Below are 121,896 nucleotides of genomic sequence, written 5' to 3' on the forward strand. Positions count from 1 at the left end.
AATTAGCATACCTATCTTAAGCTGGTCCTTCCAGTAATGTATTTTCCTATAAATAAAGCAATAAACAGAGTAGGCTATTTACAGGATAAATAGGAAAAAAAAAAAGAAAAAAAAAAAAAGAGGGAAGACATTGAAATTAAAATGGTTTGGAGAAGTTCCAAAGACATCTTTGTAGGAAGTAGAATTTTATTTGGAATTTTAAAGAAGCCAGAAGGCGGAGTTGAGGAGGCAGAGCATTCCAGGCAAGGGGATAAAAGAAGGAAAATGCCTAGATCTGAGAGATAATGTCTAGTTTGTGGATGTGTAAGGAAGATGCTGGCATTGGATCAAAGAATATGTATCGAATAGGAAGATATAAGAAGACTGGACAGGTAGGAGAGGAGTGGGGGGGGGGGTAGGTTATGAATTGAATTCCAGAAAGAGCATCTAGTATTTGTTCCTTGAGGCAATAGACAGCCACTGGGAATTTGCTGAGTTAAGAATGGGAGGTAGTGGGGATGGTTACAAGACCGGACCTCATTTTAGAAAAATCACTTTGACAGTTGAATGGAAGATGGATTGGAGTGGGGAGAGATTTGAGGCAGGCTGATCCATAGATTATTGCAATAATGAAGACAGAAAGAGATGAGGGTCTGCACCAGAGTAATGTGTCAAAGGAGAGAGGACATATATATGTAGTATGTATGTATGTATGTATGTATATCTTAGACATTGCAAAGGTGAAATCATCCAGCCTTAGCAAGAGTTTAGACATGAAGATGTGAAAGATAGTGAGGAATCCAGAATACTCCTAGATTATGACTCTTGAGGGCTTGGAAAGATGGTATTGCCATGTATAGTAAAAGCAAAGTAGGAACTGGGGAGGTTTAAGGGGAAAATTCCTGAGTTCAATTTTGGACGTATTAGGTTGAAGATGTCTACTGGCTATCCAGTTTGAGATGTCTAAAAGACAATTGAAGATGGGAGGTTGGAGGTCTACATAGAGTATGGGGCAGGGATAGATAGGTTAGTGTATCATTAGGCCAGGAATGGATCCTTGGGATCAGAGAAATCAGCAAGAAAAGTGATTTGGAGAGAAGAAAAGGAGCTGGTCCTCTGAGAGATACTTATGATTAGAGGGTGTGATCTGCAAGAGAATTCCACAAAGAAAGAAGATAAAAAAGAAGTAATTAAGTCCGAGGAAAACTTGGAGAGACTAGTGTCCTGAAAATCTAGAGAGAAGAGAATATCAAAGAGAAAAGAATAATCAACAATGTCGAAAACTGCAGAGTTCAAGGACAATGAGGATGAGAAAATTGGACAACTAAGAGATCACTGGTAACTTTAGAGAGAGCAGTTTAGATGGAATGATAAACCAGAAAGCAGATTGTAAGGGATTCTGACAAAAGGGAGAAGAGAGAAAGTGGAAGCACCTATATTGTAGATGGCCTTTTCAAGGAGTTTAGCTACAAAGGATAGAATAGAGGACAATAATTAGTGGAGATGCAAGAATTAAGTGAAGGTTTTTATGTTTTATGGTTGGGAGGAACATGGACATGTTTGTAGGCAGGAGGAAATGAGCCAGTAGAGAAACATTAAAATAAGTGAAAGAGTAGGAATGACAGAGAGGAGAGTCTGCTGGAGGAGGTGGGATGGGATAGAATTGCTTGAACAAGTAAAAGGGTTAGCTTTATTAAGGAGTAAGGCCATTTCATCATGTGAGACAGAGGTGAAGAAGGAGATAGAAGGCATCTGAGTGATAGGTGATAAGGAAAAGGGGAGAAGAGGGATCTCACAACATAATAGCTTCAATTTTTCTGTAACATATGAGGCAAGGTTCTCAAATGAGCAAGGAAGGGGAGGGGGAACTCTGAAACATTTGAAGAGGAGTAAAAAGTTGGGAAGAGCTACTGGGGAGAATGAGACAGTGTTGCAATAAAGGAGGTATAGTAGGATAATGTAGCAATAGTAAGGGCTCATTTGAGGTTCTGTAATAAAGTTACAGTGGACCAGGTCAGAATGGTTTAACATTTTTGCCTGAGGACTGTTTTAATTTTTTTTGGTCATTACTATTTAAAAAAATTTTTTAAAGATATTTATTTTCAAAACATGCAAAGTTTTCAGCATTCACCCTTGCAAAGCTTTTTGTTCCAATTTTTTTTCCTTCCTTTCCTTCCCACCCCCTCCCCCAATGGCAAGTAATACAATGTCATTATTGTTTAAAAACAATTTTCAAATAGTTACTGATAATTTATATTTATACTTTTGAAAATGTTCTTTCCCATGTAAATTCTGGCTATCAGCATTTTATCAGATGTATTTATGCAGACATTTTATACCAAGCTATAGCTTTCATCTGATTCTAGTGTCAATGATTTTATTTGTGTTAAGTCCTTTAAAAAAAGTAGAGTAAATTAAATGATAAAATTAATCACTTTGTCTTTTATTATATTTTAAATTTCATAATGTGTGGTACGGAAATGGTGAAGGGTCACCATTTAATAAAAAAGCTGGAGAGAGCTCTAGAGAAAAGCAAAGTTTATTGTACTTCTCGCGAGAAGGGCGTCCCACTCTTCGAGTAGACTATCGAAGAGAGGAAGCACCTCCTGTGGGCAGGACAGCACCTTTAATCCCTAACGCAAAACGCCCCCTCCCACCACTGACCCTCATCCTCATTGGCTGAGAGTCTTACATTCTAAACGCGAGATCTACCCATGAAATTGAACTTGACCAATAAGTACATAGTTGCCCATATTTGGATGAAATAGGGAGATATCATAGGAGGGGAAGGCAATGTCCTTTACTTGAACTTCAAAGTCCTTCAGGCCTACTAGAATTCTGAAGTAGATGAAGCCTTACTCGATTTTCGCAACTGTCTTGAGAGATCTCACCTTATCTCATTCAGTCCCTCCTCTTATTTGTACATTGAGATCTCTTCAAATTTTTGTAACATAACCTCACATTCCCTATCAAATTCCTCGTTTCCTTCTGGTTCTTGTTGCCACTGTTTTACTGGCTCCCATCCTTGTCCTTTTAATACCCTCAATCTAACAGACCCCTCAGCTTTTTTCCTCTAGCCTAACCATTCCAGATAATGAATTTCGGACAATTCTGGTTATTAATCTGATCAAACAGGGGATACAGATAGGGAGTAATATAACACCACTAAGAGCTATAAGGCCCAACCAAAGGAGCTGCTTCCACCAGCTTCCCAAACCAGGACCATCAAGAAGTATTGAACAGTGAGGTCCAAGTCTGTACAGGAACAGGAGCAAGTTTCCTAATGTTCTTAGTGATTTCCTTCACTAGATTACCATTGTTACCAATCTTTATACAACATGTGGATAAATTTAGTTTAGCACAAACTCTCCCTTCCTCAGCCAACAAATAATCCAGCACAAGTCTATGTTGTAAAACAGCCTCTCTGGTTTGAGTAGCTTCATCAGCCAAAAGATGTAGTGCCTCAGCTGTCTGATTGGTGATAATCTCTACAACTGCCTGAAGCCTAATTCTCCTGTTCAACATGTATATTGGAGTTCTATATCCCCAACTTCCATCTTGAGCCCAGGTCGCTGGCCCATACTCTTTGACTATTCTTTCTGGAGGCCAGGCCTCACCCCAACCATTTGCATCTCCAGTCCAAGTGATGGAGGTATCTAAACTCCGTTTCTCCCTTCCCAAATTATCATACAACTGAATCCCTAAATATTGGTTTGCCTGTTCGGGATGAAAGAAAACTTTTGGCCTTATTAGTCCAATATAACAATTCCCTGTTCAATTAAGAGGCAGATGAGTATAGGCAGTTAAACCACAGATCCAATAATGACCCTTTAGAGCAGGTTGTTCCCTTGGAAATATGTCTGAGCTATTCCTTGTAAAAGGGTAATATTGTTGGTCTCTCGTCCCTAGGGGGCTTCCCCCACAAAGGGGTCATACTGGCATTTTCATAAACCTTGCTCTTTTCTCCAACTACAATTGGCAACTGGCCACTGGCCTGTTAGATTAGAGGTACTCCAAAATGTGGAAAACAGAGTCCCATGTTGCCCGGGTGTCCCTGGGGTGACATTATACCAACCCCATTGGTAACTGTACCCAATGTATATGTTCCCTTTCCTCTTATTCTCTTTTATACATCTCAATACATCCCATTCTACTTCACTACACTCAGCAGTAGTGACTTGTTGATAGCAATATCCCTGCTCTCCTATTTCTGGGAGAACATCCAAGGTACAGTCTTTCTAGTCCTTCCCACACTTCAATTGAGGATTCCTCCCCGTATCCCGCCAATATTTAGACATTTTTGTACAGTCAATTGTCTTTGGCCTCAGGTCTGTTCTCGAATAGGTCCACTCACAAACACTATTTCCCAGCTTCAAACCTCGTCCTGTCTGATTTAAGCAGTATTTCCCTTTCCTATCTTTGGTCAATGACCACTGATGTTTCTCTTCTAAATTCCAGAAACCGGTCCCATTATGAATTTGGGATCTGTTGCTAAGGATCCAGGCTGGGCTTAGGGGGACAGGTACCCATGGCCATTGGTTCAATTGTTGGGATCCACCACAGATCCAACAATTTGATAAGTTAAATGTCCTCCCTATATTCTGCATGAGCAGGAGAAATTGGTTCTCATCTCTAGAAGGTCATAAGGAAATAGATAAACCCAAAGCTTAGGGAGAGCCTCATAATGTTCAACTATTATAACACCGTGAAGTTAAGGTGAACTTCCCAAAGGAAAATATATCAAATCACAAACAGGCAAAGAGACCCAAAGTAAGAAAAGTCATACAGTTACAATTCCCATTCAGTGGAGGTCCCCTCCTCTTATGTAATTGGAGGTCTCCCCTGTCTTCAACTGTCCACTCTGATAAAGGTGGCGCCACAGGTCCTTTTGTCCTGGTGTGGTGTGTCCAGCCTCGTTCCTGAGTGCGAATCGCAGTATCTGAGGTCAGTATCACTTGGTAGGGTCCGTCCCAGCTCGGAGTCAGCTTCTCGTCCTTCCAGGAAGGGATCAGCACCCAATCACCAACCTGAATTCTATGAACAGGGAAACCTAGAGGAGGAGTCTGAGCTATTAGCCCTTTTTGTTGAAGTCCTTGCAAATGTTCCAGCAATGATTTAACATATCTCTTAACAAACAAATCCTTAGTTTCTAAAATAGGGTCCCAGTCTCCCTTAGGATAAGCCTGGAAAGGATGACCATACAATAATTCATAAGGTGAAAGCCCAATATCTCTACGTGGCTTGGTCCTGATTCTAACCAGAGCGAGAGGAAGGCATTTCGTCCAAGGTAGTTGGGTCTCTAAAGATAACTTAGTCAGCTGCCGTTTTATTTCTTGGTTCATCCTTTCTACGTTCCCAGAAGAGGGAGGATGCCAAGGGGTATGGAGATCCCAAGTGATTTCTAAGGCCCTAATCAGATTCTGCAATACCTGGGCAGAAAAATGTGTTCCCTGACCCGAGTCTATCCTCTCCACCATGATCATGCAAGACATGAAAAACGCATCTGAATATAGATCTATAGTCAGGAACTTGGGATTGGGGTTCCAGAGATTGCCAGCTTCGTCTCAAAAAGAAAGGCAAAGTGGGAGCGGTCCTAGCACTGTTTAATTCACTGACCACTTGGCTCTGATTACAAACATAAGAGGAAGAACCAGGGGCATGATTTAAGGCAGTTTTACTTCAGGTAGCTGTTCTAATTTTAACCATCCCACCTCCAGATGGTGGAGTTTAACGACCTATGCAAACAGTTATACCTGAATTCAAAACTCCATAAATATTAGATTCAGTCCCAAAAGATTTTATCTAAATGTAGGCTGTTCCTTTAAACAGTAGAAATAATTAATATCTAAATCAGCAAGGAGGTGCAGTTATTAAAAACAAACTAACAAACAAAAAAAAAACCCACTATACTTAATGGGAGGAGGGACCTCTCCACGTGGTCACCCTTCCCCCACACCACCATAGCTCCATTTAAACTATTAATTACTTTTACAAATCAATCTTTCCTGTCCCGTCTTTAAGTAAATATATGTATATATATTTTTAAACTTTACACTTCAATGTTTGCACGTAACTGACCCAAATTTCATAAAACTTAATACATGCCCAACAGAGCTGACAAACACTTAAGGCATAGCTCAGTTACAAATTACCCAATATCTCTAGCTAACATACCATCTAAGTAGGGAGATACAACCACAATCTCCCCTAAGTAAGTTACCAGCATTTTGTTTTAAAAACCTATGTTTTAACTTAAAATCCCAATCACAGCTTTAAATTCCCAATAATATAAAACTACTTTGCTATCAGATTTAAAACAATGAACTTCACCAAATAGCGGTTTCTTTCCCCTGGCCCACGTGGCCCTGCTGCAGTCAGGACACGTGGGAGGAAGAGGAAGGAAGCCACCATCTTCACTGGCTCAATCCCACATACTTCCCCATGTACAGGGTTTCTGATCCCAAATGGGATTTACTAACAGCTATTTCTGGTCAGCTGAAACAACCCCTGCTTCAAAAGACCTAGTTCTCCTCCCCGCCCGAAGGCCCCTGGAAGGGCTAATGGAATTAAATCCTCTCAGGTCCTTCCTTTCAGGTACCATTTAATCCTTTTGGTACCACCAGTCTGCAACAAAACAACAATACCTTATCATCTTTTTCTTGCTTTTTATTTTTCCTCATATTTTGGCAGTTTGTTCCAATTACTTAATTTATCTCCCAAGGGAATATCTACCGGTATTTTCTGATATTTTTCTCATTTCTCTCCGCGAGGGCTGGCTGGGACTAGGCCACACCCATTGAATTTGGAAGGAGTTTAACAGACTCCTAAACGCCCAAACACGCTAACAGTCGCCTGTTAGCTCAGTCACCCAGGAAGGCCTAGCTCTCTTCCTGTCTACCGTCTACAGCCCCCTCCAGAACCTATAACTAGACTCAAGGGGCTTCACAGGACGCTTACCTCCACTGGGTTGCTGCGCAGCAAATTTCTTGACTGATCTGTCCTCCACCAACCGGTTGGGATTTTCACCGCGGAGTTTCCGTTGCTTTTCTCTGAGTTTCTCCACTTCGGGTCCACTCTACGTCAGGGAGCAAGGAGAAGCCCCTGGAAGCTGGCGGGCTGCCTAAATCAAGGCAGGGCGCCATCCCACTAGCACCCAGGAGTTCACTTACTCACCGAGTAAAGGATCCCGGACGAGCCCCCAAACTGTGTGGTACGGAAATGGTGAAGGGTCACCATTTAATAAAAAAGCTGGAGAGAGCTCTAGAGAAAAGCAAAGTTTATTGTACTTCTCGCGAGAAGGGCGTCCCACTCTTCGAGTAGACTATCGAAGAGAGGAAGCACCTCCTGTGGGCAGGACAGCACCTTTAATCCCTAACGCAAAACGCCCCCTCCCACCACTGACCCTCATCCTCATTGGCTGAGAGTCTTACATTCTAAACGCGAGATCTACCCATGAAATTGAACTTGACCAATAAGTACATAGTTGCCCATATTTGGATGAAATAGGGAGATATCATAGGAGGGGAAGGCAATGTCCTTTACTTGAACTTCAAAGTCCTTCAGGCCTACTAGAATTCTGAAGTAGATGAAGCCTTACTCGATTTTCGCAACTGTCTTGAGAGATCTCACCTTATCTCATTCAATAACAATTGGTAACACTGTACCCTTTCACGCAATATGGTGAAAGATTAGATTTTTTTATTCTCTACTCATATTTTTATGATTTTTAAATATTAAATATCTTTTGTTTTTATATTACTTCCATTTATGATTTCTATATTTTCTCCTGTCTTGCTCAGAGAGACATTCTTTGCTATGAATAAAAGGGAAAAAATTAAAAATTTGGCAAAATTAACTAATAGATCAACTGAGTTTGACAAAATATATAATGTTTCATATTAATAGTTTTCTTTTTTATTTATTTATTTTTAAATTTTTTTTCCTTTTTTTTCTGAGGCTGGGGTTAAGTGACTTGGCCAGGGTCACACAGCTAGGAAGTGTTAAGTGTCTGAGATCAGATTTGAACTCGGGTCCTCCTGAATTCAGGGCTGGTGCTCTATCCACTGTGCCACCTAGCTGCCCCTCTTTTTTTATTTTCAATAGTATTTTATTTTCCAAATACATGTAAAGATAGTTTTCAACATTCATCTTTCTAAGACTTTGTCTTCTAGATTTTTCTCCCTTCCTTCCTTATCTCTCAAGTAATCCAATATAGGTTAATCATATTCCCTTCTTTTTACATATTTTCATATTTGTCATGTTATGCAAGAAAAATCCAACCAAAAGAGAAAAAAAAAGTCACAAGAAAAAAAAATAAACAAATATACAAAAAGGTTAAAATTCTATGTTTCAAACCATTTTGATCCACTCTCCACAATTCTCTCTGGATGCATATAGCATTTTCTATCTGGAATCTATTGGAATTGCCTTGCATCACCTCCTTGCAGAGAAGAGTCAAGTTGATCATCACATAATCTTCTTGTTACTGTTTACTTGATTCTGCTCACTTTACTCCATCTCAGGTCATGTAAATATTTCCACCCTTTCCTAAAATCATCCTAATCATCATCTCTTAGAAAACAATTAATATTCCATTATATTCATATTCCATAACTTATTCAGCCATTCCCCAATTGATGGGAATTTGTTCAATTTCTAGTTCCTTGCCACTACAAAGAGGGCTGCTACTAATATTTTTTGCACATGTGGGTCCTTTTCCTTCTCTTATGATCTCCCTGGGATTTATACCCAGTAATGAGACTGCTAGATTAGAGTTTGACAGCTCTTTGAGCATGGCTCCAAATTGCTCTCCAGAATAGCTGGATCATTTCATAATTCCATCAACAATGCTTTCATATCTTAGTGTCCCCATATCCCTTCTAGCCACTTATCTTTTCCATATCAGTAGTTTTCTATCTCTGCAAAGGTAGATTAGTCAGTTAATAACAATAACAGCAATGATAATAACATTCATATAGTGCTTCAGTGTTTGCAAAGCACTTAATAAATATTTTCATATATTACCCTTGCTATAGGGAGAATACTATTTTTTCTGAGATTTATGAGTGATTTTAAATATTTAAATAAACACATGTCCCAGTGATTCCTATCTGAGAATTCTTTTTTTTTCCCCTACTTAATAGTACTTTTTTCCCAATTACATGTAAAGATAGTTTTCAACATGCATTTTTCTAAGATTTTTGAATTCTAAACTTTTCTTCTCCCCTTCCTAAGACGGCAAACAATGGAATGGGTCATATGCATGTGTAATCATGTTAAACATATTTTCATATTAGTCATGTTGTGAAACAAACATCAAAACAGAGAAAAATCATGAAAAAGGAAAACAAAAAGTGAAAATAGTATGCTTCAATCTGCATTCATTCAGTCTCTATAGTTCTTTGTCTAGAAGTGCATGGCATTTTTCATTTCAGGTCTACTGGAATTGTGTTAAAACAATGCATTGCTGAGGAAAACTAAATCTATCATAGTTGATCATCACCCAAAGTTGCTGTTACTGTATATAATTTTCTCCGGGTTTTGCTTACTTCACTGAGCATCATTTCATATAACTCTTTATGATTTTTCTGAAATCTGTCTATTCATCATTTCTTAGAAAACAATAGTATTCCAGTAGTGTGGTATTGCTGCATCAAAGAGTATGCTCAGTTTTATAATCCTTTGTGCAGAGTTCTAAATTGCTCTCCAAAATGGTTGGATCAGTTCACAATTTCATCAGCAATGAATTAATGTCTCAGTTTTCCCACACCCCCTCCAACATTTGTCATTATCTTTTCTTGTTATCTTAGTCAATTTGATAGGTGCGAGATCATAACTCAAAGCTGTTTTAATTTGTGCTTCTCTAATCCATAGTGATTTATTAATATGACTATAAGTACCTTTAACTTCTATATCTGAAAACTGTCTGTTCTTTTGCCCATTTATCAATTGGGGAGTGATTTATATTCTTATAAATTTGCCTCAATTCTCTGTATATTTGAGAAACAAGGCCTTTCTTAGAGATACTGGCTATAAAAAAACAGTTTTCCAAGCTTCCTTTCTAATTGTGGCTACATTGCTTTTGTTTGTGCAAAAAGTTTTAAATTTAGTGCAATCAAAACCATTTTGCCCTTCATAATATTCTCTATTTCTTATTGACCATAAAGGTAAATAAATCCCTTTTATGACCTATATGTGCATTATTGTATACATTTTTTGTTTGTGGCAACCCTTTTTGTAGTGGCTAGAAACTGGAAATTGAATGGCTGCCCATCAACTGGAGAATGGCTAAGTAAATTGTGGTATATGAATATTATGGAATATTATTGTTCTGTAAGAAATGACCAGCAGGATGAATACAGAGAGGCTTGGAGAGACTTACATGAACTGATGCTGAGTGAAATGAGCAGAATCAGGAGATCATTATAACTTCAACAACAATACTATATGAGGATTAATTCTGATGGACATGGCCCTTTTCAACAATGAGAGGATCCAAATCAGTTCCAATGATCAGTAATGAACAGAACCAGCTACACCCAGTGAAAGAACATGGGAAAATTAGTGTGGACCACAACATAGCATTTACACTCTTTCTGTTCTTGTTTGCTTACATTTTTGTTTTTCTTCCCTATATGTTAATATATTTAATATATATGGGACTACCTGCCATCTAGGGGAGGGGGTGGGGGAAGGAAAGGAAAAGTTGGAACAGAAGTTTTTGCAAGGGTCATGTTGAAAAATTACCCAGGCATATGTTTTGTCAATAAAAGCTATAATTAAAAAAAAGAAGATCGTGGGCAAGTCACTTAAACCTGTTTGCCTTAATTTCCTCATCTGCACTGAAGAAGGAAATGACAAAACACTGAAATATCTTTGCCAAGACAACCCCCAAACCACAAAGAGTTGGACACATATGAACAACAATAGGCAGCCATCCTCTAAATAGGGTCTGCCAAACTTGTGATTAAAAATGTCACTCTTTTGAGTGTCTGGTGAAACATGCCTATGGATCTTTTTTTTTTTTTTTTTTTTCAGAATCATGTTTTTAAATATATAAAATAAAAGAAATACAATTTCAAAGAAAAATAAATAAATCCCTTTTCCAAAGATCTGACTGGTAAACTATTTCTTGCTCTCCTAATCTGTTTATGGTATCACCCTCTATCTCTCCATCATGGACCCTTTGACCTTAACTTGGTATTGGAGTAAAATGTTGAATTATATCTAATTTCCACCATACTATTTTTTAGTTTTCCCAGTAGTTTTTGCCAAATAGTGAGTTCTTATCCCAGAAAATAGAGTCTTTGAGTTTATCAAATACTAAATTACTATCATTGACTACTATGTCTTGTGTGCCTAACTTTTTCCACTGATATACTACTCTTCTTAGCTAGTACCAAATTGTTTTGATGACTGCTGTTTTATGATATAGTTTTAGATCTAATATATTTGGGCTGTATTCTTTTGCTGCATGTTTTTTTCTTTAATTCCCTTTATATCCTTGACCTTTTTTGTTTTTCTAAATGAATTTTATTATTATTTTTTCTAGCTCTATAAAATAATTTGGTTTGGTATGGCCCTGAATAAGTAGATTAATTTAGGTACAATTGCCATTTTTATTTTATTAGTTCAGCCTACCCAACAAGTAATTAATATTTTCCCAAATATTTAAATTTATTTGTGTGAAAATTATTTTATAATTGTGTTCATACAGTTCCTGGGTTTTCTTGGCAGGTAGGCTTCTAAATATTTTATATTATCTACAGTTGTTTTAAATGGAATTTCTGGTTCTATCTCTTGCTGCTAGGTTTTGTTGATGACAAAGATAGATAAATAGATAGATAGATAGATAGATAGATGGATAGATATAGGTATATAGATATATTGATGATTTATATGGTTTTATTTTCTGTCCTGTAACTTTGTTAACCCTTTCAGGTAGTTTTTTGTTGTTGTTGATTCTCTAGAATTCTCTAAATATACCATCATATCTGCAAAGAGTGATAATTTTGTTCCCTCATCACCTATTCTAATTCCTTCAATTTTTTTTTTTCTTCTCTAATTGCTAACGCTAACATTTCTTGTACACTATTAAATAATATATTAGTGATAACGGGCATCCTTGCTTCACTCTTGATTTTATTGGGCATGCTTCCCAATTAGAATTGCATATAATTATGTATTATGCTTGCTGATGGTTTTAGATAGATGCTATTCCTCATTTTAAGGAAAATTCCACTTATTCCTATGCTCTCTAGTGTTTTGAATAGGAATGGTGCTGTGTTTTGTCAAAAGCTTTTTCTGCATCTGTAACAGAATCACAGGGTTTCTGTTAGTTTAATTATTGATATGGTCAGTTATTGCTGATTTTCCTATATTGAACCAGTTGTGTTCCTGGTATAAATCCCACTTGGTCCTAGTGTATTATCCTGGTGATAAATTATTCTAATCTCTTTAATGTATGCTATTATTCTCATCCTTATTGACAAATGAGGAAACTGAGACACTGAGTTGCCCAGGACTACAGAGTTTATTAAGCCCTTAAGAGCTTTCTTTGTGAAAAGCATAGGATTAAGCCCCGAGAACACACAAAAAAAGCAGAGTCCCTTCCCTAGCATTTGAGTATTTTTGTTCTAGGATTTATCAAATCCTATTGCACAGTTTGGATTTTGGCATTGGTTGTTTAAACTATTTGACTGATATAATTTCTATTTATTAAATCTTACTAGATGGAATGTGGATCTTTTTGTTTTTTAAAAAACAATTATTACTATTTATTATAGTTTAGACCTGGTAATGCACTATTCTACATTTTTTGTTATATTTCTTGATATTCTTTACCTTTTCTTCCTACAAATTAATTTTATTATTTTGCCCAATTCTATAAAATATTCATTTGGTGATATAGTCTGTAGAGTAATTTAAGTAGTAATGTAAATTTTTGTTATATTGGTATAACCCATTTATAAATATTGAATGTCTCCCTAAATATTTAGATATCCTTTTCATTATACAAAATTTTCTATAGTTATATTTAAGTCCCAGGTGTGTAATGTATTTTATTATCATCTAAATAGAATTCAATTGAAATTAGCAAGTTTTTGTGAAAAACATTATATACATCATGTTTCTACCTTCTGATTGAGTTTAGGTCTTCCTGATTACAAGTAGTAAATTCTATTTGTTATACTATTTCTCTGCCTCTAGTAATAATAACAATGATGATGATAATGGTATTGATAATGGACATTTTAAACTTACACCTTATCTTTCTGGGAATGCTTCCAGTATTTTTCCATTCTCAACCCCGCCAAACAAACAAACAAACAAAAAAACCCTATTTGTTTTTGGATAGATACTTTTGTAGAGGTCCCAGAGTTCTTGTAGTAACTTGTCTCTACTATATGTTATTGCTCTCAGGTCTATGGTTTCTTCAGGGCTGTCTACTGGCTCTGAATATATTAGCTCCTGTGTGTTGAGGGATAATGGTTAGAACTTCCATAATAAGGGCAGACCGAAAGCTCTTTAAGAATTACATTGGCTTGGCTCACTCTAAGAATAAATGTCCCCTATCTCTGGACTGAGATTGATAATCCCTCAGATAAGATTTTGGTTTAGAGTTAGATATTTTCTTCTGTTACTAAGTAAATGAATTTGATTTGAAACAAAAGATAAACTGGGGAAGCAAACTCCACCCAACCTGCATTCCTGGCTTTAGTACTCTCATATTTGTTATTTACAAAATCACTTTGGTTGTGGCCCCTATATTTTGGTCAATGAAAAACTTCAAGACTCCTTATAGAAAGTATTTGTCAAGTCCTTTTTATATTTTATTAAACAGTTTGTGTAGGGCAGGAATAATTTGTTCTTAAAAGGTTTTGTGGAATTCATTTCTAAAGCTTTTGTTTTAGAGTACAGAATAGGTTTGTCTGTCATTTGTCTGTCATTTGTCTGTATTTCTTTATTTTAATTTTAGGGTCTCTAAAAATGAATTATATATTATTGCTTTCTGGGTTTCATTTATGAGTTTAAAAAAATTTTTTTAGCTATTTTATTTGATTGTTCTTTATACCTTAGCATGTGATAATTTTTGGAGATTCTGTAGGATGCTGAAAAAATAAATAACTTTTATGATTTTAATTATAATTGTTCCAGATTCTATTATAAATAGATTTTAAAAATTGAATACTCTTGAGAAAATTCTTGTATATCTATCAGATTTATTGAACTCTGAAAGTGGCACACTGAAGTCACCACTTATATTATCTAAATTTTTTTTGGAATTCAGTTAATTTTTCCTTTAAGTACTTGATACTTTGTAAATTAATGCTTTTAGATTGATTATATAATGCTATTATATTGTTATTATATTGATCATATTTATAATGATTTTATATTATTTATTTATGGTATCTTCAAGCATAGGAAAATTTAATTCATTGTCTCTTTTGCCTATATTTTGATTGCATATCTTTTTCTTCAAAACCTTCCCTTTTCCCTAACTTCTACAATAATATTTCAGGTACCATCCTCCCAGTCATTCAATCTAGCTATATAATAAGAACTCTTATTCAGTCTGCTGACAAATCCTATCACAATATGTCTCTGATATTCCTCCTTCTTTCCATATCCACAGCCACAACCTTGGCATAGTTCCAATCATCTCATTCCTGAAGTACTCCTTTCTACTTGGAATTCCGAACTTAAGTTTCCTTACATTCTCTACTCAGCTGTCAAAGTGATCTCTTAAAACACAGTTCTGCCTCTTTCAGTAAACTCCAGTGGTTTTCTATTGCATCAGTGATCAAGTATAAAATGTTATGTTTGATTTTTAAAGCCCTTCATAACCTAGCCACCTTCTATTTTTCCAGTATTCTTGCATCTACATACTCTGATTCAGGGAAGGAGAAACTTTATCCCCTCTACTCCATGCATTTTCATTGGCTGTCCCCATGTCACTTTCTCATCCCTATTTCTTGCCTTCTGTGGCAAATAAAACTGGGATTCCTTCATTACTCTGAAATAGGGTTATTCAGTCATTTCAGACATCTTGTGACAATGGGGTTTTCTTGGCAAAGATACTGGAGTTGTTTACCATTTCCTTCTCCAGCTCATTTTACAGATGGGGAAACTGAGGCAAACAGGGTGAAATGCCTTGTCCAGGGTCGCGCTGCCAGTAGCTATTTGGAACCAAATTTGAAGTCTAGGAGATCCATCTTTCTAAATGCCAGCCTTGTGCTCTATCCTTTGCACTACCTACCTGCCAAAGGGATTTAATTTTCCCTACGAGACAATTAAACTGCCTCTGAGCTCTGATTGGCTTTTGTCTCATTTAATACAGATACTTGATCATTTAAGGGCATAACAAATTCCACCCAAATGGAACTGAGTTCTTTTGACATGATGGATGTCAGAAAACCAACTGAATCATTGATTCTGCCCTTATATGCCTTTCCACAAAAGAGCTGAGGAATCATATCTATAGGACTTAAGTAGCTTATTCTTGAATAACCTTGGCTACATCTGTAAGATCTGGTTCACAACGTGTGGAGTGAAGGGAGTGAGCAGAAGAGTAGTCAGGAGCAGCTAAAGAGCATGGGTAGGGTTGGTTACCCAGACATCTTCAGCTCCAATAAAGTCCAGGGCTCAGGATGTTTGGATGCTGATGAGCTTTTGTTGGTGGGTCTGTCAGACTTCCAGCTTGTGGCAGCAGGGTCCTCATCCCAGGGAGGATTGTCACTGGCCCCCATGATCTAGTTGCCTTCATATCCTAGAACTTCTCCACATTGTGATAACCACCTTCTCATACAGGTGAGTTCCATCCAGCTATGCTTGATTGTTCCTTTCTTTGCTCACACTGTTTTCCAAACTTTGCACCACAATCCCCTTGCCTTCTCAACCTAAGACTTCTCTCAGGGCTTTGAAGACTTTCTCACCTTAGAATATTCCTCTGTCGTGCTGTCCCTTTTTCCCCATCATTGAAGTCCTTCTGGGAACTACATTTGGGGAATTAGCCCAGGCTAGCCATACTTCATGCTAGCCTAGGACTTTACTACCAGGCCTCTTTATCTGTATCTTTTCTGATCCCCTTCCATTTTATGCATTTTTTTCACCATTAGAATATAAAGTCTCTAAGGGTAGAATCTCTCTTTTTATTTATATTAGTATCCCAAGCTCTTAGCAAATACCTGATCCAAGATAATCAATAGATGCTTTTTGCCTGCTGAATTAGAATAAATGAACTTCCTTTTATTAATTGTTTATTGACCCCTAAAGACCTCATTTTTTCCCCAACATCAAAAGTGAACCAACAGTTAAGCTTGCCCCCAATATCTGCTGGATTCCTTCAAATTTTCCTCCACTTTTTGAATGAAGCTTTTTCTTGGATCCTTGATATCAGTGCCTTCCCTCTGTGGTACTTCTAATTTATCCAATAAATATCTTATTTGTTTTTTTTTGTTTTTTTGTTGTTTTTGTAAATATCTTATTTGTACATAGCTCTTTGTATCTTGTAAGTCCCTTGAGGGCTAGAACTGATTTTACCTTTTTTTGTATCCCTAACACAATGCTTATTGACTCAAATTTCAAATTTGTCCTCAGGTTTCTTTAATTTCAGGCATTTTTCTTATATGATTCCTTGAAATGAGGAATTTAGACTTTTGATTTATCTTCCCCCTGCCCCACAGTGGCCCAAATTCTTAGATTCTATCTCTAAATTCTATCTTCTGATTTTTTTTTAAATTGTAGATATCTCATAGTCTTTTAATTTTGCTAGCATTTGACTTTGTTTTCCCTAATGTTTCTTGTTACATAACTAACTTTTTGAATTCCATCTTATATTCTTTTTCAGGGAATCTACTCATTGTTTTAGTTCTAAGCAGTAGATGCTCCTTAAAGTTTTTCATTGAGATCAGTATGTACATAGGTTTTACAATCACTTTTGGAATTCTTGGGGCTGTTCCATTTCATTTTTAGAGGTGGTTCTTGTTCTGTTATTACAGAATTATTGTTTTTATCTTTAGTTTGTGCCTGACATTACCTCATCCTACAGTGTTTTTTCATTGTTTTTGCAGCCTTTGACCTTTGTTTATCTTTCATTATCTGTACCATTTTCTTCTTTGATGACTTTTTTTACTTTTTATACTTCCTTCTTTATTTGATGCATTACTACATTTTTGGAGGGGATGAGAGGGGAATATCCACAACATTTTTCATTAGCCATTTTTCTAGAATCTGCTATGAACTGACTTGGAAAATCAAGGTTTATGTCAGGTTTTTTTGTGTTTCCCATTTATCCAAATTCTTCTATGACTAAAAATGAGGCTGATATTATTACATGATTATCACATAATGTTAATCTTATCTTAATTTCTCCTTGAAGTTTGCAAAGAGTTTTTCCTACAAAAATCTATTAAACAAGATAGTATAATGACTATAATCACCATTGTACAGATGAAGAAATCACTGTTTCATAGAGATTAAATGTTGCCTGTTATAATAAAGTTAATATATGATGAAGCTGTCCTTTTTCCAAATACATATCTTATCTCTCCCTATCAGATTTCAAAAGAATAGCTAGCATATAGCATTTTTGTAGGCTGTAAAATACTATCTCATTTGATCTTTAGAATGATTCTGTGTGTATTATCTCCATTTTACAGATAAGATATTGAAAAATCTTGAAAAATTAAGCAACTTACACAAATTCACAGTCAGAACATGTTAGAGGCAGGATTTGAATCTAGGACTTTGACTGCTAAAGTCAATCCTCTTCCCACTATATTTGCCCTTATTCAATGGTAAAAATTATGGTTTCTTTATCATCCTTGAGCCTAACACAGTCCTTATATGTAAATTTTTGTCCATCATTATTGTTACTAATCTAAAAGAAACATAGAAGTGTTGATGTTCTTTTGTTTTTGTCCAAAAGAACAATGTGTTGGCTGCTGTCAGCCTTACATGCATAAATATACTACAATGAGCATTTAACTGCTACTCTATTTGTATATAATATGTCTCCCTTTAAGAGCTTTCAATTGGGAATGAGAAAAATGCAGATAACTGTAATAAAAATATTTCAAAATCAATGATTTAGAGAAAAGCATCTCTGAGTGACCACTATTGTCCTCATAGTGAGAGAGAAATGAAAATCTTCCATTTGGATATTATGGAAGACTGTAGCCTTGGCAAAAAAGAAGGATATTAAAGGTAGCACACAATATTTCTTAGGAGAAAAATCAGAAGATAATCATAACTCTAGAGCTGAAATGGATTTTGAGTTAACTTCAAAGAATATTTTACAGATGAAGAAACTGAGATTTCTCTAGATGAGAAATTAAGTGAATTGTTTACAATCACTTAACTAGTAAATGTATGAGACAAAACTCATTCAGGCCTCCCTGATTGCATATTATATTATCTCCTGATTTCTCATAAAGTCATTCATTAGCTTCCATTTGCTCAACACTCAATTTAAAGGAATTATTTTCTTCAGTAGGTTTTTGTACCTCCTTTTCCATTTGGCCAATTTGACTTTAACGGAGTTGTTTTCTTCAGTGGATTTTTCCATTTGGCCCATTCTGCCTATCAAGGCGTTCTCATTCTCATTGGCTTTACCTTTTGACCTAATCAGTTTTTTAAAGTGTTATTTTCTTCAGTTATTTTTTTGTCTCCTTTTTATGAAGTTGTTGATTTGTTTTTCATGATTTTCTTGCCTCACTCTCATTCCTTTTCCTAATTTTTCTTCTACCTCTCTTACTTGATTTTCAAAATCCTTTTTGAATTCTTCTATGGCCAAAAGACTAATTCTTCTTCTTGAAGGCTTTGTATGGGGGAATTTTGACTTTGTCAGTTTCTTCTGCATTTGTGCTTTGGTCTTCCTTATCATCTCAGTAACTTTAAGGGTCAGAATTTTTTTCTATCATTTACTCATTTTTCTAGTTTATTACTTGGCTTTTTACTCTTTGTTAAAGTAGGGCTCTGCTTCCAGGTTGGAGGGATCACTTTCCTAAGCTTTGAGGGTATCAGAGATACATCTAGGGACCTCTAAGTTTTTAGTTCTTGCAAGGTATGATCTAAGGAGAGGTGTACTTAACTCTCCTGCCTGTGCTGTGGTCTGTGAGCAACCACAAGCACTCCTTTCTGCCCTGGAACTCTGATGAGGGTTCCCACTCCACTGTGGCCACAAGTTCTGGTGTACCAGTGTTCCTCTTTACCCTGGTTCTGTGCAACCTGGATTTGAGTATGAGTAAAGCAACAGAACCCTGCTTCAGTATTAGCAAAGAGACCCCTGTAATCTCTTTCTGATTGACTGCTTCAGTGGCTCTCAAGGTCTGCTCTTGGTTTGCTGGGGCTGGGGCTGTGCTGGTTTTTTTTTTTTTTTTTTTTTTTTTTTTTTTTTTTTTTTTTTTAGATACAGGCACATGGAAGAAAATTTGACATTAAAAACATCAACAAATTTTGGTAGGATTGAACTCACATATAGTGAGTTTTCCATAGTGGAAAGCTTTATTTTTTTCCCAAAGAAATATCTTTCAAGGTTCTATCTGGTTTTAAATCCTACAATGTTATCATCTAATAGAAAAATTAAAAGAGTAGTATTCTATGTCAGAGAGGCACATAAGTCTATATAAATCTATAATCCTGAAGGTGAGGGCAATTTTGGAGAGCACTAAAAGACATATATGATATGGTTATGAATGTAAGAGAAAACTAGAGCTATCTAACCTGATGGAGAATTTGTTATTAAACACCTATATGCATGGAATTAAGGCACTTGTACAGTACAGGAGAAACAATGTTTTTGTTTTATCAATTATTTCCCCCTTTCCCTGAAGTGACATGTTATTTTTTATCTGGAATTTAATTTTTGCAGTCTTGTAAGCTAAGTTTTAGGTTGTCTTAGTCATTCTCTTATTTATATTTGATTTTTAAATAAGTTTTACCTTATACTTTTTATCCTATCCCCATTATCCTTATTAGTTGCCTCACATTTCCATTATATACCTAATATTTTCCTTTGCCTTATTACTTCAAACTTTCAAAACAAATGGGAATGTGATTACATGGAAGATGTAATGCACAAAAAAGAGCCATACTTCACCAATAGTTAACTCATCTGGAAAAGCTTAAACACAGAGTAAAATAATAGCTAGACATGATTAGTTATTTACATTTAGAGACATATTTCCATTAACAAATTTAAGGAATCCTTTTCATTTAAGTGTCAGGCCAGAAAAGTGATAAAATCGATGCGTGAACTAAATAGCTAGAGAAGCCAAGTTTTAGTATTCCCTCGAGTGAAAAAGCAACCTGAAATAATAAGGACAGTTTTACACTTTTAATTTCCTAATATATGGCATTTTATATACTTTCTTCTATCTTTTGAACCCTTTTAAAAAAGAAAAGTTTCTGAAACCAATTCTTTATTCTAAATCAAAATACTTCCAAGTACTGAAGTTAAGTCTTCAATCAACCCAAGACTAGCTTAGCCCAGATTCTGATTGTTCGCTTGGGGTCTTGTGAAGAGAGGGGAAGGTGGAGTAAAGTATAGAAATTCCTTTCTGATCCTTGTGGGTCATAATTTTGATAACACTACATAGCGCCTGCTTTCTGGAAGTGTTTGTTGCTGTCACTCCAAGAAAGGTGGTCTATGTAGATGGAGCAACCACAGGTTAAATGGTTTAACAAGAGATACTTGCATGTATGCTTCAATTCCTGTTGTATGTTTTTCACTTCATTTTTATATTTGCTAGAGATATAGGCAAAGCACCAATTGGGTGCTGACTGTATCAAGTTCCTTGCTAAGACCTGAGGATATAGTATAAGCAAGATAGTCATGAGTAAGTCTGTATTTGAATGGAAGAAGACCAGCACCTAACTGGAAGGAAGATAGAGGGAAGGGGATGGGAAGAGAACCACTGTATAAAGAGGAGCCTGGTTTGATGCTGGAGCTGAAGAAGTCAGGTGGGAGCTTTAAGCAAGATAAAGCAACAAGAACCTATCCAAGTTCATGGTAGTTCCAGAGAGAGAGTGCAAGGTGCACAGGAGATGGGGGAACGTTGGAGGTACCAATCACCTCTAGATGTGATTTCATTAGCACAGGGAACTTCTCCTGTGGGATTTCTTTCACAAAAGCAGATCATTGGTTTGCCAATAAGATTAAATAACTTGCCCATAGTCACACAACTCTATGTCAGGCAGGCAAATCTAACCTCCTAACCCCAAGGCCAGATCTCTAGCAATTTTGCCAGATTGCCTTGAACTTGAAGTTAAACCATAAAGTCCTATTTCCTTTGCATATTGCCAAAATCTAGAGAACTGGCAATAATAATGACAATAAGTGGCATTTATCATGTCACTTTTAGGTTTGCAAAGCATTTTACAAATAGCTCATTTTATTCACACATCCAGCAAGGAGGTAAGTACTTTTTTTTTTTTTTTTTTTTTTTTACAAATAAGAAACTGGAGGCAGAGAGAAATTATATGATTTGCCCAGAATCACATAGGTAGTATCTGAAGCAGAATATTTGAACTTGGGTCTTCCTGATACCAAGTCCAGTGCTCCATCTACTATTCCATCTAAATGTTCCGTGAAGTAAGAGCTATTTGCCCATAGGCACTTGGGAATTGTCAGTAGTTTACATCAGAAATGGTATTCTCTCCTGGAGGAACTCCTGGGGGAAAGAAAGGAATGGAAAACAAAGGGTTTATCTTGAAAATTCAGAAAAGAAAAAAAAAAAAAATTAGGGTCAAACTCCTAAATCCTTCTGCTTTCTGTTTCACTTGTGCTTATTAAACTCTCAAAAAAGAAAGATCTCAGGGACTATTTTGAGTCATTCATTCTGGCTTCAAGGCTCCAGAAACAAAAGGGCATTGGATTCTGAGGTTAAAAAAAAATTCCTAAAATAGAATGAAAAATACCATTCCCACCCCTACTTACAGTTTCACTTAAAATCAAAATGAAAGAAAATACTGTGTTTCTCTTTACTTCCCTTTCTTCCAAGAAGTGATTCCTTTCTGTCATTTAAATCTGCTTCTGTTTCTGGCTTGCTTTATTTCAGAAATTCTGGCTTCTCAATTAGAGTTCTGAACAAAAATCTACTCTTTCTTTATCATATTTCCATGTGATCAAAGAATTATAGAACCATAGAATTTCAGAACTAGAGTGATACTATGCGTCTTTTAGTCTAAAAAACTTACAATGGACTGTTTATTACCCCAGTAACTTTGGGGAAATCACTTAGTCTCAGTTTCCTCATCTGTTAAATGAAATAGCTGAACCAGATGGTCTGTGAGGTCCATTTCTGCTCCAAATGGAAGACCCAATAAACACTTCATTTTGTAGATCAGATCATTTAGGCACAGAGTTTGATTTGCTTAAGATCAACCTGAAAAATTATAACAGAGCTGTGTTCCACAAAGCTTTGATTACCAGTCTGGTACTTTTTCCACTCCAGAAAGCAGCCTACCATGACTAAAACTCATTTTGGAGATCCCTGCCATTCTTCTTTCTCAACATATATAGTTAACAAGAAATGTCCTTTTCCTTGCTTTTCTTGCTCATCCTTCTTGTCCAGTTCAACTTGTGAACTGAATTAACTGTGTTTAGGAATGTCTGCAAGGATTCGTTTTCCTGTCTTGTTGGAAGGGTGATTTATTTCACTTTTTCCACTATTTCCACTACTCAAAATTCATTTAAATTAAAACAAAGCTTTTTTTTTTTTTTTTTTTTTTTAAATGGAAGGCGACTTTATATATAAGATGTCCCTAGCTTTGTATTACTCTCTCACAGGGAAATAAGAAAACAAGTTGTATATAGGATACATTAAGAAAACAAAAAAGGAAACCACACTTCTCCCTGTCTCTTCCTCTAACTCTCGAGTCTTACTGGTACTTCCCTTTCAAAACTTCCCCCTTCTCCCAATAGTCTGGCCTCCAACAGATGCTCCTCATAGGTACCAATCACTTCAAGCAAGTGCTGTTCTCCTTGGTGTCCAGTTTGTAAAACGTGCTCTTTGTCTCTCTCACACAAACACAGGATTGTGGATTCCAATCTGCTTCTTGCTTCTTTGCTGCCTTTTTGTAGTTTTTGCTGAAGAGGTCAGAAATTAGCTAGCTGGGGGAAGGTAAAGGAGAAAACTGATTGATGTTTACTTGAAGACTGAGCTCACTGTTAATCTAGTTAAATCTAGATAAAACGTTAATCTAGATGCTTTATTTTGTGGAGCCATTTTTTTTCTTTAAAGAGCAGAGAGGGAAATTTTCACTTGGGAGTTTATAAAACAGAAATCACTGTCTGATACATGATAATTTATGATTATAAGTTTGCAGAGTAAGGAGAGCATGTGACTTGCTGGGAAATTGCCATTGACCACCCCACCCACCTAAACCTCCCTAAAGGCACTTACTTAAATCTGCTTCTTTCTTTTAATGTAAGGATCCTGCCCTAGTTGAAATGCAAATGCCCCAAAGGAAGTGAAGCAGTAACAGATATTTGTGGATTTTGAAATGGATTTCTTGTTTTAAGAGTAGATTTTGGGACCAAAAAAGTAGATTTATTAGAGAATTGGGATGAGGTAGATACTGTGAGGGGAGGGCACAGCACTAGAGGCAAGAAAGGGTGTGGAGGATTATGTTCAAGGAAGATCTCTCCTGAGAGGTGTGCTGAGCCCTTTCCAAGGCTGCTTTCCAAGTTTGGTGTCCATCTGATCCCACTTTTCTCCTGTGGCTCCAAGAACCTATAGCATGCACAGTGACTATGCTCCGGGTAAGTGAGGGCTCTCAAATGTCTACCCCAAGTAGTGAATAAATACAGAAAAGAGCAATCAAAGGAGTTAAGAAAGTTAAATACAACTCTATTGATCCTTTTTTTGTTTGGTTTTGTTGCTGTTTTAGTAGGGCTGTTAAAATACCTTGCATAGGGAAGTATTAAGTAGAAGATAAAGTATAAACTCTGAATGTAAGTTCTGCAGAAACCTTATATATTTTGTTAATTCTTTTCAAGTCTCAGGAGATCTTTTCCTTGTTCTGTCAAAAAAAAAAAAGTGAATAAGGAAGCTTGGAAAATTCACCTCATCTGTAGGTGTCTCAGTTTGCCCATGTGTCATGGCAGCAATGATAATTCTCTGTAGCTTTGATAGGACTTGTGAAGATTAATGAGTTGATGTTTCTAAAGCACACTGAAGTAGATGAAAAAAACTTCTTGAGGTAAAAAAGAAATTATTATTGGAATGATATAATGATATGCACATCTTAAATTTGTTCTCCATCCTTTGTGTCATGCTTCCTTCCTAATTACTGAAGTCTCAGAATACCATTGAGGGCATTGTTATGGACATTATAACTCCAGTTTAATAAAAGTTAAACAGAATTTTAATATGCTAGCTGCTGAAATGGTGTTTTCTGAAGATAGATCTGGCTAAATTTCAAGATTGGTGATGTCCAGCTTATTGATCTCTAAGGTTAGATAGGGACTATAGTGTAGTTGATTAAGTACTGACCTTAGTTCAAGTCCCAACTCAGATGATTCAGGCTTTTTAGTAAGAAGTAAGGAACATTTCAGCGTCCCCAAGCAATCTTCTCAGACTGATATAGAACTGTTGTCTATCAGAGTCATAGAGGGAGTTTCATCAGGAATTTCCTATACCAATTAAATCTAATTTCTGGTTCAAAACTAAAAGTTTTGGGGATTTTCTTGGCCATTTCCTTTTCCAGCTCATTTTACAGATAAAGAAACCGAGGCAAACAAGGCTAAGTGATTTGTCGAAGGTTACCCAGCTACTATGTGTCTGAGGCTGGAGTTGAACTGAGCAAGATGACTCCAGGCCTGGCATTCTGTCCACTGCACCATCTAGCTGCCTCAGTCTGTTTATATCTGGTATTATATTTATTATATTATAGTATGTTATATTATGTTACATTATTTTATATTATATTTAGCATTATATTATAATATCTGCTTTTTCGCCATCTCCATGCCATTCCTCTGACCTCAGTTATTCATTCTGAGGTCGAGCTCACTAGATGGCAAAAGTTACTTATAACTAACCTCAAGATGTACAAGATGTACAAGATCTACAGATCTGCATGCCATGTGGGCATGCACCTTTCTTCAGCACCCTCCCCATCCCTCTGTGTTCCATATCTAGTTTTGTGAATAGTTATCAAACCAATACTGGCATTTTTGAAAAGGTCATGTCCATTAATTACTCTGTGGTTTAGCTCACCATCCCTTGGCTTCTCAGTCAAAAATATCCCTTCCTAGTCACTACTCCTTTATATATGTTGTCTTCCTTTATTTGAATGTAAGTTTCTTGAGGGCAAGGACTTTTTCGATTCATTTTGTATTTGGATCAAGGCCTAGAGTATAGCCATTTCATCCAGGCCATCTTCAGTCCAGTCCTCTTGATCTATATCTGAATACTGGACCCAGATGGTTCTGGAGTGGAAAGTAGGACAGCAGCCCTTGCACAGCCTTCCCTCACTTAAATCCAATTCACTTGCATGTCATGGTATCAGCTCTCTGATGTCATGGTCCTTTTCCAGAACAAAGTTTAACATCTTCTGTGAGAACATAGAAAGCTCTTACATATTTTTTTATTTAGCTTTATAACTTTTATCTGTACTCTACTAAACTACTTATTGCTTTAATATAGTTTTTTAGTAAAATATCTATTTATCTGATTAGTGATTAATAATAATACTATTTATTCTTATAGGATAACATAATTCTAATAGTCCAATTTTATTATGGTCATGTATACATCAAAGATGCCTAGAGTAGATAGTCTTCTTTTTTTTATTTTTTGTGGTAACATTGTCTTTTCTAATCCTACTGTGAATTTCTTAGAAAATAAAAGATTTGTAATTATGCTTTTCCCCCTTACATTTAACTTCAAGATGATAGATTGTCTGATTAGCTGCATTTTAGTACATTAGAAATGATAAATAATATATATATATATTATATGTATAATTGTGAATGTACATATATTAATTAACAATGACAAGAGAATGCAATTGACACACATTCATTAAGTACCCTGTATTATCCTAAGTGATGGAGATATAAAAACTGAAAGATGCCTACTCTCAAGGTGCTTACCTTCTGAAAGATGACCCAATATGTATTTGTATAAGCTTGACCAGATTACATACAAAATGAAAAGATGGTGATTTGAGGAAAGGGTTCACCAGCAGCTTGAGGATAAAGAAAGACTTTCATATGCGATTCATGAGCTGTATTTCTTTTTCTTTTTATTTCTTTCTTTTTAAAATTTTTTTCAACATTAACCCTTGCAAAACCTTGTGTTTCAATTTTCCCTCCTTTCCTCCATCCCCTCCCCTTGATGACATATCCAATATATGTTAAACATGGTAGAAATATGTGTTAAATCCAATGTATGCATACATACATTCCTCTGACCTCAGTTTCTCATTCTGAGGCCCGGATCATTAGATGGTAAAAGTTGCCTATAACTAATTTCAAGAAGTACAAGATATACAGATCTCATGCCATGTGGTCATGTATCCTTTCTTCAACATTGTCTCCATCTCTCTGTACAAGAAATTATCTTTCTGCACAAGAAAAATCAAATCAAACCAGGAAAAAAAAATGAGAAAGAAAATAAAATCCAAGCAAACAACAACAAAAAGAATGAAAATGTTATGTTGTGGTCTACTCTCGGTTCCCACAGTCCTCTCTCTGTGTGTAGATGGCTCTTTTCATCACAAGACCATTAGTACCAGCCTGAATCATCTCATTGTTGGAGAGAGCCATGTCCATAAGAACTGACCATCATATATCTTTTTTGCCATGTATAATGATCTCCTGGTTCTGCTCATTTCATTTAGCATCAGTTCCTGCAAGTCTCTCCAGGGTTCTCTGAAATCATCTTGTTCATCATTTCTTATAGAACAATAATATTCCATAGAATTCATATACCATAACTTATTTAGCCATTCTCCAATTAAAAGGCATCCACTCAGTTTCCATTTTCTTATGAGCTGTGTTTCTGAAGATTAGCAATTTGAAAAGACAGAAGTTATGAAGAAAAACATTCTGATTCTAGGGTAGTTAATTCAAAGACCAAAAATAGGGAAAGGCAGGTAATGCATGAGAACAGTGAGTGAGCCAGTATAGCTAAAATACAGCATGAGAGGAGTGAAGTATTAGGAAAAAAGATTGGAAAGAGAAAAAGAAGCCAGGTGGTGAGGAGCTTTACCTGCCCAGCAAAAGAGTTTAGATCCTAGATAGAATAAGGAAATACTGAGGCCAGGAAAAGGCAACGATGACCTGAACTAGACTGGTGGCTGGATGAGTTGAGAAAAGGAGATGTTATAAAGATGGAAACAAAAGGTTTGACAACTGGAAGGAGTCAAATGATGATGCTGAAGTAGCAAAATTAAGTGACTGGAAGGATATTGGTGACCTTGATAGTATTAAAGGTCAGAAAGGAAAAGGTTGAGGGGGAATAAAATGATGTGGTTTGAAATATTGCATTTTACATGCATAGGGAACATCCATTTCAAAATATCTAATAGGAATTTGATATAGAACTAGAACTCAGAAGAGATACTAGGGCTGTATTTATAGTTCTCAAACACATCTGAATAAAAATGATAATTGAGCTTATAGGGTTTAATTGCTTCTCCAATTAAGATAGTGTAAAGAGAGGAGGGGAACTCAGGACACAGCCTGGAAAATGACAAAGGGTTATGAGATGAAGAGGAAGGAAATACAGGGAGCCCACCAACATAATCTCTATTTTCTTGGCCAAACAGGAATATCTTAGCAAAGATAAGAGAGGGAAAGGGATGCAATGGGTCCTTTTTAAGGAGAGAAGAGATGATTTAAATAACAATTGTGAATAGAATAGAAAATCAGTTAGGAATGAGTAAAAATATTGGTTTGCTCTATTTACTGCACAATTGAAATTAGAAAAATTTATAGTGGACATAGCAATCACTTTCTAGTTATCACTCAGGAATGTGTGAGTAAGTACAAAGGAAGCAATGGTGGAAGTAAAGGGCTGTAATTTCCACTTTGTTGGTTTCATATCCCCTTCCCCATAGCTAATGTAAGGGAAAATATGAACAAGAGATAGTCAGGATAGGGAATTATGTGGATGTCTACATGGTGATAGCAATGGATATAATAATGAATTGTCTTTGACCAATATATTTCTATTTATGATTTTCTTATGTGGAAAAGAAAAAATTCTAAACATTTTAGATATCCATTCACATAAGAAAAAAAACATGAGATTTTACTAATAGCCTTGCATCTTCAAAACCAAGGACATTTTGTCACTGTTTCACATTTAAAATCTTTTCTCTAATCTCTGCCTTTTCTCTTTATCTGTTTTTCTCTTTTTTCCCCCTCTTTCCCTTTTTCTCTTCCCTCTTTCTTTCTCTCGTTCGTGCATCACTTATAGCATCATTTCTCTTCTTGTTTTTTTTTTTCTTTCTCTAAGAACTGCTTTCTGATTCTATTTCTAAAGGTACATTAACTTGCATTTGGCAAGCATAATTCACCCCCCCTCCCAACTCATCAATAGTTCTAACTTCAACATTATCTATTATTGATCATTGATCCTAATGCACAAAAATGAGTCTGGAATTTGGCAACCACACAATGTTCATCATTGTAATACTTCTCTCTTACTGGGCAAAACTTTTTCAGAAAGAAAAAAAATAAATGTTTATATGTTTGATTTTCATGCTTCCCATGAAATATAGTTAAAAAGAAAAAGATGGGTTTATAAACCACAGATCCTTTTCCTAAGAAGACACTTATTATCCCTCATTGAGCCAAAGGTGTAGATAACAAACAATAGCCAATGTTTATATAGTACCTATTTTGTGTCAGGCATTGTGCCAACATGCAATTATTATCTCATTTGGTTTTCACAAAAGCCCTGTGAGGTAGGTACTGTTATTACCCCATTTTACATTTGAGGAAACTGAGGTAAACAGAGGTTAAGTCACGTGTCCAGGATCATAACCTAGTTAAATATCTGAAGCTATATTTGAACTCAATTCCTCCTGACTCTGGCCCAATGCTCTATCCATTGCCCTCTCTATTTGTATTCCAGAATTTTGGAAAGTACTAAGTACGACATCTGTACAGAATGAGAAAGGAAACAAGTATTTATGAGGTGCCTACAATGGAGCAGGAATTTTGCTAAATGCTTTACATTTATCATCTCATTTGCTCCTCAAAACGCTGCTTGGTTGCAAATATTGTTATCCCCATTTTATAAATGGGAGAACTGAAGAAGACAGAGGCTAACTTTTGCCCAGACATTTAGTAGATGTCTAATCTGGATTTCTTGAACTCAGTTCTTTCTGATTCCAGATACAGTGCTCTATCCACTGAGCCACCTAGCAGACAATTAAATCTCATAAAGGGATTGATGAGTGAAGTAGAAAAATGGTTAATTCCATGACTTGCCAAGACCAAAGTTAGAAAATTTAAAAAGAGTTCCGAAAAATAACCAATACTGAGTTAAAACTAAGAGTTGTGAAATAAGCTGGATTCAACAGGAAAACATCTAAAAATAGCTAGCATTTACTTAACACTTTAAAGTTTTCAAAGGGCTCTATAAGTTATCTCATTTGATCTTCCTATCCCAATGAGGGAGACACTATCATCACCCTCATTTAACTGAGGCAGGCAGGTCACACAGCTAATAAGTGACAGATGCAGGATTTGAAGTCAGATTTACCTTATCCAAGGCCCCATGCTATATCGATTCCATCTGTATTGTGCTTTTTCTACTAGCAGCTACCTATTTTACTTTGTCAAAATCTTTACCAAAGGCAACATCTTTTTATGATAGTAGCTTGATAGCCACACCCTTTAAATATATTATTTAATATAAAATGTAAGCTATATATTAATATAACATGCAGCACTTTACTGTTCTAAAGTACTTTACAAATATCTCATTTTATCCTTATGCCAACTCTGGGATGTCGAAAATGCTATTACCTTTCCCATTTTACAGATGGGAGAACTGAGGCAGACAACAGCTAAGTGACTTGCCCAGCCATGTAAGCCAGTACATGGCCAGTAAGCGTCTGAGGCAAGATTTCAACTCAGGTCTTCCTGACTCCAGGTCCAGTGCTCCATCTACTACAGCACCTAGAAATCTCCTATGTCCATTACTCTTGATCCCATGTTTTTACCTATCTTAAGGCCACAGGTTAATGGGATATTATTACTGGAAGGTCTTCCTTGATTCTGTGGCATATATTTTACATGACAGTTTCCATGATCTTTCCTTAGGCTGATAATCATTCTAAGCTCCCAGCTAATGGAGGTGTTTGATAGGGATTAGTAGGGATTTAGTAGCTATAGTTCAAGATTCAAGTAGGTCCTTTACTGCAAGACTCATAAAATTTGGTGTGAATATCTAGTAAGGAGAATAACATTAGCTAATAGAAAACAAATCTCAACAGCTGTGCCATTGGGAAGGAGCCTATCAACTAATCTCCCATATCTATCAATTAGTATAAATATTTTGAATAGACCAACAGACTTGAATCCCTTATACTTAATGGCTTTTTAGGGATGCAGTGTGATAGTAAACTTCCTATTGCAATGCCATTTCTGCTATTCATAGCAAGATTTGAAAGTTGAGCCTGGATAAATGCTTCAGGTAGCCAGTGCTACACCAAGAAACCAAAATCTGACTAGAAACAAAAAAGTTATGTAATGTGGAATGTTTTTGGATGGATGTGCGAATTGAATTATTTTAACAATTTCGTGCAAGGTGATAGTGACCAAGTCATCTTGGTTGCAAGAGGTCTGATAGTTATGTTCAAGGACATTTTTTTATTCTCTTGTTGAGAATACTGTGTCTTAGAAAGAGAACTCTGTACTTAGAATATTATGATTAGTGCAATATAGAAATAAGAGAGAATCCAGGAATCTTATGGGTGTTATAAGAATGGAGACTGGGGAGTCAGAGTATATATTGTAGAGATAGATCAGTTGCTTTGGATAATCCAGCAGAGGGAAAGAAATGCACTAAACTTGGAAAGGTTGTGCTCAGTCTACCCATAATATTGGGGCAATTCTGCTGTTACCAATGTCCAAAGGTAAGAATCAACAGCCGGATGCAGCAGGAGCTTATTTCACAGGGGGCTTTGCAAATACACAGGACTGGATAAGCTTTCATGGATTAGAAGCATAGTATGAAGTAAAAGTATGAAATGGTGATTAAAAAAAGCTGTGACATTAGAATATATTAAAAGCCATAGCTTCTGAGAATAGGGAGGTGCTATCTACATAGTGTCCCGATCAAATCCCATTTGGAATACTGAATTCAGTTCTGGGTGCCACATTTTAGGAAGCGGATACATTGCAGTGTCCACAGAAGGGCAAATAGGCTGGCAGAATGTCTTGAGACTATCCCATATGAGGATTTATGGATGTCTAACCTGGAGAAAAGAAAATTTAGGAACATAAAATGGTATTTCTTTTCAAATATTTGAAGAGCTGTCCTGTGTTTGGTTTGATTCTTGAAGGCAGAATAAGGAGCAAGGAATGAAGCTTGCAAAGGGATAAGAATAGGCTTGCTATAAGGAAAAATTTACTAATATTTGGAGATACTCTAAATTAAAACAGAGATGTGTCAGGAGATAGTGAGTTCCTTTTTCCTGGAGTCTTTAAAGAAAAATGAGATTATCTGTTGTTGGATAAACTGAGGGGCATTTCAGTTCAAAAACAAGGTGGTTTGAATGATCTTTGAGGTTGCTTCCAATGCTGTGATTCTGTGAGCTGACAAACACTCTGTAGGTACTTCCAGGTTCTTCTGGTTTGTGTGGATTATGATGTGATATATGTTTTTTCAATATGATCTCTTCATTCCTCAAATTAGGGCTTACTGTGAGCAATTCCTTTCATATAAGATAGTTCTTTTCCACAAGGTTCAACATCCTGAAGGATTCGGAAAGCAATGGAGTACAGATCCTTCTATGTCACTGTTGACATCAGTGCCCATAAGGGATCTCGGTAGGATCTCAGAAAACAGGAACTGCTATGGGACTTTCAACATTGTAGGGATCCCCACTCTGGTATCTCCTCCACCTTGCACGGATCCATAGGGTCTCCCTAGTTTATAACATAGCTCCCAATATTCAACTCCTTCTCTGCATATTGACATTTCTCCAACTTGGCAAGTGACTGGAATAGCACAGTCCTTCAAGATGCCCTGAACCAATTTGGCATGCTGGCTAGAGTCCCTGAACTGGATGAAGATAGTTTCAAGAGGAATCATAGTTCCATCATTAAGGAAGATCTTGAGCTCTACTGGCTTCATTTGAGCTAATTCATTGTGGATAAAGACAGCCAAACCCTCCAAAAATTGATCCATCAGGTCTGGAGTTTTCCATTAGAAGTCTTGACTTAGACTCTGGAAAGGAGCTAAAATATTCTTCTGATCCTTGTTCAAGATAATTCAGAATTTGGCCATTTCTGAGAAAATGAGGGGAGTCAGCAGACTCCTCGAAATCTTCTAAGAATTTGTATATATTTTCCAAGAGGATGCTATTTCCCATTAGGAAAAAGGTGACTTAGTAGGCAGGACATTTCTTAGGAGGCTTAGATTGTGGTACTTCCCTGAGAATAGAGGTACAGGACTAAACTTACATTGGGTCAGAAACCTGCCTTTATGAGAAAAATATTATGTCAGAACTATAACTGGAGTGAGGTTCCTAAGAACTCAGAGAAGTGATTCCAAAGCTAGGAAATTCATGTGATACATCAGGTCAAATATTATTACAATAGGAGCAGGCTACTTGGTGCTATCATTTGTTTCATGGCTTTCCTGTGCATGATAGCATTTTTTTTTTCATGATGCTATTGACCTAACTATGGATCCTCCTCATTCAGCTGCATCAGCATTTCTGTGAAATCAAGCACAAAACAGGATGTATATCATGGGCATTAAGGAAAGAGTGAAAACAATAAAAGCTGCATGAATTCAGAGAAAAGAAAGACACTGTGGCTGAGTTTTCAGGGAAAGTTTCCATGGAAGTAGTAGGAATAGAATATATAAAATTGTTATATAAAATCATCTAGTAAATCCAAAAAACTGGTAGGAAGAAACATAATGCTTCTCCAGATACATTCATGGTCATTTTCCTGAATTAAGCAAGTCTGAACCAAAGTCCACTGATCATTCTGTGTACTATGGAAGGAATAGAATAGTAGATTCTTTCTTTTTTTTTTTTTTAATTAAAGCTTTTTATTTTCAAGGCATATGATCAGATAATTTTTCCACATTGACCTTGCATAGTCTTGTGTTCCAAATTTTCTCCTCTTTTCCCCCACCTACTCACTCTAGATATGCAATCCGATATGTTATACATGTTAAAATATATGTTAAATCCAATATATGTAAACATATTTATACAATTATCTTGTTTCACATGAAAAATCAGAAGGAAAGAAAATGTGTAAGAAAGCTAAATGCGAGCAAACAACAAACAGAGTGAGAATGCTATATTGTGACCCACACTCAGTTCCCAGTCTCTCTGGATGTAGATGGCTCTCTTTGTCAGAAAATCATTGGAACTGACCTCAATCATCTCATTATTGGAAAGAGCCACATCCATCAGAATTGATCATTGTATAATCTTGTGTTGCCGTATACAATGATCTCCTAGTTCTGTTCACTTCACTTAGCATCAGTTCATGTCTCTCCAAGGCTCTCTAATATCATCCTGCTGATCTTTTCTTATAGAACAATAATAAGGAACAGTAGATTCTACAGTCACTCAGTCTCACTAAAAGGTGGCTAAGTTCCATAAAATTCAAAGAAGTCTTGAGGTCCCTGAAAGCTGTGGAAACCACGATGCTGGGTGCTGGGTATGGCTTAGTGTTGAGCAGTATGAGCAGGTGGGCAGTAGGAACTGGTCATCCTGTGGAGTCTGATGGGTTGGGATTCTCTTCATGTTGACATTTCTTCACCTTGGCAAATGGCTGGAATTACATGCTGCTCTTACCGTACAAGAAGTTAGATTTAGTATGATTCTGCTTTGGGCTTGTGTTTGGATCCTCCATTTACTTTGGAGTAAATCACATGTAGTAAATCCTGACTTATTCAAACTCATCTATGTCAGCTGTTATGAACTATGATGGTAATAGTGGTCAGATTAGAGGAATGCTAGAGAGCATGGTGAAACATTAACCATCAAAGCAAAGAGAGTCTTTGTAGTCAGATTGACTACAAAGACCCTTACTAGAAATTCTAGTATTGGGGAAAATTCAGTTGAGTTAATTTAGGGCTAAGGAGAAAGAGATTCGTAGGCACTCCCAAAATATATCACTGTAGCCACTGGTCTTGGGTAACTTGTAGGATATGGGTCCCCAGGCCACAGGAGAGGGATGTAATAACAGACCCTAAGAGCAAAGAAATGGACTGCAGGAAGGAAACAGCCTTCACCAAATGTTAATGCCCTGAAAAGAGGAAGTCTACCCCATACCTCTTATTTCCCATAGAGTGTTGCTGCTCTGGAGCAAAGCCCCCTTCAATCTATTTTACTTAAGTTTCTAAAAATGAGTCAGGTTAGTTTGCTAGCAACTCCTCTCTGGGTTAATTCATCACAAATAAACTAAATCTTCAAAAAAAATTTGATCAACCATGTATATTCCAAGACAAATCTTGACTTAGGGTCCTGAAAGAAGCAGACATATTTTACAAAGGGTGGTTTCAATTTTTTTCTCCAGTTCCTGGAAGAAACAATCCTCTTTGTCTAATAGGTACCTATTCCCCTTGAGATAGGCAGCAAGAAGCTTGTCCAACCAGGTAAAGTACTGCAAAGGCCCACTTGGTTCCAAGCTTTGGAGTGTTCCTGGGAATGTCGATCTAAACATTCTTTCTCATCAGGACAGAAAAGCTGGCAGGTTCTTTGTCTGCCTACAGAATGAATTTACTAACTTCAGTAGCTGGTATAAAACTACTGTGGCAACCAGTTTGTTTATTTCCTAGAAGAACTTGATCTTACTGTAAAATGAGGGGTTTGGGATTTTTATTTTGCAGTAAACACAATTTATTGGGTTTCCATCCTGGAGATGATAAGTGATAAGACAAGGGAAAGACTACAAACACGGGGGAAGAGTAGGTATTTCAAGAAACAGCCCCAAAAAAGTAATACAGATTACTGTGCTTGGGTCAAAGATAAGAGTTTCAAGAAGGAGCCAATCCAGAGTTGAATAATTATGAATCTCATCTATTAATAGACTAGCAAAATTTATGTTTTGAAGCAACTAGGGAGCTCTGATTTGAAGTGATTTTATTATCGTTAAGGCAGTGAAGTAGCATAGTGGATAAGAATCCTGAGCCTAGAATCAGGAAGACCTGAATTAAAATGTGATCTCTGACCCTTACTAGCTGTGACTGTGGGCAAGTCACATTACCCTGTTTTTTTCAATTGGACATGATTGAAATGATTGAACAATATTAGCCTTGACCTTTAACTTCATTTCTTATCTTTTTTTATTTTGGTTTGTTTTAAGGCTAAACTAGAATAAATTGTATTCCTAATTATTTTATTTTTCCTTTTTTCAAGTGCTAACTTTAATGTAGTCAAAGTTTTTCTCCTCTAAATATTCACCCTAATCAACAATCATTCCTTTAGGGCTTTCAGCGAGGTTGATACTATCATCTGAAATGAAAGATGATTGGGGAATTTAGCTATTCTGGTAGACTTTTCTTCCCATTTGACTGTTAGGGAGATATTTTCTAGAGATTAGGAAGTTAAGTATTTTGGTGAGATACTTCCAGTTATTCTAATCACCCTCCTTGTCAAACATAAATAAATGTCAACTTGACTGCACTCCTCTTTCTAAAACACAAAAATTATAGTAATATGAACGGAACCTTTGGAAACGAAAATGAAACTTCAGTCATTAACATGAAAGTCTTGCTCCAGGAATCAGAAATGTAGGTTAAATAGAGAAAAGCAGATGAAGCCACTATTCTCTAGTGCCCTGCTAATTCTTATAGCACAAATTGTGATTGGTGAGCAAAAGTGAGAGCTCTGGATTTTGAACTCCTGAGGGATATACTCTGACTATTAAGTACTCCCTCTTGGGAAGGTGGATCTGTAAAGATAGGGCAAATCCCATCAGTGTACCTGCAGGAAAAACAAGGATTAAACCTGGATAGGAAAGGACTAATGAAATCCTAGAGACTTTATAATTTCATTGCATTATGTTCAAAAAACATTTAAGTGCCAACTGTGGATCAAGCATTGTAGATCCAAAACAAATAAACCTAGAGCTGAACAGTCCCCTACCCTAAAGAGATTTTCATTATGTTTGCCTTCATCTTGGAATAATGGATGTAAGCCCCTAGACTTGGAATTGGGAAGACTGGACTAAATTTGCTTGAATAATTTATTAGCTATATGACACTGAAAATCATTTAGCTGTTCTGGATCCTAGTTTTTACATCCGTAAATGAAGGGGTTAGACCAGTTGACTTCTAGGGTCCCTTTCAGCTTGAAATCTATGATGTTGAGATCTATATTTGTCAATCAACCACCAAGCAGGGACAGAAAGACAAATGAGATTGCCCTCATAGCAACTATATTCTATGGGATACATATTCTTAACTGAGGTCTGCAAGTTTGATTTTTTTTTTATTTTGATAACTGTTATAATATAATTGATTTTCTTTATAATCCTATGTGTTTTATATTGTGCATTTAAAATGTTATTCTGAGAAAGGATCCATATAGTTAACCAAATTTGCCAAGGGGAATTTTTTTTTTTAATTGAGAATTCCTGCTCTAAGGATTCATATCTCTTAATCCCATTGGTAAAATGAAAATGTAATTGGGCAAGGTGATATAAAGTCTGATATAAATGGTCCTTAAGGAACATTTTAAGCAAAATGAGATCTAAGGAAATAAAGAACTAAACTTTATGCCAAAAAGGAAGCAAAAGTTTGACAAGTATTTCAGGAGAAATACAACCTTCTGGAGCTGAAAACATAGGCAGGTGAGAGCAATGAAAGAGGGGTAGACTCGGAATTGTCACAAAGTACAGGACCGTAGTCCAATTTGATAACAAGAATGTGTTTTCTGTGCAAAAGCAATAAGGATGGGGCAATCCTGGGATCAGAGTGAGCTTTTTCTGGGGCCTCACCACCACTATCTAGGTGGGTTCATTTGGCCACTGTTTCTCCACTCCCCAGCACACTTGGGACAAAGATAGGAAGTCCCCCTCCTCCTTAAAAGTGCTTTGTCATTTCTTCTCCCTTAACTGAAATTCCAACCAGGGTTCAGGAAATGCCCTAATGAGCTACTTCTCTTTTCTCTCTTCTGAACTAAGTGGATACAAACCAGGCCATGCTATACATTATTCATGGTCCAGTTTTGAGCTGTGGTTTGTTTCTTCTGTCCCTCTTTGCATGCTGCTGCTTATGTGCTGGTGGCAGGGATTATGAGTCGATGCTGCTTAGTTGAAGTGATAACAGTGATAGAAATCCAATCAGTGCCGGTAGGTATCTGAACTGACCGGTTAATTTTCTGTACTTTAAATAAACTGATGAAGACCATTCTAATCAATACTTGTTTTCTGTTGCAATATGTGGCTTGCTTGTAATTCAGGGATCATCTTGAATGTCAAGTAGGCAACTGGATATTAGAGTTGTCAAGCTGTGATTTCCTATAATTCTGTTTAAATTGATCTTGTAAGTAGCTTTGGATTTCTTGGCATAATCAAGAATGTAGTGATCTCTATCTATTTTTAAGAATTTTGGTTACTGAAGCAAATTTTTTTTCTCCATTTTGATGTTCACAGGTTTTTGGTTTCTGAAAGGGGAAAATTCTTTGGCATTTCATTTGTGGCAGTACATTTATTGATGGTAATTTATGATTACATGTTCATTCTTAACTGTATTTCTGAAATTTATTTTAATTAATTTCTAAAGTATTTAACACTTGGATAAATATTTTTAAAATGGGACTTATAGCAACAGACTGCTGTGCAGTAGTAATATGATTTTAATCTAGAGAATAAGATTTTTATTATAATTGAAGTTTTTAATTAAAATGTTATGGTTAGGAAACAACTTTTGCTAGAAATACAAAGAATTTTTAAAAAAATAATAATGGCAATATATAGTATATTTTGAAATTTCTTAGTTCTATGAAACCTAGTACTGTCATCTCTATTTCAAATATTATTATTTCCCAAAATTTCTGATTTGAAATGTCAATTTTAGGATTTAAACAAGAGACCCAAATCCAAATCTTAGGTAATGGTTAATTTCTCTTGGGTGACTTAGTTATTTATTCACTATAGACTTCACTAAATATCTAACTTTATGAGAAACTTCAGGAGTTTTCTCTCCCAAGTCAACAGAAACAAATGGAAACAGAAGACTGAGGTTATCAGGAAAATTTAGAATCCTTTTGAACTTGGATTATGAGTCTGAGTTAACATATAAAATGACTCCTTCAAAATGTGTTTTAAGGAGTTAGAACTTTTTTTTATTGTTTATTAGGGAGTTACTTTTAAAAGATCTCCAATTTGCCAATTCTGTTTTTGCAGTCAAAGACCTTCATGTACTTAAAATTAGTATTTCCTGGTAATAACTGGTTTGTAAAGTTAGCTCTTTTAACCTTGCAAAGTGAATTATAAACTTTGTCATTTCAACCTCATACTGACCAAATGTTACAGATGTTATTCCCAATTTACTGATGAGGAAATGGTTAAGTGATTTCACCAGCACCCACTGTCTCAGGTAGTTTTAAAGACAGTTTCTTCTTAATTCCAGATCAAGCACTGTCTCTACCTGTCTGTCTTATAGTTTGCGTTTGACTGTCAAATTCTTGATTTCATGGATAAGAAATCCCATAATTCTAGAAACCTGTGATTTTTGTTGAACTGAAACTTAAACTTAGTAGTTAAAAGAAATGAAACAAGCTAAATAATATTCTTAAAAGTAGTCCTGGCTAATTTTTCTGTGGCAAAACAGTTTGCTATGTCTCTCTCTCAATAGCTGAGGAGATTATAAAGATACTTGAATATGGTAAATATAGTTAGCCCAAGGAAAAGGTTTAAAGGAAAAGATTATTTATTGTTTCTTGGTATGGAAGAGAAAACATTAGATACAAATGAGGGTGCTTAGGAGTGGGGAGATGGGGAAGAAAGCAGTCTCATAAAATAATCTCAAAGAATGATCATACATCTGGAGCTGGGGAGGAATCTTCAGAGACCAGGTAACCCAACCCTTTGATTTTTACAGATGAGGAAACTGAGGCTAACCAAGGCTAATTTACCCAAAATCACACAGGTGGCAAATCTGAGAAATGAGATTTGAACTCAATTCTCGGACTCCAAGCAATTGTCTCTTTATTGTATCACTTTATAAAATGCTTTGGATTGGATTGATAGTAAAATTTGTCATGAATTCTTTTGGAAAATAAATGCAAAGTGAGAAATGAAAATATATCAATCAATACCAGAATATGAAACTTCATAGTTTCTGGGCCTGATATAAAGCTAGTCTAAATCAGATGGGATTATCTGATAACATATTTTGAAAGAAAAAAAAAACACAAACATTTCCCTGTGAAAACTGAATTGACAAGTTGTACAATAATGGATCTATAAAGCCAGTCATGTAAGATTTTTGCAAAAAAACCCCATAAAAACAAAAAACAGAAGAAAGACTCTTTAAGGGGACTATCTAATACACAAAGCAACTATATTTAGTTGTTTCTTTAATTGTAGAAAGTAAGTGTCCTTTTACCTGAGGAATGAATGGTGCTCAGCAGAATAACAAGGAATAATCCACAAGTAGAGAAAATATGGGCCTATGGAGGAGAGTTTGGGACAGAAGTGCTCTGGTTCATTTTAGGAAAAGGGAAGGAAAAAAAAAAGACATTGCAATCTCTAGAGAGGTAAAAAAAAGAAATCCTGACTCTAGAGAGCATGAACCAATGAGAAGTCAAGGAATTTAATCTCTCTGAAGATATCCAAATAGCATCAATACTATCTCTGAGAGTTTATGATCAGTGAAACTTGAAAGCTGGAGTTGTTTTTGGAAGCCATTCTTGGGTTTCCTCTCTCCTTAAGAGGCGGTGGTTAAGGGTCATTATATGGTAAGAGAAGAAACTGTTGGATCCTTTTTGTCATAATTGGAAGAAGAAAGTTACTGTGACTTAAATGTGTGAAAGAATTTTTGTTAATCATGAGGGGAGTTTTCAGATGACTGAGTTGTTGAAATATTGAAATAACTTAAGGTAAGTTGTGGAATTTCCTTAGTTGTAAAATTTTAAGAATGGAGTAGATGACCTAAGGGAATGCTTTTTAAAAAAAATTAATTGCTATAAGAAAACAGCAGGGAATTTAATTTAATGATCTAAAAATTTCATTAATTGCTATCTTTCTCATGTTTTCTTACTTTGAAAGAAAAGGAAGAAAAATTAAATTAAATCAATGACAGCCGTTAATACTATAAAGCAATATGAGGTGATGATAGCCATTAGTATAATTAAAGAAGGGAGAGAGCTGCACCCGGAATCCTGAAGACCTGAGTTCAAACCTAGCCTATGGCATCTATTAAATTGGTGACCCTAGTCAAGTCACTAACTTCTGTTTCAGCTTTCTCATCTATAAAGTGGGGTTAACCTGCCTCTCAGGATTATGAAAATAAAATGAGATCCTTTGTAAAATGGTTTGCAATCTTCTAGCCCATGTAAATGCTGCTACTGATAAGGAATTTTCCCTAGTTAGTTGAAATTAAGATTGCCAATGAGATAATGGAGTAGATTTTCCTCGTCTTTGTTCCTTTTCTTTTAGTTTACTGCTAATTACTCCACCTGAGTGGGGTTTAGGAGGGTAGTGAGAGTAAGTGATCAAGCTTATGCACTTCTTTCTCTGATATTCTCTCATAAGTCTTTACCTTCTTCCTTCCTGTCCTTGAATTTTGTCTTAGGAAAACAATCATTAACAAACATCTATTTTAGAGACTATTATGTACCCTGCTTAGACTAAATCCATATAATTCTCTTTCTATAGACCCCAGTGCAATAATAACAATAGCTAGCATTTAACTAATGCTCTGAGGATTGCAAACCCTTTATGAATAGAGCACTATCTCATTATATTTTCACAACAACTCCTGAGAGTAAATTCTCTTTATTATTTCTATTTTATAGATGAGAAAAATACTGCCCAGGAAAGTTTAAGTGACTTGTCCAGGATCATTGAGGTCCATTTTAATTCAGGTCTTCCTATAATTTTCTGTGCAGGACTCTATCCACTGGGTGACCCAGCTTTCTACCAGGAGCTTAAGGACTCGAATGCTTTTGTTGATGACCTCTGGCCTAAATGATTGGAAGTGGACAAGACTGTGGTGTCAGTGGCAGTAGTGGTCATAAACACTGGCAGGAAGATGAATGACCCCCTCTGTTAAGAACAAATGGTATTGGTCAGGACACTAGGCATGGAGTAATTAAGATTTTGTGGGCTGAGCAGAGGCTAAATTGTAAGGTTTTTTTTTTTTTTTTTCCTGTGTGTGGTGAATTTCTTTGAATCTTTATGACCAAAATATGAAATGGGAAGTCAGAAATTCAGCATTTTGAGACCCAGTGGAACCACAACCTTGGCATGTGACTATGAATAAGTTTGAGTTTCTCTGATGATATTGAGAGTTGAAATAACTTCCAGTGGAGGAAGGGAACAGTCAGGGAGAAGTGACAAAGTCTGGCTCTCTGAGATGTCTGAAAACATTGTTTTTCCCTCTCTGTGAATCATCGTGATACCCTGTTGGATTTGTTGCTCAAATCCCCAAAATACCGAGCTTACCCCTCTTCCTACTATCCTTTGGGATGCTCAACGTGTCCCAGGATACTTAAGCTACCATTCTGGAACAGTTCTACCAAGGGCTGACTTGTAGCTATGGGACTAGTAGAACTGATTTTTTTCAATATCATCTTTGAGAAAGTACTATCTTCATTAGGACAGATCTCCAAAAATAGAGTGGAGAATGGAGACCAGCATTTGGATAACTTGGGAAGAAATATCTTTTGCTTTGCTTTATTGCCCTTTTGTATTTTCACATGTTCTCCTTATCCATACTGTGTGCGTACCCCAAAGCCCAGTCTTTGGCCCCTTCTTTTCCCTCTTGACAATGTTATTTGGGCTTCCAATGGGTCCCCTTATTTTCTCTCAGCAGATGATTCCTGAATCTACATATCCAGCCTCCTTCTGCAGTTGCAAATTTACATCATCAATTGTCTTTAGGGCATGTCCAACTAGGTTCCCATCAGCATTTGAAGGTTAATGTATTTTATATAAGACATATTAATTTCTTCTTTAAACCTTCCCCTCTTTTCAACTTCCCTATTACTATGAAAGGCACCCACCATCCTCCCAATCACTCATCCTTCCCAGTCCTTAATCTCTGAGTCATTCTCCTCTCTACTCATCCCACATTAACCACTGCCTTCCTAAATCTTGTCTTTTATAATTTCATGAAATATCTTACATCTCTTTACTCACACAGCCACCACTCCAGTTGCAGGTTCTCCTGTCCCTTAATCTGGATTATTACCATTGGTCTTCTCTCTGGCTTATCTCTACCCAATATTAATAAGCCTCTGTTTAGCTGCTAAATGATTTTGGTAGGTCTACATATATCTCTTATTAGATACACCAAAGTAGCTTCCTTTTAAAACAAAATCTGTCTGGCATGTAAAGGAAGGGAAGGGAAGGGAAGGGAAGGCAGTAAGCATTTATACAGTGCTTTATTTCACTTTAAAATATGATCTCATTCATATATAAGTTTAAAAAGGAAACTAATTATATTGAAATGAAGCTATTAAATGCTTATCTATCCAAGTATGTGATCTTTACAATGACTCTGAGAAAGATGTTATAATCGTTGTTTCACAAGATGAGGAAAGTAAACAGGTTAATTGACTTGCTCAGGATTACTCAGCATGTTTCAGAACAGTTTTGAACTCAGGTCTTCCTGCTTCCATCTACCTGCTTCTGAAATTTTTAATTTATTTATGTTTATACAGAGCATAGTTTCTACTTTTCAGTCTTCTTATACTTTACTTCCCTCATTGAATGCAGGATCCAGCTAGACAAGCTTACCTGAGGTTCTTTAAACATAACATTGCAGAACTTTTGTCTCAATAGTCTTTCTCCAAACCTGTTTCTCAGTTTCTGTGGCTTCCTTCGGGTCTCATTTCAAATCTCTCTTCTGCCAGAGGCTTTTCCAGCTGCTATTGTCATCTCCTCAGAGAATCTCTAAGCTACTCTGAATGCATTATGTATTTGTATATATTTACATATTATCTCCTCAATTGGAAAGGGAGCTCTCTGAGGGTAGGAACTGGTTTTTGCTTTTCTTTGTATTTCCAGGGCTTACTTTTTATTGCCCAATTGACCAGTGCTATTTGGTTCTCCAGGAAAGCAGCATCTCCTACTCTTGCTCCTGCTCCTCCTGCTCCTCCTCTTGTTCCTCCTTCTCTGTACCTCCTCCTCCTTTTCTTCCTTCTCTTCTCCTCCTCCCCCTTTTTCTCCTTTTCTTCCTCCTCCTCCCCATTGAAGTTATTATTCTTCATTCTTGAAGAGAACCATGGTATCAGGGAGGTGATACCATGATATGAAAGTGAAATAGACTTGATAATAATGGTTTATATATGTTTTTTGATTTATCATTTGCCTATAGGTGATCTGCACCTTTTCTACTTTCAGAATTCCATCCTTATTTTAAACTTTGATGCTTTAAGTTAACTTGGCACATAGAGAAGTCTGAATCCGGATAAGTCACATACAGAAATGTACCTTATTTATTTATAGCTACATCTAGTACCATATGCTCTAAAACTTCAAATTATTTCATTCAATAGGAAAACATAGAATACTTTATTCAAGCTACCACTCAAGGCACTTGGGATATACATTATTTAAAAAAAAAGAACCAGTTCCTATTATCAAAATAGTTTATTCAGAGGAATCAATGTGTACACAGACAAGTCAATGCAAATTATATATGAAGTATTTTTTGGTAATATTACTAAAAACTGGTGAGATCAGAAATGGTTTCTTTAGGAGGAACAACTTGAGCTGAGCCTTGAAGGAAGGGATGGATTAAAGGACCGAGGTGGAAGGGAGAGTATGTTTTAAGCATGGGGGGAGAGATGGAATTGTGTGGCACAGTAGATAAACTGCTGGAGTCAGGAGAACCTGAATTCAAATTCAGCCTCACACACTTATAGCTGTGTGATCCTGGGCAACTCACTTAATCCGTTTTCCCTCAGTTTTCTCATGTAAAATGAACTGGAAAAGGTAATGGCAATCCCCAAATGGGGTCCCTGAGACTGAGTCAGATCCCACTGAACAACATTACAACAATGGAGAAGAGCAAGTAAATCAATCAATTGTTAACTTTGTACTAGCCAAAACCTGATACTTTAGTGGAAAAGGAATTCTTAGGTTGTTGTTATAGAGATGATTTAAAATTTGAGTGAAAGGAGGAAAATCAAAAAGGGAAAAAAAAAAAACACAAAATAAATCACTAGATTTTTGGGAAAAAATAGAAAAAGAAAAAAAGACTGATTGAAAGATCTTTTCTACCAGGCCAGGGATTTCTGCTTGGATTTTACTGATGATCTCTCTCTATATAAAGAGTAAAAGAATAAAGAGGTTCTTAACTTGGGATTCATGTATTTGGATGAAAAAACATTTTGATAACTACATTCCAATATAATTAGCTTTCTTTTAAAACTTATATATCTTATTTTATGTACTTAAAAAGGGATCATACTGCCAAAGAAAGTCATGGGCAAGGAAAAAAAATTGAAGAAACTCTGATAAAAAAAGTATACTAAATGCTTCAGAGGACCAAAGGCCCTCAGCAAGTCCTCTAAAATAGGTGGTTTTTGTGAGATATTCTGTAACCGTTTCTTGTAGCACTAAATGCTATGATCCTAAATTAAGAAATTCTATCTGTACATTTTTTTTCATGTTTATTTGACAGCAACAATAACAACAATATACTCCTAGTGTATTATCCATTCCAAATACCTTATTATTTAAAATGGATTCTATCACCATTAAGCACCCCTGCCTTTACCTCCAATAACCTTGTTTCTAGATAGGTAAGGTGGGTTTGGGGCAGCAGGTGCAGTGAATAGAAAGCCAGGCCTGAAGTCAGGGGGACGTAGCCTCCTAAGTTCAAATGTGACCTAGAACACTTAATAGAACCCTGGATAAGTCACTTAATCCTGTTTCCCTCAATTTCCTCATCTGTAAAATAAGCTGGAGAAGGAAATGGCAAACCACGCCAGTATCTTTGCCAAGAAAACCCCCCAAAATAGTCATGCATGAAGAGTTGGACAGGATTGAAAAGTGACTATACCACAGTAACAAAGGTAGTTTTTATTCTGTAGGTATTCTACTTATTATATGATCTTAGGGAAGTCACAATCTTTTTGAGCCTAGACTAATTTTTAAAAAGGATTTAGATTAGGTGATCTACAAGGCCCCTTCTAGATTTAACTCTAATTCCCTATTTCATAGCTAAGGAAACATACTCACCAAGATTGTGTATTTCAGACACTCAATAAATATTTATTAAAACCTACTCTGTGCCAGAGCCATCGCTAACGCATTGGGGTAAAAAAGACAATCCCTATACCTCTAAGAGCTTAGAATTGAAAGAGGAAAATAATGTGCAAAAAAATATAAACAAAGCTAGATGTATTGAGAATTGTTATGAGAAGACAAATTAACAGAAGGAAGGTACTAGATTTAAAGGGGTTGGGAAAGCTCCCAGTAAAAGAATGAATTTTAGCTAGGACTTAACTGGGATAGGGAGGTCAGTAGGTGGACTGGAGTGGGGAGAGCATTCCAAGGATGGGGGACAGTCAGAGAAAATGCTTAGAACTGAAGAAGGAAGTGTCTTGTTTGTGGAGCAGCAGGAAGGCCATTGCCACTACATCCAGGGTACTGTGCAGTAAGATGTAAAAAGACTGGAAAGATGAGAGAGGATCTAATTGGGTTTAAATATGAAACAGCATTTTGTATTTGATCCTGGAGGGTATTGGGATGCCTGATGTCTGAACACTAGATTAAGAGTCACCATTGGAAGCCTTTCCAAACTCCTCAATTCTAGTGCATTCTCCCCTTTTAACTCTCTTCTTTTTATCCCATATATAGCTTGTTTGTACAAATTTGTTTGCTTGTTACCTCCTTGGACTTTTGCCTTTTTTTGTATCCTAGGTGCTTAACCCAGTGTCTGGCACACAGTAGGCACTTAATAAATATTTATTGCCCAAGTGATAATGTAGAGCTCAGAGGTGTGATCTTATTTGCTAAGAGCTTTAAACTGGGGTGAGGAGTTTTTGTTGATATTGCATCATAGGAATAAAAGGAATTCTCTACAGATTTTTGATTATGAGAAACATTGGTCAGAGCTCTGTTTTGGGAATATGAATTTGACAGCTGAGTAGAGGAGAAAGTAGAAATGCAGAGACCAGTTAAGAGGTTCTCACAATACTCAAGAGATAGCAAGTATGTGAACTAGGACATGGAGAAATCCATGCAAGAGATGTTGGGGAGACAGAGTCCATAAAAGGGTAACAGGTTGGATATGTGGGTTAAGGGAGACTGTAAATCCAAAACCGCCTCTAGGCTTAAGAACCTAAGTGAATAAATGGGGAGAGCTGACATTTGTGGGAAACTGCATTTTCAGTTCATTGCACATGAGATATCTATGGGGTCATCTAAATTCAGATATCCAGCAGAGAGGGCTTTTCTGCCTTCCTGGAGAGTATCCTGGAGAAGGAATTTAAACTTGCAAACAAATTGAGTGGTTCTTCCTAATTTTAAATTTCTGTATATCTGATTTGAATATGGGTGAAGAATCCTTTGGGCTAGTTATCTAGATTTGGGAGACATTTGCTTTGTGATGGTAATTGAATCTTTTGAGATATTGCTGGAAGAACTTAATAGAGAAAAAGGTTTAGGATAGAGCCTGGGGTGACAAGTACATTTAGTGGAGGAAAAACCCAGGGTTGATAATTTAGATAATCCAGCAAATGAGGAAGAGGTGAACCAAGAGAGTGCAGTATCACAAGCTAGGGGAAGACACAGTATACAGAAGAAGGCGTATTTTGAAGTAATATTTGTCAAATGAATTAATTGTAAAATCTAATGATTTTTCTTCGAATTTCTTAGCCTTCCTGACCTCTCTAGACTTTTCCCATACTATTCATCAGTTCTTCTGCGAGTCAGATCTTTCTTTATCAGTCTCCTCCCCAGTTTACTGTGGGTGTCTATGTCCAACCAATCACACCCCTACTTTTCCAGTTTTCTTACATTTTACCTCCCTTCCCTCAAGTTGTCTTCAATTCAGTAACCCTGGCCTCCCTTGCTCTTCTGGGACACAAGACACTTCACCACCTCCATGCTTTGCGCTTATCACTGGCTACCCTCCCCTCCCCCCAAATTGGAATGCTTTCCCTTTTCATTTCTACCTCCTACCTTCTTTCAAGTCCCAGTTAAGATCCCACTTTTTAGAGGAAGCCTTTCCCAGTTCCTCTTGATTCTAGTGCATTCTCTCGGTTATTTATTTCCTATTTAACTTGATATAGTTTATACATTTTTTTTTTCTTGCCCTCTCACCCATTAGATTTTTGAGTTTCTCAAAAGATAGGGCTATCTTTTGTTCTTTGTATTCTAGGCACTTGACACAGGATTTGACACCTAGCACATATTTTAAATGGTTGTAAGTTTGACATTTACAGGAATCTTATGGAAGGAAAATGTCACAATATGATAAAGTTTTGGGTTAACTTACTACTCCTATAGACACAACTATAGTCCCTTAATCTTTCCTGAAAGCCCCAGGAGAATCATTCTCCTAAAAGCCACTCAATTCCTTTATTTTAATCACTCTTTTCAAAGGCTCTCCCCCACCTATCTGGTCTCTGCTAACTAAAGCCATCAATGAGATCTGTTTATTCTGATCTGTACCCTAATCCAGTCAGGAAAAGTTTTAATGATAAACCCCTCACCTAGAAGTGTTTTAACTTAAATTTGGTTACCACTTTTAATTAATTTTATCTAGTGTCAACTTTTCATTTTCATTCCAAAAACCTTTTTCTTAAAAAAAAAAAAAAGATATTAGGATTGAGAAGAAGGATTTTAATGGGAGACATTGTTTCCTAAGAAGTTTGATTTAGTACTGATCATGTTTCCTTCCTTCTGGTAAGTCTGCAAAGAACTTTAGGCTGGAGAGATTTATTTCTCAATATTTTCTGTTGAAGTAAAAGGGAAATTGTTAATATGCTTTCACAATAGGAAGAAAAAAGAAGAGAGGCCATTGCACTTAGCCGATATCATTGGGAGTCCTGGAGAGTCCTGGAAAGGTGGCTTAAGAGGAGTAATGTTAGAAGCTAAGGTTAAAAAGTGAGTGGCTGAGGGAATTGAGTCCCATAGTGTGGATACTTTATTCTATGAATCAGACTGTGAAATAAGTAAATATGGGATGATGAAGGAGAAGCAGAGAGAAGTGAAAGACTTCAAGGATAGCTAAGATCTATATAGGTATATATTTGTAGAATTTTATGGCTAAGTAAGTGTATCCTATTCCTTCTCTGATCAAATGAAATTATTTGTCTGGAAAAGAATCTTTTTTTTCTTCTGACACCCAGATTCGAGAAGGAATTTATCCTGGGCAAGATGATCACAATGTGTTTTGTAAAAGATGGAGAAAAATTAAGAGACATTTCTTATGTCACTGGGATATAAATACTGAGGCTATAGCATTCAATCTTATGACTGTTCTTTTGTGGTTCTTAATCTCTTAGATATTATTTTCGGTTTAACTCAATATAGGGATGGAGTTTAAAGAAGTTACAAGACAGGCTAAGTAACATGATCCTTAAGTTATCTCAGAAAACACATCTCAAGCAAGTTTTAGGCAAGTAGCAAATTGCAATCAATTCATTGTTAAATTTCTGTCAGTTAAATTTGTCTGAAGTCAGTATTGTATATCATTGATAATTTTTTTTTAACTAAAAGGCATGATAAAGTAAAAATTGATAATCTTTTTTGAAAAATTTAGGAGTACGACTTGTTTTCTCACCCAGTCAGAGAACATCTCACTTCTGCTTGGAAGTAACCCATGGCTTCAAGTGGAGCTTTGATGTTGAGTTGAACTGCGTTCAGAAATATTGCTCAGAATTATCTTGATTGTAAACAAATTCCTAAGTAATTAAATGACTTGACCTGCTAAATGAGAGTAGCTTTTTACCCCTTGAAACAGAGGAGAAAGCCTAAAAATAGAATGACTTTAAGGGTGTAGAGTTGTTAGTTGTTAGTTCTCATCCTAATTAGCTATTGTGCTCAGCTGTTTCTTAAGGGGCTTTCTACTTTTAGGCTCAATCACTACATCTTGATTGCTATTATATATCTCAGGGATTTTTACCTTTTTTTGAATCATGGACCCCTTTGGTAAATTGAAATGTATGGACACTTTCCCAATATAATATTTTAAAATAAATAACATAAAATACATAGGATTGCAAAAGAAACCAATTAAATTTGAAATACAGTTATCAAAATGTTTTTAAAAAAATAATTTCAGGGACTCTAGCTTTAGCACTTTTGGATATATCAGTTTACCTCTAATCTGTAAAACATGTCACATAGGCTCAATGATCTCTGGTTCTTTCAAGCCTGAAAAGTCTATAATTCTAAAGCTTAGATAAGCATGCTTGTCTACCTGTTTCCTATAAACACACAGATGTAACATCCAAATACATCAACAATTAAAAAATAAAAGACAGAACCAGGGCATGTTTTTTTTTTTTTTTTTTGACACTCCTTAGAACTGGAATTTCTCCTTTTAAAGACCTCAATACAGTCTAATTCTGGGTGTTGTGGTATACAAAGTAGCATGGGATCCATGACCAGGTTATATTGTCTCATCCATTGATACATTCAGGCTATGGATGAAACACGGCATGGAAGAATGGAAAGAATCAAGTGCCAGCACATAGTAGGCAGTTACTAAATGTAAGTAAGCTGGATGTTAATGTGAATATTGGACTATCTCATAAACAAAAATGAGCAAAATGAAGATCATATGAAAGTATGTGTATCATTCTATACCTAGACTGAGGAGGGAAAATTATTTTGTTGTTGGTCTTCTGGAGATAAGATTGATAATAAATAAATAGGCTTTTGAGGATATATTTAGTAGTTTTAAATTTTTATAAGATCATCAGGTATATCATAGCTAGCTTGCCATAGATTAGAGTCCACTGCTCAAATCAGAAACTTAATGATTCTAGCAGCAAGAGATCATTCTCTGAAAGCATTTTCAAATTTATTATCAATTCAACAAAACATTTATTACGTCTTAATTATGCGTCTGTCACTATTGTAGATATTAGGGGTAATAGGATACTAGGGGTAATTATAGGAAAAGTTATAATTGAGGTAGGAGAGGGGATAAGAGGAAACTGGATGGTTCAATGCATATGAACTCTGAAACATCTAAGTTCATATCCTGCCTTGCATATTTACTAGCTGTCTCTTCCTAGGTAGGTCAGCCTCAGTTTTCTCATCTGTTAAATGATGAGAATGAGTGCTTACCTCACAGAATTAGTGGGAAGACCAAATGAGATAAACATTTTTCAAACCTTATGTCTTGTGATCCATAAATATTAATTATTATTATTAAGTTATATGCAAAAATAAGTATTCTATATGATAGAATGATAAGAACTAAGGAAAAATATGAACAAAAATGTGAAATTTGAAGAAAAACTTTTACCTGGACATATTTAGAACTTCAAATAAATCTAGTAATTAGATATCATCTAGGGAGAATCCTGAATTTAATTTACAAAATGCCTAAGATATATAAAGTCCAGATAATTTGGTTTATCAATTAGGATTTCTGTTTCCTTGATTTATCTTGTAGAAATCACACTTTGGGTATCAAATATATTCCGATAATTTGTATAAAATTAGATCTGAATTTCAAGTTTTATTTTCAGTTCAATTAACTTATTGTGTTGGAACATTTTAAAACTCATGTTCTATAGCAGGAAATGAGGGTACAATGCTAAAATCCCAGACGATTCCATGCCCTCAAAGAGCTGACATTCTACTAGGGGATATAAATTGTTTGTTAAAAATATTCAGGTAACTTTATGGATGAATTCATCTGAGCTCTATTTGCAAAGTTTTAAAAGCCAAGAGGACTTTTTTTTATCTTTCCCTAATAATCTTTATTGAAGCAAGAAATAGAATGTTGAATCCTCTGATTCCTCAGGCATGGGTTAGGAAAGGTTGGTTTCTGCTTTTCTAATTGTTGTGTAATTAGAAGGGATTTTTTTTTCCCTCTGAAGACAAGCACAGCACATCGTAGTAAATTCTTTCGCCCTCCAAAGGTGAGACCTTTGCTCCCTTTCAGCTTTTTTTATCCAGATAATCTCAACATTGCAGTTATGAGTATGGTGGAGGCACATGGACAGCAATATTGAAGGTCAGAGTGAGTTTAAGGAGGAAGTTGATAACTTTCAACCCAATTTAAACTATCTCAAGATAAGGAAAGGAGGACTGATTACTAAATAATAATAAAAAATGTTGATATCTTGGTTAGAGGTGCATGGGAAATGCCTCTCAACTGATTGCCTGAACTGTTATTGAGCAATATTAGGTTTTAATGCTAAATGAGTTTGACCAAGCATTTTTTCCTGTGGTTCATGTTGCTCTCCCCAGAGAAATACTCAATAGGGAAGTAATTTTACAAGCTTAGATTTCCTACAGATGAGACTTTGGCTGGATGATTGCTAGTCTTGGAGTACTATTTTTCTAAAATGATCATGGCAGTTAATGCATACAAAGGGAATATCTAGTTTCTAGTCAATCAATAAGCATTTATTAAGTATCTCCTATGAGTCAGGCACTAGGTTAAGCATTGAATTCTGAGAGATCTCTTTTGGTGGAATCAATGTCTACTAATACAAAGGAGATTGGTCTTGTCAGGGAACTGAAAATAGATTTGGAGAAAATAAGGTATTATTATATATCAGGTCTCCAAGCTAGAACCTCTGACTTAGAACTCTGAATATAGACACATTCTGTTTATCAACCGTGACAGTTCCCTCTTTCACTTTCTACCCCTTCTACTGTTCTCCGTTATTGATGATTCTTCCATGTCTGATCTGAGGTAATATCTCTTGTCATCTCTTCAATCCCTGCTTTTCCCCTTTATCTAATTCTTTATTAACAACTGCAATTGCTCTTTTGTAATCAGGCTGAAATCTTGCCCTTGCCTTTCCTTCCTTTCCCTTTCCTTCCCCCAAATCTGATGCTGTGCAGCATGATCCTTTCTTCTATGAAAATTGGGCTGTTGGAAAGTTTGCTAAGAATAAGGTCTATAATTTTTAATAAAATGGTCTTATTTTCTTTTTTGGTCTTATTTTCTAAATAATTTTTTTTTTTAAGATGTTAAAGCTTGAGATGAAAATCAGTTTTTTGATTTGCTTACTCATCCTGCCACTGACCTTGCAAAGATTTTTTTTGTCATTAGGAAGAATGTTCCTGTTAATACTCATAGTCAGGAGAAAAAAATACAGCTGCTTGTTTGGGAGAATTTGAGATTACAGTATTTCATAATTGTTGGGTTCAGAGAATTTGAATTGGGCAGGCCAGACACATCTGGGTAGGATTGCAGGGTATCATTTTAGTTCCTTGTATTAGAAAAAAATTTGTCTATTCCATCTGAGGAAGAAAGAGGTTTGACATGGAGTTCACTGAATACAGAGTATAATTGGATGTTCTTGCAGGTGAGAGTAAGTGAAAATTTGAAAGAAGATTATAATGAAAGATAGTGGCTAGTGTTGGACAGGGTGGTTGATATTGTTAGCAATAGTCTTAGCTGGCATAGTGTTTAGTCAGGAGCCATAGATGGATAAGTTTCAAAATCATAGAAATACTTAAGAGAGAAAAGAACTGAGTGAATGGGAACTTTTGTTGCTGAAAATGTTCTGCCAGTGAGAAGAATAAGCCATTTAATTAATTGCCATTTATTAAACACCAACTTAGAATTAAGAGTAGGGACCAGCATATTGATCAGATATCTCTGACGCCTACAAAGCCTATTCTTGACAACTTAGGGAGCTTATATAAAAGACTTAAGAAATTCTACCTCATATTTAAGTATTATGGCTGAAGTTAAGAAGTTCTGTTATTTTAGATAGATCTTTATTGTCAAGGGAAGCTTATAATTTATAAAAATGGGGTGATTTAAAAACAGTAGCCATCTGATTAAAGATGGCTTATGAGAATTATCCCAACATTAGTTATGGCCCCTAGGATTCCTAATGTGTCCCATTTAAGCTATGTTTGGTCCATGGTATTTAAGGAGGTAATCCATTGCTTACAAATTCTCATTCCATAGAACCTTCCCTGATGAAACCTGCATAAAACATGGAATCATTAGTAAAGCAGTAGAGTCTATTTAAAGTAGAATACAGGCTAAATGTAAGCACTGAAGATCCTCAGTACTTATTTACCAAGCTACCATTTTACTCCTTGTCCCAGAATAAATTCTGGTCTCAGATTTTATTTAACCATTCTGGATTTATCCTGATACCTCTCCAATACATCAGAAAGAACTCAGGATGATTAAATAGATTTAAATAGGTTAAGCCTAATATTAGATGAGGGGAGAAGAATAGTGTTAGAGAAGGACCTAGAAAGTTATAAGTACAATATGAAGGGAAATTAAGTCATGGCTGACCTGAGCATTTCCTTAAAATGGAGGCTTTGGGAAGGACAAGTCAATCTGAAGAAGGGTTAACATGGGGAGAGTACTTTCAGTGTGATGAATACAGGGAATGAGAAAAGTTTTCTGTGACATGATAAAGAAAGTTCAAAGTTAGGAGTGGGATCTGGAGCATTCCCTTTGAACTCTAAAATCTTATATATGATCTATGAACTCCCAGACAGCAGACCTTTAGGCTTAGACAAGACTTAGGTGCCTCCAAAAGGGGTACATACATCACAGAGTTATAGGGAAAAGATTCCTTGTTATCAGTTAGGGAGATCTTTAACCCAAGTCTAAGTGATATCAGCTATCTTCAAAATCCATCAAACAACCTTCCCTAATAGCAGAATAACAGAAAAACAGTAGAATATTCATTACCAGTGAGAAATATTAAGTAGGTTTTTTTTTTTTTTTTTTTTTTCAAGAGTGTAATGTGGTATAATGGGTAGAACACTTAACTTGGAGATGGAAAGACTTAAATTTGAATGACTCTTCAAACCTTTATTAGCTGTGTGACTCTGGGTGAGTCAGTTAACCTTTCTATAAAATGAAGGGGTTGTGTTCCATGACAATTTTAAGTTTTCTCACAGTTCCAAATCTATGATCTTATTACCCTTTTTGAATTTAGGTGAAAACAATATAATTTTAAGATATTTCATTCATTTTTTCTTTTTTTTACCTTTTTTTTGTCATCCACTATTGTATACAATACTGTAAATCAGAAAAATGCTATTTGAGAAAGAGAAACTTCCCAACGTAAGGAAAGGTGCACGTTATTGGAAGCTTTTTGTTGTTCAAAATGGTACCTAGTCCTCAATATATATGGTATAATCTCTGACTCTAAAAGGAGCAGAAATCCTAACTGAAGAGATAACATGAAAATACAGGTAGATATCACAAATGAAAGTAAAAGTAGAGAAGGGGGGGGCAACAAGGTGGTGAAGGGGATAGAGCACTGGTCCTGAAGTTAGGAGGAACTGAGTTTAAATCCAACCTCATAGCTTTATAGCTGTGTGACTCTGGGCAAGTCACTTAACCTAATTGCCTTGCCCCCCTCCAAATAAAAGTAAGAAGAATGTTTAGTATTGAAATAATGGATTGATTGTTTACTTGTTACAATGGTGAAATATAAATATAATTAAAATATAAATAAAATTAGTCAAAAAATAAAGTCAATTTTTCTTTTTAAAATTTGGTTAGAAAAAAGTCATTGACTTTTTTGTGTAACTGAACTGGTTCACAGAGACTAGCTCTTAAAAAAAAAAAAGGAGAATTAATTGTTTCAATTTTTCTTTAATTGCTTCAGCATTTCCCTTTTCTTTACCATTGAAGATTTGTCCAGAGAGGAGAAAAGTCAAAAGTCAGAATTTGAGAGAATCTGCATAAAAAAGGAATCTGGGGAGACCAAATTATGGCATTAGGTGTAATAATGATAATGATATTTAGCATTTTTCCCTAGGAACATTGTGGATTTTCAAAGATCTTTTCAATCTTTAATCAGACTACAGGGCACGCTTATGAGAGGGTTCACTGTTTTTATTTCCATTTGGAGGATGAGACATCACAGAGAGGTGAACTGACCTTGGACAAGTCACGTGAGAAATCTGTACTGGTTATTGCCTCCATCCACCTAATTTGTAGCCAGTAGCCTGTATTATTCCCAAGTGTTCTATTCATTCCTATTCTGCAGAAGTCTTCTGGTTTCCTACATAAGAGTATCTCCTTTAATACCGGAGTTAAACCTATTCCAGAAAACATTAGACGTTACAGAGATAACTCAAAATCAAACAGTCCTTAAGTTTTAAAGTATTAATTAATGTTTGAATGATGCTTGATTGTTTCAAAGTATTCTACCTATATTTCTATGTCTTAGGTGGCAATCTACAGTTGCAGAGGGAGTGCAATGCAGAGGCTATCCAGCTATGAGCTTTTGCATTGGGAAGTAAATGTTCTGATCTGTTCCCTTCTCTACCCTTCCCCAGGAAGCTTTATTGTTTTACAATCATGTCTGAGTAGTCTGCCAATTTCTTCAGCTCATTTTACAGATGAGGAAACCGAGGCAAACAGGGTTAAGTGACTTGCCCAGAGTCACACCAGTAGTAAGTATCTGAAACCATATTTAAACTCAGGTCTTTCTTCCTGACTCCACTTAGTGCCACTTAGCTGTCCCCTCCTCCAGTGACAGGAACCTGGAGGTGGTAATCCAGTGCTGAGTGAAAATTAGGGCATTTACCTCTTGCTATATGAGTTGGAGGGACAGAAAACCTGTTTTTTCCTCCATATTGTCATGTTGTAAAAAGTCTAGTTATGGACAATGTGAAAGGAAATGAATGAATTCCTATGGCCTTTGGTGATTTTCTAATTTCTTTCCTACATAATCCATTAAGATGTGTATGAATTAAAAATGTCAGACCTAAAGTTAGGAATTGGACCTGTGATTTCTTTAGGATCTAGAGTTCCCAAGTGAGGAAACACCCATTATCAATGTAGAATAGCATTATCTCTGTAATTTGTAGTCTTAGAATGTTACCCAGAACTCTGAGGAATTGTCACTCACTCAGGCTTAGTATATGTTAGAAGTAGAAGCTATTTCTATCCATACTACTTCTCATGCCAGATATAACTTGTAAAATTCTTTGTGGGCTCCAGAAGCCATGTGTCTTCAGGCGGCAGGTAATTCTGTCAGATGACTTTCTTGCATTGACCCAACCATCAATTCTCTTTAGGTGTAAGGAATAAAATCTTTATTCCAATCTTTACCCAGAAATATTAACTACTTTTCATGAAGATAAGCTTCTTATGAGTAAAATATAATTATGTAGCTTTGATTATTAACAATTCATAATATATATGTTTAGAAATATCTATTAAAAATGAAAACCAGTGTAAGAATTTAGTATAGAATGGGAAGTGGTTAACAATCCAGGTGCTATCTGAAGAATTCACTTATCTTTTATCTTTATGATATATTCTATATTGAAGATGAATTTTCTTTTTTTCCCTTTTCAATAGTGTTTTAGTTTCCAAATACATGTAAGGATAGTTTTCAACATTCATTTTTATAAGACTGTGTTCCAGATTTTTCATCTTTCCCCACTTACATCCCTCCTCCCCAAGACAGCAATCAATCCAATATAGCTTAATTGTGTATTTCTTTTAAACATATGAGAAGTATAGATTTAGATCATACAATTTTTCATCATTATTTCTTCAGAATAGTTGTGAGTGATTGTACTACTGAGAATAGCAAAGTCATTTACTGTTGGTCATCCCAGAACATTACTATTACTTTGTATACAGTATATTTCACTTTGTTGATGGAGGAGTTTTCCAGGCTTTTTTTTTTTTTTTTTTTTCTGAGAGCATCCTGTTCATTCTTTCCCAGAGAACAATATTCCATCAGAGAAACTTGATTTGAAAATTTTTTTAAATTACTATTGCTAATTGTATTTCCCCTATTTATTCTCTCTCTCCTTTTACCCTGTCCCTCCTCAAAAGTGTTTTGCTACTGACTACTCCCTCTCCGAAAATGCCCTCTCTTTATCAGTCATCACTCCCTTCCCAAATCTTATTCCCCTCCTTTTTTTCCTGCAAAGTAAGATAGATTTCTATATCCCTATTGAGCATATATGTTATTTCCTATTTGAGCCAATTCTGATGCTTCTCATTCATTGTTTTATAACATAGTATTGTTTATGATATTCTAGCATATCAGGAAAAATTATAAATTAATTTCTATCTTAACTCATTGTTGCCCTTTGCTGCCATTTCTCTTTTGGAAAAATACTTATAGAATCACAGAACTTTCTTCTGGTCTTCTACCAGTCCAATCCCTCCCCTAAAAATAGATATCAGTTATGTGAAGACAGCTATTATGTTTCTTGGAATCTTTTTTTTCAGACTAAATATCTCCAATTCTTTCAAGTGATCTTCATATAACATGGACCCAAAGTTGTCTTTTCTGGACACTTTGCAGCTTATTCTTATCTGTTTTACACTGTGGTTCTCAACATTAAACACAGTCCCTTGCCCCTCACCTGCATGGTTAATCTAACTGAAATCTGACCATGGCAGAGTATAGTAGAATTATCACTTCTATTCCTGAGCTCATAATGTAACTCAAGATTGCGGAATCAGTTTCTGTGTGTGTGTATGTGTGAAAGATATGGTACTTATGTTGAATATATCCCAATTATTTTCTTGAAGAAAATAGTCTTGATCCATACATGTGAATCTTCTGTAGTCTACTGGCCTAGGGGCTCTCATTTCTTACTTATGCATCCAATTTTTCAGCTCATTTTTCCTGTAATATTTACCTTTTCACTGATGCCTATTAGTAGCAAAGCATGTGTCTGTTTGCATTACCAAATCTCTTATGGAGTTTAAAAAATATATTTATACTCTGCAATGACCTGTAATTGCTATTTTGCATTTTTCTTTCAAATACTATCATGAAATGACCAAATGCCCCAGGAAGTGTCCTTAGGCATAGGATAAAACCAACTTCATCAGTTTCTTTATTGTCTCTCCAAAAAGAATGTGTGAGCCATTATCCTCCCATTTGATTGCAGTTTCTTTTTGTTATTTGTTTGTATTAATTATAAGAAAATCAAAATGTAAATGATCTATTTCCTCTATGTTCACTTGGTCTCAAGAAAGAGATCTGACATTTAGAGCTTGAATTGATGACTTAACGGGAATGGATAGTCTAAAAACTGTGATTCTTTAACTTTTTTTCTGTTTTCACTATTCTGCAAAGCTCATAACAGATGTGGAAGGGAATTGAATAGGACTGAGAACTGATTTACATTGTCTGTTTCATTGGCTTGAAATGGCCACAACTTTGCAGGTAATGAGTCACTCTGTATTTAGCTAGGCCAGTATTTAGAAAGCAGGGCAAGTCAACTAACTTCTCCAAGATGTCTTTTCCATTTCACTTGAAAAAGGAAGAAAACCTTTTATCTCACAGCATGGTTCAATTGGTTTACATGAAATAACATAAGTTGTTCCCAAAGTCTTAGTGCAGTTTGATGCACTCAGACTTTTGGAACACCTATAATAAAGTACTTTGGCACTTTAAAGCTCTCAACTATTATTCTTATGCCTTTTCCCTTCTTGGAGAGGCTCTCAGCTAATATTAATCATAATTAATAATTAATAAGATAGCTAGCATTTGCAAGAGCTCTTTAAAGTTTGCAAAGCACTTTTAAAATATTACCTCATTTTATTCTAATGTCTCTTTTTACCAGTTGATGGGAAAGCTATTCCCAAATTCTTGCTGCTACTAAAGTTCCTTAAATATCAGTTAATATAGTTGTGGAAAAACCACATTTTTTTTTTTTTTTTTTTTTTTTTTACTATTTCTCTATTTTTAAATTAAATTTTATTTTAAAAAAAATTTAGTCAAAATGTCTTCCACTGAAAAAAAGGAACAACCATTATAAATATGTCATCAAACAAAATAAATTCCCTTTTCTCCATGTCAAAAAAAAACAAGTTTCAATTTGCACTCTGAATCCACAGCTTTCTATCAGGAGGTCGACCCACTTCTTTTAAAGAGAATATAGTATGTTTGAAAGGTATAAAACATGGTCCATGGGACACATGGGATCCTTATGTTTAGTTTAGTGGCTCCTGTTTCTATTTGAGTTTGATACCACTGATATAATCTAATTAAATTTTTTTCAATCTGGATGTAACATACACTTGCTAAAATGTGTGATCCACCAAAGCTGAGCATATGAGTTCAAAGTAGTTTGACTTAAAAGAAAACAAAAACTCCCCCCAAAACTATTTTGACTGACTGTGGTTCATTAGGCAAGAAATGAGCATTAAGTTGGAAGCCATTTGAAAGGATTTTTCTTTTTGGCTTGACTTCACTGTGTTTCTCCCTGAAACTTCTTTAGTTTGATTGTTTATTTGACTTCCTTGATAGTCTGCACTGAATTGGTTCATAGTTGGAAAGATAGTTTAAGTGGAAACCAAACCTTTGTGTATGTGGATGTCTGAATCTCTTCCATGGAGTTTCATTTGAAAGCTACTTACTATCTGTTATGCTAGGACCATTAGCAAAAGTTTCAATGATAATGGTCTATGATAGATTACTGCATTTGTTTCCCAGATCAAGTTTTAATCCTTTCCAGGATATATGGTTTTCTATTTATAGGATAAATCAAAATCATCTTTTAACACAGGAAGAATGGACATAACAAATAAATTGGAAAGTAGTGAAAAATTACTTATTTTTCAGCTATGTAGTCTCAACTTTTTTTTTTTTTTAAAGCTTTTTATTTTCAAAATACATGCAGTTTTCAACATTCACCCTCGCAAAACCTTATGTTCCAAATTTTTTTCTCCCTTCTCTCCACCCCTCCCCAGATGGCAAGTAATCCAATATATGTTAAACATGTGCAATTCTTCTATACAAATTTCCACATTTATTCTGTTGCCCAAGAAAAAATTGGCTCACAAAGGAAAAAAAATGAGAAAAAACAAAAAGCAAGTAAACAACAACAAAGAAAGTGAAAATACTATGTTGTGGTCCATACTTGGTCCCCAGTCCTCCCTTTGGGTTATAGATGGCTCTTCATCACAAGATCATTGAAACTGACCTGAACACCTCATTGTTGAAAAGAGCCACATCCATCAGAAGTGATCATTGCATAATCTTGTTGCCGTGTATAATGATCTCCTGCTTTTGCCCATTTCACTCAGCATCAGTTCATGTAAGTCTTTCCAGGCCTCTCTGAAATCATTCTATTGGTCATTTCTCATAGAACAATAAATATTCCATAACATTTATGTACTATAACTTGTTCAGCCATTCTGCACCTGATGGGCATCCATTCAGTTTCCAGTTCCTTACCATTACAAAAAGGGCTGCCACGAACATTTTTGAATGTGTGGGTCCCTTTCTCTCCTTTAAGATCATTTTGGGATATAAGTCCAGTAGTAATGCTGCTGGGTCAAAGGGTATGCAGTTTTGTATCCCTTTGGGCATAGGTCCATATTGTGCTCCAGAATGGTTGGATCAGTTCACAACTCCACCAACAATGTATTAGTGTCTAGAAGTTAAAAGATGAGACAGATTCCTGTCTCAGACATTTAGATTTCTGGGAAAGTCTCTGTGCCTTAGTTTGCAAATTTGTAAAATGAAGATAATAGTGCCTATAATCACAGGGTTTTTATGAGAATCTGTGGAATAATGTATTTAACTTCTTTGTAGATCTTTAAGTGTCCAAATCTCCTTTTTTATTTGTATATGTAATGTAATGAATATCCTGATTTTGTTTGGGGGTTCATCCTGTCAAAATTATTTTTGATGGATTTTTTTTTTAACTTCTTAGTAATTAAATTCCATGTGGGACTGAGACAGAGTTCTGTCAAGTATCCCTCTTAGTAAAAGTTTTGTATATATTAATAAACCAAAAATGGGGTGTTCTAGGCCTAAAAAGGATGTTTTTTTTTTTTTTAATCGATTGCTTTGGGATATTTGAGGCTGACTGTTTGCTAAAAAGTTCATGTCAGTCCTAACTCCTAATTAATTAGCTTTTTATTTTTTTAAATGCTACTTTTGGGTCTCTATTAATAAAAGTTCCTGCATAAAGACTTGCTTTTATTTCTTGGTCTTTTTTGGATCTTTCTCACACTGCAAAAGTTCAGTGCTATATAGAGAGAGGATAAAATACTTGTGATTTTTTTTCTTTTCCTCATCTCTTCTTTCTTTTCTATCGTATATGTCATTTGTGTTGCATGATAGCAGATTTTATGGATGGCTTTTTAGAGGATGAATTTCAGGGTTATATGGTCATAAGCAAGACTATAAGGAATGATCAAGATGGAAGGTGTCTCGTTCTATTCCTTGATGCTTTTGCTTTCACCTTTGTTCATCTTTCTTGTCATGTAGTTTGAAAGATTAAAAATTCTGTTTCTGTGATAGAAAAAGCTCAGGCAGTCTGTAGGCCTGGTGTTAGGAGTTTTAAAATGATATAAAAGTTTAAAAAGTGAATTATGGGAGTAATATATCAACATTTTTAGTTCAGTCTGAGTAGCTTTTTTTCATATATTCCCAGAAATACTTGAGATTCACTCAGTCTTAAGTTATTTGATTATTTTAAGAAGCTAATATAATAAGCCAACAGTTCTTATAAGAAGAGCTATCTTAATGCATTTAATTAACAAGCATTTATTAAGTTCTTTTATGTCAGAAACCAATCTAAGGGTCAAGGAGACAAAGACAAAATGAAGCAGTTCTAGACTTCAGGAAGATTGCATTCTGCGAGGGGAAAATATACACCTATAGATAAATAGAAAATGTATACTTAAAAAATATGGTTCACTAATAGTCAAAATCAGGAAAAACTTTATAGGAATATATACATGCTTTTTCTCACCAGGGAGGAAATTTAGCTAATAAATGACTTTTATCAAGGAATATTTCAAGGCAGAGATTTTGCCTCCACTGTTTGTGAAAAACCAGCTTTGCAAGAGGGGAAGATCCAAATTGCCACTTTATAATATAGCTTCTCTGCTCTTTCTTGCTCCCTTCCCTAAGTCTCCCTTACTCTCATAAAAAAGGACAAAGTATAGTCAATCTAGTCCTAAGAAATCTTGTAATATTGTAATTTTTGTTTGTTAATGATTAATATATATTGGATTATAAATTGTCCTGGATGAAGACATACATGAAAAGAACTGGAACTCGAATCCAGTACTCTTTATTTTTAAAAAAAGAAGGGAAAAAAAGTCTAGTCTTGTTCAATAGAGGTAGGGCAAGCAATATAACATGCAGTAGGACCATATTTCCCTAAACTCTGTTTAATAAGAGGAATTTTTGTTTACTTCCTTATCATCTTTTGCCTTCACCTATGTGACTATCCTTCCAAATAAGAAAACTTATTTATTAAAAGCTAGTGAAATCATGAGATTTATTTTTGTTTTAGAATCAGACATTGCTGTCTTTAAAACTGTCTGTTGTCAGGAAATTCATTAGATTATTTCAGTTCATGAAACATTAGGTAACTGGTAGTTAAAACTTGTTTTCTTAAGTGAAAATATGTGGAAATATAATGATTGCAGCTTAATGCTTAACACTATCAAACTTTATCTGGAAAACGGGTATCCTGAAGGAAGGGATTCTTAGGTCAGAGTTCATTAATCCTGGGTATCATATTCTAGGAGATGACAATTATTGGTTCAGTACCGATAAAGGGTACCTAGTTTTGCCCTATTTATGGTCACAAATTATATTCCTTGCTTCCATCTCAGTCAGTTATCTGATAATGTGGTGTTGGACACAAAAAAAAACTAAGTAAAAGAATGTGACTATATCCATCAAACCAATCGTTATCATTGGAACAAATTGTTAAAAATAAATGTCCTGAATAGTGGGTCAGTGTTATCCTTGGACAGAAAGAAGACATACTTATGGAGAAAATTGGGAAATTATAATATTTAAAAATTTTATCAGCCAGATGTTTATATAGGAAATTATGAGCTTTTTGAGAACAGGTTCTGTTGTTTTGTCTGTTGCCAGTCTATTATTGTAATAGACCTTGTATATGTCTGTTAGATTAGATTGGAAGCTCCTGCAAGGCAGGGATTTATCTTTTACCTTTCTTTGTGTTTTCAGTTTTTAGCACAGTGTCTGGCACATAGTAAACCATTTAAAATATTTTTTTATTTAATGACTGATTGGAAGTTTCAACAATGACCTTAATGTCTTAATGTCTTAATTCTGAATCATGTCGTTAGTTTTTGATCGATGTATTCCCTGGAATTTGTTTCAAATATCTCATTTTTGTTCCTTTATTTGATATGTCAAGATGAATGTGATTTATATTGCTTCCAAAAATAAAAAGTAAAGTAATGAGTACATTATTGCTGAAGAGAAAGACATGAACTGAAAAGCACTAGGATCACAAGCAAAGTTAAGATTGGTCTATTATCTGTTAAAATTTGAGGAGTGTAGGTATGTTCACTTTCTTGCCATAGTTCTTTTTTAGCTCAATTGATCCAGACTGGCCCTAGACCATCTGGAGTTGAATAATTATGCTTTCATTAAATGAATTCAATTAATGCAGAGAGCCAAAGATAGTCATATTTACCAGTCAATCAAGGTGAAAGAAAGACAAATTTCAGCCTCAAAATGACTGCTGAAGTCTGTAAAAGAGACAAGGGACAAAAGCACTTATGAAGCCAAGCTATTTTCAGCAGTTTGTCAATCAAAATGAGTAATCTCAAAGTCTCATTTTCAATTAAATTATTTTAATATTTAACCATTTAAAATGTCCCAATCATATACTTTATGAAATGGTTAGAATGGACTACTACAGTTCTAATGATGACATTTTATTATGATAAAAATGACTCTATTAATTGATTACAATATATCAACCCATAAAATGAGTAGATAAAGGATATAAAAAAGTTTTCATGGTTAAAAATATTATAGAAACCATTTGCCTGCTTTAGGAAAAAAATTTCTCTGACAGAAAACATTTTTAATCTTGTTATTTTCAAAGTTACATAGCTTTATTTTTATCATTGTTAAATATTCTACTAAATTAAATGACAAGTCTTATTTTTCAAGGCTGTTAATAATGGATGTTAATATATAGATATTACTGCAAATTCTATGATTGAGCTATAATAAAAATTATAAATATGGTACATTTACATCACAATTTTAATAATAAATGATGAGCGTGATAGAGCTTTTCAGGGTGTCTTTCTCCCCCAAATGCTGCCCATTTATAACCTTCAAAGTTATTTTGGGATATCTAAATTCCAAAATAGAACAGACATTGATGACTTTCCAAGGTATTTAAAATGTGACCTTTGTAAAGAACTCAGCAATGTTGCTTCTTCACTGTCTACATCCTTGAAAGAACATCCTCAACTTCTTTATGAATATGATATCAAAAGGTCACTGTAGCCTGGATGAAAAAATCATCCATTTAAGAGTCACACGCAAGCTTTGTTTTAACTTAAAAGACATAGCATAGTGTAAAGCATCATTGAAACACAATTGTTGATTTTTGAAGCAGGATGTCTTCTGCTTTGTTTCTGTCTTTATGCATATTTATGATGAAGCTCTAACGCTACCAGATGAAAGTTTTCTGAGGGAAGTTTCATTTGAGATGTTTTACAGAGTTTGGCTTAAATAATTAATTTGCATATTTCAGCTTCGGCATGCAGCTATAGGTTTGGATACAAAATGAGTGCGTCTTTGATAAGTTGTTTTAAATTTGGTAAAAAAGATATTCATTGTTTACTTTAAAGACAATTTTGATATTAAAATCATTTAAATAAGTCTACTGTTAAAAAAATCCATTAATTTAGTACAGTTATAAAATGTTGTTAGACTTTAGAAAATTCACTTTAATTAGAGGAAGGATTAATCTTTCTTGAAGTTAGTTACTGAAATTGAGCATTTAGAAATGAGCTTTTTGGTTCCAAGTACCAGCAACACAGGCTTTTCAATTTTTCACTTTGGGGTATTACCTTTTAATGGAATTAATAAATTGGATTCCCAGTCACCCCAATTAAATAATTATGAAGAAAAAACTGGCTTCTTATTTTATGATTGCAATCACATTAAGTTCTTTGATATAATACTAATACATTTTTGTATCCTTTTCAAGTCTTAAATCCTTGATATAGACCTAAAAATAAATGCCCTAAGGAAAAAAATGATTCATTTGTAGTTCTTATTACTGGGAAGGCTAAGGCTGGTGGAGCCCAAAAAGTTCTGAGATGCAATAGATAAAAGCTGATAGTGAGTCTACATGGCCATATATCACCAGGATGAGCCTGGGAAGCAAAGGGCTACTAGATTGCCTAAAAAGTGACCAAAAGGCAATGATCAGAAGTAGGACAGGAAAAAGCTTCCATGCAAGTCATCAATGGGACTGAACCCTGTGTGACCATTGTACTTCCAGCTTGGGTAAGTTAGGGAGACACAATCTAAAAATACATAATACATATATTACATAAAATACAAAAAATAAAATATATAATACACACATATATATGTGTTTATGTGTGTGTTTGTGTGTCAATAAACATTTATTTAGTGCCTACTGTGTATCAAGCACTGTATTAAGTGCTAGGGACACAAAAAGAGGCAAAAGATAATCACTCTTTTCTCTCAGAGATGTTATGATATAACCGAGAAGAAAACATGTAAATATATACAAAGCAAGATATGTATAATAGATTGATAATATGTTTTATATTTATATAAGAAATGACAGAAATTAACTGTACACATGTATTAATATGTATACATTTTAAATCCCCTCATAGACTGAGTTGTGCTATACCTGTATTAGGGAAACTTGCTTTTTTTATATAACTGCGTATGATCAATTGTCTTACCTACACCTCTGCAAGCTCTCAGAGGGAAGGAACCATTTTCTTTGGTTTTGGTATCTCCAGCATCCTGTACAGTGACTGACATATAGAAGAAGCTTAATAAATGATTATTGATTGGCTGATAGGAAAATTTATTTTCAAGTTTCCCAACTACCTATTTTTGTAGCTTTCTTTTTTCTGAAAGTTGGTGTTCATCAGTTGGGCAGCAATTCTGGGAAGTTGATTTTTACAGCTGGAGGGATAATGTGTAAAAGGCAGCAAACTTTCCCTAACCTGTATTTAGCAAGTTAAGCAAGGTAGTCAGTACAGATGTGCATTTGTATTGCTAAAATATCAAAGAATAACCAGTTAGTACATTTTTGCAAAAAAGGGCCCATTTAAAAATTTTTGGAGTTGTTCCTTAAAAGTGGTATTTTTTTTTTTTTTTCTGGCCTGTCTGATCTGATTGGAATCCTTCAGATTTGAATGACATAAGTAGCATCTTGCAGTGAAAACAGCACTTAGTTTGGAGTCTCTAGGCTTGGGTTCAAATTATTTTCTTGTACTTAGGCTGTGGAAGCTAAAATGGGCCAAAAGATATTCAGAAACCCACGCCAAACTTTTGATGAAGCCTGTCTGAATTTTGTAGTTTTATCTCAATCAGACATTCAGTACTAGATGATTTTCAGGCTCGTCACCTCAGGATTTATTAGAATACCACTGTCAAAGACTACTGTTCCAAAGGTGAGATTTGAAAAAATGACTTATTATACTTTACTACAAGGCATTAACAAATGTCATATCCTTCTTACGAGTAGATATGTAGGAGGTAGGGATATTAAGATCCAAAATAGATTCCCTCTTATACATACCTCTCACACTAGTGACATAATTAATAGTAACCTATTATTCAATTGTGAAGTCCAAACTTTTACTTCATTCATTAAATTCAAACTGAATATAACATTAACAACATGAAATAATGACAGTCATATTACAGTGAATGAGATTGCCGTGAGTGGTCATTAAAACCTCAGGCTTCATACTGTCTGTCTTGATTTGGATATGGTTTTTTTTTTTTCCCTCTGATATTTAAAATGATCTGGTAATGTTATTAGAATAAATCAAAGTCTGGTCAGAGGATTCTAGACTACTTGAGAGAAGCTCATGGATCATATCTCTGTAACTAATTTTCCACAAAGTTTCAGAGCAGGTGTCCACCTGGGTGGACAGAGGTATTCTCACCCAGTTCTTATCAATATCAGTGACATCACAGATCCCGTTCCTATACCCTGCTAATTAGCTGACTAATATTATTATTATTTTATTATTATTATCAGAGAAAATAATAGGCAAAGCAGTTTTTAAAATAAAATTTCCAGTCAGTAATACCTGACATGGCTTGTGATAGGTACATGGCAGTGAGATGGTGAGTGGGGCCTGGAAGACCTTAGACAAGTCACTTAACTTTGCCTCAGTTTTCACATCTGTAAAATGAACTAGAGAAGGAAATGGCAAACCACTTCAGTATCCTTGCCAAGAAAACCTCAAATGGGATCATGCAGAGTGAGACAGGACTGAAACAATTGAACTTTAAAAACAAGCACTGAATACATGTTTGTTGATTGATTGATAACTTAAGAACTTAGACTTTCTTCCATAAAGCCATGAGATATCAGAGGAAGAATTTGATGGAAGATGTTGGCTACTATCATTTACATTTTTGATTTCATTCTTTTCACTTTTTTCAATATAGTTTAAACAGGAAGAGCCTCCAGACTATGAATTGTTACAGATGAAATAATTGGTTTTTAGAATTGAATAAGATAATTATAAATAGAAACATAATATCTTATTTGAAAGAATGCTTTTATGGTTCAAAAAGTGCTTTCCTCACCTAGTTCTAGGATTATTTCCATTTAGCACCTAGTAAGATAATGAAATTTTTAGTACTGTGACTTGCCTAGGACCCCACAGTTAATAAATGCTTGAAACCAAATTCCATGGACTTCAATCTTTGCTTATCTAACTTCATTTTTATGATAGGTTTAGATAGAGCAGTTTTCTATCTAATTTCAACATTTTCTTGGAGTTGGATTCTTATAGGGTCTGGCAGTATTTGTGAGACTTTGAGTGATTCAGCTGATTTCAAAAACTGCTGTATTGAGAGAACTTTATCTGTCTATTATCTGCTCACCAAAGCAAATACCATAAATTGCCTTTTCCTGTATATGTCTGAATTCTTAGTGCTCTAGCGTATTTTCCTGTCTTTGAACCAAAAGTAGTAAAAAACAAAACAAAACAAAACAAACCCACTAAGGTTGTTAACACTCTTTCAGTTAACCATGGTAACACGCCTAGGAGTGTCCTTTCCCCAGTTAGGAAAAGGATTTTCTTCCACTTCACTGGGTTGCTTACTCTTTGCACTTTGAGGCTAGACTGTTTGTGATTCAAATTTTCATCTGGTACTTAGGTTTACTTGTTAAATAATTCTTGGCTAGTTTCGTATCTCACAATTATAGCAATCTTATAAAACAGAAATTTAGAAGCTTCTAAATTTTGTTAAAAAAAATTCTGACACATTGAGGACATAAAATTCTAAATTAAATTAGCATTATTTTGAAATGGAAATGAAGTAATTTTTCCAAATACTTTTTTAAAAATTGAATTTTTGGCTTAACTACTATTTAGGTTAATTAAAATAACAGTTCATTTGTAGATCTAGGCAAAATTTATGTGTTAAATCAATTTTTTCATTTTGTGATTGAATGTTGTGATAACATGATGATATATTTTAGCTTTATCAAGGCAAATTTGCAAACTTAAGTTCCATAGGAATTTGGCTTTTTGATATATGTAAATTGGAAAGGTAGTTTAACATCATGACTAAGATTGATGACATGGAATCAGGAAAAACTGGTTTCAGGTTCTATCTCTGGCTCCGGTACATATATATATTAATTGTATGACTGTGGTAAAGACCCCTTTCAAGTGTTATTGGCTATTTTCTAAGACTGTGATACATATGAATTGTAGATCTTCATTTGCAAGGGCAGTGTCTATACTGGGAGTTCCCTAAAGTGATGAAATCAGTTCCTAATTGGGGGAGGGGAGGAATGGAGAAGAAAAATTGCTGAAATTCAGATAAAAAGCAAAGTACTTCTTCTTTCCAAATTTGCCAGATTTAAAGTCAGAAAGACTTGAGTTTGAATTCTGTTTCAGACTCTTAATATCAATTTTCCTGTGCAAATCGATTTACCTCTCTTGGTACCAGTTTCTCTACTGACCTCCCATGACTCTTGTATGTATAATTGATAGAAATAGCTAGGTGGACAGTGGAATGAGTGAAGAATTGGCCATCTGGAAGAACTGAATTAAAATTTGGTCTCACTTACTAGCTGTGTGATCTTGGGCAAATCAGTTGTTCTTGTTCTGACTCGGTTTCCTCATTTGTATGGAGATAATAATAATAGCACTTACTGAACATTATTATTAGAATCAAATAAGAAAATATATTATCAAGTACCTTGCAAGCCTTAAAGTTTTAGTAAAGTGCTAGCTATTATTATTGCTGCACATATATTAGCTATGATAATAATAAAGATTTGCTAAAATCTAAATTAATCTATTTTATAGTTGCCTATGTTTTTGACTCAAAGATTCAGGGAAGAATTGGAAAGACTTTTGGACATGTAAATCAACCTCTAAATTTGTGTATAAGGAAATGGAGAGCCTGGAAAATCAAATTGCTTGCTGGCTACAAATATAGAATTAGTGAGTGGCAATTGTGGGACTTGGGTTTTCTGGATTCCTCACATTTCACTAAACATTTTCCCCACAGAGTATTAGAAGTGTGAATAGCTTTTCACTTGAATTCTTCAAAGAGTCTACAAAAGAATTCTAGTACCTTTTTTTGGTGTTGTTGAAGGTACTATTTATTTTTAATATCCTATTTTTAAAGTCACATTTTAGTATAAATATAAACTAGTAATGGGCAAATCTCAGAAGATTCAGAAATGAGATTAGCAACATGAACCATCAGATTCTGCCTATTCAGAGATTAGGAAAGCTTTCTCAGTGTTCAGAGTCTCTAAAATAGGAAGGAAATATACAAGAAACAAACTTCCTTAAAACACTGTGAGGTGCTTTCTATATAAGCCAGAATCAATGAATGAAGTGGTAGTAGGAAAAGAGAGGAACAAAAATAAAAAAGAAAATCATTAAATTATTATTTTTTTTGATGTCAGAAAACTTTGAGTTACATTTCTATTTTACACAGGTGCCTGGATGAGTGGAGTAATGGCACAGCCATCACTCTGGTGCTTTACCTTGCTTGGATAGCTATTGCAACTATTTTTGCTTTTTGCATCAATTTGCCTTGTCTCTCCCTATTCCAATCCATTCTCCATTTAATTATTATAATAACTTTACTAACGCACCTCTTTTTAAATTTTTTTTTTTGCTGAGGAAATTGGGGTTAAGTTACTTGCCTAGGGTCATACAGCTAGGAAATGTTAAATGTCTGAGGCCATATTTGAAAGCACCCCTTTATTTAAAAAAAAAAAAGTCCAGTGGCTTCTTATTGCTTCCTGGATCAAATGCAAAATCCTGACATTCAAAGCCCTTCGTAACAGCCTTACTCTCTAACACATCCTCTTTGAGTCAGTGATACTGACCTGGCTTTTCCATAAACAAGACCCTACATCATTGGGCTCTAGATATTTCTTTGGTTGTCCCCCCATAAATTGGACTCTCTCCTTATCTCTCTTTGCTTTCTGGCTTCCTTGGTGTAAGTCCCAACTAAAATCCCACCTTCTATAGGAAACCATTCCTCACCTTTCTGAATTCTAGTCCCCTCCCTCTGTTAAATTATTTTATATTAAATCTACACATAGTTTATTTGGACACATTTGTTTATTTCCTTCCCCATCAGATAATGAGTTCTTGTGGACAAGTCTTTTGTTTTTTGTATTGCTAGTGTTGAACACAGTGTCTGGTACAGGGTAGATGCTTAATAATCAATTGATGTCTAACAGAGAACTTTTTCGTAAAAAAGGGTAAAAGCTTTCATTTCTCTTAAGCAATTAATCAACAACCAAGTGTTTATTACATGACTGTTATATTCAACATACAGTATTAAGTATTTACAAAGATGATAATGTTAACATGCTCTGTTGTCTTAGATTGAAAGGGGTGAAACTTTTGGGGGGAGGGATACAACACCAATATAGGGTTATACAAATATATTCAAAATTGACACAAAGTAATGGGGATATGTGTGTATGTGTATGTGTATGTGTATGTGTGTGTATGTGTGTGATGAAGATGGGCTTCATAGAGAATAGTTGTCCTCAAACTTTTTTTTTGTTTTAGAGACTCTTCTACATGCTTAGAAATTATTGAGAAACCCCAAAGAACTTTTGGTATGTAGGTCATATCTCTAGAAATTATGAATTTTATACTTTAAAAATATATAATTTTAGTATATTTATTTTAATTTATTTATTATGAATTACTTTAAATTTATTTAATTTATTAATTTATGTTAAAGTAATAAAAATCCTCATATATATAAATAATTATTTTTCAAAACAAAAATTAGTGAGAAGAGTGACATTGTTATATATTTTCATAAATTTCTGACTTATTAGAAGATAACTGGACTCTGTTTTTTCTTCACTGAATCTGTTGTGACATATTGTTTTGGTTGAAGTCTAAGAAACCAGGTGGTACAGTAGATAGAGTGTTGGGCTTTTATAACCCTAGGCAAGTCACTTAACCCTGTCTGTCTCAGTTTCTTCATCTGTAAAGTGAGCTGGAGAAGAAAATGGCAAACCACACCAGTATCTTTGCTAAGAAAACCCAAATGATATGAAGAGTTGGTCATAACGAGAAAGACTGAATAATAAGAGCAAAATATGAAGAAAGTCCAGCTTCAGACATACAAGTATTTGAAAAAGGCAGAAGTAGGCTTTCCAAGTAGTTCCTTCAGTGTTGGGAAGCTGTCAAGCTCACAGTCACATAGATATTTTCCAAAATTCAAATTTTTATTTGAAAATTCAGATTTTATCTTTTGCAACAAATGTTGTCAGTTATTTTCCTTGAAGTGACAGGCTTGTTTCATTTTTGAGAAAATGTCTGCCAAATATCCAAGTTTAAATAGCCATAGTTTTTGTTAGCCATTCTTTTAAGTAAATATGATGTTTCATGAACAAAAAAGATCTAGTAAAGCTCACAACTCAATTACATAAATGTTTCTACTCAAGACATCTCTTATACTACGGTAGACAGTGAAAAAAAAAGTTATTTTATATATACTTTCTTTTTGGTCACTTAGAAAATTAAAAAGTTTTACCCTATAAGGTTGAGACATAATAAAATTACTATTTATGGATTATTCTAGGACTTTGTAAAGGGAAAATGACATTTGTTTTTAATTTATTTTAATAAACATTTGATATTTTAATTAATTTTAAACTTTAATTACTATTTATTTAGCATCACTCACCCACCTCTTTATTTATTTAAAGACTTTTTTTTTTTTTTAAACTGTGAATGTCTAGAGGTGAAGAATATGAATGATAGTTTGTTTTGGTGCCACAGTCTCAGTTCTTGCTAATGTGACAGTAGTTTTACCCACCATTTAAAAAAATTAATTTATTATAAAATTATAAAAATTTTTTTTGATAGTACATATGCATGAGTAATTTTTTAATAACATTATCCCTTGTATTCATTTTTCCAAATTATCCCCTCCCTTCCTCTACTCCCTCCCCTAGATGACAGGCAATCCCATACATTTTACATGTGTTACAGTATAACTTAGATACAATATATATGTGTAAATCCTGCACGTTAAGAATTGGATTCCGAAGGTATAAGTAACCTGGGTAGATAGACAGTAGTGATAACAATTTACATTCACTTCCCAGTGTTCCTTCTCTGGGTGTAGTTGTTTCTGTCCATCATTGATCAACTGGAAGTGAGTTGGATCTTCTCTTTGTCGAAGATATCCACTTCCATCAGAATATGTCCTCATACGGTATCATTGTTGAAGTGTATAATGATCTCCTAGTTCTGCTCATTTCACTCAGCAACAGTTGATGTAAGTCTCTCCAGGCCTCTCTGTATTCCTCCTGCTGGTCATTTCTTACAGAACAATAATATTCCATAACCTTCATATACCATAATTTACCCAACCATTCTCCAATTGATGGACATCCATTCATCTTCCAGTTTCTAGCTACAACAAAAAGAGCTGCCACAAACATTTTGGCACATACAGGTCCCTTTCCCCTCTTTAATATTTCCTTGGGATATAAGCCCATCAAAGGGTATGCACAGTTTGATAACTTTTTGGGCATGGTTCCAAATTGCTCTCCAGAATGGTTGGATTCTTTCACAACTCCACCAACAATGTATCAGTGTCCCAATTTTCCCTCATCCCCTCCAACATTCATCATTATTTGTTCCTGTCATCTTAGCCAATCTGACAGGACCCACTATTGTTTTTACTATCCATGTAAATATCTGTACAACTCTTCAAAAAAAAAAAAAATCATCAGGTTCAAAGAAAGTTACTCAGCATTTTGAATATTTTAGTATTACTTGTCTTTGTTGTTAAACATTCACATAAAAGAAAATCTTTGATAATTAGTTGGTATTACTACCAGATAAAAACAAGCAAAATCAAAGTTCAATCATGTGTGGAGATTTGTCCATTTTTAAGGCAAAAATATAATTCTACAGTTGAAATAACAATTCAATCTTCATTTTTGTAACTAAATCTTTAATTCAGAGGCCCTGTAACCTCTAGAAAACTCCACTGTATACTTATAGTAGAATAAAAATGAAAAAAGGCAATAATTTTTCAATATTATTATTTAAATACTATGATTTCAGCTTTGTGAATTACCTGAAAGAACCTCCAGGAGTCTACAGACCACACTTTGAGAACCACTGATATAGAAAGTGACATTTGAGTTTAGACTTGAAGAAATCCAGAGAGTCTTAGAACAAGAGTTCATTCTAGGTATTAAAAACAGCCAGGGCAAGATAGGGAAATAAGCGATGAGTTTCATGTATTAAGGGGCAGTTGTGTTTTGGATCTGTTGATCCGTCTGTCAATTTTAGATGTTTCTAGGATATCCCATTTGAAATGTCCATTATTCAGCTGGTAATACAGAACTAGAGCTAAGGATGGAGACTCAGACTCAGACAGATAGATCTGGGAGCTATCGTGGAACCGAGGTGAGTTGATTAAATGTCATGGTGAGAGAAGAGAGTCTAGGGCAGAGTCTCAAGGTATTCCTATTGTTAGGAACTATAGTGGATGATTTTTTAGTAAAAGAGTTTGAAAAGGAGTTATCCTACAGGAAAGAGAAGAATCAAATAAGAATAATGTCACAGATACAGAGAAGAGAGTTAGAAGAATGCCAAAGGCTGCAAATGATGAGTATTGAGGTCATCAGATTTGTCAGTAAGAGATCATTGATGATTCTGGAGAGAAGAGTTTTAGTTTTTCATCATGGCTGACATGTTTAGAGCCTACCTTCTTAAACTGTGGTTCATGAACCCATATGGAGTTGAATAACTGAAAGTGGGAGTTGAAAAAATATGATTTATTATCAGTAAATGTTTGATTTATATACCTAGTTTATTATGGCTATATACCCAGAGTCATGTAAAAATTTCTCAGTCATAAAGGGGTCATAAGTGGAAAAGTTTAAGAAGCCCTGATTTAGAGTACCCACCCATGGAAAATAAGGATGATGATATCTGTTATCTGTATTACCTTCATCATAAGATTATTATAAAAAAAAATATTTTGTAAATTTAGAACGTCATTAATTCATTCCTACATACAAATTATCACTATTATGTAAGCTACCTTGCATGTTGTATACTGTTTATTAAGCTAAATGGAACTTCCTAGGAATTTGGGCTGACATTTTTTGAGAAATATCCATGCTTGAGAAGGTTAAGGATATGTCCCATTAAGAATGACTGATTAAGTCTTCATGATAGGACATGGCCTCAGAGTCTGGGGGACCCTTTTTTTTTTTCTGAACCTATTATAGAAAGCTATTGTGCGAGAGTTAGGAAAAAGTGATTTGATCTCATAAACTTCTCTTTTCTCCACTATATTTCTTCTACCTTATCTCCACCACACCTCCTCCCCCCCCCACCCACCCCAACTTCACTGTTTACGAAATGGTTCCTTCTCAACTTACTATAAACACATATACACATCTCTCCATCATCCTAAAAATCCTCATTTGATCCTACTTTTTCTGCTGGTTACCATCTGTTATTTCTCTTCTTCATGGATAATCTGCACGAGAAAGCTACTTACCAATTAACTATGACTTAGCTTCTCTCAGCAATACAGATGATTCCAAAGGACTCATGAAAATGCAGTCTATCCAGAGTACAGATCAAAGCATAATATTTTCCACTTTACTTTATACTTTTTGTGTTGTTTTTTTTTTTTGGTCTGTGTTTTCTCTTTCATAAGAAGAATAATATAAAAATGTTTTGCATGATTGCACATGTATAGCCTGTATCAAATTGCTTATCATCTCAGAGATTGGGGAGATGGGGTGGAAGAGAACTTGGAACTGAAAATTTAAAAACATCCAAATGTTAAAAATTGCTCTTACATCTAATTGAGAAATACATACATGTGTATGCTGATCTAATGAGCTCTTATGGGCTGAAAGTTTCTATGCAGATGATTCTCAGATCTATATAGCCCTAATCTCTTTCTCCTCAGATAGTCACAGATAAAAAGCCTTGAGGAAATCTTTAAATGAATATCCCATAGGAATCTCAAATTCATTATGTCCAAAACAGCACTATGCTTCCAGTCATTTGGACTTATAATGGGTTTGCCTCCTCAACTTTCCATTTTCCCACTCCATTTTCATATCTGGTTTTTACAAGATGTAAGTTTTATGTATGTCCCCTTCTCTTCACTCACACAATCCTCATCTAGTCCCCATTACCTCTCTCCTTGACTACTGCAGTAGCCTATAATCTCTCTGCCTTCCAGCCTTCCTTTCACTTAAGGACAGTGCCATAATATCATTGAAAATAGAATTAGCTGAATGTCACTATGCATGTATTACCCCAGTGATAATGCTTGTGTTCCAAAGACTGTGAAGTTTCTTCTTTTGTTATCAAGTAAACAGACTTTAGAAGGCATTGCTGTTACTTATAATTCTATTCTTTGCAAGGAAATAGCTTATTGTTCTTATTTGTGAAAAGCTCAGAGCTCCATAACTGTCAGCATCTGTCTTAGATCTGTAAAGGGAAGGTGGTTAAAGTGCAGAGTGGATGAAAGGACTCATTCTTACTTAATGAATATTTTCTGTTATTCAGACCCTGAATTGGAATGCTGCTTACTTTTATCTAAAAGATGCAGAAGTAAAAATGATGACTACTCAGTGCCCTTGAGGCAGAATAGGCAAAGAATTAGGATAAAAATGGACTTTAATTTTTTAAAAAATAAATTTTATTGACATATTTTTTACATTGCCTAAATTTCTCCCAGTATCTCTCCCTCTCAGAGAAGCAACAAAGAAGATTTTAAGGATTAAAAAAAAAAAATCAGTAAAACCAATCAATACATTAAAAAAAAGCTAAGAACATATGCAAAATTCCACATCCCTGGAACTCCAATCTTTGCAAAAGAATCTAAGGTGCTATTATCATTAGTTTTTGGAGCCATGCCGATTGTTTATATTTTGGGGGCAACATTCACTTAATTTTTAAAAAAACTTTATTTCAATCAGCAAAAATTAAGTGAATGTTGCACCAAAAATATAAACAATTGGCATGGCTCACTACTTATAATGCTTTCCCCATAAATACATCTAATTGAACGAAGTTTGATGACCATTTATTAGGTGCCTGCTACAGGCGAGGCAAGAGGCATGCTGAAGCAGAAAGAACCAGCCTCTTAGAGTAAGGAGTAATAGGTAGCATTTATATATAGTTTTGGAAAGTTCTTTATAGATTTATTTATTTTGTTATTTTAACAACCCTGGGATTAAGGTGCTATTATTATTATTATTCTCATTTTACAGATAAGGAAACTGGGGCTAACTTTGTGCTGAGGTCTATCTACTGTACCATTTACTTACCTCTGTGACATACTGGCTATGTAATCCTGAGTAAGATATTTGATCTCACAATTTTGAAAGCAATTTTCTAAATTGAAGAATAGTTCCCTATTAAAATGGGTAACATTTTCATTAAAAGTTCTCTTACACCTATGAGATCTTAGCTCCAGTTGACCCTCCCAATCCTACCCCCCCAAAAAAATTCCACCAAAACAAAGAAAATAAAAGTTTCAAGAACTAGATGCTATGGATTTATTGTTGTTTAGTTGTTTTGGTGCAGTCTGATTCTTTGTGACTTTGGATTGGTTTGCCATTTCTTTCTCCAGCTGACTTTATAGATGAGGAAATAAGGCAACTGGTCTTCCTGACTCCAGACCCAGTCCTGTATCCATTGCATCAGTTAGCTGCCTTGTGTTATGGATACAAAGATTAAAAACTAGACAGGAAGCAGTTTTTGAGCTTATGTTCTACTAGGGAAATACAGATAAAGAAATATCAAAGAGCCATTACTAGTCCTTAGAAGTCATCCCTTTAAAGGGTGCCACATGCATACTGCCATATGGCTCTAGATCAACTTTCTTTCAAAGACATCAATCAAAGTTCATGTTCTTGAACTTAGACTCTTATCATTTTCACTTTTCACTTTAGTTGGCTCAACTTGTTTTGTTCTTCAGTTATCTGATTTGTGTGGATCGTATTGTCCTAGCCAAATTATAAACTCCTTGAAGGTTTGAACTGAGTCTTCTAAAACTTTGGTTTCCTTCATAGTACTTCCTAAAGCAGCTTTTAACAAATGCTGCAGAAGAGACGAATGAATCTGGGGAACTGATGAGTTCAACATCCTTTCATTTCAACCAGAGGCTCTCTACTTTAAAAAAAAAAAAAAAAAAAAAAAAAACAGAACAAAAAACCTAATGCAAATGCTCTTAAATATTAATGTAAAATACATAACTAAAGAGGACTCTTTAATTTGTGAGTCTGAAAATGCTATTTATGAAATATATTTTGTAAATGTGTGAAGAGAATGAGGAGTGTTAACTTAAAACTGTAGAATAATCTAAACAGCCACCCTAAAAAATTCCCACTGGTGTTTTAATGAAATGTTATTTTACAACTTCAAAGCTCGTAGCAATATAATTAGTAATATGTGTAATCTTTATTACCAATCTTAATCTTTTTTTATATGACTGAAAAATTATTTTATGGTCACACAATTAAAATAATGCTAAAAATGTCAGCATAACAGAATTAAACTAAAGTAAGTACTACAATATTGTACCCCAAACTAGCTCATTTAAATGCAAAATACTTTGTATGGGCTATTTGTCTGGGCTAATGTATGTTAAGGGAATTAAACAGTAGTTTGTATAGCTGAAATAAAAAAGAAAAAAAATAAGCACTGTACTGCAGCCTTTACTATTGTTTAACATGCTGGGCATATTAAACACACTTACATATGGGCCACTTGAGGAAAATTTATTACTAGAAATTGGTGACTAGTCACATCATAGGGGAGGGGGAGAAAGAGTCAGAAGGCCAAGTTGCCAGCAGCCTCTGTGTACATGAGCACCAGAGCTCAAATGCAGTACTGGTGAAAAGGAGTCTGAAATGTGGAGGGATTGCCTTGGGCATTCAAAAAGATGGGGTGCTTTTTACCACCGAGGTCGATAAGCAAGATCACTGACTGTATAATGACCCACTGAGCTTCAAAAATTTCATTTTTGACTTGTAGCCTTGGAAAGCCCAAACACTGGTTGTTTGATTGACAATTGATATGTGGATAGGCTTTTCTTAGGACTGAAAGTTTTTCTTTTTTTCAGAACTCAGCAATGCCTCATTTAACTGATCGACCTTATTACAAGGTAAGTAAAGAACTCAGAGCAGCAAGATCTTGGGCATTTTCTTTATCACTGTCACTGCATTATGCAATCACTTTTGCAATTAATTTTGTGTCATTGCATGCCATTTTCTTTTGCACAATATTTTGAGAGAAATTAATTTTTACCAATGCTTTTGGCATCAAATGATGTGTAGTAAAGGTTAAGAAATCCAGCAGTCTCTCACTGACACATATTGATTTTTCTAAATAGTAAAGTCATTACAGCCTTATGTAACTTCTGACAACCATGAAAATCTACAAAAGGCTTGGGGTATTTTAGAGTGTTATGTGTTTAATGTCACGATTGGCAGTTAAAAATAGAACTGTTAGTCATTATGCTTTAACAAATGATGTGACCCATTAACATTTATCTTTTTGATTTCTAGGTTCAAACACAAGTGGAAAACCCAACTAGGTACCATATACAGCAAGCACAGAGACACCAAATTAAGGAGTATCTGACTCTTGACACCAAGTTGCCCAATCAAACCCTAACACTGACTCATCCACAAGCCACAGGTGTCACACATTTGGTACAGAACGGAAATGTGCCTCCTGACAATGAGATTGAGATCACAGAAAATCCAATCACCAAGTTGCTAGCTCTTGGGAAGGACCATAAAAATGTGGTATGGAATATATGACTAATGATTTTGAAAATTATCATTACTTGTTTAAGACCAGAAGAAAAAGATAGAGAGGCATTAAGAGGCAGTATACTGGAAAAGATGGATGGATCCAAGTGCAATTTTCTACCTTTGTGACTTTTAGTTGGTCGCTTGACCTGTTTCCTTAAGTGAGAAGTGAACTAGAAAGTTTTCTAAGGTCCCTTCCATTCCATGATAATTCATTAATTTTTACACAAGTGATGTGTGTGTGTGTATACACAAAAAGTTTTAAATGATCACAGTTCTAGAACTGTCCAGCAAGTTCAATTTAACTCTGAAAGTCATTTGGGTAATGTACTCTTTCTTTCATTTAAAAAAAAATGGAGACTATCCTGACATACTAATTGGTTGTAATTTTTTTTTGAAATATGAATTTGGATTCAGAATTTCCATAATTCCATTAAGATTACAAACATAAGAGAAGAATAAATTTATTATTAGCTATTAACAACTTATAAAGGACAGGGGATCTTATAAATATCCATTTTCTTTTAAAAAATACTTAATATTTTATTTTTTCCTCAGTGATGTGTCTTTTCTTGCCCTCTCACTGAAAAGGCAAACAATTGTTATAAATTTTACATGTACTGTTCTAAAAAACATTTCCAATAGATATCCATTTTCAAGATGGATTTTGGTATGAGATGACTCTTTGGTGAAGAAGGGTAGAGAATAAAAATTTATTGACATGGTCTCTTGTTCAGAAGAGTTTAAGAATATGGGCTTTTTAATCTAATAAGCAAAATATGAGTCCTCATGATACAGAGACAGCCTTAGAAGCTGGAAGACTTGGGTTTACGTTCGAATTCTTAAACATACCAAAGCTGTGTGCCTGCACATGAGGCACTTAACTTCTCAGTACCATAGACAGATCTCTTAATAGAATAAAGTTTGGATAAGTTAATTATTGACATTGCCAGGAGTTTCCATGTTGGAAGTTTCCGGCACAGATAAAAACACAGTCCAGATCAAATAGATAAAACAAAATGTGAAGTATGTTTTCTTTTCTTTTTTTAAACTAAAAGTTAAATCACAAATGATTTGAGCAGGACATAGTTCCACCCCACTAATGGTAGCCCTGAAGTCATCACCAATTCAAAGTCATTTTCACAATTCTTACCTGTAGTGGATTGAGACAGAGGAAATTATCTGAAATTCAGGATTTTGAGTTTGGTTAGAAGTTGTTGTCTATGAAAAAGGGAAATATATATCCATCAGTATTGCAGATGTTTGTCCCCTCGCTATTATTTAGTCATGCATTGGTTAGTTCAGTTAAGCACTTACTGAACATCGATAATGTTCAGTATAGACACTGTACTGATATTGAGATTTCAGAGGCAAAAATGAATTGATTCTTGGTCTCAAGGAGCTTGTATTGTGCTGGAAAAGGTACATGTACGCAGATAAATAAATATGAGGTGATTTAAGGAAAGCAGTGGGAAAAGTCAGAGAATATTCAACACATTTACTAAACATTCACTTTAGGCCAGATTTTGTAGTGGGGATTATAGAGGGATTAACTAAATGATTAAATAAGACCTTCCAATGATTATGGTTTGGAAGGTAGGAAGAAGAGAAAACTGTAAATAACTATGAAAAAGAATGTGGTATGAGATGTAAAGGGACTATCATTAAAGTTTATTAGTAAATCAGAAGGAAGGATTGCTTCTTTGCCCTAGAAGTATAAGAGGAATTGTCATAAATGAGATCATATTTAAGCTCAGCTTTGAAAAAATGGATAGAATTACAAGGAAATTTGGGGAAGAGTATTCCAGGCAGAGGGACTGCTTGAGTGAATGAGCAGATGACAAAAGTATGTTTACAGATTATAATCTGTTTTAGCTAGACAATAGACTGCATGCATACAAGAAAGATTGTGAGGCTGGAAAGACATAATGGTGCCAGAATATGAAGGATATTGGAATAACATATGGCTTTAATTCAGTGAGGTACAGGGACACTGTAATGTGTATGATCGGGGAAATGACATAGACTTTTAAAATATTAGAAGTCTTCCATATTGGTCCTCCAATTCAACAGGAAGTCGCATTGTACTATCCCTCTGATAGGTGCCCCTTTAGTTTTTGTTTAAAAATGTGAATCAGAGGAAATCCACTACCTTATAAGGTAGCCCATTTCATTTTCAAATAGCTCAAAATTTATTATGAAGGCTGTTGAGGACCAGTGTAGCTTTTTGAAGAATTGACTCAATTATTGCTGTCTAGGGTAAGGGGAAGAAGGAAGGGAGAAAAAAATTTGGAGCACAAGGTTTTGCAAAAGTGAATGATGAAAATTATCTATGTATATGTTTTGAAAATAAAAAGCTTTAATAATAAAAAAGAATTGAATCAAGATGATAAAAAGATAGAATTCTCCTCAGTTTATAATGGAGGAAATACTGATTATCAGAATGCATCAATAATATAAGTGTGAAGTGATAAGGTCCTGAGAAACTGATAGTAGCAGTGATAGAAATGAGGGAACAGATGTAAAGAGATTACAAGTTAATACTGAATTTGGAAGATGATGATGTATTAATGCCATTAGGAGAAGCAAAGTTCTGGGGAAGAAGAGGAGTTCATTCCATGACATTAAGTTTGGCATGTTGATGGAATAGGCAGAGGAAGATGTCCAGTAGGCAGCTGGAAAAGGACTATATTCAGAAAGAGAGGTATGGACTGAAAGTAGAGACTTAGATAATGACAATCAAATGTGGATGAGCTATTATAGGAGATTAAATAAGGGGAGCAGCAGGAAGAAAAGTCAGAGAAACAAGAGGAATGTCCAAATAATTCAGTGTCACTGGAGCCAAAGAGGTAGCAAATTTTAATGAATAGATGAGTGAAAGTGTGAGTATTATCTAGAAGTCAAGGAGAATGAGACCTGTCTAAGAGCCCTTTTAATATCAAACTGCCTCCCACATAACTAGTATTCTTTATATAATGAATACATGAATGGATGAATGAACTATACATTTGAGGAACTGGTGTCAAGGACAGTTTCTATTTGTTTGGTTAGCATAAGGGAAGTCTGAGCTTATCTGCAGATAAAGGGGAAGAACTCAGTGAAGAGGGAAAGATTGAATATATAAGAAAAAGATAATTGATAGCTCATAGTACCAGAGGAGATAGGAAAGTATAGGAAAAATAGAGACCATTTAGGTGGAGCAGCTTCAATATCATCTATTTTATTTTGGAGGAAAGACAAGAAAACTATCTTGTTCACCATGACTTTTGTTATTCCTCACCATTTGAAATTTTTTCTTTTCCTGGCACTCTTTGGATGTAGAATTAATTTTATTATTTAAGTGAAAGGAAACACTGAAAAATGAAAACCTGCTGACAATAATAATAAACATTCTATATATCAAAATTTCCAGAGGTTAGATTATCATGATAATCACAAGCAAACCATGTTTCATTTTTCTTAATTTTAAGTGATAGTCCCAATTACTTTTATGTGAATCATAAGAAAATCCTAGTGAAGATAACTAGATAAGTCTAGAATCCACATCATTCCTAGTCACATTATTCTTGATTTTTCTAAATCCATGGACATCTTGAATAGGATTTAAAAGTAATGAAAACAATGAAATATTTTGAGCCATCTGTAGGAGTGTCATTTATCTCTACACAGTTTTCATTCACTTTCTTTTATTGGTTTTCACATCCTGAGCAAAGAGAACATGGCACACACACTCTACTCCTATGTATCCAAACTAGCATTTTCCCTTATAGGAAGGAGTGGAAAGGGGATGACAATGAAAAGAAAGGATTAATGAAGTAGATTGGGAAGGGAGGTAAATTCTATTAAGTTTTTAAGTCTTCTTCCCGGTATATAGGCATGTATTTATTTGTACAAGTGCTGTACTAGCATTATAATTTAGGCCCAATCATACAAAAGCTTTGTTTTATTTGTTGCTGTTGTACAGCAACATAACCATTTTCAAGGACAGGAAAAAAAAAAAAAAAGGTTTTATGAGTGAATTGGCAGGTTTATTAATCAGTGGTTTTATTTGCCTGAATTCTGCACCTGGAAGAATGATTGAAATATATCAGGGTAACAGCCACCAGTTCCCTTTTATAAGAAGTACTTTGCTGTAGATGATCATGGAGCAAATATAGCGAAAATCAACCATAGGAGAGAAATTTCTATTTTGTCATGCAAGGGAGTGTTAAAAAGAGTGAGAGGTAGTACAATGGATAGAATGCTAGTTTTAGAGTCAAGAAAATTCATATTCGTGGGTTCAAATTTGGCCTCAAACCTAGCTGTGTGTCTCTGGGCAAATCACTTAACCCTGTTTTCTCAGTTTCTTCATCTGTAAAATAAGCTGGAGAAGGAAATGGCAAACTGCTCCAGCATCTTTGCCATGAAAAATCTCAAATGGAATCACAAAGAATTGAAAATAATGAAAACAATCCAACAATAAAGAGATTGTCAGTATCAGAAAATGACATGATGAAATAGCAAGGTCCCTGGGTTGGGGCTTTTCATACACTTTTCTGGTTGCTTCTGGTTCACTTTGTTGCTTCCTATTAATCTTCATTTTCAGTGAGAATATTTTAGCCATATAAAGCACATGGACTGACCATTATTTTTAGCATATAAAGATTTGGGGGGGGGGCAGCTAGGTGGTGCAGTGAATAGAGCACCAGCCCTGAATTCAGGAGGACCCGAGTTCAAATCTGGTCTCAGACACTTAACACTTCTTAGCTGTGTGACCCTGGGCAAGTCACTTAACCCCAGCCTCAGGGGGGGAAAAAAAAAAAGATTTGGGGGCCATTTTGCAGATGACACAATAATTTAATTTCTTTAAATGAAAGCATTTGTCAGGTTTCTAGCTCATGGTCAAAGTCTGACAAATGCTTGTCAATTGAGTGATTACAGAGATAAGACAGCTGTTATGAGCCTGTATATTTATTCTAAGTATATTACATTTTGCTAGATGGATGATGTTTTTGAGAACATAATCAGCATGGAATCAAGTTTTAATGATAAAGGAACAGATTGTCCAGAAGCTCCACTCCTAATGCAAAGGACGGTGAGTGTTTTTAAATTTTGATTGATGTATGTCACAAAATGACATAGAATAGAAATAAATAAAACTCAAAACTTTTAATAATTATATAAAGATATCTCAAATGACACTTTTTTCCTACTCTTAAGTGACTGACAATATATCTTCTGTTTAAAATGAATTTTTAAAAAAAATATACTAAGGTATAGTGGAAAAAGAACTCAACAATAGAACTGGGTTTGAATCCTAGTTTTGACACATTTAATTGTATGCCTTTGGCCAACTCATTAAACCTCTCTAATTCAATCCAATTCAACTAACATTTATTAAGTGCCTACTTTGTAGTAGGCACTTATGTAAGTATAAGTATATAGTAGGCTATAATTTATAGTAGGCTTACTTAAGTAAGCCACCATGCTAAGTGTCAGAGATAAGAAAACAAAAACCAAACTGTTCTTGCCCTAAAAAAGCTTACATTTTACTGGAAGGATACAGCATAAACAAACATACAGTAAAATACAATTTAGAAACAGAAAGAACACTGATAACTAGAAGAATCAGGGAAGCACTTATCTGAACTTAGCCTTGAAAGAACAAGAGGATTTTGAGAGCTTGCAATGAGGAAGTCATCCATTTCAGCTAGGAGAGAGGGCCCTGCTTTAAAACAAACAAAAAAACAAAAACAAAAATAACCTCACCTTTTCTCCCTATATCCACCCCCCAAAAAATTGGAGGCAGAAACTGGAATGTCAACCTTGGGGAAAAGCTCAGGAATATAGACTATTTGAAGCAGAAGAGCAAGAAATAAGGCTGAAAAGGTGGGTTGCAGACCTTAAATGACATCCTGAAGTATTTGTATTTTGTCTTTTGAGCAAGGGAAGGATATTATCAGATCTGTGTCTTAGGAAGGGTTCTTGTATAGCCATGTAAAAATGTTCATGTTGTTTAGTCATTTTGTCTGTCTTTTTTGGACCCCATTTTGGGTTTTCTTGGCAAAGATCCTGGAGTGGTTTGCCATTTCCTTCTCCAAACAGAGTAAATGGTAATTAACAAGCCTTTGCTGGAGTTGGACTGATAGCTTTGGATTACTTATAGATTTGGGGTCATCTGCATAAATATAGTCATTGAACACATGGAAGCTGAGATCACCAAAGGAAAGAGTTTAGAGTGGAATTATATATATGTGTGTTTGTTTGCGTGTATTCACATACATATGTTATGGTTACATGTACAATTGATTCTCATTATTCAAAGATTTTGTATTTGTATAACGAATACTCAAAGTTACTTTCACAATCATTCATAGACACAAGTCCCACCTGAGCAAGGTAACATCCTGACTTCTTGTTTCAGCTTTCACACTGCAAAACCAAGTGTCCTTTTCCTGGTCTAGTTGTTGTTCATTTGTTTGTCATTTCTAAATAGACCAAGGGCAGTTTGTAGATAAAGCCCTGAGCTTGGAGCAAGGAAGAAATGGCCATTTTACAGATGAGAAACTGAGGTAAACAGGAGAAAGTGACTTGTTCAGAGTCATACAACTAGTGAGTAGCTAAAGCTGGATTTGAACTCATGGAGATGAGTCTTCCTTGTTCCAAGCTCAGGGCTTTATCCACAAACTGCCCTTGGTCTATTTATTCATACTTTGTTGTTGTATTTTTGTGCTCTTTGTTAGGGGATTCTGTTGTTTTAAATGGCCCCCCAAACACAGTATTGAAATCTAGTCTAGTGTCCCTAAGCTCAGTAATTTTAGTTCAGGTATGCTATGGTGCTGCTGGCCTTGAGTTCAATGATCATGAAGCCACAATACAGTTCCTCCAGAAAAAAGGAAGAGAAAAGTCACCAATCTGTATATGAAGCTGCTCCAGAAGGTGCTAAAGTTCAGATTGTGACCAGAAGTTCATAGGAACCAAATCTCATGTTTTCCCTAATTCACCAGTATACAATACTTGCTATGTCAGGGTTCATGGGAATTATAGAAAACAGTACTTAAACTGACTCTTGAAAGAGGTAACCAAGGCATTCTGGAATGTGGAGTTAAGGAGGGGACAAATAGTTCATGCTAGAGTATAGGATTAGGAACAAACAAGCAAATGAATGAAACAAACAAAAAAAGATATGGCACCAAGACTTCAAATAAGTAAATGGAGAAGTTTACATTTTATCTTAGAGGCAAGAGGAAACGACTGAGTTTTAAAGTGTGACATGGTGACATGATCAAACCTATACTTGGGAAAATCACTTCAGCTTTTTAGTGGAAGACTGGATTGTTAGTAGGGGGAGACTTTTGCCAGGGAGGCCAGGGAGGAACCTACTCTAAATTATCCAGGTTAAGCATTGGGTTTACATCCTACTCTAGAGAAGTAGCTTGTACACGGCCTTAAAAAACCACTTAATCTCAGCTTGTCTCAGTTTCCTCACCTGAAAAATCATAATAATAATAATAATAATAATAGCACCTACCTTCTCAGGGTTTTCTTGAAATATTTTGTAAAGAAAGCACTTTGCCCACCTTAAAGTACTATACAAATGCTAGTATCAGCATTCTTACTTTGTCCGGGGTGAAGATGAGCTGCCTGCATAAGTGAGAATCAATATGTAAAAATATGTAAAACTGCTCCTATCAGTGAAGGACCCTTGTAGGAGATAATACTTGAGAGTTGAGCCTGGAAGGAAGGGAGAGGTTCCAAGTCATGGATTTAGAAGAGTAAGCATAATGAAAAGAGAAACTTATCTTAAGGCCCTTAAATAGTATTTAGGACTAGTGTAAGTAAAATATTCTGCACCCAGTACAGAAGCATTGCTGTCAAAATCAGGACAAATTCCTTTGAGATTGGTTGATGCCCTTCTCTTACTTGGAGCAATATGCAATGCAAACCAAGAATTGCATCTCATCTGCAATTGCTCACTTAACCTTCTAGTTACTAATTAAAAGATGAGCAAGGATACAAGATGTAGTGTATATAGATTTTTTTTCAGGACTCCTTAGGGAATTTCTAGACATTTACATTCTTTCAGAAAATAAGAGAAAAAAGTGAGCACTTTAAATTCTGAAGTTAGTGTTGTTTTTGTTTTTTTTTTAAATAACTTAAATTAATAATATGAATTCTGAGTTCTTTGACATGCAGTATAGTGCAGGAGAAAAAGCACTGAATTTGCAAGCAAAGAACCCTAGGTTTGAATCCCAACTATGTCATGTACTATCTATACAATTTTTATTCCTGGTTCCTCATTTATAAAATGATATTGGAGTGAGGAGGTAATGTTGATTAGACCCCTTCTAAGTCTAATTCTGTGCAATTGTGCAAAACAAGAGCTTGTTCCTTGAGTACAAAGGTTGTTGGCTCACTTTTGAGGGTTGTAAAATTCATATTTTGAATTCTCAAAAAGTTTCATAAAGAATCCCTTTCATTTCCACAAGAAAGCATTCCCTATTGCCTGTCTGCTGATACTTTTCTGCCCCTGCTCTCAATCTGGCAATTTAATGATGGCTAAAACATTTAATTACCGTTGATGAGGTTTTAAACTTGGGATTTTTATTTGCGTTGTTTTGGGAAATTTTGTGCTTAAACTTTGTTATCTTGGGCTAGTATTCCATGCCCAACTTTATTGAGGATTGCTATTTCAAAACTTCTACCTCGAGTCTTACCTCATGCTTTAAGTATAATTAAAGTTTTCTGGTCATGATAAATTCTGCATATCTAACTTCCTGGAATGGAAATATTATTTTCTTATTATTTCTTCACCTCCTAGATTTAAAAAAAAAAAAAGATGGCTTCATTTCCTGTAAACTTTTTCCTTTTATGTATGAATTTTATTACTTGAAATAATTATATTCTTCAATACATACACACACACACATGTAATATTGCTTTCATCATACTTTTCTTTGGAACTGATTTCTTCTTTTGGGGGGTTATTAGAAATACGGTTCTTAAATTTTTTTTTAAATTTTCAAAACATATGCATGGATAATTTTCCAACATTGACCCTTGCAAAACCTTGTGTTCCAATTTTTCCCCTTCTTCCCCTCATTCCCTCCCCTAGATGGCAAGTAATTCAATCTATGTTAAACACGTTAAAATATATGTTAAATTGGAACTGATTTCTAAGTATGATTTGATTATAACATATCCATTTCCCACATGTGGAATGCAATATTAAAATGACATTAAATGCATATACCCCATCTCAGAGAGTATGAACAATTTTTCTTAGCTGAGATTATGAACCATTGTAAATTCATATATGTATTTAATTAGATGCTTTTGATAGTAATTTAAAATTATTTTTTAGAGATCATAACGAATACATTTTTTGGAGGGGAAAAAAAGAACACATTTGGATAAAATAGGCCATTGGCATAAGCCCAAAATGTCAAGATTTAACCTTTAATTAACCTCTAAGCTAGAACCTAGGAAAGTAGGAACTGGGATAGAATATGAAAACTCACCCAGAGGCTCTACCTGGCACTAGCAAACTTTTAATATACTTGTTGAAGCACTCATTGGACAGTATAATAATCACTTAAATATTTAGTTTTTCTACTTTCAAACTGAATACAGAAATCAAATTCTCTTCAATATTATTTAAAAGAGTTTCTCATTCCTTACTAATGGAAGTGGAACTGAACTGTTGGTTTGCATATGATTATAAGTATTAGACCCAATCAGTTGTTTGAGACCAGTCAGCTTCTTGCTTTAATATTTTTATTGACCAATAATTTCACCAATGTGTCCAATCCTGTACAATTCATCCATGTCTTCTTATCCTTTCCAGTTTCATTCATGTATGTTTGGGGCTGCATTGAAAGATCTTTCAGTGGCAGATAAAGAAGTTTATATTTGATCCTACCTCAGTATTGGAGTTTTGAGTATGGAAGTGATGTGGAGAGATCTAAGCTTAAGGACACTTAATTTGATGCTTGTCTGAAGGATGATTTGGAGGAGAGAATTGAGACAGAGATATTATATAGGAGGATTGTGACTAAAAGAATGGAGAGAAAATGATGTTTTAGAAAAAGATACATCTGATAATTGATTGGATATATTAGGTGGAGTAAAGTAACCATGACACCAGATTTTAAACTAGAATGGTGATACCTATGGCTGGGTAGGGAAGATAATGAGTTCTATTATGAACACCTGGTTTGAAATATCCAGTAGGCAGTTGGGGATGCAGGACTAGAATTCAGTAGTAAACTTGTGTCTACATATTTCAATCTGGAAGTCATCTGCACAGAGAGAACCCATGGGTGCTGAACAAGTCTCACCACATAGGAGATTATACAGAAAAAAAAGAGAAGAGGATCCAGGTTAGAACCTTGGGGGTACACCCAGTATTAGTGGTTATAAAGACAAAATAATTCAGCAAAGGAGTTAGAGATTAGAATCTAGATAAAAGGAGAATCAGGAGAAAACACAAAACACTCATGAAAAAATCAGAGAAGAGACTGTCTAGTAGGAAACTGGTCAAGGGTAAGAAATGCTGCAGAGAATTATAAGAAAATGTAAGTTCCTTGAGGAAGAGACTATCTTTTTTTTTTTTTTTTTTAATATCCTCAGCACTTAGCAAAATTCCTAGTACTTAGTCTGCATGTAATAAATGTTTATTGATGAAGGAAGAAGATTAAGAAAGGTTAAGTTTCACAATTATGAGATCCTTGATAACTGTGGAGTAAGAAGTTTGTCTAAGATGTACAGATGTATATCAAGAGCTTCTTGAGGGAAATATCCAGCCAAACTATTTTGTCTATTTAAAGACTGCCTTCTATATAGTTTAAGTTGATCTCATGCTTATTTTGGTGTTGATGTCATAACATTTCATGGTTTTAACAAGGGTTGGATTCTTTTTTTTAATTATTATTATTATCTGTTGTTGAAGAGACATAGGAATAGGACTTTAGTAATTAGTTGATGTCTCCCAAGTGTTCTGTTCATAAAACACTGGGATGTGATCTCTGGACTTAACAAAATGGGAAATCTTTGTGAGGTTGGCAGTAAACTTTGTTTGTATGTCCAAGAACTGGCCTAATTATATGTAGAGAGATTTACTTAAGACATTTATATATTGAAGAATTTTTTTTTTTTAACCTTAGATATTCTCTAAACTATTTATTATTTCATTAAACTGTTTTCTGAGTTGGAGAGGGGATTGGGATCTATGTTATGAAACTGTGGACCTCCTAAAGTTTTGAATTCTTATGGTAAATACATGAACATTAGGTTGATCGCAATTTCTTCAAGCAAAATTAGATTACTGCTTTAGGGAAATGTTGGCATTTATGATTTGGGTGGAGATTGGAACAAGATGATCTCTTACCTTCTAATTTTAGTGTCCTGTTTTTAAGAAATAAAAATATCCTTCTAATTTTAAGTGTCCATATTATATTAGCAAGTAGGATTTGGGCATATTACAGTCAGAACTACATAATATAATTGTGAATATAATATCCTTTGTGAGAGTAGGGTAAGATTTGGAATGAGAGGGATATGACTGGTAAATTTTGTCTTTTAACAAAAAATAATAGAGGCAGTGACAATAGGACTGTAGGATTAGGTGGTTTAGTTTATTCCTTGGATGACAGCATTCTTTAGCTTTTTGGAGGTTTTTTCCAGGGTAAATTGCCCATGTCTGTATTTGTTAATAGAAATATTGATATTTGAATCAGTGTTTGTGTCAGTACACTAAAGAAAAAAGGAAGATGTAGTAATAAATGGAATGTGTGCCAAGAGATTTTAATGACCACTTACTGATGATAACCATGAAACTATTAATTCTCAACTCTGTTTCAGAAAGAATAAATTATTTTCATTAGAGTTAGTTTGTCAAAATTCATATAAGGAAATGAGACCTCAAGGAATAGTTTTTTGCTTTGTCCATTAAGCCTAAGTTCAGATTTTCACACACTCCCTCTCCATACTGATGGATGATTTTATTTGGGGAAGAGAAGAGAACCTCTTTCTATTTGGTTTTTTCACCAGTTACTTACTAGATGCTGCTGTGTAGCTCTTTCTACATGGTAGATACCAAATAATCATTGCTGACCAACTGACTTAATCATTAAGATAACCATAAAGAATCAATAGTTTGACCATTTTTGCTGCTGTGATGAATCAGAAATTCAATCCCCTGGATTAGTTAAGTGTATAGTCAATAAATGCATGGACAATAAATACCATAAATGCCAGAGTAGTTAGAATCCATGAAAAAGGGAGATTAAAATACTTTTACCAATTCCTGATTCTGGGGAGTGGGATGTGGTTCTTAGAAACAAATATCAAATAGATAAAACATTTCCTTTTTATAATACTCCGTGAGAATGATTTTGTTAATGAGAATGATGGTGAAAATGCAGCTGCCACACATTAGGAAAGATAATAAGTTGGTACATATAATTCTCCTGACCTAAGTAACTCATGTCTTCATCTTATTTTCTCGGCATTTCTTCAACCAGGTAAATGTAAATGCTGGTGGCATTTGGCAATCTAAGTAAACTGTTAGAGTTCAAAACCATTCCACGGATGGGGATTGAGTAAATATTAACAACCCACTTTGCTTAGCTGAGTAACTTGAAAATGTGCATAACATCAGTGAGGAAGCTTTTGTAAGTCACATCCTGGACCAAATTAGTCTTAAAGTCCAAGAAAGAATCAAAGTTCACTTTTGTGCAGAAGTTTCAGCCTAGATTTTCTGCTTATTGTTTGCAAGTTTAAGGCAAAGAGAATGATGAAGAAAAAAGAGAAAACCATTGCTATTGTGAAGGTTATAGACTCTCCAAAGTTCAGACTGGTGAGCAAGTAAATTTGGGCTATCTTTCAGTGTCTTGAGTGTGAAGTGCAGTAAATGCTATGCTGAAACTAATAATCTTAGAAAAAATAAAAAGAAGGTATCTTGACAACAGGCTACCGGAGCACATGGAAACAGGTTAACAAGCTTTGGTGGCTGAGTTGATAGATTTCCAGGCTATGTACTTTATGAAAACTTTAAAATTCTATGTGTTTTATTTTCTATAGGATTATTAGAACCAAAGTAGTGTACTGCTTTGGCTTTCTTATTTATTTATTTATTTATTTATTTTTTCTTTTCTTTTCTTTTCTTTTTTTTTTTTTTTTTTTTTTTTTTTTTTTTTTTTTTTTTTTTGGCTTTCTTATTTAAAGGGGAAATATTAAAGTCAGATTCATTCTGGGAAGGAACTATATGCTCATTTGTATTAGTGTTTGTATATTAAACTAATATTTTATTGGAGTTGTTTAATCAATATATTGAATAAACATAAAGTACACATGTATAAATATTTCTATAAATGTGAAAAGAACGTGAAAAATTTTTCATTCTCTTCCTACATTGGATTTTCTCTGTTTAACTCAAGCTAGAAGAGACAGAGCTAGTGCATTATTTGTACTCAAAAAATGAGTGGGCCTTCCTTCTATGTTCAATGTTTGCCAAAGCTAGGCTCTTAGGTTCAAATGATAAACAGAAATGAGGCAGGATTGAACTCAACAGTGCATCCTAAAACTATAAAAATACTGTCTACTGCATTTAAATGAACAGGAGCCCCAAAGGAAAATGTGTTAATCTTTGAAAAGCTAAGCTTTTCATGTATGCATACATTGTACATGTACATGCTCCCCTACTGAGTTCTGCATTTATGCCTGTAGTTTATCTTCCTTTTATGTCCCCAGTTGTTCTACCTAATAGCCTCATGCTAACTTTTCCCATCAACCCCTCTCTGTAATAGTATGGCTGCATCTCCAGTGGAAAAGCAAAGCAGAGGAGCCAAGAAACAGTCTTAAAAAACTCAAACAGCCTTCTGCTCAGTGTTCCAGGGAGACAAAGGATGGCATTACATTTGAAAGCCTCCAGAAGTTCCTGTGTCCTTTTAATTAATCATTCATTCAATAAGTGTTTACTGAGTATCTACCATCTACCCATCTATGCTTTAAGTGCTCTGGAGGAAACAAAGGTAGCAGATGAAATAGTCTTATTAAAGACCTTGCCATCTTCTGGGAAAGACAAAACTAACATAGGAAATGTTAAGACAAAATAATCACTAGTCTTTGTGGTACATATATAGCATGTGGAATAGAAGTTTATAAGAGGCAGGAAAGCATCAATTGCCTAAGGTAATTGGGGGAGACTTTCTAATGGAGGTGTACTCCCCGCTGACTGTCACTTAAAGGATATGAGGAATTTTGATTTGTGGGGGGAAAAAGTGGAGGACATTTGAAATAAGGTTAATGTATTAAACAAAGGCTGGAATTAAGAGAATGTGTTGGGAAGGAGCAGATGATGTGGATGGATAGATCAGATAGAGGGCCTTGAAAGCTAGGAGGAATTTAGATTTGGTGTGATTGCATAGGGAATCATGTAAAAGTCTTGAGCAGGAAAGTAACTTAATGGAATTGGTGATTTTAGAACAATATTTTGTCATTAAGGCTTGGAGTAGAGAGAGAGTTGTGAATAGGAAGAACATGTCAAGCCATAAGTTAGGTGTGCTATTGAAAAAAACATTTAGTGAGTTTGAGCCAAACAATCCTATCTGTCAAGCCACACTTGAACTCAGGACTTCCTGTCTGAGACAAAATTTTTTGTCTCAAATTCAACAAGGATTTATTAAGTCCCTGATCTGTGGTAATTTTTAGTAGTAATACTTCAAGTCTACAGACATCAGTTGGAAAAGATTGGTCCTGCTCTATAAAAAGATAAGGTGGACAAGGCACCTTCTGCTGAGGAGAGGAAAGAGACTGAGGAGCTCTAAAAGTCCATGAAATTGCTCCCAGCAATGAAAGAAAATGCAAAATAGTTTAATGATCAGATGTTATGTTATCCTAAGATAGGGTAGGACATACTCTGAATATAATATTCAATATTAAGTCAAATGTGTTTGAAAAAATCCATATAATCATGGTGATGATGTCTTTAAATTCTATATCTTTACCCAAATGAAACAGAAATAATGTATGCTTTGGGGGGAAAAAGAGATGAGGTCACATCAAGAAATTTGATTATGGGAATTTTGCAACAGAATGAAAATAGATACTCATGGCTTCAGCTTTAATATTTCAGATTTGGTCTGTATACTGTGCATAAACATTGATCAATCCCTTGATTATGAGGTGGTGATTTTCATGAGTTGCTATAGTAGAAAAGTTATTACATATTTCCCCCCATTTATTCTTTCTCCTTTCATTCTGTTCTTCCTCAAGAATGTTTTGTTACTGACTAGTCCCTCCCTCAATATTAGGGCAGGATTTCTTAAACTTTTCCCATTTGCAACCCCTTTTTGCCTGAGAAATTTTTAATGACCTCAGGTATATAAAATAGGTATACAAATCAAACATTTGCTTACTGAGTCTCTTCAAGCATTGATAAGTATGCCTCAGATGACAGGCATAATATCTTTTGATAGACCCATAATTGAAGCCTTTCCAAGTCTGCAAAACTTGGTAGAGCTTGAAATAAAAAAAATATAGAGATGCCCAAATAGCCAGAACATTGTACTTGGAGTCAAGGAAATGAGTTCAAATTCCTCCTTAAATCATTTAATTTCTTTTCACCTCAGTTTCCTTATCTGTAAGATGAGGATAATAATAGCACCTACCTCACTAGGTTATTGGAAAGATTAAGTAAAATCACATGTAAAATATTTTACTAATTTATTGGGATAGAGACCAGATTTTTGATTAGTACAGAATACTTTCAGTTGGGAAACTTTCTCTTCTAACTTAAGTTGACATCTTCTTTATAACTTATAGTCATAGGACCCTGCAATAGGAGGTGACTTCCATAAACATCCAGTAGGTATCAGAGCAGGACATGAACTCAGGTCTCCTTAGCTCAGCTATCTATCCATTAGGACAAGGTTGTTTTTTATTTTTTATTTTAAATCAGATTTTATTTGTATAAAAGTTTTTTTTTAATAATTTAAAAAATTTAGTTTCTGGGTTTGTTTAAGCAGGTATACCTTATTTAATACTGTGTGGAATTATTTTAAATTTATTTATTTACTATTTTTCCCTAGTTAGATTAAAAACATTTTTTTTCACATTTGTTTTTAAGATTTTTGAGTTCTAGATTCTTTCTAGGTTCTCTCCCTTATCCCCATCCATAATTAAGAAAACACATGTGAAGTTATTCAAAACATTTCCATAAGAATGTGAAAAAAAGATCTCCCACTCTAATGAAAATGTAAAACCCTCAAGAAAAATTAAGTTAAAGATAAAGAGTGAGAGAATACTTAGATCTATATTCAGACTTGATCAGTTCCTTCTCTGGATATGGATATGATTTTTCATTGTAAATCCTTCAGATTCAAAGTAGTTGTGGATTGAGAATAACAAAGTTATTTACAGCTTGTCTCCCCAGAATATTGCTATTACTTTGTATACAGTATATTTTACTTTGTTTATGGAGGACTTTGCAGGTTTTGTTTTTTTCTTGAGAGCATCCTGCTCATCATTTCCCAGAGAACAATAATATTCCATTAGAGAAATTTGCTCCAATTTTTTTTTTTTTTTTACAATTACCATTACTAATTGTATTTCCCCTCCCATTTATTCTTTCTCCTTTCACTCTGTTCTTCCTCAAGAATGTTTTTGTTACTGACTAGTCCCTCCCTCAATATTAGGGCAGGATTTCTTAAACTTTTCCCATTTGCAACCCCTTTTTTATCTGAGAAATTTTTAATGACCTCAGGTATATAAAATAGGTATACAAATCAAACATTTGCTGATAATAAATCATAATTTTGTGATACTCCTACATTCAGTTATGAGACCCCCATATGGGCTCATGACCTACAGTTTAAGAAGCTTTACACTATTTCTCTATTTTCATATTTATCTTATTACATGGAATGGACCTTGGTTTATTAAATAAGAGTTTCCAGGTGAAGAAACTCCATTTACCAGTGTGAATCAGTATCTTCTTGGCAACTTGGGAGAGTTAGTTCTAGGGTCAAGGACCATAAATTTATGGTACTGTGTCAAAACAAGGGAAAGGAGGGAAGAGAGGGGAGTAAGCATTTCTATAGTACCCACTATGGGGCAGACATTGGGCTGAGCACTTTACAAATGTTATTTCATTTTATCCTTACAAAAACTTGGTGAGATAGAAGTTATTTTATCCTCATTGTACAGTAGGGAAACTGAGGCAAATAAGTGCTCAGTGACTTGGCTCAAGGTCCCACAGCTAATAAGTGGCTAAGATTGGATTGGAGCTCAGGTGCTCTAGAATCCAGGTGTGATGTTCTATCCACTGCACCACCTGACTACCTTGATGATAGAAATGGGAACCCAAATGGCTCCACTTTCCAAGATGAGCTCTCTGTTGACTATAATTTGCTACTTCTATAACCATAAACCTTTGAAAATGAAGAATCGTGCATTCATGATTCAAATTAATCAAAATTAGAGGGCAATACTTTAAGTGCTGGGAATAGAAAGAGCAAAATGTCACAGTCTCTTCATAAAGGGAGAGTAAATTCTACTAAATTGGTAATTGTGTGGGAAGGTTATGATATGGACAGAGTAGGGAATAGTTAGGACTGTAAGAGAACTCCAGACAAGTTGCTTTAGGAATATGTGATCTAAAAGAGGCTTTTACTTGGGGGATTTGGAAAAGATAAATGGATATAGGCATTTGAGCCAAGAAGGGATAAAAGGGCTTCTAAAATGTAGAAACGAGAAGAAAGTACTTTTGTGAGAGAGAGAGAGAGAGAGAGAGAGAGAGAGAGAGAGAGAGAGAGAGAGAGAGAGAGAGAGAGAGAGAGAGAGAGAGAGATAGTGAAAGAGAGAGAGACAGAGAGAGAGACAGAAAAAGGAAAGAGAGAGAGAGAGAGAGAGAGAGAGAGAGAGAGAGAGAGAGAGAGAGAGAGAGAGAGAGAGAGAGAGAGAGAGAATGTCAGTCTAATGTATGTGCTCTAGGAGAGAATTTTCAGAGAAAGGATTGAGAAGAGAGATAGGGTCTAAATATGAAGATTTGGGAGTCAGCTATGAAACAGGATAAGATCACCAAAAGAGAGAATGTAGACTAGGGCGGAGGACTCAGATCAGAGCCTCAGGCTTATACTCTTAGGGGGGAGGGAAGAGCAGGATTTGAAAGACAAAGCAAAAAAGGAGATTTTAGATAGCAAAGCCGAAGAAACAGAACTATTGGAAGAACTTTTTCACAGAAACCGAGTAACAGATCTTAGGAAAACTCACTAGATTAGGAATATGAACACCTGGAATCAAATCCTCACTCTTACCCTTACAATCTACATGATACTAATGGGTCAACTCACTCAAGTTCCATTTAACTCTAATCAATAAACATCAAACATCTAGGAAATGTTACTCTATGCTAGGCATTGTGATAAGTACAAGTTATACAAAAATGAAGCAATTCTAACTTGCAAGAACTTATATGTGTGTAATTATATTTGTGCCTAAGTATATCATACACCCAAAACTACAAAAGAGACAAGATAATGAAGCAAACTTTATTAGCCTAATCCCTAGCACATAAGAGCTATCTATGAACTTCTAAGACCTAGGGATCAAAAGTCAAACAAGAAAGATAGTTTCTGCCCTTGTATTCTAATGGGAGTAGAGGAAGGAAGTAATATAGGAAGAAGATCTTGAAAACAGGGGAGAAGGCATGAATAAAAAGTAGCATGTAATGGAGATGGACTCAATGTGATGTGCAGGGCTATATTGGGCCAGAATAAGTCCCAGAAATGGCTCTCAGCACAGAGTCTGAGGTTCTGGCAGGGAGATGGTGAATGTGATGGCCAGAGTGGAGAAAATATGCTATGGAAATGACTGGGATGTGAGGTAGACTCCTCAATACTGGCAAGATTGTAATTTAGGCAGGAAGGGTACTAGCTCTGGTGGAGATCAAAAAAAAAAAACATATGCTAAAGGGATACTTGAGCATCATGTTGGAAGTTAGAGATTTATGAGACAAGCTAAGGGCAGTGGAATTTGAATTTGCAATGTTCTAAATCGGCAATCTTCCACTCCTGCAGATTTAGGAGGCAGGACTTGTTCAACAACACAGAAAACTGGAAAAGGCTGTGGAATCTAGCAATTAAGAGACCATTGCTAATCTTTGAGAGAACAGAGAGATGAGAATAGAGTTCAGATTGCAAGGACTCATAACACAAATCAGGAATGGTGATACTGCTACAAATCAGGAATCGGAAAGAGATGGCCATTTCTTGAATTTTAGGAATGAAAGGTAGAAGGGATATGGATTGATAGCTGGAGGGAATAGATGAATTAAAGAAAGAGGCCATATCTAGTGGAATGTGGAAAGCTTACTATTTGTCCAGTTCTTGGCCCTCTAACTAAAATGAAATCTAGCTATTTAAGATGGAAATCTTGTTAACTTTCAGATCCTTCATATAAAATACAGCTTCTTTTTTTTTTTTTCTTTTTTTTTTTTTTTTTTTCAGTGCTAATCAGAGCAGATTCTAAGCATGCTTTGAAATTAATTTTCTTGGGAGTTCAAATACATGAACAGATTTTCTAAAATTGCCCTGGTATCTATTTCAAATTGAGCATAAGTAATGGCATTCCACAGAGTCATTCTTTTGGAAGTAACTTAAGTAACACAATCTTACTCTATTTGGATGGCCCATACATTTATTATAGGAAAGATGTTACCCTAGAGTTTATATGCATCTGAACTATTTATAGCAAGAAAAGTAATCCTTTCATAAACGAATATAAGTTTCATTTAACTTTAATATGTGATACTCCTTTTGATTATGAAACACTTCATAGTATTTATTTAATATTTAAATTAGCATTTAAAGTATTTAATATTTAAAAACACTTAAATAAAATATTTTTATACTTTAAATACAATAGTATTTAAATAAATTCTCCTAACAAGTCTTCCTCAGTTTTAACTTGATTTTCAATGAAGTTTCAATCTCTCTTCATGTACCTATTAATTTCTCCTAAGCTGTGATTCTTAGGTATTCTTACTTTTAGCTAGGCCATATAAACTCTCATAATACTTACAAATATTCAAGAATTCTGTTTCCAAAAGCACTAGAGCTCACTTTTAGCCTACATAATAAGCACCCATTCTCCTGGTATGTTTTAATCCTTCCAAATATTTCTATTTTATTCCTATTGGATAAAGATTTACCAAAATTTAATAAATAGAAAATTTGTTAAAACTATTTTAGAACCAGCAGTAGGGTTGATGATTTCATTAATCTATTCTGATTTTTAAAAACATTTTTCTTCCTCCTCTTCTTCACAAAGTTATCTGGAAGCATCTTGGATGTATACAATGGTGACCAAGGGATTTCACCAGTTAATATGGGACTTACTAATGCTTCCTGTCCAGGAAGTCTACCTGTGAAAAGGGAAACCCCAGGTAATATAGCAATGCTATTTTTATATCCTCTTAAAAATAGCACTAGGTCAAATGTTGATCATATATTTGATGAAACCATATGTGATGTGTGTTTGTTCCCACTACTGACATAGCCATTTAAAATAGGGAAACTCAATATGTTCTGTTCTCTCACAAGAAAGTTTTTCCACTGAAAAATCAGTTTAGTATCAGGCTGAGCTATTGATTATTTAGACACTTGTCAATCTCATACCAAGGCTATGTCACATAAAATAATCTGACAAAATTTTTTCATTTTCAACTGTATCAATGTTATATCAGAATAATATCAGATTAAAAATAATAAATTAGTGAATTAGACCAAATGATTATTTAATATCATGAACAAATGAGTTGATTTTGTTCCACTTTCCAAGTGAAGCTGCTTTCATTTGCATTTCGCCATTACACCAGATACAGAAAGAATAAGACTGAAGTTATAATCACTTTTAACTCCTAGAGCTAGAATAGAACTTAGTGTTTATCTCTTCTATTATCACATTATATTACATAGAAGGAAATGCACCCGAAGAATGTGAGTAATTTCCCCAGATTTCCTGATATTCATCTATCTCTACAAGAGCAAAAAATAGATTCTATTGATTAATAGAATCAATTCTATTGAATCAATAGAATTAAATGTTTATACTGAGTTCTTAGTTTGATGACAAATGATTAATTCTTTAGGGCATACCAATTTTTCTCACTCTGGATCCCAATGCCATAAATAGGTAAATCTTGCCTAATATAATAAATTATATCTATTTATCTACATATATCTATAAACATAGATATATGTATATATATATCTATCTATATATAAAACCTTTCAATAAAACCATTCAAAGAAAATGTGAAAATATTGTATTGAGGGTTATTTATTTAATTGAAAGAAGTTATACTTATCTAAAGAATGCTAGGAGAATGTTATTTATTAAAGAGAAGGATCTTGAAAATCAAAATTCAACTCAAGGAGATACAGAAATATAAATTTCCTTATAAAATTAGGTAATAAAATAATTATAATATCTATAAAAGCAAGAGGGAAAGGGCATCCCTGTTGGTGATTGATCTTCTGATGGCCTAGGCTTCCCATATAAAATTCTATGAATTACAATTATGACTTATTAGAAAAGTTTCAAATTTACAAATATTTAGGTGAAAAATGCCCAATTAGTGGTGTTATCTAAGTAAATATCTTTTTACTTAATTTTAAAGTCTTTTGATGTTACTAGGTATATTAAGTAAGGTTATTCAAACTAATTCAGTAGTTTGCATTAATAATATTGCTTTTGATCAGAAACAGATACCCGGGCTCTGGCAAAAGAGAGGCAAAAAAAGGACAATCATAATCTCAGTGAGTATATATTTTTTCTTAACAAATAGTTGATTAAAAAAAGATTATGTTGAACTAAAATATCATGCTGCCTTTCTAACACTCTTCATATCATATCAAGTGAATATCAATTAACTGTATAGGTTGGGCAGAGAAGAAGAGAGAAATTTGGAAACTCATTTTTTAAATGTTAATTGTTTTTACATGCAATTGAGGACAAAGTAATTTTTTTTAAAAAGTATGCTGTATAATATCAATAATTGTGTCAAAAACAGTGTTAATAAAAATTATATTAAAGGCAACTATTTTTCTATGAGAAGAGATTTAGAAAGGAAAGACCCATCATAAATAGAAGAGTAGACAAAACATTCTAAAACATTAATGAAATTATTGTGAAATAATGAGCAATTTTAATACAGAATATGTCTAAATTTTATTAAATGTGATATTCAGAATTAATATTAAGTCCTTTTCTTATACTGAAAAATTTTGCTTTCCTTTATTATTCTTTGGTCAAAAGGTGTATGTACTATGTTGTGGTTTACTAATTCAATGGTTTATATATCAATAAAATTGTCTCAAGAAAATTCCCAGTCTTTTACAGTAAGAGAAATAAGAACAGAATCTCCTCCTTCTGTTCCTGCTTCCTCTGACAATAGTAAAGATATCATATTTCTGCCCAATGTAATCCTTGCAAATGTAGCTCAGATGAATGCATATTGGTCAATTGTATCATGTAATAAATGCTTAAATGGAGAAAACAGGACAATTTGGTGTTGGAAGTTGTGCCTTTCATAACATGTCACAGGTGTACTGAGTACATAAGTTCTCAAGTGAGCATGACTAAATGAATATGAGGTCTTATTGTCCAAGCAATCAAATTCAACAAAAGGAGGAAAGAGTAAGGGCGAACTGTGTAGAGGGTGATATTTGAGCACAGATTACATATCCCTGCAATGCTTGTAGATGAGGAACCTTCCTCAACAGAGGAAATGTTGACCTCACTTCCCATGAACACATGTCTAAGGGGTCAGCAACACATTCCATAAAGAAATAAAGGACAATTGTCATAGAGCTGGGGCAATATTTGCTGCTGATGGTGCCAATATAATAAAAAACATAAGATTACCAAAATAAACTTACACTTTTAATGCTATACCAATCAAATTAGCAAAAGGATATTTTATAGAACTTGAAATAGTTTAGAAAAACAAAATGATCGAGAACATTAAGGGTAATGATGAAAAAAGTTAATGACAAAGGAGGAACAGTACTTTCAGACTTCAAACTATATATTACAAAGAAAGCAGCAGTCAGTATCCAAAACAAAATGGGTATTGGTTAAAAAAATAGGAAGAAAGGTAGTTCAATGGAACAAACTAGACAAGGAAGAATCAGAAACAATAATATTGAATAAGATAATCAGTTTTGAGTAAAGTGGAAAGACTTAGGAAACATTTCATAAACATTGCTGGGGAAACTATAAAAATTATCTTTCAGAACTAGGCTTAACCAACAATATATCCTAAATGAATAAGTGACCAAAATATTAAAGATCATAATATTTTTAAAAAAAATTATAAGAGTAGCAGATCATTCATAGTTATGGGTAATAATCAAGCAAGGGATAGAAACAATTACAAAAGATAAAATGGATAATTTCAATTATATGAAACTGAAAAGCTACCAAGGAAATTTAACTCATTAAGATAAAAAGAAAACTATTCATGTGTGTGTGGGGGAAATCTTTGTGTTAGATTTCTTTGATAAAAATAATATAAAACATATAAATAATTAGTAGCTCTTGATAGTAGAAAAAAGAAACCTAGCTTCTTACAATATTGTTTTCATACCGGATAGAATTAGCCATTATAAGTTATTTTCTAAACTAGAACAACTTAGGGAGACAAAGAGATCTTAAGATACCCAGGAGGGAGTGTATCTGAGAATATTCCCAACAAGTAGCAGTACCATGTTCAGAGACTGAAAGAGAATAATGATTGAGTACCAGAGCAGGAAGCACTGGGGCAGAAACTAGCTTAGGGTATGGTTGCCATATGGCAGCTGTCACCAACTCTCCAGTTGTGGGTAGCAGGAGTAATGGCATGCATGGGCCCCAGCTATGTATTGGGCAAAGAACAGCCTCAGAAGGAAAGGCTGCTATGTGGTTCTGTTTCCAAAAGAAAAACAAGAGACTTAATAATTAGGACAGAGGTTCCACTGTAGAGTCTGCACTTCAGTTGATCTGAACCTGCAGCCCCTCTGCAGTTAATCTCCCATCTGGGGACATGCCCACAGATAGAAACCTGGGTCAGGAACTTGCAGATCTCAGACCAGAAGGGCTTTGAGCAAACTTCCTTCTGGATCACAAGATATAAAAAGGTAGATATAAAAGGCCAAGACATTCCCTAGAAATGCATAGAGATAAGTATTAACAAATCCAGAGAAAATAAATAGGCTGAATGAATATGTAAATAAATATAAATATAATCAACCTGTAGCTGTGTGGTCAAATGAAATGAACAAATATTTCTCAAAAGAGAATTAAAAACTATTCACATCTGTATCAAAGAATGTTGCAAAGTACTAATAATAGAAGGAAATGCAAATCAAAGCAACCCTGAGTTTTACCTCATATCCTGAAAATTGGAAAAGATAAACAAAAGATGGCAAAAGTCAATATTGGAGGTGTTGTAGGGAAATAAGAATACCAATATATTATTCATAGTGATGAATTAATACGATCATTTTGGAAAGCAATTTGTAATTATGCAATGAAGTGACTGAAATGCCCGTACGCTTTTGTGAGTTTATATTCCAAAAAAGTTATTGATAAGAAGAAAGTTTTTTTATACACCAAAATATTTATAGTAGCACTTTTTATGATACCAAAGAATTGGAAACAAAATAGATACCCCTCAATTGGGGAATGGCTAAACACATTATAATATATTAATGTAATAGAATATTATTACTCTTTAGTAAGAAATGTTTAATGTCATAGAGAAAAGCATGGAAAGATCTATAGAAAAGCAATATACACAGTAACTAGAACAATGTAATCGAAAAAAGTCACACACAATCACAACAAAACACAAAAATGTTGCAAAATTATACAGAACAAGCGTGACTCTAACCAAGACATATGAGAAAATGCCCTTACCTCATTTTTTTGCAGGTCCATTAGTACTGCATATTGCCTCAGACTTTTAAAATATATTGGTCAGTCATACTAAGTTTACCTCTTTTACTTTCTTAGGCTTTAAAACATATTCTTTATTTTTTTTTAATTATAGTTTTTTATTTACAAGACATATGCATAAGTAATTTTTTAGTATTGACCCTTGCAAAACTTTCTGTTCTACTTTTTTTCCCTCCTTTCCCCCATCCCCTCCCTAGATGGCAGGTAGACCAATACAAAAACATGTCATTCTTTACATGAGAGTGTTCTCTAAATAGAGAGCAGAATACGGGGAAACTATGGTGGTATAAAAAACAAGAGACACTAACAAAAAATCTTTTTAAAAAAAATTAAATTCTGATGTAGAAGAGATGAAAAGTTTAGAAAGTCCTAAGAGTATGGGGAATGCAGACTGATTATTAACATTATAACTTTTCTCAGATAAATTTGATTGGATCTTGTACAGCTTATCAAATGAGAACAAATGTTAAGTGATTTGGAAATGTCAAATGCTAACTATCTGACTTGTAAGTGGTACATAGAAGAGAGAAACTCAAGAAGAGAAAAAAAAGTTGGAGCCTACAAATTGTGTTACTAAATGATGCTAATTGATGGTTAGAAGGGAGGAGTAGGTTGAATTACATAAAGATCTATGGATTGCTCTATAGATTGCATTGACTTCATTGTTGTACTAAGGCTTTGATGAAGGATATTCTCCTATATTATTTCATTCTGAACTGGAGCATAGTACTCAGTGGCATTAAATAGAAAGAAAGAAACAAAAAGAAAGTAGAAGCTTATGTTAAGCCAGCTGACTTATGTGTTCAATATTCATTGACTTATTCAAACTTTTTTTTTTAATAGTATCTATTTTGGTAAATGACCCAAACCATTTAATGGGAAAGAATATAATAATTTTAGGGCTATTTATAAGTTAGGGTAATTTTTTCTATTTCTTTGAAGGTCATGAGCTTGAATTTATGGGGAAAAAATATAAAGAACTTGAGTAAAGAATGGCAACTTATGGTTCAGTTCAGTATATTCAATTAAAATTTGAATTCTCTTGACTCTGGTCTTATCTTCCCTCCTCCCTTCTCTGAAGTTTATATATTATCATGGCCATTTGCAGATTCACAGAAACTCAGAATAGAGGAGGCTCCTCAACTCCTTTATAGACTCAGTCTATCCAAATTCAATTCACTCAGAAATCACATTGAAACTTATGGCCCCACCTGACATATTTGGAGCCTTTTTAAGAATGGTTTGTTTCTAGGCAAAAATCTCAGTAGACATTAGTCACAGGCACAGATGCTCCTACAACATTGAGACTCTAATGCTGATTGTTCTCTTGAATGTACTACTGGATACTACTTGAACCATGAACAAAAGTATTATACTTACCTATTTAAGAAATGGCTCTTCTTACTTTTATCTCTAACAAAAGAAAACTCATTTCTTCATCTGTTCTCAACTTGATTTAACTGCTAATTGAAATAAAAGCTCAGATCATGTTACTGAATCATCCCTATATAATTATTTTTCATCCACTAGAAAGGGACTTAATTTGAGAAATACATGGTTCCCTTATTATTACCTTTGCCTCTTAAAACAAAATCAGGTAGCCTGCTAAAAACTAGCTTTCTTCTATCTTGGCAGCTTAATTTTTTTTTCATGTTAAACATGTTAAAGTATATGTTAAATACAATATATGTATATATTTATATAGTTATCTTGTTGTACAAGAAAAATTGGATTTAGAAAGAAGGGAAAAATAACCTGGGAAGAAAAACAAAAATGCAAGCTAAGAACAACAGAAAGAGTGCAAATGCTATGTTGTAGCCCACACTCATCTCCCAGAGTTCTTTCACTGGGTGTAACTGGTTCAGTTCATAACTGCTCTATTGGAACCAATTTGGTTCATCTCATTATTGAAAATGGCCACGTCCATCAGAATTGATCCTCATATAGTATTGTTGTTGAAGTGTATAATAATCTCCTAGTTCTACTCATTTCATTTAGCAAAAGTTCATATAAGTCTCTCCAAGCCTCTCTGTATTCATCCTGCTGGTCATTATATGGAATAATATTCCAAAACCTTCATATACCATAATTTACTCAGCCATTCGCCAATTGATGGACATCCATTCAATTTCCAGTTTCTAGCCACTATAAAAAGCTAACTTATTCATACATTGGGATAAGACATATTCTTACAACACAGTGAATTTAATAAATTATTTTGAACACTGAAAATATACACATTTCACATATTAATAAAGTTATAATATATTTTCTAACATTTTTCATTCAACTTTAAAGACATACATGGATAAATAACACTGGCAACTAGGGTTCTCTTTCTAATTGATGAACAAAACTGAAATTTTACAGATCACATCCTAATAACTGATGACATTTTGTGTATAGTGATTTAAAATAATAGAATATGAAAGGACCTGAAGAGAAAAACCCATCCTAATTTTGATGCAGGAAAAAGCCTTTTTAACCAAGAACTAGATGTTAATCTTTGTTTCATATATAGGATATATGAATATACCCTATTTGTATAAGTATGAGAATGTTTGGTTATGCTAATATTTATTAGTTCAGATACACTGAAATAATTTCTTATTCAGGCTTGTCTAATTTTTCTTCTCTCAAAGTTAAGTAGTTATACTTAACCTTCCTTCAAATTGTATTCACTAGAAAAACAATGATACAAAAAGAAAAACCATAGTATTGTTTTACTTTTGGAGAAACTTTGGTGGGACACTTCTAAAGGTGAAATCCTTTAGCCCCAATTTATTTTGGAGAGTATTCTCACTAAGATAACTGATGTTCTTACAGATTTATGTTATTCTAATGTCTTCAAGAACAGATCAAAGTAATGTTAAAATGTCTTATTGATCTTCTTTGGGGAATTTGATGCATCTTTCTTTTTGTTGTTGAAGTTCTTTACTTTTTAGGATCATAGATTTAAAGAAGAAAAGTATAATTTAGCACAAATCTCCTATTTAAAAAAAAAAAACAATATTGTGAAAGTATTACTGTCTTTCCCAGAGTCCCAATTTATAAGGGAGCAGGGACAGGATTTGAACCCAAATCCTCTGCCTTCAAATCTAGCATATGTTTCATAATACACTATCCTTTGAACTCTTCTTTTCTAAGAAGCCCATCTATGATCACTGGAAGACTCAAACAGGGCCAGGATTAATTAATATTGGAAAAATCCTTTTATTCACATGATGATTATCAAGCATATGTTGTACTAGTCAGTATGAGAGACTATGAAACCAGAAGATTATAAAATCTATACTAAAGAAATTTTTAGTTAAAAAACTTAGAGTCTATTTAAAATGCTTGCAGTATATAGCTCATAACATACTTTTTCATATTTTGGAAAGTTATAAATTAAAGTTGAACCTTATATAAAAGTCATTATAATACTAGAAAAACATAACACTTCGAAATAATAAGTATTTAGATGCTCCTACTATGCAACTAGGATTTTTCTAGTTATTTTAAAGTCCTCAAAAAAAGACCACACATTCTTGCTGTTATTGTGTACTATTTATTCTTGGAGTTGGCCACTGCTTCTCTTGAACTTTATAGTCTAGTTAGTATCAATATATGTGTCAAATCATATAATCAATGCTCAAGTAGATCTATGAGCTCATCTAGGAGGGTGGTCTATCATATAACAATCCATTCTGTTAAACTCTATCTGCATCCACATCTAAGTTCATCATGGGCAACCAGCCTCATATTTTAGGGTTCTTCCTCACTCCTTTTAATATTGTGAATACATCAGTGGTAATGATTAGTTCTCATTCTCATCACATGACTTGTTTTTTGGTTCACATTTTTTGGAAAACAGCTCTCTTTCTCAGTTGTTACTCCTTATGGTGTTGCTGTCTTCTCAACTCTACCACACATTTCTCATATGTTTGTATGTGTATATACTCATTCACATATACACACAAAGAAAAAACTAATGTGGGTGTAGGCTGCACAGGTATACACACACGAAAAAGGAAAAATTCGCTTTGGGGATCCTAAAATAATGCAGTATCAGGATCTTTCTGGTTCTAGAACAATGGCATGCATTTATTTTTTTTTCGTCTATAATATTTTAATGACTAAAATGTAATCTTTCCCTACTGTTTTTAGAGATATTCAAAAAAAGTTTACATCTAGTCACAATTCCACTGTGCTTTAATGAGAATAATCAATAATGTTTCTTTTCTAATAGTTGAAAGAAGAAGAAGGTACAATATTAATTACCGAATCAAGGAGCTTGGCACTCTTATTCCAAAGTCTAATGATCCGTGAGTTCAACAATCATTTCTATAATAATGTCTATGGTTTCAATACTGGGAAAAAAATGGAAGAACCAATGACTAGGAAACTAGGTGGTTCAAGGAAAAGATAAGGATATTACTGAAACACATTTTTAAAAATCCTTTCCAGGCTGACATCTATTAATGGTCAAAGCCATCATTGAGACTTGTTTTATAAGTAGGTTGTTTCCTTCTAGGTCTTAACTAATTCCTATATGGCATCATCATGTTGGTCCGAGGGGAAAGATCAAATGCTATTCAGAAGAAGGACTGATTTAGCCTGTTTAATAGTTATTCTGGACATCAACACATAATAATGTTGGGCTATTTGGTATAAACCTTAATTGTCTAATTGTCTCAAAGACCTGGAGATATAACAGGGAGAAAAGCTATTTTAAAAATTTTATTTTTCCTAGTAAATTTATTTATTTTTAATACACATTACTTTATGAATCATGTTGGGAGGAAAAATCCAGCACAAAAGGGAAAAACCCACAGGAGAGATTAAAAAAAAACAGAAAAAAGAAGTAAACATAGCATGTTGATTTACATTCAGTTTCCTCAGTTCTTTTTCTGGAGGCAGATGGCATTTTCTGTCCAAAGTCTATGAGGATTGCTTTGGATCACTGAACCACTGAGAAGAACTGAGTCTTTCATCGTTAATCATTACACATTCTTGCTGTTATTGTGTACTATTTATTCCTGGTTCTGCTTGTTTTGCTCAGTCTCAGTTCATATAAATCTTTCCAGGACTTTCTAAAAATCAATTTGTTCATCATGTTTTATAGAACAATAATATTCCATTACCTTCATATTCCACAACTTGTTCAACCATTCCCCAGTTTACAGGCATCTATTCATTTTCTTATTCTTTGTTACCACAAAAAGTGCTTCTAAAAACATGAAAAGTTATTATTTATCTAGGTTTAACTCCTACAGTTCAAACATTGAGGGAAAGTTTTAAAGTTTGTGGAATAATATAGGCAGACCCTGGTTGAAGCTGAATGTTTGGTTCTCAGCAATCCAAGAAGCCTTTATTGAATGAAGTCTTTAATATTCAAATAATTGTATTGTATTTACATATCTAGTTTTGGGAAGCTATCAATGCAAATCCTTTGAAGGTGTTACATAAATGAGTTTACTGCATGCTACTGTTGGATTATAAGACTAAGAAACTGGATTAATTTTACAATTACCAACATGTAAAGCATGTACAGATTTAAGGTCTATCAATTCACTTTTGAAATACTTTTCCTTTGAGATCCTGCTTAGATGTCCCCTCTTCTATTAAGTCTTCCCCAATCATAATAGCTAAAAGTAATCTCTGCCTCCTTCAATTTCTTTTTATTAAAAACAAAAACCAAAAAACTTTATATGGATCTTTTTTCTCCCATCAAATTCTATGTTAAATTGTAATTATCTGTCTTTATATGCTATACCCTTTCCTTATCCATTTGAATGAAAGCTTTTTGAGTATAGGAATTGTTAAAATTTTTCACATTTTTTTTCTTACACCTAATCTAATGATTTGTCCTTAATAAATATTTATTGAATCTAAGTGTACTCAAAGAAAATGCATAAAAAACCCATTACCACTAGAACTAATGAAAACTTTAATAAAAATTAATATTAGCTAATTAATAGAATATGAAATTGGGTTATAGCATTTTGATTTGGAAAAGCTACCATGGGTCATCTAGTCTTAGTGAGTCTCAGAGAAGATAAGTGATTTCTGTAAAATTATATTGGCTTTTAATTCAAAGCCCCTTTCCATTATGTCACATTCTTTATAGTTGCTAAATGTTCCTGTCTCTTACTTTATCATTGTTTTTGTTTGTTTCTTCTGGGTTCTCAAACAAATCAGAAAGTATAGGAGAAATACAAAACTACATGATGGGAACATTAGGTTCAATTTAAAATAGATTTACAGATGGGCAGGAAGGAAAGTAGACTAACATATGATAACATGAGGGGTCCTATCAATATTGGTTCAAACTCATTTTGTGAAATATGAATATATAGAAATATATGCTTGAACAGGATGTTAATATCACATGACTGGGTGTATGTATCTTTCAATTTTTGAAGAAAAATAATTTATTAGTTCTATTGCATGTTATATGCAGGCATTATTTTTTAGTTTAATATAAATGTATTGATTATATCCTTATAGACACAATATGTAAACCGAGGCTCAGGCTTTTAAGAGTCCACCTATTTTAGCTTCAAATATTTCTTTTGCTTTAGAGAGGTAATGTGAATAGCAAATAGAGAGCCTAACTGGGAAGAGCTGTATTAAAAATCTATCTCTAGTACATATTGGCTGTTCCAACCTGGGCAAGCTACTTGTTGGTAATTGAATGCTAAATTTAAAGGGTGCTGAACACACTTGAAGGCTTTTAGCAACACAGAAACAACAAAGCTTAGCACTAGGCAGAATAATTAGTTAAAATAGGAAGCAACCCAGCACTTTTTGTGATAGCCAAAAATTGGAAAGTAGGTGGCCACCAACTGGGGAATGGCTAATTAAGTTGTGACATGTGAATATAATAGAATGGAAAGAAATGACCTTTGTAATGATTATAGAGAAGATTGGAAAGATCTATATGCATTGATGCAGAATGAAAAACCAAGAAAACAATACACAGTAATAATAATAATGATAATGATAATACAGCTAAAAGTTATATAGCATTTTACAAATATTATTTCATTTGTTCCTCACAAAAACCCTAGGATGCAGGTGCTATTATTATCTTCATTTTACAGATGAGGAAACTGAGGCAAGTAGAGAGATTAAGTAACTGGCTCTCATCACAAGCTAGTACATGTCAGAGGCTGGACGTGAATTCAGGTGTTCCTGACTCTAGAAGTCATGTTTTATCCACTATGCCAATTGTAACTATCCCTGCACTGCCACAATGTAAATGGGAAGAACTATACAACAAAAAATTTTAAAATGCACGTAACAAAATGATCAAAAATAAAGAAGTCAAATGAAGAGATGTCAGATGGCACCCCCAATCCATAGGAGTATTGTATATTTTTTCCATGTATCTATCACTTGTCCTAATTTTTTTTCTTTTTTTTTTAAAGAGAAAATTTTTCTAAAAAATGCTATCTTGATTCTAGAGGGAAGATAGTGAAAAGATACTTAGGATAACTATGGTAAGAGACAGAAGACATCACTAAAAAATTATCAAAAAAATTTTAAAAGGAAGCTACCAAGTGAGGATTGTGGTGAACATCTCTTCTCTTGCCTCTCCACTAAATCACAGTCTGCCCAGAAATAACCTTGAGGCTCTGATGTCTCTCATCATCACAGCAGATCTGAAAGCACACTTTATAGAGAATGCAATCTGTGATACCCCTCTGACGTCGATTGTAATACTTTTATCAGGTCAAAAAAAATCTTCTAGTTATATTACAAGATCCTCATAGCCTCATCTGAAGTTGTATTGGAAGCAATGGTAAAATTTCCCCATGTTAATAGGGAGGGGAAATAAGAAAAGTCTGACTGTAAAAGAGAGGAATAATGCTTCTCCTCTAGGTTTTAATAAGTATGAATTCATTTATTATTTTCTAGCTACTATTTTGATTACTTTGAAAAGGCAGAAGGAATAGAGAATGAGGTGGGGAAGAAACAGCTTCCTAAAGAGGAAGCTCAGTGAGGACATGGCCAGGAAACCTAGGCCCCAGTGGAACTGCGATCAGATGGTAGTATGTGATTCAAGACTGCCTACTAATTTTATAATTTTGCTTAGCTTGTTCAAGCCTCTGCCTATATTTAGTAGTTTTTATTTTTTATTATAGTGATAATTACTTTTTTTATTATAGCTTTTTATTTACAAAACATATGCATGGGTAATTTTTCAACATTGACAATTGCAAAACCTTTTGTTCCAACTTTTCTTCTCCTTCCCTCGACCCCCTCCTCCAGATGGCAGGTTGACCAATACATGTTAAATATGTTAGAGTATAAGTTAAATACAATATATGTGTACATGTCCATACAGTTATTGTACTGTACAAAAAGAATCAGACTTCAAAATAGTGTACAATTAGCCTGTGAAGGAAATAAAAAATGCAGGTGGACAAAAATAGAGGGATTGGGAATTCTAGGTAGTGGTTCATAGTCATCTCCCAGAATCCTTTCGCTGGGCGTAGCTGGTTCAGTTCATTACTGCTCTATTAGAACTGATTTGGTTCATCTCATTGTTGAAGAGAGCCACATCCATCAGAATTGATCATCACATAGTATTGTTGTTGAAGTATATAATGATCTCCTGGTCCTGCTCATTTCACTCAGCATCAGTTCATATAAGTCTCTCCAGGCCTTTCTGAAATCCTCCTGTTGGTCATTTCTTACAGAACAATAATATTCCATAATATTCATATACCATAATTTATTCAGCCATTCTCCAATTGATGGGCATCCACTCTGTTTCCAGTTTCTAGCCACTACAAAGAGGGCTGCCACAAACATACTTGCGCATACAGGTCCCTTTCCTTTCTTTAAAATCTCTTTGGGATATAAGACCAGTAGTAACATTGCTGGATCAAAGGGTATGCACAGTGTGGTAACTTTTTGAGCATAGTTCCAAATCATTTTCCAGAATGGTTGGATTCTTTCACAACTCCACCAACAATGTATCAGTGTCCCAGTTTTCCGACAGCCCCTCCAACATTCATCATTATTTGTTCCTGTCATCTTAGCCAATCTGACAGGTGTGTAGTGGTATCTCAGAGTTGTCTTAATTTGCATTTCTCTGATTAATAATGACTTGGAGTATCTTTTCATATGGTAGAAATAGTTTCAATTTCTTCATCTGAGAATTGTCTGTTCATATCCTTTGATATTGGCTTTTTTTTTAATTTAAATAAAGATAGTTTCCAGTATTCTCCTTTGAGAAACCTGGTGTTCCAAAATTTTCTCCCTCCTTCCCTTTCTTTCCCCTCTTCAAGACAGCAAACAATCCACAATATTTAAGTATTATGACAGTCAAGGATAAGGTAGGGCAAAACAGTGAACATATTTTATCTTAGAGAAAAAGGTCACTGCCAGCCAAGTGTTTATTAAATGCTTACAATATATAGGCCAGTCACTATTCTAAATAGTGTGAATATAAAAGACAAAAACATAATCCCCATCCTTGTGGAGCTTCCATTCTAATGGGAAAGACAATGTGCAAGCAACTATATATTTATATACATATAAGACAGATACAGGCTACATTGAAGGCACCTCAGAAGGAAAACATTAATATTAATGGGGCTGAGGAAAGACTCTGTGTACAGATGGGATTTTAGCTGAATTTTGAGGGAATCCAGGAGATAGAGTTAAGGAAGAAGAGCAATTAGTCATGGGGGACAGAGTCAGGTGTGAGAAAAGGTAAGAAGGCAGGTGTTACAGGGTCATAGAATATATGGAGGGGTGAAGAGAGTGATGCATTTCTGTTTATTGGACATCTTCATTGGCTGTGTGCCTCTGGCACCTCTAACCCCACATATACACTCATTAACTTTTTCCCGTCTCAAGTTCCTACTCTTCGATTTCCCTATTTCTACTCCCTAAACCATAACTATATCCATCCCCTGATCAAAAACTTTCAATGGTGTTCTGCTATCTACCGAATCCAAGTCATTATTAATCAGAGAAATGCAAATTCAGACTCTATTCTGTCATCTAAAACCTTTCATGCTTCCCAAACTACCTCTCCAGCACCCTTCACATATATTGATGTGTATGTGTGTGTGTATGCACACATATATATGCACATACATATATATACATACATATTTAAATATATATATGTAATAATATGTAAATATACACATACACCTATCTACCTATGTACACACACACACACACACACACACACACACACACACACACACACTCCTGTGATTTTGTTGGTGTAGAGAGTGCCCAGTGGAGAACTTCTAACCTTGTTTGCAATCTCAAGTGGAATGGACAGCCAGGTAACACAATGAATAGAATATGGGCCTTGAGCAAGAAAAACCAGTTCAAATCTGGCCTTAGATATTTGCTAGCAGTCCAGGGACAAATCACTTAATCCTGTTTGCCTCAGTTTTCTTCTCTGTAAAGTGAGCTGAAGAAGGAAGTGCAAACCATTCCAGTATCTCTGCCAAGAAAATTTGAAACAGGATCATGAAGAGTCAGAGATGACAAAAACAACCACCACAGGGGAGTGAGTTACCTGGAGCACTGTTGGATAAAATGATTTTCTGGAAGGTCATCAGGGCAGTATGTATCAGAGGGAGGGATTAAATCTAGGTTTTCTGGACTGTAAGACCAGTTTTCTATGCACTAAGCCATACTGCTTTTTTGGGGTACATATTATCTTTTATAAGTAGAGGAATCAAAGGTCAGAAAAATTATGACTTGCCAATGAGCCAACATCTGAACTGAAATTTTTGACTCTAAAGAACAGTGCAATTGCATGGTATCATATAATGATGTGAATATCTCTTTGATATTTCATTGGAAAGAAAACATGGAATTACAAGCGGAAAAACGTAGGTGAGAAATACAACATGGGTAAAAATATATCACAAAATAGTACTTTTACCAATGAGAAAGCTGCTTGACAATCTCTCTGCCACCTAAACTTATCACATAAGAGCTATCCTACCCAAAATCAATCTTTAGGGATGCCCCCCTCCCATAATTGTTATTTTCTCAATTCATTTAAATAACGGCAAAGTTAAAAAAAATCCTCATTAGTGTACTTGTTGGTTTTTCCTCATAACACTAAACAATCAACATCATGTGTACATTACTAAATTGGTTAGTTCAAATCTATAAAATTGATTTATTTTCCCTGGATTGTCTTTATGAATGATTTTAGTTTCAGGTTTTTATTTAAAATGGGAGTTGCTGTGGCAGGAATGAGACCATACTTATAAATCTTGAAAAACATTTTAACTTCTGTAGGGGGTCGGGGAGAAGATGTTTATTTTTTTAAAATGTTCCTGGGATAGTTATTTATGCCTAGTTCTGATGATCATCCTGAGCCATCATTTTAGAAAAGACATGGTATTATAGAACAATCAGGTTCGCTCACTGGTTACAAGTTACTAGCAACATTGTAGTAGCTCAAAAGAAACACAAGCTAGGCAAATTTGGAATCATCTCCACTCTAGATATTCATGTGTACTGTTTGTGCCCAACCGATGGGGGCGAGTCTTCTGAGGGCATAATGGTCTGATTAACAACAGAAGGTCACATCGTACCCTGAACAACATGGTAATGTCATTTTGATCCTTGTCCAGAAAGGACAATCTCCAACTAACTGATAGTTTAAAATTCCCTTAAGTTACAGGTGAAGATTGCTTAAACAAATTGAAAAATCCTATAGTTTTTTTCTTTTTTTAAAGAAAGGTATGTCATGGATTAACCCAATTCTAAAAGTTAGCATTTTTGAAACTATTTTATAAGGGCTAACCTTTTAATAAAGTGAAGATAAGAACTATCTATAATTCTTATCCACAGTTATATAGTTCCTACCACTATTTTGAAAGCCTTATTTAGATCTAAATCATGGAATATAACATCTCTGCATTAGCAAAGGAGATTTTTTTTTTAATGTAGGAAAAGGAAGATGATTCCATAGTTATCATTTTGTGGCTTCTCCGCTCACAGTAACATGTTTAGGTCTGGAGTCGATTATGTCTTTCAACCACATACATGGCTATGTAGCGTAAAAGTGGCCATTATTCCCTTATTAGGTAATAGCTTCCAAGATGGAAAGGACCTTACAACCATCTGGTCCCATGTGTTCATTTTATTAAAAAGTAAAAGGAAACTAGAGGAGGTTAAGTGCTTTGTCCACGATCACACAGATAGCATCAAGTGGCAGGAATGAAATACCAACCCAGATCTTTGGGACATGAGCTCATTTTGCTTAGTACTGTGATGTTCACCTCTACTACCAACTAAGAATGTGGAAGTGTCAATGTGGTGAGACCAAAAGATAACTGTGCTTCTAAAAAAGAAGTAACCGAAATTGTGGCTTCCCCTCACGCCTTTATAGAGGGCACATTCCCAGTGCATCTGTGTAGAAGGAGTCATTTGACTTTCACATAACTTTTGGTATTTTTTAAAAAAATATTTTCCTTTGTGCAAAAATCACTGGTTACAGATTATCTTTACAGAATACACAAATCATTCATTTGCATTCATCCTACATATGACCTCTCACCTCCACCGACTATACATGATGTGTCAGTGTGATTCATATATATATATATATATATATATATATATATATATATATATATATATATATATATATATAATCTCTGGGAGTGAAATCTAGCATGTTTCAAAAAAACAGGCATTGAAGGAAATCAGGTTTTATTCTGTTATTGTCTTATTTATTTATGCTGCATTGAAAAAAATCCCTACTCCCTATCAGCTAGAAATCCAGTAAATATTTTCATTAGATCTGCTTACAATGATACTTAAGGAATACCTACATTCTAGAGCATACATGAAAATACTCATCTGGCATTGACTCTACTGATAGATGTTCTCAGGAATTAAAATCTATGGTCTGTTCTATGTTTTCAGATTTGGAATTTCTTCTGTAATAAAACTATATGTGTTTTAATAAAATGTACATTTCTTTCATGCAAACCTGAAAGATTAACAGGAAGTGAGAAGCAGGGCATTTTAGTGGAAAGCAAATTGGTCTAGGAATCAGGAAGCCATGGTTTTAATGCTACTTCTGTCACTAATTAATGTACTTGACCTTGGACAAGTCATAACCTTGCTGGGTCCCAGGTTTCTCATCTGTAGATGAAGCATGGACAAGCTAAGCTAATCTATGCCCCTGATTGCTCTAGAATTCCATGGTTTTATGTCCATTGTGTTTATATCATTTAACCTTTCAAAATATCTGATCTCAAATAAGCACCTAGCATTTTCAACCATTTTTCTGCATTTCATAAGGAAAGTTTTGCTAAATCATTAAAAAAAAGTTTTGCTTTATTAGTGATATAATACTAAATCACTAAACTGTATGGTTTGTCTATTCCGCAATCAATGAGGATCAGCACTTGTATGGACCTTTTTTTAATTATTTTTTTTCCTAACCAGCATAAAAGCAACCTTATTAGAAAGTCAGGTAAAAAGAGTAGTATATTTGAAATGATCTTAAAAAATTTAGGCTTAAGTCCTCAGTAATGTACATTTCCCAGTTCATTAATGCAGAAATACTGCACATAGATTTTAATCTTAGAGTTAATAATAAAAGCAATTTTCACTAAAAATATAAAAACTGTAATGGTAGAATCATGATATTGCATTTAGCTCTCCCACAAAAAGTCACTTTATTACTTTCTTTTGACACTTATTTTCATTCAGGGATTAATTTTACTATATAAGGGCTTCTTAACTATTCTATTAAAATTTCTATTCAGAAGCAATAATATCTAAGAGTGAATAATAGTCATGTAAATCATTATTTCATATTAATGTAAAAGATTTTGTAAGTTCTTATGAATTCTGCTGACATGCACAATTGTGAAAAGGTTATCTCTACATTCCGCAGTGATATGCGCTGGAACAAAGGAACTATTTTAAAAGCATCAGTGGAGTACATCAAGTGGCTACAAAAAGAACAACAGAGAGCCCGAGAATTAGAACACAGGCAGAAGAAATTAGAGCTGGTTAACCGACAGCTTCTACTTCGAATTCAGGTTTTTATAAGAATGTTGCCATGAACCGCGAAGCTTATGCACCATTTTCCTGTCATCAGTTTTATTCATTGGCCTCATTTATATTTTTTTCTTATTCACTTTTTTCCCCTTCTCTCTGAAGGACAATTTGAAATGTCTTTGCAAATTCATAGACCAGATTATTTCAGTTGGTTTTTGGTTATAAAATCCAAAATCATATGACCTTAAAGAGAGAATATACATCCATCCATACATCCATGTGTATGTACATATGTGTATGTGTATGCATCTGGAGAACTAATTACAAAATTTTAGGAATATGTGACCTATCCCATTCACAATATATTTCCAAAAGACACACATGCAAAGTGCAGGTGTATGTATTATACTAAGTAGCACATTAATTTCTCAAAATGATATTGGACACTAAATTCTTTCCCCTCTCTTTTTCCTTTAGTAATATTCCTATATTTTGTTTTGCCTGAGGGTATGTTGTGCCAGGCAATATTAAGTCACTCATCACCTGTACATGTGGCACAAGGTACAAGAATATTGATTTTCATAATTCTTACTCCTCAAGGTTTTTTCCCTTCCCCTTAAGATGGCATGCATATTGCCAGGCAAAGTACTTGCTAGCTTTATGTGAAACTGTCCAGGACTGTTACCGATTTTTCTATAACCCTCTGAGAGGCTCTGGTAATATGGGACTGTCTCATATTCCTAGGGATTCCAGGGAACAACAGGAATGGTGAGAAAAAGGGAGATGAATATGTTTCTTCTTTTCTTTTCTTTTTTGTTTAGAAATAGACTGGTTTTTATCATGGGGGGGACAGAATTATAATTTTTAATAGTGATTATGTTTAATAGCATAATAGTTCAAATTATGAAAACCTATTCATCATGAGGGTCTCATTGTGGGGAGCATTACATTGTGACACTTACTTTCAAAGTACTTACTGAATTTTCATTTCAAACTACAGGAACTGGAAATACAGGCTCAGGCACATGGCCTGCCAATCATATCTTCACACAGTGCAATTGATTTGGCTGCCCATACCACCAATCATCATACATATCCAGAGGAAAAATCAGGAGATTATTCCCAAGAACTGACTCTGGCTCAGGGATCAAGACCTGACCTCTGTGATGGATCTATGGCTTTTTCTTATCCCTTGTCACACTTTACTGATTTATCATTTAGCGCTGCCTTGAAAGAAGAACAAAGATTGGATCATATATTATTGGATGATTCAATATCTCCATTTGGAACAGATCCTTTGCTATCTGCGACTTCACCTACAGTATCCAAAGAGAGCAGTAGGAGAAGTAGTTTTAGTACAGATGATGGAGATGAGCTATAAGAAACAAACAGACAAAAAAACCCTGAACAAACCCAATCTTCACATTGGGAAGAAATTCTCTGCTGGTGCTATGCAATTTTGCTCTGAACCCGGTATATTGCTGAGGCTTAATTTTTGTAACAGAGTAAATTGTTCATGGCAAACTGGGTTTTGGGGAGTGTTGCAGCTAAGGAAGAGACTGCTTGAAGATGCAAAATTAAGTTGGAGAAATATCTTTGGCTAACGTTACCTAATACCTAATTTGCATGGATAACTTCTTTCTGTGTGCAGTTTTCAACCAATATTGAAATGGTTCCCAGGAATGTGTGAAAATCATATGTAAAAAATAAACCGAATATGGACTTCTACTTTGGAATTAGCCCTGCACTGAAGTTTGGAAGTAGAAACTGAACTAAGTGCTTATGGACACAATCAATTACATTCAGTGAAAACAACAAAGTCATTGATTTCAATTTTGTCCATTCTCCAACCTTAAAAAAAAAAATCAGTTTATGAGCAACAAGATTGACAGATTTATGGTTCATTGGCTCCCCCTTGCCCTCTGGTGGACATGCTAATGAGAACCCACAGCCAAATGGAGGCATATTACAAAATGGAACATCTGCCCCTGGATAATTAGAATTAAATCTACAGTAAACACTGGATATTTTCCAAAGCACAGTGCTGAAAATTTCCAAGCACTTTAACAAGTTGTTCTTAATTTTTCCAGCCATTTTTCTCTTCATTTGCTCTTAAAACCTCACAGTTTAGTTAATGATAGATGTATTTAGTTTAGAACAAAGAACTTGATACATCATTTTCCCATTCCACTACTTATAACAAAGGGAGCTTATATTGCATCATCTCTAAAATGACTGCCTCAAAAAACCCTCACCCAAAGCTGATGCCATTTCTTTTCTTATTTTTTTTAACCCTTCTGACTTTATAGTCAGGATAAGAAAATACATTTTTCTTTTCTTTATCAGGAAAGAAAAGTGGTTGATTTTAGGAAATACTATTAAATTATGATTAGGTATTTATTTTGACTAGAAATAAGTTATGATTTAAAGCATTTCTATGATTGTCCATATTTTAATTTTGATTAACATTAGGTATAAAATCGGTAGTCATTGATGGAGATGATGATGAAATTATTGGGTGAACCAACAGATTTTAAAACTTCAATTTATTTCTATCTATTCCAAGAGGATGGTATTGCCTTTAAAAGAACCTGTAGAATTTTTCTGAGTTTGGGTTAATGTATTAATTCATGAAAATTTATATCTTCCCAGTATTTCTTAAATTTTAAGGCTTGAGTTACCAAAAAAGGCTAATAGGGTATACCTAGTTGATTAATTAACAACATTTTAATCAATATTTAGCAAGATCTCAATGCTTATTACTTATTCATCACAAAGAGACAGAGGAAAGTATGAGACCTGGCCTCTTCCATCAGGAAGATTAGGCAATAAACTTAACATACTATGAGTCAACATAGGAAAAAAATATAATTTAGATCTGAAATATACCGTATAGACTCCAACTGCTGCAGAAAGTCAGAGGAGAGAAAGATCAGTGAAGAAAAAGTGACTAAGCAAGACTTCATGGAAGATCTGGAACTTGGAATTTGATTTGTATCTTGAAGATGATCATGTAGGGTTTAGGGAAGATGAGCAAGGTAAAGATGGAAAGAAAATTACTTTTCTGACCTGATTAAAGTTGAGGGTGCATT

At 34.6% G+C, this 121,896-nt stretch overlaps 1 protein-coding gene across 11 annotated transcripts; it reads left to right on the top strand.

Annotated features, from left to right (window-relative positions):
* Positions 1-37,299: 37,299 nt before the first annotated feature.
* On the top strand, positions 37,300-120,515 carry TFEC (transcription factor EC). Of its 11 annotated transcripts, none has more exons than XM_074268233.1 (10): positions 40,009-40,254; positions 41,266-41,501; positions 79,126-79,167; positions 79,571-79,813; positions 84,798-84,893; positions 100,130-100,244; positions 101,563-101,619; positions 109,032-109,107; positions 118,698-118,845; positions 119,805-120,515. In XM_074268233.1, exons 3-10 carry the CDS (start codon positions 79,135-79,137, stop codon positions 120,183-120,185), a joined length of 1,149 nt encoding a protein of 382 aa, XP_074124334.1. In that variant the 5' UTR covers positions 40,009-40,254; positions 41,266-41,501; positions 79,126-79,134; the 3' UTR covers positions 120,186-120,515. The 11 variants fall into 11 exon arrangements, with proteins under 11 accessions (XP_074124337.1, XP_074124328.1, XP_074124336.1 ...); XM_074268228.1 differs by having other exon boundaries at positions 41,266-41,438; XM_074268236.1 differs by lacking the exons at positions 40,009-40,254; positions 41,266-41,501; positions 84,798-84,893 and adding exons at positions 37,300-37,501; positions 37,805-37,868.
* The last annotated feature ends 1,381 nt before the right edge of the window (positions 120,516-121,896 follow it).

The sequence above is a fragment of the Sminthopsis crassicaudata genome, chromosome 5, assembly GCF_048593235.1.
Source record: "Sminthopsis crassicaudata isolate SCR6 chromosome 5, ASM4859323v1, whole genome shotgun sequence".
Lineage (NCBI taxonomy): Eukaryota > Metazoa > Chordata > Mammalia > Dasyuromorphia > Dasyuridae > Sminthopsis > Sminthopsis crassicaudata.

What these genes read in the sequence shown, in the direction of transcription:
- TFEC (XM_074268227.1), top strand. Translation starts at nt 37,445, where the DNA reads ATGAGTCGATGCTGCTTAGTTGAAGTGATAACAGTGATAGAAATCCAA. An exon ending in GGAAGGACCATAAAAATGTG is followed by an intron (nt 79,814 to 84,797) that starts GTATGGAATATA and finishes ACATTTTGCTAG; the next exon opens with ATGGATGATGTTTTTGAGAA. An exon ending in TGTGAAAAGGGAAACCCCAG is followed by an intron (nt 100,245 to 101,562) that starts GTAATATAGCAA and finishes GCTTTTGATCAG; the next exon opens with AAACAGATACCCGGGCTCTG.